Genomic DNA, 140,948 nt, shown 5'->3' on the forward strand with positions numbered 1-140,948 from the left:
ACCCGGCCTCGGCACCCAACACGGCAGGACATCTGTGTGAAGGCTCTGTGGCTGTGCAGTTGTTGTTGCCTGTCCTTCCGGGACCAAACCCCTAACCCCAAATCGGAGTGGTGACTGGCCAGCGGGGGCAGCTGCATGTAGAAACTGGAGCTGAGAGGCGGCACCAGGCCTAGCCGAGCCCTAAATGACTGCTTCCTGGACGGCCCTGCCTTGGTAGCAGCCGGCAACTATGAATTGAGCACCCAAGGAGTGTGGGGAAGAGAGTGGCCGCTGCCCTATGAGGGAGAAGGAGACAGCAAACATCCTTATAATAACTGCAGAGGTGCCCTGAAGGGAGCATCGGGTGCCAATTTGCCCACTGGGTCTCAGAGCAAGTTTTTTCCGCAGCCCTGGAGATACAGAATCCACTTTCCTTTGTGTTTATTTTTGTTGTACTATACTATTTGCCAACAAAAGCAGCAATCAATACCAGCCTGAAAAAGTCTAAACAATCACACAGGCTATCAGAGGTGTCATAGCGGAGCCCTGATTCACTTAACCGGTGTTATCAGGGGCAGAGGGTGAGCACATTGGCGAGCGTGAAGCAGTCCCATGCACCTCGGTGCCTTGCTTTATATTCCCCGGTGAGTGTCAGGTTTTCAGGGCACAGGAGCCAACAGAGGATAAAAGCAGAAAGTGGGACCTTTGTCCCACTGCTCCTTCCATCTCCCCTGACCGGGAGGAGCCACCGGCGTGGGCTTACCTCAGAGCAAGCCCAGCTCCCAGGGTGGCTAGCCCCTCTTCCCAGCCGGCTTTAGGACTAGCGCTGTCCCCTTGGCACTTTCCCATTCTATTATCGACCAACTGGCTATTTTTATTTTGCTCTCTTCAGACTGTCTGTACTCAGAGACTCTGTACACATGCACTGAGTCCAGTGACAGAAGCCAACAAAGGGAAGGAAACTAGAAGCTTTTGAGATAATTGAATGGTGAGGATCTGGTAGGAAAAATCAGTCTTTGCTAAAGTTCATTTAAATACACCCATGGCCCTAGGTGGTTGGCTCAGTGGATAGAGCACCGGCCTGCGGGCCGAAGGTCCCAGGTTTCATTCCAGTCCAGGGCAGTACTTGATTGCAGGCTCCTGCCCTGCCCCCGCCCTGGCTGGGGCTCCTGCAGGAGGCAACCAATGGAGGTGTTTCTCTCACATCAATGTTTCTTTCTGCCTTTCCTTCTGTTTTCCACTCTCCTGAAAAATCAATGGAAAAACATCCTCAGGTGAGGATTAAAAAATAAATAAATAAATAAGCCCTGGCCGGTTGCTCAGTGGATAGAGCGTCGGCTGGTGGACTGAAGGGTCCCAGGTTCAATTCCGGCCAAGGACGTGTACCTTGGTTGTGCGCACATCCCCAGTGGGGGGTGTGCAGGAGGCAGCTGAACGATGTTTCTCTCTCGTCGATGTTTCTAACTTTCTATTCCTCTCCCTTCCTCTCTGTAAAAAAATCAATAAAATATGTTTAAAAATAAATAAATAAATACACCCATGCAGGATTATATCCGTATCTGAGATGAAAGAACAGGGCAGAACCAATGAAGCAAAGAAATGAGATTGCTCTTTGCCTTCCCAGCGCCTTTAATCTGGCTGAGGGCAGGAGACTCCCTGGGTAAAAGAGAAATGCAGAGGGGAGCAGTGAGTGTCACAGCAGGTACCGGAGGCCCAGGCTGGAGTTCAAACGCATTTACTGCCGGTCTTGTTCCTGGTTAGGCCATTAACCTTCCACACCCGCAGCGCTGAGAAACCGCCCCACAGAATGGAGGTGGAGATCTAACAGGAAGAGCCGGACGCCTGGAAGCCCGTGTGGCTCCTGTGACGCAGGCTGTGGAAGAGGCGGACTGTCACCAGCCCCTGAGAAGCCTCCCTCCTCCGGGGCAGACCCGATTCTCTGCTCCAGGTGGGAGCCCTCACCCACCTGGGCTGCCGCCATTCGCAGGTAAGAAGTCTGGGGTTCTGATACCTGACCCCTGAGCGTCTCCAGGCACTCTATTCGGGAGACCTGGGATCTGACAGGCTCTCTGCGGTTAGGCCCCGGGCAGCAGGCCCACGCCTCCCTGGCTGAGCCCGCCGCGCTCTGGTCCTGTGCAGGCATCTCGAAGGTCCATCAACCCTGCTTCTGTGCCCGGTGCTGTGCTGCGGCTGAGGTTCAGATGGTGACCGGGGCCTGACTTGTCTGTCACTTAGGGTCTCCTGCTCCACTCCCTGGGACGCGGCCCTTCCGGCCTGGATTCTTCTCCATTTTTATTTCTGGGTCTCCAAGGTGGGAAGCTGCTGGCAGAGAAGCTGCCTGTCTGCTGTCGGGGCTCAGAGCCTGGGCAGAGCCCCTCGGGGGACGCCATGGGTCCTGGGGTCCCTGAATCTGATGGGAGCAATGGGACACCTCGGAGTGAGGCTCAGGCCACTGTCACCACCTGCCGTGGCCTGTCCTCCCACCATCCATAATCTACAGTGAACCTGAGCGCTTACAGGACACATGCAAACCAGAGTGAGCCTGGGCCAGCTGCGGGGGTAGCAGTTCTGGCCATCCCAGTAATCAGAGCCTGAGGACCCGGTGCCACAATCTCCACCTGGAGCAGGCACTTCACTGAGCCAGGGGAGGGTGAGGACATCCGGCCCGCGGCCCAGGCCCAGGAAGGGTGCCAGAGCAGCAAGAGGAAGAGTGCATAGCAACTGGGCAGCCTCAAGACTTCCGTGGCCACAGGACAGGTTGTTCTCCTTTGGGACAGGACCACAGGAGGCAGGATGCCCCCCCACACACACACCCCAGTGGGGGGTCAGGCACAGTTCTGGGTTGGCTTGGCCATGGATTGCCTGTGTGACCTGGGACTCTGGGGACATTCCTGAGTGCTCATGAGACAATGCCTGGCCCTGGTTCAAGACTCAATAAACATGATCAGTAGCGTGACAATGACAAATGATGGGGCTGAGGTTTTTAAGAGGACACTCACATTCCCTTCGCTCCAACGTGTCTCTGTCTAACTCCAGCCCCAGGATTGTTTCTCTCTTCCTCTTCCTGTGGAGGGAGAAACGAGGGATGGGGGGGAGGGAGGAGGAGGAGGAGAAGGAGGAAGAGAAGGAAGAAGGGAGGCTGGGGTGGGTAAAGCTGGTGGAGGTGCAGCAGGAGGGCTTTCACATCAACTAGGGGCTCAGGCTGCCACGGCGGGCACGGGAGGGAGGGACGCCTGATGGCCTGGAGGCAAGGCCTGCGAGGAATCCCTTGTTGGTACCAAGGTCCCTGTGAGGAGTCCCAGGCAGCCTGACAAGTCCCTGCACCCCCACCGGGGACCAGGGCTCCTCTGGCCGTCTCTCCTCCTGCTCCTTCCTCCCTGGGGTGCTGCAGCGCCCTCCATCCTCAAGGCTGGCTGTCCCAGCAAGCTTTTCCTCCTGCTTCTCCAAACAGAGGGCCCGTCCCCTTTCCCGCAAGATGACAAACAGCACTCACAGAGAAAAGCTTAAAAACAAAGTTCTTGCAGTCAGTGTCTCTAGTTTCTGACCCCTTTCCTAGTTGGCCACGGAGAAACGCTGTAATAGCCAGGTCATGCCCTGTCCCTCACCAGCTGGTAATTGGGTAACATGCTTTATCTGCCTCTGAGGGCTTCTCATTCCCCCCTTTTTTGAATGAGGACCCAGAGAACCTTCTAGTTATACTGAAAGGACAAAATGAGCCCATGACCGGGAGCTTCTCCCTAAATATTGGTTTCTGTTCCTTCTCCTGGGCAAGATTTCACGTGACATTTCACTCCTGTGTCCATTTGGGTATTTTTACATTTTTACTGGGTTTTTAACATGTTCATTGCAACAAATTCACACGACACAGAGTGTATAAAGCAGAAAATGGAAGGTCTTCTGCCCCCAGCCCCCCTTTCTGCCCGTCTACCTCTTCATTTTCTTTTTTTCTTCCCTGCTCTGGACTGGAGTGAGAGTCCCTCAGGGCCAAACCTGTGCCCTGGCCATCTCTGTATTGGAGCTCGGCGTTCCATCTGCATTTATGGCATGGATTGGATTTCCCCTTGAAAGGGGGTAAGAATAGTATTGTTGGGTGATGGCGGGGGAGGGGGTTTGAGGAGGAACAATTTAGCCAGTAGCTCTCTATATAAAACTACAACTGAGAAAACTCTTTCATGGGACTATATTTACATGTTGATGTAATTTCTGCTCTATCCAATTTCTTAAAAAAAAAAAAAAAATCTGAACTTGGCCCAACTGGTTTCTTGATTGATCCACAATTTGAAAAATACAGGTCCCATTTGTGGCTCACGACATCTACTGGAATTGCCTTTGGAGGAAGCCTGGAGGCTGGGTGGGCTAGAATGTTCTCCATGTAAATGGCGCCACACCCACAGTGCCTGGCAGAATCCACACGAGGCAATAAATCAGCCCAGGTCAGAAACTAGGCCAGTTCCTGATCCTGACTCTCATTGTCTCTGGACCTATCCAGGAAGGGACACAGCCTTTGAGAGCTTCTTTCCTGAGCATCGAGATTGTCTCAGGTTTGTTCCACCGTTTGCCAAGGCACCAAATCCCTGGAGAGCCGCCAGCAACCAGCTCACCTTGCTAGGCTCCAGGGCCTTTATTTTATCTCTAACATGAGGGCACTGGGTCAGACAAACAGGTTCCATCCTAATTTAAATTCTTTTATGTAAAGTCTTCCTGAGCAACCAAGGGAGGAAGGCAAAGGCAAGATCAAGCTCAGATGTGAGTAACTGCTGTCCTGCTTCCACTTCCCGTCCCCTTCTCCTCAGAACAGTTACCTTCCTTCCCGCTGGGGGCCTGTCCCACCTCCATTCCATGGGTTCTTCTAGATGGATAGGCACCTGGCCAGGCCTGGAGAAAAGCACCCAGGCCACAGCTGACCAAGGGTGGGCAACAGGAGTCCAGCCTGGGCTTCTATACAAGGGGAGGGCCCTCAGTTATAGAAGCCTCGTGCTGCCTGCTGCTCCGTCTCCTCGCCCTGCCAGCGTCTCCACAGCCCTGCACAGAGGATGCCAGTGTCGTCTCCTTTTCCAGATGAGAAGAGGGAGATTTGGAAAGCTGGAGAAACTTGCTCAGGATCCCACAAGAGTTGAACCTGTTGGTCCCAAGGCCCTTCCTCTCTGAAATCAATAAAAATATATATATTTTAAAATAAAGACATAAATTTGCCCTAGCCGGTTTGGCTCAGTGGATAGAGCATTGGCCTAAGGACTGAAGGGTTCTGGGTTTGATTCAGGTCAAGGGCATGTACCTCAGTTGCAAGCTAGATCCCCAGCCCTGGTCAGGACACATGAGAGGCAATCAGTTGGCATGTCTCTCTCACATCAATGTTTCTCTCTCTGTCTCTCCCCTTCCCTTCTACTCTCTCTAAAATCAATGGAAAAATATCCTCAAGTGAGGATTAACAAAACAAAACAAAACAAAAACATAAATTAGATTATAAATTTTCTCTGATCAAACCTTCCAGAGGCCCTCAGGTTTTTTTTTTTTTGGTTTTTTTTTAAAGAAGAAACCTGTTCCTTTATTTTTTAATTTTTTTAATTGATTTTTTACAGAGAGGAAGGGAGAGAGATAGAGAGCCAGAAATGTCCATGAGAGAGAAACATCGGCCAGCCGCCTCTTGCACACCCCCCACTGGAGATATGCCTGAAACCAATGTACATGCCCTTGACCGGAATCGAACTCGGGACCTTTCAGTCCACAGACCGACGCTCTACCACTGAGCCAAACCGGCTTCGGCTCAGTTTCTTTTTTGAGAGAGAGAGAGAGAGAGAGAGAGAGAGAGAGAGAGAGAAGCATTAATATGAGAAACATCAATTAGTTGCCTTCTATACTTGTTCCAACCAGGGACTGAACCCGAAACCCAGCCACCTGCCGGACCAGGAATTGAACCAGTAACCTTTTGGTGCACGGGATGATGCCCAACCAGCTGAGCCACTCTGGCCCGGCGGCCCTCAGTTTCTTTTAAAGTAACAGCTACAGCCTGACCGGTGTGGCTCAATGGTTCGATTCCCAGTTAAAGCACATGCCCAAGCTTGTGAGCTCAATCCCCAGTAGGGGGCGTGCAGGAGGCAGCTGATCAATGATTCTCTCTCATCATTGATGTTTCTAACTCTTTATCTGGTTCCCTTCCTCTCTCTGAAATCAGTAAAAAAAAAAAAAAAAAAAGTTAAATAAATGACAGCCATAGTCATGACATTGGCCTTCAAACTAATTTAGTCTTTTTCTAGATATGTAAACATGTTTAACTAATTTTATTATTTTTAATTAAATTTATTGGGATAGCATTGGTTAATCACATCATATAAATTTCATTTGTACAACTTTATATATGATATCTGTATATTGCACCACCCAAAGTGTAGTCTACTTCCATCACATCATTATCTGACCCTCTTTCCTTCGCCATCCTTCCTCCACCCCCGTTCTCTTCTGAGAGCTACCATTCTGTTTGTACCCATGAGTTTGTTTATTTTGCCTGATTTTTGTTGTTGTTGTTGCTTTTTGTTTTACATTGGCATTTAGTTCTAATCCAATTAAAGAGGAACAGAAGGTTCTTTTGGGGAAATGGTATGATAGAAACTAAAAATTTGGAAGGTTAATTGTTGGCAGTATGTTGGGTAAATGGGGGACAGTCTAGTTAAGAAGCTGCCACTGTAATCCAAAAGTGAAGGCCCAAATAACAATTAAAAATAGCTTCAATTTACCCAGCAGGGTGGTTCAGTGGCTCAGCATTGACCCATAAACCAAGAGGTCACTGGTTCAATTTCTACTCAGGCCACATGCCTGGGTTGCATGCTGGATTGCCAGTTAGGGGGCTTGCAGGAGGCAGCCGATGGATGTTTCTATCTCTCTATCCCTTTCCCTTCCTCTCTCTCTAAAATAAGTAAAAACATACTTTAAAAAAATAACTCCAGCCCTAACTGGTTTGGCTCTGTGGATAGAGTGTCAGCCTGTGTACTGAAAAGTCCCAGGTTTAATTCCCGTCAAGGGCATGTACCTTGGTTGCAGGCACATCCCCAGTAGGGAGTATGCAGGAGGCAGCTGATCAATGTTTCTCTCTCATTGATGTTTCTAACTTTCTATCCCTCTCCCTTCCCCTCTGTAAAAAATCAATAAAATACATTTAAAAAAATATCTCCAGTTTATTGAGTGCTATGTACCAGACACTATGCCTACCACATCTTTCTTTCTTGAAATATTCATAACAATTCTGTGAGGTAGGTGTTATTATAACTCTCCTTTATACAGGTAGAAAAGCACATGCCCCAGCTTTGGCTCAGAAAAACAAAGAGGTTAAATAACTTTTTCAAGGTCATGCAACTAGGCAAGGTCACAAAGCCAAGAATTGAAACCCAAACCTGTCTATGAGCAGTGAATTTCAAGTTGTCATTTTCACTCAGAAATGTTTAAACCAAGAGACATTGTACAAGTCTTCATGATAGAAAACAGAAATCTTGCCCTGGCCAGTGTGGGTCAGTGGTCACAATGAAGGGTCATGGGTTCAATTCTCAGTCAAGGGCACGAACATGGATTTCCAGTTCGCTCCCTGCCCCAGGTTGGGTCAGAGAGCATGCTGGAGGCAACCAGTCAATGTGAGATCTCACATTGATATTTCTCTCTCTCTCCCTCCCTCCCTTCCTTCCACTCTCTCTGAAAAGCAATGGACACATATATCCTTAGTGAGGATAAATAAAATAAAATAAAATAAAATAAAATAAAATAAAAATCTTTACTACAGCGGGACCGGTTTGGCTCAATGGATAGAGCGTCGGCTTGGGGACTGAAGGGTCCCGGTTTCGATTCCGGTAAAGGGCATGTACCTTGGTTGCGGGCATATCCCCAGTAGGGGGTGTGCAAGAGGCAGCTGATCGATGACTCTCTCTCATCGATTTTTCTAACTCTCTATCTCTCTCCCTTCCTCTCTGTATAAAATCAATAAAATATATTTAAAAAAATCTTTACTACAAAGCAGCTATGCATCAGTCAGTTGTTTAAAGAAATACCAAGTGGAATTCAATTTAAAGAAATACAATCACCTTTTTGCAATTAGGCCCCTTACACATTAATCTTTAGTTTTTACCAATTAATGTTTAGTCTAACCTTGACCTCCTGACTTGCCTACAGAACCAACAACCCCCAATCTGCGTTTGGAAGTAGCCGTCATCAGGTTGGCTGAGGACTTTGGGCCAGGTAAGCACGAGAGCCCCCAGGTGTCCCCCTAAGAGCCCAAGGCTCCCTCCCACTCATCCTAAAGAGCTTGCCATTCCTGGAGGTAATGGGCTCTGCCTCTGCCAGAATGGAAATTTCCGACCTCATGTCCTCTGTCCCTTGGCCTCTGCCATCGCTGTAGGTCAGCTCACCCATGCACTCCTCCACCCACCCAGCTCCTGGAGAGCTCAGGTCTTCTCTCCTGCTCATCTCCCATAGGAAGAAGGCGAATGAGGAACATTATACCCACCAAAGCCTTTTCTTTGCTATTTGATCTTCAAAGCAATAGTTTATCATATTTCTTTTTAATCCTCACACAAAGATATTTTTTATAAATTAATTTGAGAGAGAGAGAGGGAAGGAAAGAGAAAGAAACGTAAGCACCCCAACTGGGATCGAACCCCTGATCTAGGTATATGCCCTGGCCAGGAATCAAACCTGAAAACTTTTGGTTTATGACATGACACTCCAACCAACAGAGCCACCCGGCCAGGGCTATCGTATTTCTAAGTTAAACCCCAGTGATAGGATTTGCACAATTCACACGTCTATCTGTACCCCAGATCTCCTCAAGTGAGCCAGTGGTTTCTACTTTATTTATAAACCTACTTCTGACGCGTACTTTCTTCCAAAGGGACCAAACCCACTTTCCCAAACACACTGCAGAACACAAGCAGGCAAGCCGAAACAAAGCCGTGCAAACAATAGTCTTTGGAACGTATAGAACTCAATAGAGCCCAGGTGTGCCTGCGCATTACTTATGCAATCTTACACGTAATGGCTCGCAACAATCCAGTGTGGTAGGTGTCATCACTTCCAGTTTGCGGAGAGGAGATTTGAGGCTCAGAGAGATTACCTAATGTGCCTAAGGTCACAGAACAGAGCCAGGTCTCAAAAGGTCAGATGTTTACATTCCAGCTCAAATAGGCCAGGATTCTTCTCCCTCCTCCTCACCCGTTATGCAATTCCTGGTGAACTTCTGCTCCAGCTCTGAGACAAGCAGGCATCTGGATGCCTAGAGGCAGTCCCTAATTTGCGGGACTTCTGCCACTTCATCAGTCACCACAGATCTGAGATCTGGCCCTCGGGAATTGATTTTTATCAGTTCACTGAAGGGCAAACAGATTGGGGTGGGTAAGTCACACTAACTAAACAAATAACTGAGTGATAAACCCAAATGCTGATTTCTTAATTAATATACTAATATGATTATAAAATAATATACTGATGCTAATTCCTTGATATATTGAGAAGTTGAACTGCTAAGAGAGCTAGAAGGTTAAGTGGGAAGTCTTTACAAATGCACTGGACAGGAGGCTTGATCTGAATAACCAGCACAGGACACGTGACTACCCCTGCACAGAAATGACATGCTCTGACATATTCTCATCCCCTGCCTGTTCCTCTAGATTGCAGACTCTTTTTCATTATAAAAACACTGTATCGGATGGGCCACAATGAACTTTACTAGATTATAGTTAATTATAGTTTTCATTCCTTGGAGAAAACTTAGAAAACAACATAAATGCATACCCAGCGTATTTCCTAATCATCTCCATGGGAGATTTCTAAAAGCTTTTTATTATAGAGCTAGAGGGACTCCGCACATACTCATAATACAGCTTCAACATCCGTCAACATCCTGCTTTTCTCCTCTATCCCACCCTCCCCCCAACAGGCACACAATTTCCCAGACTGTTTTAAAGCAAATCTCTAGATGTTATCTCTCAGTTCAGATGCTATCCTGTTTGAAGGTCACTCTCTGAACTGAGTACAAATGCCCACCACACCAAGACATTGTGACGTTGCAATGAGATCCTAGAGGTGAGAGGGCCGCGGTTCTGGAAACTGGCCAAATATCAAACTCTCTGGGAAGATATTTTCAACACCAAACCCCTGGGTCCTACCCCAGACCGATGAATTAGGTGTCTGGGAGTGGGAACCAGGAGTCCGGGGACACCAAATGCACTGCTGGCTGTTTAATTGAGGCTTGTTCAGGAGGCCAGAATTTGTAAGTCACACTGGAAAGGAGCCAGTCCGTGTCCCATTCCGTGCTCCAGGGTCTGCTCAGAGAACTGAAGGGAGTGGAGCGGCCAGGCCCACCTGGACCTGGGCTGAAGACGGGCCCAACCTCAGAGCCCAGCGGGTCCCTGAGGAGGGAGGAATGATGGGATGCACCTGGCGGTGGGAGGGCTACTGGTGGGCTCCGCCTTGGGGCCTAGGTTTGGGGTCAGAGTGGGTTTAAATGGAATGACATGGTTCAAAAGTGAAGAGTTCTAGCTTTGCGCAGTGGCAGTATTGTAGCCAAGGAGGTTTATCTGAGGCATGATTATTGCTAATTGAAAAAAAAAAAAAAAGTGAGGAGTGGGAGGGAGAGGAAAGAAGGGGGTCAGAGGCTGCCTTGGAATCTCTGTCATAGAGGGTAGGTAGTGTGGGTGCCAGGCTTCAAGGAGCTCCGAAGTAAGGGTTCCTGTTTGGCTTTGAAGACAGGAAACTAAAGAATCACCCAGAAAGGCTGGAACACACAAATCACACTGAGTCTGAATGCCCCAGGCCCTGAAGGTGTGCAGCCCCAGGTCATGGGAGACGATTCCACGGAGACAAAGAGGAATATTAAGCAGCTGAAGGGAAGGGAGGTCAAGACCTCCCCGGGCTTTCAGAAGGTTCCAGGCACGTGTGGAGCAGTGTTGGAGGGGCCTGGCTCCTTTTTCTCTTTCTCTTCAACGCCCCTCAACACCTTTACAGTGTAGAGCTTTATCTGAACCCCATACTTCTGGAGAGCAGCTACAGTCAAGGAATCACCCCCACCCTCTTGTGACTCCCCAACCCCCCATTTTGAATTCTAGGAAATGGCTGACTTTAAAAGAATATTCCAAGATAAGATCCCGTCCACCTTGCTTCGATGACCCGGATAAGACCTTGTTGGTCACCTCCTTTCCAGGCCGCCTTCCTTTTCTTTAATACGTTCCTCGTTAATGAGCTCACTCCCTATTGCAAGAATCTGAACAGTCATTGAATTTATTGTCCCGAACATTTTGTCTTTCACACACTCTCCTTTATTCATCATGATGAACTTTACAATGAGAGAGCTGCTGGGATAATTTATCAAAAACCCAGCTGACAGTATAAATGCACTAAAGCCTCTGAAATGTAAACTTAAAATGGTGAAATGGGCCCTGGCTGGGTGGCTCAGTTGGTTGGAATGTTGTTCAGCACACCAAATGCCGGTTCGATTCCTGAACAGGGCACATACCTAAGTTTTGGGTGCGGCAACTGATCTCTGTCTCTCTATCTCTGCCTTCCTCTCTCTCTCTCTAAAAGCAGTGAAAATGTATCCATGAGTGAAGACTGGGGGAAGTGAGGAAGTTAAAATGGAAATTTTAAATAATGTATATTTTACCACAATAAAAATTCCAGCTGACATAGAAATACAATGGAAATAATTTTATCTAAAACAATTAGAACCTCTTCCATGTGCTGGGTTATGGGTTAGACAGAGGGGGAAGTGGGCAGGGCCTGGAACTAGTAAGACCTGCTTCCTGTGGTCCAGAAGCTCCCAGCCTTGCCCCGGAGACAAACATAACTGAGCTACATTATCCAGGGTGTCACGTTGTAATAGACACGTGTACAGCCTGATTGGAGCCAGGTTGTGATTCAAGGGCCTTGAATACGACACTAAGGAGTTTGGATTTTATTCTATGATAATTGGGAGCCATGAGTGGTTTTGAAGTGAGGGTGTGACAGGGAATAGATTCTCTGCAATTCCTCATGTTTTATCACCAGGCATCTGCTTTGTGTGGCGTGTGTAAAAGATCAATGACAGTGACAGCTTTAATTTTAAAAAGTTGACCCCCTGTAAAATAGGCTTGCATTCAAAGTTTCTCTTATTAAATATATTTATGCTTAGAGAAAAAAAGTTAACTTTGGTTAAATCTATTGCAAAAATAGAAATATATATTTGGCAAAGTGCTCGGGGCATGTTGACTGCTCAGAATGGAGTACACTCCTACCTGAGGGAGCCAAGGAAGGATCCAGGAGGAATGGGCTGGGAAAAAAGAGAGGGAAGAGGAGAGGCTGGAGCAGATAGATGAAGGGAGGGAGCTGAGGGAAATAAGGCCAGAGGAGGGCCAGAGCCAATGGCAGAGGGCTTTGTGTAGGGCCTGAATCTTTTCCCTACATGATGGTTACCCTAAGAGGACTCTGTTAATAACGATGATGATAATAATATAGTGCTTACTACGTGCCAGGCACTACTCTAAGAGCTCTACCAGTTTCGACATATTTAACATCGACACTGAGGAAGTGGCCGGGTGGATTGCTTAGGTCAGTTGGGTGAGCACGTGGATGATGGTGGCTAGAACAACACTAGGGAAACATTTTGTGGTTCCTGACAAATTAGAGGATGGACAGGATGTGATGGCTTTGCAGAATAAGAATAAAGTCATCAAGGCCCGATTAATTATTGGTTGCATGGTGGAATCAGTGAGTAAAGAAGAAACTGGGATGACTGTCACTTTTTTGGATTTGGGAACTGAGTGTATTATTGCGCTTACCCAGGTAAAGCATTGGTTACTCCGTTCCATTTCTTAGAGGACTTGCTTAAGTCCTCTAGTGCCTCCTACTCCCTCCTGGGTTATATAAAAACTGGAGGCCCAAGGCACAAAATTCACACTATGGCAAGAGTAGATCTTCCTTTCCCCGGCTGCCCGCACCTGCTTCCTTCCAGCACCCGGACCTGGGCTTCCCTCACAGCCCTGGCTTGTCTGGAAGGTGCTCAGGAAGGATGTCCAGTCTAATTAGCATATTACATTTTTATTATTATAGGTTAGTTGTTCAATTTCCAAATACTTAGGGATTTCTCCGAAATATTGTTATTGATTTCTAATCAAATTCTGCCATGTGCTTTCAATTCTTTAAAATTGTGAAGGTTTTTGTGGAGTTTTTGCTGTTTTGACCCACACTATCTTGGCAAATGTTTCTTTTGCACTTTAAGAGTCTGTCTTCTGCTATTGTTGTGTGTGGTCCCTATTAATGTCATCAGGTCAAGTTTTCTATTGTGATGTTCAAGTCTTTTATAAATTTGCTAATTTTCCTTACAATTTTCCCTCTACTTCAACTGTTTATTTGTCTATTTCTCCTTTCAGTTCTATATCATCCTGATTGATGGTTAGTTCTGCACAGAGGAGAGGGTACTATGGCACAGAGGTTAGAACGTCTGTGTGCAACAGAAAGAAACATCTTATATCTTTAAATCTACTTCAGATCACCAAAGAAACATTTTATCTTTCTAAATTTTCTTTAGCTTGCAGAGAAAAATGGAAATCACTACCAATCCCAGCAGGCCTAGCGGAACTCAGGACAAATGCAAATAAGAGAGTCCAGGCACTTGACCACGCCCCCTTCCTGGGTTGGCAAGGCAACGAATACCAAGCCAGCCAATCAGTGAGATGCTCACCTGCGGGGGCGGAGAATCGATGAGAGCCAATGGGACGCGGGGCAGGTAGTTCTGTGGGCCAATGGCTTGTGAGATGGGGCGGGCTTTTAGTGAAGGGGCAGTAGTGAGAAAGATGGCGGCGACTCTGGGCCCCTCTGGGTGGTGGTGGCGGAGGTGCCGGTGGCGGTGGCCTCTGTCTACTTGGGATGGGTCCAGGGTGTTGCTCCTTCTCCTTTTGTTGGGGTCTGGGCAGACGTTCGAGTACTTGAAGCGGGAACACTCGCTGTCGAAGCCCTACCAGGGTGAGGCGCCCGGGACGCGGTGGTCGTGCATGGGGAGGGCTTGGGGACCTGAGAGCCTCGGTAGCGGCGGGCGGCGACGGGCTTCGTGGCCCGGCCACTGCCAGCGATGGCCAGGGGCCCACGGGGACTCCCGCGGAGTTTGGGAGCTCCGGGTCCGAAGGGCAGGGGTCAGCCTCCCTCCCACGCCCGGCGCCGCACTCGCGCCGGAGGTCCCAGCGGGTCCTCCCTGGGCCGGGGCTCGGCCTGAACGGAAGGGAGGGGAGAGAACTGCGAATGGGGCGACTGATGGAGGGCCACTAGCCAGGAGCCAGCCTCCGGATGGAGTTATGGAGGCACCAGAAGTAAAGCAGGAGGCAGAGCTGGGGCAGAACTTGGCCCAGCGGAAAAAGAAGACAGAAAACACCTGTTCTCCAGTTCGGGAGTCCTGTTGATGGAAGGGGCTGGCAGCTCTGCTCTGTTGGGATTCATAGATTCGTAGGCACAGCTCATCAACCAGAACATTTATGTAGGCTCCAAAGAGGACCAAGTCAGTGCAGTTGGCTTAACTACAAGCCTGTTTCCCCACCGCAGTGTAGGTAGGGGGACAGCAAACAAGCAAACTCCCAGTGGGATAGCACACTCACCACTGCGAAGGGTGATTATTTGTTCACTGATGCACGGTGTGTGTGTGTGTGTGACCATTGTGTGTGTCCCTGCTAATGCTGTGGGTTATAGACACAGCTCTCACTCAGCTATAGTCTGATGTATCTGCTAAAGCCATGCTTGGATTGTTTAAAGAATGTGATTAAGCCCCAGAAGCCTGAGGATCAAGCTCTTTTTTGTTTACTCACAATTAAAAAGGGAAGAATAGATCTGAGCTATGGTTATCCGGGCATAGATAGAGTGTTGGATAAAGGGATAGCTCTGACGTGCTTTGGGGTCTTCACTTAAGAAGGGCTTTGTGAAAAGAAGCTGTAGAGATGGTAAGGGTTTAAGATTTATGAGTGCTAGGTGGGAAATTGACATGGAAGGGGGAAAGAGATGACTGGAGCTTTTGGAGGGCCTTGTGGTGGCTTTCTGAACGGGTTGGTGGTGAAGAGTACGAACAGATCTACTTTCTCCCTGTAGGTGTGGGCACTAGCAGTTCCTCATTGTGGAATCTGATGGGCAACGCCATGGTGATGACGCAGTATGTCCGCCTCACTCCAGATATGCAGAGTAAACAGGGTGCTCTCTGGAACCGGGTGGTAAGAATCTTCCTCCTGTGTTGGTGACCCAAAAAGTCCGCCAGAGGCACATTGGCTTAGTTTTACTGTCTGTCTTCTGTGGTTATTAAAGGTTTTTATTTCAGAGGTTATGATGCCCTTCATAATGAAATCAGATATTTAGAGAAATGCTCTCTATTGCCCTAATTATAGCAAACAGTTCATTTTAAAAAATATATATTTTATTGATTTTTTACAGAGAGGGATAGAGAGTTAGAAACATCAATGAGAGAGAAACATCGATCAGCTGCCTCCTGCACACCCCCTACTGGGGATGTGCCCGCAACCAAGGTACATGCCCTTGACCAGAATTGAACCCGGGACCCTTCAGTCTGCAGGCTGATGCTCTATCCATTGAGCCAAACCGGTTTCGGTGCAACCAATTCATTTTTATTCTGTTGTCTAAAATGTCTTTAATTCAGACTTGAGAGTATGACTTCTTGGAGGTTAATAACTCATGTTTAGTTACTTTGCTTTATAAAGTAAAAGACTGGTCTTTTTAAAAATATATATATTTTATTGATTTTTTACAGAGAGGAAGGAAGAAGGATAGAGTTAGAAACATCAGTGAGAGAGAAACATTGATCAGCTGCCTCCTGCACACCCCCTACTGGGAATGTGCCCGCAACCAAGGTACATGCCCTTGATCGGAATCGAACTTGGGACCCTTCAGTGCGCAGGCTGATGCTCTATCCACCAAGCCAAACCGGCCAGGGCAAGACTGGTCTTTTAAATGTATCAGAAACTTCCTCCTAGTTTCTCCCCCTCCCATGTGAATTCACTTTAAGGAGTCTAATTTTAAGTTTTATTGTCATGTGAAAGCCACTTTGAGCCCTTGGTCATTTTATCTGTCCTTCTCTGGACCTTTTCTAGCTACATTGCCTTCCTTTGAGGGATGGCGGCAAGAAGTGAATGCAGTATTCCTGGTGCGGCTGATTTTGTACAAGTGTAAGATGATGTTTTCTTTTTGGTTTCCAGGGCTTTTTCGAAATCTTTTATGACCGCTTTACTTTTGGGAATGGCCTTGGCATCCTTGAATACTTTTGGGTTCACATAAGCTAAGACCTCACTTTTTCATGTTTTTTTAATCATTAGTTTTAGATAAGTGAACCCCAGAAAAGAGCACTATTTCTCCTCCAGCTCATTTTTATGTGCAGAGAATTCGAAAGGAGCAGAGGGAGAAGAGAAATTTCTACATGAGCCATCTGCAAAAGCTGGCCCCCCCAGGCTGTAGCGCTGAGCTTGTTCCGGACAGTGTATGGTGGTGTGTTCTGGAAGAAGAGTTGAGGGCTGCCAGTTGAAAGACTCGGGTCCCAGATGTAGCTGTATGATACACCACTGTGAGCCCTAGGCGGTTAGTTAACATCTCCGTTTTTAGTTTTTCCATCTGTCAGATGCACTTCATAACACCTATTCTACACGCCCACCAGAATTGTTGTGAGGATAGACATGAAAAAGCTTTGGAAAGCTAAAGTAGTTACAGAAATGTACGTTGTTATGCCCTACATCTGTTTTAAGGTGCATTCATTGATGGAGGTCTGTGGGTTACTAAATTATTCTATCCAGGGTTCAAAACTTTGTTGCTGTCTCTACATAACTCATAGCTTGTTCCTGGACAGTGTATTCTAGTCTCTGGTTTTCCTGCCCTCTTTCAGATTCTCTGCTACCTGTATTTTTAAAAAGATTTTTATTGATTTCAGAGAAGAAGGGAAAGGAAGAGAGAGAGATTGAAACATCAATGATGAGAATCATTGATTGGCTGCTTCCTGCATGCCCCTTTCTGGGGATCAGGCCCGCGAATTGGGGATGTGCCCTGATGGAATCTTGGTTCATAAGCCTATACTAACCTCTGAGCCTCACAGGCCTGTCTACCTGTATTTTTTTTATAACTGGCTATCAGAAAGAACCTTGGAGTTGATTCTGAGTTATGTATTTGGATAGGAAGCATTGGTTTGAGCAGTGGGTTCTCAAGTTTGACTGTCTATTGGAGTCAGTACCTGGATTCCACCCCCAGAGATTCTGGTTTAATTGGAATTGGGTATGGCTTGGGCATTGGGTTTTTCCTTGAAGCCCTCCAGGTGAATCTAATGTGTAGCAGTTTCAGAACCATTGTTAGACATAGTCCTGATCAAAACTGTATAGCGTTGTGCTCCAGGAGGCCAAAGAGAAGTGGCAGACACCTCTTGGCTCAGTATGAACCTCTCGGGCCTTGCCCTCTTCCCAGGGACATCATACCCACCTCTCTGGCTATGGGGCAGCTTTCTGCCACTGAATTTCACTCTTGCCCTGAAATCTAAATGTAACAGCATAAAGATGAGGGTTAGCTGTTGGAGAATTCCTTTCATTTGGAATATGTACTCCTAATACTAACACTTTTGGAAGATTTCCCAAAAATTAAACTGAGAGCCAGAACAGTCTATTTGGAGAGCCACTGGCTGAACCCCATTGGTCTATCTGCTCCTCTCTTCTTTCTTCATGGTGAACTTGAACCAGGAGCCTCTCTAAATCAAATACCCACTCTGGTTTCTATTTGAAAGTGTTTAACTATTTAAAAAAAATCTTTTTATTGCCTTAGAGAGGAAGGGAGAGGGTGAGAGAGGCAGAAACATTAGTGACATTAACGAGAGAAACATCAACATCAATTGGCTACCTTCTACATGTCCCCTATCAGGGATCCAGCCTGAAACCCTGGCATGTGTCCCAGCTGGGAATCGAACTGGCAACCTCTGAGCCACACTGGCCAGGCATGTTTACTATTTAGAGCACTTACCTCCTCCATTTCTCCAAGGTTTGCTACACAATTCAGAAAAAGAAATAGGAGTCACACCTTAAAATTTCCCCCCCAGAGGCTATCCCTCTGGTGAGGTTGGGAGTGGTCTTATTTATGCTTCCTGGCCATGAGCATGAGGTTTGGGGGATTGTAACTTACCCCTTCTCAAGGGAACTCCAGCTTATCCCTCCCTCAGCTTGGCATAGGGCCATGTCCAATTAATTAGCATTGTGTATAGCATCTGCTAATTATTTCTGGAAACCTTTGCCTAATGACTTCATTTTTCTTACTCTTTCACAATGAATGAGGTTTTGACCTTCCTTTAAAGTTTAAGCTACTTACTTGTTTATTTTTAAAATTCTTTATTATTGAAAGCATTGTCTCCTTTCCCCCATTGTAAATGTAAGCTTTTTAGAGCCTTTCTCTCAGAGGGGTGATCTTAACCTGTTGGTGAGTTAATTCAGCCACCTGTACTCTACAGGCTGAGACGCTTTGCTGGATGGTGTATGCCCATAGCAGTCTCACATGGCATTTTGGTGTCTTTCCTAACTTTGGAGTTCTATCCTATTTCTATTGGGAGATGTTGAAGAAAATTTGGAGTTTTATTCACTTTTTGTATTAAATCTCATATACAGTTGAATGGCTCTATTTATTTAATGTTATGACACAAACACTTAGCAAGTCTTAGATTTCAGTTTTAACCTGTAGCCTCGTGTTACATGCATTTATGTTTTCCTAGTCTGTAGACTGCTGCTGAGGGCTTCAGTCGTTTTGCATTTCATACTCCTCATTGATCCCAATGTGTGTGTGTGTTGTTTTCTCACTTCAGCCTTGTTTCCTGAGAGACTGGGAGTTGCAGGTGCACTTCAAAATCCATGGACAAGGGAAGAAGAATCTACATGGGGATGGCTTGGCAATCTGGTACACAAAGGATCGGATGCAGCCAGGTATTGGGACCCTGGATTGCTCTTGTATAGGGTGTCACTGACATGCTTTTCCAAGTGTCCTCTTTTTGAGAAGGGTATGTCCCTACATATCAGCAGTTTCCCCTCTCCCTTGATATCTGTGGATGAAGACTGGCCCTGTCTAATCTCTAGAATGGGGTCTGTGTCCTCAGAAGGAGCTGAACTTGACTCCTCCTGGGCTGATTTCTTACGTATTAGTTCCTTCTTATTTCCCTGTGAACCCACCTGGCCCGTTGACGAGGGGAAAGCACTGGCTCTCTTGAACACTGATGACTGGGTGAACAGATCCTTCTGAGCCTTCACAGTGACCCATTCAGCACTCCTGAGTTGGGAGAAGAATGTCTATTTCCCCCACGTTGTGTGGGAGCCATTGCCCAAAGCAAATGGCAAACTCCACCTCATTGAACCTATCTCCTTTGCAATAAGAAGTCAAACTTGGGGATTTGGATCTCTCTTGGGGCATAGTCATCACCAAGTGTCTGTGAGGCAGAATTCTTTAGGGGCGCCTTAGCAGCCAGTCGGGATCAGGGCGCAGCTAAACAAGGTTGCGGTGGCTTCTCTCTTTCCCCTGCCTTCCTAACAGCTACAGCTGTGTCCTGGGTGCTCGGTACAGGCCATGCACTTTCCTGGGTGCTTTTACATGTTTTCTTTTCTTAACCCTTTGCACTCCGCTGTCCCCTCTCAGGGGACATCGGAATTCTAGCATATCACTCGGATGTCCCCTCTCAGGGGGGACATTGCAGTTTATTAGTGATTACGGGGAATTGAGTTAATTCAACGCACGTTTCCGCCACAAAGTAGCGTCGAGTAGCTGGTAGCCAATGTCCAGAATGGTTCGGAGTGTAAAGGGTTAATTGAGGCCTGAGAGTCATTTGAATTTTACCTTTTCCTCCATCATAGTGAATATTATTCCTTTATCTTGGCTTTATTTCATGTTCATCATCTGTTCTCTTTCTCTAGGGCCTGTGTTTGGAAACATGGACAAATTTGTGGGGCTGGGAGTGTTTGTAGACACCTACCCCAATGAGGAGAAGCAGCAAGAGGTAATGGCAAGTGTCAGAGCTCAGGACAGCCGCATGGACGTTCCTGTCCTCTGCCTCAGGAACGCTGTACAGGAGGGAGCAGAGGGGCTAGGACGTGAGGGGTTCACTTCTACTTTCTTCATCTTTTGAACTTTAGCAGTCAATGGTATTCTTAGGGCTTTTTCTAGAGAGAAAAAGAGCTGTGGACGGGCACAGTCCTGTGGGAATGGCCATCTGAATGGGTGCTGTCTCTTTAGCATTAACAGTGGTCTGTTTTGTCCACATTAGGTGGTTGCTGGAAGTGAGCATGCTTGGCTGGTTGGTGACTTGGCTACTAGGCCAGCACCAGAGCAAGCTGATGCATGTCACTCACCTGGTGACTTCATATGCCACTACCATGACCTCCTGCAGTTTGTTCACCCTTTCCAGCATCTTTTTCTTCTTCCTTTTCTCAGGAAGCTTCTTGTTTTTTGTTAGCAGACCCTAAGGTTTCTGTAGTATTTTCTTAGGCTACCAGCAGGTTGGTACTCACTGCCTGATGGCCCTACCATCAGGTGGTGGGAACATGGTTATGACAGGTTTTTGCTAGGCATCCTGTGGCTAAATAATATTTAGCAGGAAAGGAAGGATTAGGAATGGAAGTAGAATTCACTTTATTTTTACCCCAAAAGTTTATGAAATATTTCAAACTTATAAAAAATTGGAAGAACAGATCATTGTATATTTAACAACCAGATTCAACAGTTTTTAACATTTCCCACAGAGTTCATCTAGAGTAGGGGTGTCGAACTCAATCAGAGAAGGGGCCAAAATCTAAAATCCAGCCTAAATCGCGGGCTGAATGGTTTACTGAACAGTCATAAACTGACAATGTCATAAACTGACAGCGGAGTGCAGTGATGACAGCGCGGTGCGGGCCACATTGCAAGGCCTGGCGGGCTGGATTTGGCCCGCGGGCCTTGTGTTTGACACATGTGATCTAGAGGATGTGGAAAGTGAGACCTGAGTTAGGAGAATAACCTTTTGTTGTGAGTCAATTCAGAGTTGTTTGTGGGCCCCTCTTAACTCCATCATTATCACACCTTGAGCAAGACCAACATGGTCCTTGCACTCAGTAGCGCTGATGTGTGAGAGTCCTGGTGGGGGAACATGGGATGTAAAAGTGAAGCTATAGCAGCAGCATCTAACCTGGGACGGGGGACTTTGGTGGTGGTGGAGGTGGCGGTGGGGAAGACTTTTTCCAGGAAATGACATGTACTTTAAAGTCTGCAAAGTGAGGAACCGATGTTTCATGCTGAGGGAAAAGCACGTGTTAAGGTGATGAAGTGAGAGAAGGGACAGTGAGTGTGAGGGCACAGGGGGATCAGAGAGAGATGAGGCTAGAAAGAGAAACGGGGCCAGCAGCCTTGCCACGTTGCACCATTCCAGGGGCCACCATTCATATTGATTCTTTTGTGTGACACTGTTGTCTCCTGGGCATGTTAACTGGACACTGGGATTGAGCACTGTCTCCTTGGGTGGTTGTGGTTGGTGTTTAGAGCAGCACCAGAGCACGGGTGTGTGACTCATCCACACCGTGCACGCTGTGGGGCCAGCTCTGAAGGGTGGTGTTCCCGTTAAGGAACGACTGTGTTCTAAGGCGGTAAGTGCATTAAAGGATTTTAATGAGGGGCATGTCGTGACTAGGTTTGCCGCTGTGCTTAGGAAATAGTGGTCGGTACAAATGCATTTGAGTAAGAGGCCTGGGCTGCAGGGCCTGACCAGAGTTTTAAACCTGCCTCTCTGTGAATTGTTCAAATTGTCTTAGCTTCCGTTTCACCATGAGGTGTTATTAATTCTGATTTGAGAGGGGATACATGGGTTTATTTTGTAAGGAGAGTAGCCATTAATCAGAAAAATTAGCTGCAGATGGTAAAAAGCAGGACTTCTTTTCTGGCTAGCTGTTATGGTTCTCACTCCAACCGCACATTGGAATTCCCTAGAGAGCATTTAGAATGCTGATGTCCAGGCCCAACCTCAGAGAGTCGCATGCCATTTGTCTTAGGTAAAGTTTAGCCAGCCTTACTTTTCAGAGCTCTCCAGGTGAGTTACATGTACAGCCAGGATTGAGGAGCCCTGGACCACCATCGAGTCCTTGTTTTCTTATTTATTTATTTAACAATTTTAAAAGTAAAATAAAGTTTAAAAAATGAATAAAAGCAAGTTTTTGTTTACTCATGCTTGCATTTTACAGATAGTTTTAATCTTCATCAAATCTCCTTGTAGTCAGTATTATTTTTCCCGTTTTACCAATGAGAAGCTCAAAGAAGGTAAGTGTCTTGCTCAAGATAACAGCCAACATAAGGTGGAGTCACATTTTGAGCACAGGTCCACCTGACTCCCGAGGCTGTGATTTTAGTTCTGGTTGTGACCTCCCAGCCTGTGTTCTGCCGGCTGGATTTCCTTGAGAACGGAGAAAATCCAGCTGTGCAGTGTCAGTACGTAGATCTTCTGCTCCCTGCAGAGAGTATAGGAAGTGCACTCCTACCTCCCAGCAACTGGAACTACCTTAGCCTTGGAGGCTAAGATCAGATGTGTTTTGTTAGCAGCATGGTTTACTATATGGTACAATACGTAAATGTGTCAGCCACTGTTCCATGCATTTTTATATGTATTATTTGCTTATCAAAACAGTACTTTAGGTGTATGTTATTTTTATCCCTACATTATATATACATAAGAAACTAAAGTCCTGAAAGGCTAAAAATAAAAAAAAATAAAAAACCTCAAAAACTTGTTAGTGACACACAGATAATGGGTTTGTGTTTTTAAAAAAAATACATTTTTTTATTTCAGAGAGGAAGAGGGAGAGAAAGATAGAAACATCAATGATGAGAGAGAATTATTGATTGACTGCCTCCTGAATGCCCCATACTGGAGAACAAGCCTGTAACCTGGACATGTGCCCTCACTGGAAATCAAACCTTGAACTCCTGGTTCATAAGTCAATGCTCAACCACTGAGCCACACCAGCCGGGCCAGGTAGTGGGTTTGAAATCAGAGAGCACATCTCATTATTTTGATTTATTATTTTGAGCACATAAGAATAGAGTGACAGATATGGTGCCTTTTAAAAGCTTGCAGATGTCATGTGTAAAGATGTGTCGGATGAGGCGGACAAGGTGGCTGCAAAAGGGGTTTTGAACAATTCATCAAATTCCTTAAGTTGCTGCAGTGAAAATGTTTCTCTGGTTTCTGTTACCTTGTCACCAGAGTACACATGGCCTTGTTGCTCAGCTCACTTCCTACCACATTTGTCCACCAGGAAATACTGGGAAAATGCTAGCAACCATTAATGCACCTGAGAAGGGGTTTAGGCTTGGCTATCTGCATCAGGACAGATTGTCCAAAGTAACAATTTCCTCACCAGCGATATAGGGATTGCAGTTTAGTAAGTAGGTCAAGAGAGTGTGTATTTGGAAGTGCAGGGTACTACCTGTGCCATAGTGAGGTTGGCAGATCATAAATCATTGTTAAAATAACAGCTGAAGAAATATAAAATCTGGATAGATAAAAGATTGAGTTAGTAATTAACAGTAACTCAGCCCTAGCCGGTTCGGCTCAGTGGATAGAGCGTCCGCCTATGGACTGAAGGGTCCTGGGTTCGATTCTAGTCAAGGGCACAGATTGTGGGTTTGATCCCCGGTAGGGAGTGTTCAGGAGGCAGCCGATCAATGATTCCCTCTCATCATTGATGTTTCTATCTCTCCCTTCCTCTTTGAAATCTATAAAAACACATTTTAAAAAAAACAAACAAAACTCACAAAGAAAAGCCCAGGACTAGATGGTTTCACTGATAAATTCTACCAGCCGAGACCGGTTTGGCTCGGTGGATAGAGTGTCAGCCTGCGAACTGAAAGGTCCCGGGTTCCATTCCAGTCAAGGGCATGTACCTTGGTTGCGGGCACATCCCCAGTAGGGGTTGTGCAGGAGGCAGCTGATCGATGATTCTCTCTCATTGAGGTTTCTAATTCTCTACCCCTCTCTCTTCCTTTCTGTAAAAAATCAATAAAATATATTTTTAAAAAATTTCTACCAAACATCTAAAGTAGAATTAATATGGATTTCTTCTCAAACCCTTACAAAATATAAAAGGAAGGGACACTATCAACTCATTCTTTGAGTTGGTATTACCCTGATATTAACACTAGGTTAGGACATCACAAGAAAACTACAGACCAATATCTTTATGAATACAAATGTAAAAATTATCAACAAAATACTAGCAAGCCAAATATATTAATATATTAAATGGATTATACATCATGAATGAATGCATTTATCCTAGAAATTAATGTTTGGTTTAATATCTAAAAATTAATATGCTAGACCATATTAATAGAATAAAGACAAAAAACATTTGATCATAGCAATAGATGTAGAAATAAGTATTTGACATGATATAATACCTTTTTGTGATATAAAAGCACTCAATAAATCAGGAATAGATTGGACTTCCTCAACCTGATAGAGGGCATCTGTGAATGACTAATGTATTTAATTGTAAAAGACTGAAATCTTCCCCCTAAGGTCAGGAACAAGACAAGGATTCTGCATTTGCCATTTGTATTCAACACAATCCTGGATGTTCTAGTCAGGACAGTGAGGTAAGAAAATAAAAATATCAAGATTGGAAAGGTAGAAGTAAAACTTTCTATTAGCAAATGACATTATCGTCTATCTAGAAAATTCTAAAGAATCCACAAACTATTAGAACTAATAAATGAATTCATCAAGGTTGTAGGACACAAGATCAACATACAAAAATCAGTGTATTTCTATATATTTGCATTGAACAATCAGAATATGAAAGTAAGAAATTCCATTTACACTATCATCAAAAAGGAATAAAATACTTAGACATAATTTAACTAGAAACTAAAGGCTTAGAAGTGAATTTTTTAAATATATATATTTTATTGATTTTCCACAGAGAGGAAGGGAGAGAGAGAGAGAGCGCTAGAAAGTCGATGAGGGAGAAACATCGACCAGCTGCCTCCTGCACACCCCCTACTGGGGATGTGCTCGCAACCAATGTACCTGGGACCTTTCAGTCCGCAGACCTACGCTGAGCCAAACCGGTTTTGGCTTAGAAATAAATTTAAGAAAACTTAGACTCTAAAAGCTATGATATATTGTTGAAAAACTTTAAAGATTAAATAAATGGAAAGACATTCTGTGTCATGAATTGGAAAACTTAATACTGTTAAGATGGTGATATGCCCCACATTGATATACAGATTTGATGCATTCCCTGTGTATCAAAAGTTGACAAGCTAAACTTAAAATAAAAAATTCAAGAGACTCAGAATAGGCAAAATAATCTTGATAAAGAAGAGCAAACTTTGGAGGACTCACAATTATTGACAGTATTACAGATGTCCCCCATTACCTCCTTTTTGCCTCCACCCATGAGCAATTGATTTTTGATAAGGGTGCCAATGGGGAAAGAATTATCTTTTCAACAAATGGTACTGGGACAACCGGGTTTCCACAGGGAGAAAAATGAAGTTTTTTCAACCTTACCATGCACAAATTTTAACTCAAAATATACCAAAGAACTAAAAGCTAAAACTATGAAACTCATAGAAGAAAACAAGATTAATTTTTCATGACCTTGGAGTAGGCAATGGTTTCTTAGATACAATATCAAATACAAAAGCCACAAAAGAAAAAAAAAATTAGATAAATTAGAAACTTGTGCTTCAAAGGATACTATCAAGGAAGTGGTAAGACAACCCACAGACTGGAAGAAAATAAATTAAATTATATATCTGATAAGGGACTTGTGATAATTCTTTATATGTTCTAGATACAACTCTAATGAAAATGACAACCCAATTAAAAAATGGCCAAAGCATCTGAATAGATATTGCCCCCAAGAAGATATATAGATTGCCAATAAACACATTTAAAGATGTTCAACATCTGCAGTCATAGGGACATACAGGTGAAAACCACAGCCCTGGTTACTGGGCTCTGTTGAGCATTGTTCCATGTGCCAAAAAGTTGCGGGTTTGATTTCTGGTCAAGGCATATACCCGGTTGTGCGTTTAATCTCCAGTCAGGGTGGGTATGGGAGGCAACCGATTGATGTTTCTCTCACATCGGTGTTTCTCTTTCCCACTCTCCCTCTCTAAAAAAGTCAGTGCAAGCATTGAAACCCACAGATGTCACCTCACACTCACTTGTATGGCTAAAATGGAAAAGACAGATGATAACAAGTGTTAAGGCTGTGGAGTAATTGGAACCCTCATGCACTGCTGGTGGGGATGTAAATGGAGCAGTTGTTTTGGAAAACAGTTGGGCAGGTCTTCAAATGCTTAAACGTAGAGTTCACTTAATCCAGCAATTCTATTCCTAGGTTTATACTTGAGAGAAATGAAAATATATCTACATAAAAAACTTCTACGTAAATGTCATAGTAGCATTATGATCGTAGCCGAAAAATGAATACAACTCAAATAATGAGTGGATAAACAAATATGATGTATCCTTACAATGGAATATCATTCAGCATTAAGAAGTGAAGCACTGATATGTGCTCCAATGTGGATGACCCTTGAAAACATGCTAAGTGAAAGAAGCCAGTCACAAAAGACATATTTTATGATCCCGTATGTACCAACTGTCCAGACAGGTTGATCTGTAGGGCAGAAAGTAGATGAGTAGTTGCCTGAAGCTGAGCTAGGGTGGGAGTGGAGAGAGTGACTGCTAGTGTGCAGAGGGTTTCTTTTTGGGGCAGTGAAATGTTCTAAAATTTGTTGTGGTAATCACAGTCCTAACTCTGAATATACTAAAATTCACTGAATTACAGACTTTAAATAGGTGAATGGTAATATTGTGTGAACTATATCTTCTATTGCTATTTTGTTAAAATGTTGATTCAAGCATGACTTGATCATCAGCATTATGAAATCATCAGCTGACAGTCCTGGTTCCTCATGACAGCCCAGATGCTGAGGAGTTGCAGGGAATTCTGGGAAGGGAGTGTCTTTTTTCAGTTGAAATCAGTATGATGAATAGAGGCCTTCTGGAAGGAGAGCACAGAAGTGCATCCCCTTGCATCCTTGGCCTCATTCTTCCCGGGAGAGATTGGGCCTCCCTCTCAGGTGAGACTGTGGGTGGGAGAGTGGGGAGAAAGCTCAGGGTCCCAGGTCCGGCCAGCTTGGAAGCTGAGTTTGAAACACTCCCCATGTTTTATAACGTGATCATTGTTTTTCCTCCTTTGAAACTGGAAGAAAATTAACAATACTATGTCATCCAGGTTAAAAACACATTCCTTTGCCCTAGCTGGTTTGGCTCAGTGGAGAGAGCATCAGACTGTGGACTGAAGGGTCCCAGGTTCAGTTCCGGTCAAGGGTACATGCCCGGGTTGTGGACTTGATCCCCAGTTGGGGGCATACAGGAAGCAGCCAATCAATGATTCTTATCATTGATATTTCTATCTCTCTCCCTTCCTCTGAAATCAGTGAAAATGTATTTAAAAAAAAAAAATTCCTCTATTTAAAACAAACCCAACAACACATTCCCTTGATGAAGACACCAATCCCTCTTGGTCTCCTGTTGCCGGCAGAAAGAATCTTTACATTATTAAGGGAACTTCATCCTTCTTAAATTCTCTTGTTATCACCCAACATGGATGTGACTTAGGGGTTTTGTTTTGGTCCCAGGTGAGGTAGTGTTTTTCAAGCTACTCCTTTGGAGAGGAGGTGTGAGGAGTTTGGCAAGTTCTGATGTGAGAGGTAGGGAGGCTGTTCATTGCTGAGAGCTGGGTTTGAAGGAAGTAGAAATGCTGGCTTTCTGCTGGAAGTGAGTGAAGGTGAGGAGGAAACAATGTGTGTTTTTGAGACAATGAAAGAGAGGAAGGAGAAAAAAGGCAAGAGCCTGCTCTTAGCTCTGGGTTAGTTCTTTATTTGGGTTTGGACCTTTTTGAGGATATGATGAAAGATGCAGTTACACAGGATTTCACATTCAATTTTAGGAAGTTCATGAATTCCCCAAAGTAGAACTGTAGACAAGATCTTCTCATTAATGAGACCTGTTCACATCCTATATAATAAAAGAGTAATATGCAGATTGATCATCACTCCAACACACAAAATGGCTGCCCCCATGTGGTCAAAGATCCTGCCCCATGTGGACACAAGATGGCTACCACAAGATGGCCTGCAAGGGAGGGTTTTTTGGGGGGATCAGGCCTGCAGGGGAGGGCAGTTAGGGGTGACCAGGCTGGCAGAGGAGGGAAGTTGAGGGCAAACAGGCTGGCAGGGGAGCAGTTAGACATCAATCAGGCTGGCATGGGAGTGGTTTGGGGGTGATCAGGCTGGGAGGCAGAAGCAGTTAGGGGCAATCAGGAGGGCAGGCAGGCGAGCAGTTGGGAGCCAGCAGTCCTGGATTGTGAGAGGGATGTCCCAGATTGGAGAGGGTGCAGGCTGGGCTGAGGGACACATGAATTTTGTGCACAAGGCCTCTAGTACTATCAGAATGATGAGCAGCAGTGAACTGGAGACATGTGCATTAGGCATTGTTCTGAATCTTGGCAATTGTAATTGGGGTAGACAAGTCATGAACTTCAGTGTTCAGTGTTTGGACATACATCAAGTTTAATGCTTTCTGGTTCTAGAGCACTCTATTGAAGTCCTCAAATTACATTATTTTGGTTTGTTCTAGTGGGGTCACAACTAACATAAATGGGATTAAAATCATCCCACGAGTTTAAAAGATCATGGTAATGTTCACAAATGTGAAAGTCTTCCAGGCGGTTAGCTGGCTGGAGTGTCCTCAGTTGAGCTTTAAGACTCGGGGACAGTCCCTAGTATAGCTTGGTAGCAGTTTGGGAGCCTCGGGAGCCGGGGCCTTCTCATGCTGCCCAGTGAAGTGAGAACCTCACTGATGTCACTCTATGTAAGATGGATGTTGCTGAGTTATCCTGTCACCTTTGTACCAGATTCCTGCATAAAGTGTTAGTTGGATGAAGATTACTGTAGGAGCAGTGACTTACAAAATTTTCTAAGCCTGAAAAATGGCTTCCGTGTGTTCCACCAGAGTCCAAAGGGAGGGTCAGACGGAGGAGTGAAGGGAGATGCTGCAGAAGGGGCATTTGTTTGTTCTTTTTATATTAAAGCTCATTATAGAAAAATCAGAAAAGGCTAAAACAAAACATGCAAACAACTTTTTAAAAGCAAAACATTGCATCACATGAACATACCATTTAAAAAATTTTTCATTTTAAGGTTTTTAGTTACATAGAAAAATTGAGAAGATGGCAAATACTAGATCCAGACTAATCTTTTAAAAATTTGACATAGTTTCAGACTTATAGATAAATTATAAAGAATTCAGGGTGCTCTTTACGCAGATTCCCAGAATGTTAATGTCTTATTACATTTGCTTTGCCTTTTTTGTTGTTGTTAATCCTCACCAAAGGATATTTTTTCCATTGAGAGAGGATGGAAGGGAGGGAGGGAGAGGAACATTAATTGGTTGCCTCCTGCATGCACCCTGACTGGGGCTGGGAGAGCAAACCTACAATCCAGCTACCTGCCCTTGACCAGGAATCAAACCCAAGACCCTTCCATTCACAGGCTGATGCTCTAACCACTGACTCATCCTGGCAGAGCACTTTGCCTTTTTTTTTTTTTACCTTTGTGTGTGTGTGTGTGTCTGTATCTGTGTCTGTCTGTCTGTCTGTCTGTGTATATTTTCCTGAGCTAAGGAGCAAATTGCCTTTCTTTAAGATGTTCCCTTTATTCTAAATACTTCACTTGTTTTTCCTAAACACAAGGAATTCTCTTACATAACCACAGCACAGTGATCAAAATCAGGCACTTAATATTGATATCAATACTACTGTCTAATTTACTGACCTTATTCAGTTTCACCAGTTGTCAGGTCTGCCCTTCATGGCGAAAGAAAAGCCGATGCCGTGGTGCATTCAGCTGTGTGTCCTTCCTTCCACCTGGGAGCGTCCCCAGTGTTTCTTCGTGTTTCAGGGGGAGATCTAGCGTTTTGTTTTGTATCTCACAGGAGATACTAAGCGTTTCTCCATGTTGGTAGATATTGAGAGCCATGTAGCTCTCACTGAGTGACTGAGCCAGGACTCTGGGCTCCGGCTGCCTGTTTCAATCCTGCTTTCACTCCTCAATTCCTGTGTTCGAGCTCTTTTTTAAATCCTCAGCCGAGGATATGCTTCTTGATTTTAGAGAGAGGAAATGAGAGAGATGGGGGGGGGGGGGATAGCGCGAGCGATAAGAAAACATTGGTTGGTTGCTGCTTGTATGCAACCCGACCAGGATCGAACCCACAATCTAGGTATGTGCCCTGACTGGGAATCAGATTCACAACCTTTTGGGGTATGGGATGATGCTCCGACCAGCTGAGCCACACGGGCCAAGGCTAAGCCTATAAAAAAAGTTGTGTCCTCTTCAACAAGGTTTCTTCCCTGTGAATGGGAATGCCAGTGCTATCACCGAACGGGTTGTGATAATCAGAGGAATGCGATGTGCTCGTTACTGACACAGTCCTGGCCCAGAGGAAGCCCTCAGAAAGCGCCAGCTGGTCTCCCCACTAGCTGACACTCACAAGGGCCACCCTGCAGGGTCTGCGCAGTAGCCCTGTGGCTCCGTTCTCTCCCACCCTGTGTTTCATCTCTGTCTGGGTTCAGGGAGCAAACTCGGCCACCTTACTCAGCTGCAGGATGGCTTAGTTGGAAAAACTGCCCTAAAGAGTGGCTCCCAAGTTCATGAGCTCCTGTCGGTTGGAGACAGTTTCATGGTCTAAGAGTAAGAGCAGTGAGGTGACTTTTAATAGATGCTAAATGTTTATTATGACTTTACATATTTCTATCTTTGACATTAAAATGTTCTTTTAAAAATATTTATGAAAAAGTGATGTTTATAAAGATGGTTGTCTTGTCATTGTGTTTTAAGGTATTAGTAGGTCAGAAAACCACAAGGTAAACCTGTTAACCTCCAAAATATTTTTGGAGATTTTATTGGTCCATGACAAGCCAGTGGTCTGGGAGTTACTGCCCTAAACGATGTGTTTAGCATTGTGGGTATAGATGAGAACCGGTAAACAATGTTTCTACCTGGAATTCATTCATTTAGTCATGGATCGAATGAAGTTTATTATTTATTGACTTCCTCCTGAATGCCGGACACTGTACCAGATGCTTTCCACGTCTCATTTCGTCTTCATCATCACCCTGTGTGCCGTGTGTTCTCCCTGCTTCCAGCAGCAGAGGGTCTCCGCTGGCGGAGTGGTGTGGTCGCAGTGAGAACAGCTCTCCCTGCCGATAGGCCAGGTCTGCTCTGTTCTGTTCCGGGGTTCACAGCTCGTGTGCTTCACAGCTCGTGTGCTTCGGGTCTGGGAGTTTTAGCACAGGGTTCGAAACCCACAAGTCCACAGGTCTCCTTTCAATCACGATATGTTGAAGGTACAATTATGTGTAGGTGCCCTTTTTTAAAAAGCAGCCTTGCAGTACAAAAACGTGAAAGCATTTCTCCACCCTCCAGACGGCGATTTACACACTAGGCAGGAGTTCCTCATTTTTGGTGACTCTTCAATTATGATTGAAACTGCCACCTTTGCCCAAGTCATTGTAATTCTCCAGCCTCTGGTCCCAGTGGGTCCCCAAGAGACACTTTCCGGACTCCTAACTGGGCATGGAAAGTAAGGTGCATTTAAATACTCACTCATGTGAGGGCACAGTCAGAGGCCATGAGTGACTGGAGGAGACAGGTCAGCTCGAAAGCTGTGGGGCTGTGTCCAGTGCAGTGTTTCTTAAATTTGGCTGTACATTGTAGCTATCTGTGTTGCTTTTAAAAAAATAATAAGCCTGTCCCCTACTCTAGACCTGCTGAGGCGACTGTAACTGAGGAACATGTAGGTGCCGCTTAAAGCTCCCTCAGTCGCCTCTGTTGGGATATTGGGTGCCTCACCAGCCTGGGACCAATGAGCCCCCTTCAGGTGGAGGACGGTTCTAGGCAGTCAGGAGTTGGTAAATGAAGCAAGCCTTAGGATCATCGAGCCCCTAGGGCATTGTTCCTCCCTTCCTTTCCCTAACTGTTCACTTAGGACTTTCTTACCAAGCCCATTCTGTAAAGTGTTTGGTGACGTACTCACAAATCTGTTGTTCTAGAGCGGCGATTTCCAGCCTTTTTCATCTCATAGCACATAAACGAATTACTGAAATTCTGCAGCACACCAAAAAAATATACTTTTTGCCAATCTGACCAAAAAATCAGAAGGCATAATTTAAAAATATGTAAATATGTATTTTTAAAAAACATTTTTTATTGACTTAAGAGAGGAAGGGAGAGGGAGAAAGAGAGAAATATCAATGATGAGAGAGAATCATTGATCGGCTGCTCTTGCATGCCTCCTACTGGGGATCGAGCCCGAAACTTGGGTGTGTGCCCTTGATTGGAATCAAACCCAGGACCCTTCAGTCTGCAGGCTAATGGTCTATCTATTGAGCCAAAACAGCTAGGGGGGGGAAAAAGTATTTTTATTAATTTCAGAGAGGAAAGGAGGGGGGGAGAGAGAGAAACATCAATGATGAGAGAGAATCATTGATTGTTTGCTTCCTGCATGCCCCATACGGGATCAAGCTCACAACCTGGGCATGTGCCCTGACCAGGAATTGAACCATGACCTCCTGTTCATAGGTCTATGCTCAATAACTGAGCCACATTGGCCAGGCCAGAAGGTATAATTTTGATTCATTTGCACCGGACAACTATTGCTGTGTAGCTGTTGTCTTTTAAAAAAAATATATTTTTATTGATTTCAGAGAGGAGGGGAGAGGGAGAGGGAGATAGAAACATCAATGATGAGAGAGAATCATTGACTGGCTGCCTTCTGAACATCCCTACTGGGGGTCAAATCCGCAAACCAGGCATGTGCCCTTGACTGGAATTGAACCCAGGACCCTTCACTCCACAGGCCGATGCTCTATCCACTGAGCCAAACCAACTAGGTTTATTGTCATTTTTTTATTTGACAGTCTAAGGGAAAAGAGATCAATGTCCCTGACTAAATACTCAGGTATTGCATATTTTAAAAATCTTTGTGGCACACGGTTGAAAATCTCTGTTCTAGATGACAGTGGTAGAAGAGTACCTTTGGCAGTTTATCGTCGCAGATTCATTTCCTCTCCTGTTGTAGTCCTGTACAATTTCACAGTTGGGAGCTGCTCTGAGGCCCACCCTAAACTCCTTACAGTGGGATCTGGCTCCTGCCCAGTCCTTATTAGCTGAGTTTCAAACACCTGTGTCTTCTAGTCCACAGATATGCCAAACTCATGCTGCTTTGGGGACTGCCTCTAACTACCTGGCTCTCAGCTGTTGTCTCCTTATTGGTCTCTATTGGATCACCTCTTCTGTTCTCATCACAGTATTTATCACAGTCTGAAATTTTATTTACTTAGAATTTGTCTCTTCCACTTTATTGTCGGCTCCATGAGAGCAGGTACTGTCTGTGTTGTTTCCCATTGAACCTAAAGCATCTGGAACAGTGCTGGCTGGTCACAGGTCTCAGGAAGCATCAGGAAGGAACGCTTTGTGCTCTACACCCTTCCACGCCCTTTTCGCAGGGTGGGGCTGAACCGAGCCAGTGTGGGTATCTCTTGTTGCTAGCACTGGAGCAAAACTATCCTTGAACCACCTGCCATGTTTCAACACTGCCACGGAGCTTTGCTTTGCCCACATGTTATAGGTTATATGTTTGGAAATATATGTCCACAGGCTCAATTAGAGGGTAAATGATCCGTTTGGATTCATGTTCATTTCACAGCCTCTCACGTGCTGGGCTTTTTGTCTTCTGGGCACTAGCTATATCCTGAGATCCTGGGCAGTAAACAGCATCTTGAATTTGGAAGAACCTAGCGATGTCTCTCTCCTTGCCATAGAAACACTGCAGTCTGGGCACCTGGCTCTCAGAGACATGGGTGGGGCCTGCTTGGGTGGTGTAGTGCTGTGTGTTTTTAAAGCTTCTGTAAGCTTCAGGACCTGAGAGAGGTCCTCGCAGAGGACTTCTTTGCAGTCCTGGTCATAGTAACACCTCCTCTCCTCATAATGTACAAGCACCTGTGCATATAGTTTTGCCTATAATTTTGAGAGGCACAAGGACTTGAGTGCCCTCCATGGACGCTAAATTTCTGTTTAGGGATTGAGACTGATTTGTTCACCCACCTCTGCTGGGTCTTGGCTCTCCGATGGCTGTTTCTTTCTGACTTGGTCTCCTGTCTTCTGTGCCCTCTCTTGTTTTCAAACCTGTTGGACCCTCTCAGGCCCAGAAGAGGCGATATTCTCCAGGAATCCAGGTATTCAGTTCTTGACCCACCATGGCCATCCTTTCTTCCCTGTGTGCTCATCCAACATTAGCTACTGTTTAGAATCCATGTGGCTCTCAAGAGTCACCAGTCTCTGATTGTGAGTGCATCTTCACCTTGCATGCTGATATTGGGGACAGTGTGGAACTCACCAAGTGGCATGTGTCATGTGATCTCTCCTTCCACCTGCACTGCCCAGCACTGGGCTTGCTCTGAATTTCTAAGGAAGATGTGCTTCTATAATTTTGTTGAAGGTAGAGGGCCTCTGAAGTAGGGTGGGAAAGTGGGTGGGATCTGGGAGAACTTTGCTCTGTGTGTTATTGGGAGAAGTTGTGGCTGAAGCTTAACGGGGCTGGAAGGTGTTTTGGCTAAAACAGTCATGTTGGCTGGAGAACACCATCCAGCAGCCTGATTCTTTTTGAGTCCTGGTCCATTTGGCATCAGTGCTTATAGGATTTTAGAATTTGAAAGGAACTATCCTGAATGGAAAGATTTTCCTCATCAAAAGGTATTTTCAGGATACCTGTTGTGTGCAAAACACTCAGAGAGTGGTGGGTTAAGGGGAAAATATGCTAATGTGGAGACATGCGAAAAAGCATAACAAATTATTTTTTCTTAAAGGAGTTTACATGGCAGTTGGGTAGATAGGTACGTAAACACAAAAAGCCACTAGTGTGGGGCAAAAGAACAGTGCAAAATGGTGTTCTCGGGGAGGAGGTTAGAGCCTTAGAGGGACCAAGTCGGGACCTGTCCAGGCTTTTGCAAGGAGGATCCCTGGAGCCAAGGCCAGAGTTAGTCGCTTCCTGGGCCACATCACTGGAGTGTGGGTTCTAGCAGGTGGTTAGTGATGAGGCTGGGCTATTGTCCGGTCGCTGTATGTGCTCAGCTTGTATATGCAGTTCTTGTTGCTCTTTGCACAGGCTCCTAAGAGTCCTTCCTCATTGTCCTCTGCTTTTCCTTCCCTGCCTTCCCAGCGGGTGTTCCCCTACATCTCCGCCATGGTGAACAATGGCTCCCTCAGCTATGATCATGAGCGGGATGGGCGGCCAACAGAGCTGGGGGGCTGTACGGCCATTGTCCGCAATCTCCAGCATGACACTTTCCTTGTGATTCGCTATGTCAAGAGGCATTTGACGGTGAGTTGGCACCAGTTGGCAGTATGGGCCGTCTGGCTCCTGCTCCCGGGGCCTGGTCCTGATTCCTCTCTTCTTTTTATTCTAGATAATGTTGGACATTGATGGCAAGCATGAGTGGAGGGACTGCATTGAGGTGCCCGGGGTCCGCCTGCCCCGGGGCTACTACTTTGGCACCTCCTCCGTCACCGGGGATCTCTCAGGTACGCCCACTGCACTGCTCATTTGCCCTGACTGAGGTCATGTCTCAGTGGCCAGGCCGCGGTGAAGCTTCTGGAGGCAAGATCCAGACAAGCAGTGGAAGATTCTGGAAGTGCTTATCTTCCTGCATTCTCTTACCCAGATTCCTTAAGACCCCAGGTCTAGGCTGGCCTTGGACAGCTGTCCTAGGAGATGGTTGGAGCTACAAGAAAGTAGTGTTTGCCTGTCCTAGGAGCCCGCTCTCCAGCTGTGTTTTGAGCTCTGTACTTTTCTGACTCTGATACCACCTTTCTAGTCCGCTTCCTCCCTCCCACTCCTAATGTACTTAGTTCCCCTTCTCTGAACAAGGCTTCTCCGTGACTCTGCCGTCCCCCTTGACTCTGCCATCCCCCCAGGCCCTGTTTTGTGCTCAGACTTCTGGGTTTCATGTGTAGAGATGCTCCCATTTCCAGCCATTCTGCTCTGAACACACTGACCTGGACCCATGTCTCGACCGTGCATTAGCACTCTCCTAGTGAGAGTGACTCTGTGTCCCTGCCTACATGACACTCTGTTCTCAGTCCTGGCTCTGCGTCCTCACGTCAGCTCTTTTGACCATGTGCCCCGAAGGTCTGTGCCACTGATAGTACCCTCTGCTTTTCTTTCCTGTCTCCTCCGACTTCCTTTCTCCTTGTCCCATTTGTTCTCCCCTGGCTCCAGTCCCAATCATAACGTCATTTGAAAAGGGGTAAAGAACCAAACTCTTGGGATTTTTTGAAATAATTTATTATGAATAAAGCTAATAGAAAAGGGAAACACCCATCTGAAATGGGCAACAGCTGCTTGGTTCCAGCATCATGGCCAAGAGCAAATGTGGGCCCAGTGTGGCCATGCTGTCAGTTTTTCAAGAGAAGCTGGGAATCTGGATTTTTAAAATGAAATATTTTTTAAATCATAGTTTTGTGTGTGTGTGTTTTTTTTAAATTTAAATCATGGTTTTTTTTTTAAAAAGTCAACTTTATTGAGATGTGCTTTCCATACAACAGAAGTACATAGTTGGAAGAGTTTGCTTTTATTATTGATTTCAAAGAGGAAGGAGAGGGAGAGAGAGATAGAAACATCAATGATGAGAGAGAATCATTGACTGCCACCTGCCCCCCCCCCCCCCCCCCACTGGGGATTGAGCTTGCAACCTGGGCATATTCCCTGACCGGGAATCGAACCGGTAACCTCTTGGATCCTGAGTCGATGCTCAACTGCTGAGCTATACCTGGCTGGGCAAGAGGTTGTTTTGTTTTGTTTTTCTTGTTTTTTTAAAATAAATCTTTATTGTTCATATTATTACAAATGTTCCTCCCCCCCCCCCCCACCCCCCATTGCTCCCTTCCACCAGGTTCCCATTCCACCCTCTGCCCTTTCCCCACCCCCCATTGTCCTCATCCATAGGTGCACAGTTTTTGTTCAGGCTCTTCCCGCAACCCCACTCCTCTTTTCCCCAAAAATCATCAGTTCACTCCCCTTCCATACCTCTGATTCTATTATATTCACCAGTTAATATTGTTCATCAGGTTTTTTAATTCCCTTGGCTTTTAGTTTCACTTGTTGATAGTTACGTATTTGTTGATCATAATTTTTATCTATATCTTCTTCCTCTTCCTAAAGAACCCCTTTCAGCAATTCATATAATTGTGGTTTGGCGGTGATGAACTCTTTTAGCTTTTTTAAATTTGTGAATCTCCTTATCCTGCCTTCGATTCTGAGTGATAGCTTTGCTGGGTAGAGTATTTTTGGCTGTAGGTTCTTGCTATTCATCACCTTGAATATTGCTCGCCATTCCCATCTGGCCTACATGGTTTCTGTTGAGAAATCAGCTGACAATCGTATGGGTACCCCTTTATAGGTAACTACCTGCTTTGCTCTTGCTGCTTTTAATATTCTCTCTTTGTCTTTTGCTCTTGGAATTCTAATTATGATGTGTCTTGGTGTGGTCCTCTTTGGATTCCTTTTGTTTGGGGTTCTGTGCACTTCCTAGACTTGTAAGTCTATTTCTTTCCCCATGTGGGGGAAGTTTTCTGTCACTATTTCTTTCAGTATGTTTTCGATATCTTGCTCTCTCTCTTCTTCTGGGACCCCTATAATTCTGATGTTGGTTCGTTTGAAATTGTCCCAAAGGTTTCTTACACTATCTTCAACTTTCTGGATTCTCTTATCTTCTTGCTTCTGTGGAGGAGTGTCCTCTGGCTCTTTGTGTTCCAAATCTTTGACTTGATTCTTGTGATCTTCCATTCTGTTTTTAGGACTTTGTATAATATTTCTTATTTCAGACAATGTATTCTTTATTTCTAGTTGATCCCTTTTCATATCCTCATAGGTCTTGTTTATTTTATCGGCCTTTTCTAGGAAACTCTTGAAAAACCATATAAGTGTGGTTTTGAACTCTATATCCAGTCGCTTCTTGTCCTCCATTTCTTTTGTTTGTGATCTGTTTCCTTGTCTCGGCATTTTCGCAGCTTCCCTGAGTTGGTAGGGTGGCTTTGTGTGCTAAGGTGTCCTATATGGTTGAGTGGGTCAGCCTCCCAGTTACCTGAGGTGGACAGTCTTGGTGTAGCCCTTTGTGGGCTGTGTGTGCAGTCTAGTTGTTAAGCCTTGCTTGTTATTGGTATCACTGGGAAGCGTTGATCTCCAAGCCAATTGGCTATGAGGATCAGAAGTGTCTCAGCTCAGCTAGGAGAGTTTCTGTATTCCGCTTGGATGGGGTGGAGTCTCGGGGTGGCACAGCCAAGCTTTGGTGAATCCCGAAGATTGGTTGCAGGCACACGCACCTCTTTGGTATAGGTGCATACAAGCTTTGGATTCCTGTCTGCCTCTCCCTTGCAGAGTCCTATTCGAGCCAAATGAGAAAGCTAGCCACTGGAAGGGCTTCTGTGCTCCGCTTGGATGGGGCGGAGTCTCGGGGTGGTGCAGACGAGCTTTAGTCAGCCCCTCCCTATGAGGGTCTGGTTTCTGAGTCCCGCAGTAATGGCCGCTGGCTTCACACACCTCCGAGAGATCTCCGCCCACTGCCTGACAGTCTGGCCTCTCCCTGTCTGGGATTGTCTATCAGAGCAATAGGGTGGTTCTGTTTTCCTCCTGCACAAGAAAGCCAGCCGCACATTAGCTGTCCGCCCTCTCTGCGTGCAGGGAGTAAGCCAGCAGCGAACTCGGCCCGCCCTCTCCGTGCTCCGCAAGCAAGCTGGAAGCGAAGTCTGGCGGCTGCCTTTTCGCGTGCACAGTTCACCGCACCTTCACAGTTCCTGAGGTTCAGTGTGCCTTCTCTCTCCTTCCCAGATGGTAGAGCCTCCTCTCAGTCAGCCATCCGGCGCTTCAGGGAGATGTTTCCCCTGTTTTCCAGTTCTAAATTCAAATTTGTTGTGGTAGGCTGCATTCAGCTGTCTACCCTATGCCGCCATCTTGGTTTCTCCGGGGCAAGAGTTTTGACAAATATTTACACCTGTGTCATGACCTCCATAGTCAAGACAGAGTGTTTCCGTCATTGCTAGAAGTCCCGGTGCCCCTTCGCAGCACTCCGCCCTCACCTGCTCTGCCCTGGCAGCCAAGTGCTGAGTACTGTGCAGGAGGCTGAGGCTGTGGGCCCAGGCACAGAGGCACAAGCTTTAGATCTTTGCTAGGTAATCTTGGTATGTATTTCAAGTTGAAATGTCTTCTTTGCATTTTCCTTTAAGTTTACATGTTTCTAGAACCTGTCAGTTAACTTCCTGGTACGATTTTCAATGGGAGGTTGTCAGAAATGACCAAAGAGAATTCAGTCATTTTTTGTTTACCCTAAGGAATCCTTTGCTCTAGGGTTTTGGTGGTAATACCTAGGTTAGTGAGTCTGTTCTCTGCCCGTAGAATGTCCCTGAATAGAAATTCTTTCTCTTAAGGTCTTTTTTGTTGACACCTTACTGTTAGGCATTGGGTTTTGAAATGGCTGAGAAAGTGAGGTACACTCTAGCCGTCCCAGTCATTGGTGTCCCACATTGTGAGGAGCAGTGTCCTGTCTTTTATTCTGTCCATGGCTTCCACTCAGTCCTGACAGCAAAAACCTCATTGAAGGCAAACCCAGTTTTTCAGAATTTGCTAAAGGTTTGCTAACATTTTAAGTCTAAGCAGGTGTAGGTGCCATTCTAGTCATAGAAATGGCAAGAAATCCAACCAAGTAGCCATAACTCCATGGCATTCAGATTTGTGGTCTCTTAATACGAGTCTCCACTGAGAGGAACAGGAGCTTCTTGAAGAAATGGCAGATCTATGGCAAGAAGTGTACAAGTGGGAACTTTCCAGAAAAGCAAGGAAGCTATCAAGAATTACTGGGCCCTTGCCAGTGTGGTTCAGTTGGTTGAACGTCATCCTGTGCACTATAAAGTTGCTGGTTTGATTCCCAGTCAAGGCACATGCCTGGGTTGTAGGTTCGATCCCCCATAGAGGATATGCTCTCACATCCCTTTCTCTCCCTGACTCTTCTCTTCTCTCTAGAGAGAGAGAGAGAGAGAGAGAGAGAGAGAGAGAGAGAGAGAGAAGAAAGAAAAAGAAAACAAGTCAATAAAATAAAATAAAATCTTAAAAAACTTCTGGATTTGTGAAAAAAGACTCAGAAACCAACTTGCATTGGCTCCCACTGGAACAAAATGGGTGGAGGTGAGCATCAGTAAGATGTACCACCTCAGTGTATTGACACATGTCAAATGTGTTTGAATTGATGAGTTTATAACGATGCTTTAAAAAGAGAGAGCTCGCCCAGCATGGCTCAGTGGTTGAGTGTCGACCTATGAACCAGGAGATAAGGGTTCAATTCCCAGTCCAGGTACATGTCTGAGTTGTGAGCTAGATCCCCAATGTGGGTGTACAGAAGGAACCAATCAATGAATCTCATCATTGATGTTTATATCTTTCTGAAATATATATATATATATATATATATATATATATATATATATATATATATATATATAAAATTGTAGAATATTATAGAACATTTCCGTCTTATCCTTCCTTATTTTTAGATGAGAAACAGAGGTTGCAATTATTTTTTTCAAGGTCACTGCTAGTTAGCTGTGGAGTTGGAAGCTTGAGCCAAGATACTCCAAGATAACTCTTTTAAAAAATATATATATATATATTTTATTGATTTTTTACAGAGAGGAAGAGAGAGGGATAGAGAGCTAGAAACATCGATGAGAGAGAATCATCGATGAGCTGCCTCCTGCACATCCCCCACTGGGGGTGTGCCTGCAACCAAAGTACATGCCCTTGACCGTAATCGAACCTGGGACATCTCCCCCTCCCCCCCTCTGGTCCGCAGGCCTATGTGCTATCCACTGAGCCAAACCGTTTTCAGCCAAGACTACTCTTTTTGAGGGGGCTTGAGCAGTACTTTTTCCTTTAGACAACCATGACATCATTTCCATGAAGCTATTTGAGCTGACAGTGGAGAGAACCCCAGAAGAGGAGAAGCTGCATCGAGACGTGTTCTTGCCCTCGGTGGACAACATGAAGCTGCCTGAGCGTGAGCATGGAGACCCTGGGAGACGGCCGCGGTGGGAGGGCCGCAGTGCTGGGCGGGCCAAGGGACCTCACCCCCAGCTGGCAGGGCTGTCCTTTGTCCTTCCATGGAGGGATATGGGGCACTGGCACCTCTTGTCACTTGTCTTCAGGTTACAGATGGGCAGGAGGTGGCGGCTTCGTTTTTGGATTAAAGCAGCTGGAAAGGGAGAGTCTGAGAGCTTGGTGGTGGTCTTTCCTAATGGGTAGGCTCCCAGGGACTGACTTGCTTCTCTCTTGCTTCCTCAGTGACAGCCCCGCTGCCGCCCCTAAGTGGCCTGGCCCTCTTCCTCATTGTCTTCTTCTCTCTGGTGTTTTCCGTGTTTGCCATTGTCATTGGCATCATACTGTACAACAAGTGGCAGGAACAGAGCCGAAAGCGTTTCTACTGAGCCCTCCTGCCGCCACCCCCACTGTGGCTGTTTCCACAAGGTGTGGGAGGAACAGGCGCTGGCCTGACCACACAGCCCAGTGGTCTCCATTCTCCAGCAGCTGGTCAGGGACTATGTTCTGTCACTGGAGCTTTGAGTTCAGGGACACCGTATTCCCATGGTCATCTGTGAGGACCTCTGACTCTGGTTCGGGAAGCCCACCACCGAAGGGCGATGCTGTGTTATGTGCCTTTCCCTGCAGTCCGTCCACTGGGAGCTCAGAGGGTGGAGACAGCATCTCCTGTATGATGCCAAGATCACAGAAAAGAACTTCATAGCCCAGGATGCCTTGGTGTTGGACTCAGGACCCCAGTGCTTCTTGATTAAATCTGCAGCGGATGGAACACTCCTCATGCCTTCCCGCCATCCGTCCATTCGTTTTTGCTTTTGGTCTAAGCCTCTGTCCGCCTGAGCAGCTCTCCTTGGAAATCTGGGCGGAGGCTTCTCCCTCCTTTCACTGTTCTCTTCACATGCAGTCTGAGATTGAGAAGACCTTCCATGCCTGTCTGTGGGAGCCAGGGCTGCAGACAGACATGTTGCACTGATCCTCACTAGGTGTCCGCGGGGAAGGCTCTCTGCTTTGGCCCGCTGCTCTAGCCTCTGCTTGTCAGCGTGGATCCTGGTTCGGTTGGCGTGTTTGTGATCTTCCCAATGAGGCTCTTCCATTCGGCCCTCAGTCTTATTTGGCTGGAAGTTGTTGTGCAAGTCAAGAGGAGCTTGGAAGATCTCGTGGATGAGTGGGATTAACTGACACAGACCTGCTCCAGGATTTGCACCAGAAGCAACATTTGCTGAGTGACCCGACCACATGGAGATGTTTCTGGACCAACGGGAGCCTGCTTAGCTGCATGTTTTGTGTCTGTCGTGGTCTTTGGAATCTTACTTTGAGTGTCCAAAATGTAAGAAAACTTTTTCTTATAGCCTCCGCCTGGATACTCCCCAGGAGGAAATCAGGCTTATTTTTCTTGAAGGATAAGAAAGTTGCTGTTCTCTGGGGTCAATAGGCTCTCGTCATCTGTGCCTGGAAGAGTTTGTTGTCATGGAGCAATAGAGCCTGAGTGTCATCCTCCAGGGCTCAGCCCTCATTCACTGCCATTGGACAAGGGGTCACATGCCGCTCGTTCACCTATCTGCCTGTGATGAGATTGGTGGATAGAGGGCCCAGAGTTGAGCTCTCCTAGCCTGAGCTCTCCTAGCCTGTAGCCTTAGGGAAACTTGTAAAATGGCTGATGGAAACCCAACATGAGCTTCTGACTCATGTTCTTCCTTCTAGGTGTGGGTTTAAGAAGGCTCCAGGCATTTTGCTGAGCCAGTTTTTGCTCTGCCTTTCCTCCATTGTGAAATCCTCAGCTCAGCCAGAAGGAAAGGAGGGTCCCTTGGCTGGGTATGGTCTCTATCCTCTTGGGCTTGCTTCTAGCCTTCCAGGTGCTTACTTAGGCATCGTGGGCAGGAACACGCCCTGCAGGTGGGATTGAGGTGGGATCTGCCTAACCCTTCCCCACCACAGGAGAGCAGCTCCACAGTGCCAGGGGACCAACCCATCCAGAGCTTGGCCTCAGGACCAGGTAGAACTGAAAAAACCAGTGGTTCTTTTGTCTTTGAAGTCAAGGGGAGATTGGATAGGCCCCTGTGTTGGGGGACCGAGGTGGGCTCTTGAGGGCACGCATGTGAGTGAGAGTGCAGATTTGTGGGTTTTGTGTGATTTCAGCTCAGGTGCAGGGGCGCATCTGACTAGACATGTTGTGTTCTGTCCTAGCTCTTGTATTTTGTCCGTGAAACAAAGTTTGCCTCCGTAAATGGGGCTGGATTTTGTTCTGGCCACTGCACCGCAGCTGTGTCCTGGAGGAGGGTTCCTGGTGTGGCTCCAGCGGCTCACCCCACGGGGCGTTCTCTCCTCACTGCCGCCCTTTCCTTCTGTCTCCCTCTGACTTCAGAGCCTCTTCGCATGGAGGAGACAGAAGACGGAGGTAGTGCCAAACGCGACACTGCTTCCTGTCCCTGGAGTCTTGTCCAAAGGCTGGCCATTCATATGGTCTTCAACCCCCCCCCCCCAAAAAAAAAAAAAAAAAATTACAAAGCGGCTTTGTTACAAAGCTTGTTTATTTTAGTGGAAAATTACAACTTTCTTGTTGGAAGTGGTTTCTAGGCAGAATGGCCAGAATATCCCAGCCCTTTGCTGTCCTAGAAGATAGAAATAATTGGCAAGAAGCTCTAGGATAGGGTTGATAGTGGGCAAAGAGAAGCCAGGCAAACCTGGCCAAATTAGCCCGTGGGGCTGGGAGATCTGGAAAAATATGGCCCAGATGATTCATGTGTCCCTCAGGAGTTCCAGTTAATGGCCTGTGGTAGACTCTAGGGTAGGACGTGGGGTGGTGAGGTTGGAAGAGCTGGCCTTGCTGGTGTTCAGTGGATTGATGATATTGGTGAACATATCCTTAGGTGCAGCCAGCTGAAGCTCAGGTTTGACCCATTTCATGGCCAAATAGCCCTAGAGAGAGCAGGCAACAGTCAGCTGAAGGTAGCTACCGGAGGCTCTCTCCAGAGGCAGCCCAGAGCAACCAGTGCTTCTGTCCCTGTCCCCAGGGGCATCACTCACCGGCGCTGAGTACATGAAGCTGAACAGCATAAGCCCGATAATCAATATGATTGAGATGATTATGATTTTATAGCGGTAGCGTTTCCAGAAAACATAGCAGAAGTTTCTAATGGGTGACCGAAACCATGAGAGCAAGGTGTTGGAGCGCCTGTTGATGAGCAGAGTTGAGTTTGAGAATGGAGGACAGAGGGGACTTTCAGATCAAGTTTTCCAAAGCAACGACCTTTCTTTTTTTAAAAGCAAGTTCTGCCCCATCTCCCCCCTCCCCTTGGCCGTTCTCTCCCGATGGTGACAGCACTGAGCTGAGATGGTGGGAAGTAACTACCCCTCCACTTGTCGCTACTGGTCACCACCCTGGGTATACTGCCAGGTTCAGCAGCTCAGCTTTCTGAACAAGGAGCCTTACGGGGGAGCATGGAGTGTAGGGTATTGGTTGGGTTCTGACTGGCCACGTCCTGCTGCCCTGATTAAGGCTTCCTCCTCAGACAGAATCTCCAGTGTCATCTTCACTTTACCCTAGAAACACCGCAGGGGGTGGGAGGCTGAGTTCTGGTCGCGGGAGCCTCTTCCCAGGACCCACAAAGGAAGAGGGATTTAGGTAAGGCCCGGGGATTGAGAGGCAGGGATGGGACACAGCAGTGCCGTGCGGTAGACTCCTTCCCCAGCTCCTACCGACAAGCGCCACTTGCCGTCCTCGAGGACCTGGCAAGGCCACCAGCCAGTTGCAGTCGTCTTCTTAAAGAGGGAGAAGCGCTTGTGCGGGAAGAAGTGGGGCCACTTGGGGTCAGCATCCATCATCCTGATGGAGCACATGGTTGCGTTCTGGGCCGGGAAGGGCATGTCAGACAGATCCAGCTCCAGGACCCCTGAGCCCAGAGAAACGCAGTCAGCACAAAGGAGCCCCCTGTCCTGGGACATGGGCCCTAGGCCAGGAGCTCACCTAGGAAGCCATCGTAGGTGAAGATGTCATTGTCCCAGATCTGGATGATGAGCCGGGCCGGAAACTTCATCACCATGGGGTCTAAGCTCCATATGTAGTCCTGAAGGATGGCAAGGAGCGTGTCACCGCCACTCTCTTAGGAGAGTCACCTGGGCCCTCTGAGGAGCCCATATGCAGCGTGATGGACTGTCCAGGAAGAGGACTTCTGCCAGGGCCTCACTCCAAGTGTTCTGTCTTTGAAGGGAGGAGCAGGAAGAGGAGCTCCACGTTACCTTCTCGCTCAGGACGCACATTTGCTCAGCCACCAGGTAGTCCAAGGTGAAGATGAACCGCCAGTTGAAGATGCCCTCGCCAGTCAGGGATTGGTAGTGGATGTCTGTCTTCTGCATGTCCTTCTCCAGCCCGAACAGCCACCTGGGGTCAGAGTCCTCTCACCTGGGGCTCATGTGCACTGTCCCCAGTCCCCAGCTGGAGCCTTTTGAGAAGGGCCGCTCGTGGACGCCAGGGGCAGTGGAAGTGGAGAGATGTCACCCCCGGATGAGGAGGACCCACAGGAAAGCTAGAACAGGACTTGGGGAGCTGTGCTGGAGCCCTGCGCCTCTGCCTCACCCTTTGACGTAGATGTCACTCATCTTCTCATTACTCAGATTGACGCTCTTCAGGTCCACGTGGGCAGTTTTCCAGATAATGCAGCGCAGCTCGTACCTGCGGCCGTGGCACCCTGAGGCTTTGCCAAGGACTCGCTGCCCAGCGGCAGCTCGGTGAGGGAGACTGGCCTGGTGGCCGCCCTCCATGCCCACACCGATGCTGCCCTGGTGGGAAGGGAGTCCCCAGGATTCCCAGCAGAGGAGAGAGGCCAGCTGCTCAGTACTGGGAGCCCTGGCGCCTGCCCCCAGGAAGTGCGGAGGTAGGGATGCGCCCACACTCACCTTTTAGGCTTCCTGGGCCGGATGTTGACTGGGGGGCCAGGAGGCCCCAGTTTCTCGGGGAAGATGTCCACCCACATTTGTATCTTTCCCTGGAGCAGAGACGGGTTAGATGGCAGGGGTTCCTAGCCCCTGTCCTCTGTGCTGGCCTGGGGAGCCCTGTTCCAGCACTGAGAGGTGGGGTACAGTGTCTGAGGGGAGAGACTTCAGACAGGAAGTCAGGCAACTGCCCCCCAGCTTCCCCCTTTTCCTTTATTTTGGCCGAGAGGAGATGCAGTCAGGGTGGTAGGTGTGGTGGTCATGGGGCTGGGACGTCACTTGTAACTGTCTTGAGGGTTCCTGCCATTTAGCAGCCATCTATTAGCCAGCTTAGTGGCCCTGAGTCAGAGTAATCTAGATTGCCAGGCCAGATTTCCAGATTGTTTAGGATGTGCAGCCTCCTCCCGAGGGCAGGAAGCTATCACAGCACAGAGGTCTGAGGATGAAGCTGGTGGGAAAGGGAGAGATGGGACTGCCAACACTGGGAGAAAGATAAACACATTCTTTCAAACTGTCTGACCTCATTTTTATTTTTTTTGAAGTTGACCTAATTTTTTTTTTTTAAACAGGTTTAGTGAGAATGCTTTTTAAAAAAATGCTCAGTAGAGCACTTTGTCTAGAATGTGGTATCAGCTTGAGAAATGTAGAGTGAAAGGAGCCATTCTGATGGCTAGAGGGTGGATGGTAATAGGGCCCCTGGGATTTTTATTCCTTCTGCTCTGGGTTCCTGCCGCTAATAGCCAAACCAGATTTGTCAGGTCTGCACACCAAAACGGGTGCTGCTGCCATGCCCTCCCTCAGGAGAGACTGAGGCAGGCTGGCCTTGGCTGCCAGGGCGCCTCAGCACGTCCCACAGTGGACGCACAGCCTGTTTCCTGTACGTGAGTTTTCCAGCTCTGACCCTCCGGGCTGAGCGGCGTCACTGGAACTTCTTGCTTACTAACGTGCAGGAGTGCATGTCTTCTGCCCCTGCGCATCTTTGAAAGCCCAGCCTCTCCTCTCCCTCTGGGCTGCCTCTAGAGGGTGTGCCTCTGTCTCCACCCCAGACTCCCCGGCCTCGTACCTGGTCAATGCCTGGCTGGCTGCTGCTGTACAGCATGCGGGTCTCTAGGTGCTCGGGTACCAGCCCCTGGGCGTGCAGGAGGTACAGTGCAAGGCGCTCCTTTTTGGGGCCCAAGTAACGAGCAGTAGGGGGCTGGGGCTCTAGATTGGAAGGAACAGGCGGGGATCCTGAGGTCAGTAGTCTTCCCTTCTCCCAGGTAGGCCCCCGCCTTCCTCATGCCCAGCCTGCATGTAGCCAGAGCTGCCCTCTGCAGGAGGAAGGGGAAAGACGTGCCCTCTGGCAGCTCTTCCATCCTGGAGCCTCCCGGTCTGAGGCCTGGGCCTGTGCCTCCTGGCCGCGTGCAGGACTCACCGAAGCGCTGCAGCTTGAACTTCTTCCCATTGTAAAACACAGAGTCGCCGTCAGGGTTGAACAGAGGAGGAAGCAATCCCTTCCGCATGGCGTGGTGTTCCAGGAGGAAGCTTGGGGGCACCTGATCCCGCCACCTAAAGGGTCCTCTCCTGTGGGCATGTGTGGGAGGAAGAGGTGTGGGGCCTGGAGAGCTTTCGGCTGCAGGAGACCAGTAGTGGGGCCAGGAGAGACAGGTTCAGGCCCTGGCTCCCGGCTGTGGGCTCCCTCCACCCTTCTCCGTGCCCTGGCCTGTGGCCAGGCCCGCTCTTACTGGCAGTATGACTGGGAGAGCCCACAGCGAGCCCCGAAGCCAGACAGGAGTCGGTTTTCGAGGTCGATAACTGTGGTGCCAATCTTATCGTCAGGTGAAAACAGGTCAAAGTCATACAGCTCAATCTCTAGATCCTTCTCCAGGGGGATGGTGCAGCTCAGTTCAAACATCCTGGTGGTGGTGTTGGAGACAGCAGAGACTGCGCCCATGTTCCCTACATGCTTCCCCTCTAGCGCCTCTGCCCCTGGTTTGGTCCTGTGACCATGGAGAACAGAGCCCGGATGGCTGCTGTCTGCTAATAACCATCGCCAAGCATGGCAGGAAACAGGCACTGATGGGCCTGGGTGTGGGACTTGGCTCCCTTCCCAAGCGTGTGAGAGGGAGGATAGACTGGGCCACCCGCTCATCTCCCATGGTGAGCACCTCTGGTGCTAAGGCTCCGTGGAGGGGTTGGGCGGCTAGAGGGGGGTGCAGGTTCTTTAGTCTGGCTTTCTCCCGGCGCTGCATGGATGGGTGGAGGAGTGGGGTTGGGCAAGTTGGGGCAGCTCACGTGCCAAAGATGGGATTCAGGGTGTTGGGCTGGTACGTGTCTCGGCTGCCAAGTTTTGTCTGTCCCAGCTTCAGGATCACATAAGGGTCACACTGGGGTTAGGCACAGGTGAGGGGAGGACAGGAAATGGAGAGTCAGGCCAGGGAGGGCAGGAGTGGGGCGGAAATGAGCCCCTTGCACAGACAGAGCTTGTGGCGAGGTGGCAGTCTGGGTGGTAGCAGCCTGAGGGAGCTCTAGGACATAGGGTGTAGGCAGGTGTGGAAGGTGGCAGGGCTGGGCGGGGCCCTGGAAGATGGGCATGGCAGGTTTGGGCCACTCCTTACCAGGCCGTTGTAGTCTTGGGGCTGCAGGTTGATGGCTCGTACCACGTACACCCGCACCAGGCATTGCTGAGGGAAGTCTTCTTTATGAGGCCAAACCAAGAACTGGCGGGGGGGCTGGGGGGCTTTTGGATTCTCGGGAAAGGGGTAGACACGGAAAAGGCCCTGTGTGTATTTTGGGAGGTTAGTTTTGGCAGCTGGCTCTATAGAACCCTCTAAGAGGTGCCCTGGCCGAGCTCAGGAGAGTGAGCATGTGAGGGTGGCAGGGACAGGGGTCACGTGGTCGGGTGGAGACGGGCACAGCAGAGGTGCTGTGCAGGGACTACTTGTGTCTAGGAGGCACTGGGCAAAGGGATTGTGCTTGCCAGTCTGCTGATGGGAACTCCCATCTCAGCCCCACCCCTTCAGGTCTGAGCTTCTCTAAAGCTTCTGGGCTTGGGAAGTGCACAGGCCAGAGCTGGGATGAGACAGCCCTTACCCTTCCTGTGTTAAGGGAGGCCACTCTGAACCCTGCACGGGTCAGTCTCTGCTTCCCCACTTCCGAAATGGTTTTTCAAGCCCTCCCTGCCCCTCCTGCAGAGAGCTTTTATTAGTCTGCTGGGACAGACGGGCGTGAGGAGAAGGGGCAGCTGAGCCGGCTGGACACCCACCTTGAACTCTCCGACCACAGGGCTGTCTGACTTGGGCTGTTCCTGGTAGAGTTTGAAGGTCTGGCAGAAGTCCTGCAGGCCTTGGAAGGCTGGCACAGCCTCCAGCTCACAGTCATACACCTGTGGGAGGGTGCGTGGGACCCGGGCTGCTGGGGAGCAGGCCTGGGCTGGACCAGAGGGCCTTTCCTGGGATCGGGGGTGAGGGACCACCAGCTGCCGGTCTTGTCCCCAAGCGTCTGCCCAATCGGGTCCCAGGGCAGCCTTGGTCCCTGAATGGTGAGGCTGGTAGAGGTGTGGCCGGGAGTGGTGGCAATGAGGAAACCCCCCACACCGTGGTCCCAGAGGAATCGGGGCTGGGTCTGTTGGCTGCCCAGCAGGTTTTATTCCACCTCGGCAGTCTCCCTCCCGGGGCTTCCAGACCTCCAGGGTGTGGTAGTCTTTGTCCTTGTACTTCAGGGACTTGCCGTCCCCCGTGGCCCAGAACAGCTTGCTCCACCAGTCCACGTCATACTCCTCTTCATCCTGAGGAAGAGGGGCAGCTGGCCTTCCTCTGCCCAGGCTTGTGTTCCCCGCCTCCCAAGCTACCTGGGATTGCTCCTGTTCCCCCGGGCTGAGCCCACATCACCTCAGCTTTGCTGGACTTGAACCAGAACTTTTCAACAAGGTCATCTAGGAACTGTGAAAGGAGAGGGGTGAGTCAGGCAGACGGGCATCCCACAGCCCACCCACCACCTGCCTCCTGAGAGGAGTGGGTGGAGGTCAGGGCTGACCTCACACAGGTCTTTCGTTCTGAGGTCGTCAGACGTGGGATTGGGGCAAGGAGGGGGTGTGGCCAGTCCTGTTCTCATTGCCCACAGCTTCAGACTGAATTTGAAGGGCTCAGACAGCAGGACCTCAGCGCCCACCGCACCTCCACTGCCTCAGTCTGCTTTTGCGTCAGAGGCCCCAAGGATTACTGGGCGTTCAGGTGACAAGCGCGGCTCTAGAGCAGTGGGTCTGAACCCCGAGAACATTGTAATCACTGGGGGCAGGGGCTGGAGGGGAAAGGGGAGTCTTGACAAAAATGCTGACCCTACGCCCTGCCCCCAGCAATTCTGGTGGAGTTGGTCAGTGGCCTGGCTCAGAATTTTTTAAAACTCACGGGCAATTCGAATATGCAGTCGAGGTGAGACTCACTGCTTTAGAATTCTCGTGCACAGTTAGCCTCACCGTGCGCAGGTAGCAGAGCCCTCAGGGATAAGAGCTGGGTCCTGGAAGTGGTGTGGGAGGAGGTGGGCCTCGAGCCCCTCACTTACCTGGTGCTTGTTCACGGACAGCTCTGTGGAGGAAACGTCATGCGTCTCAGGAGTGGCGGGGAGGGCCCTGTCCCTCCCTGTGTCTGCTGATTGGGGAGGCCTGGGAAGGGCCGAGTAAGGACGTACTTGGAAGCCGTGGGGGCACGTAGTCCGAAGCCCAGGGGTCACAGAAGTAGGGCTGCAGGGAGTCAACGTTGGCCTGACCCACCAGGGTCTGCTGGCCGAAGTCCTTATTGTCCACCACCTTCAACACGAGGGGCAGCGCGTAGGCCTCCTCCGTGGGCATGAACTGCAGCCCAGAGAGGCCCCGTGAGGCCGCGCTTGGGGAGTGGGCTGCCCAGCCCTTGCCTGGGGCCTTCTTACCAGCGTGAGGAAGAGGACCGACTGGGCAAAGTTGGGGTTGGTCTTGAAGTCCCTGATGGGCTCTGTCTGCCGGGTCTCTTCCCAGCACTCCACCAGCAGCTGGGGGGAACTCACCTGCTTCATGTTCCGGAGCCCCCAGGCCAGGATCTGCCAGAGGGAGCGGCGACCGCGCCTCTGTGAGGGGTCCTGTGCTGGCAGTGACGGCGCATCGGGGAGCGCGCGGGGCCCGGGCTCAGTGCTTGTCCTCGGCCTGGATTCTCCTCCCTCCTGGGGGAGGTGCCCTCTGGCCACTGTGACTGTCCACTGCCCTCAGGCATTGTCCTTCCTCACCGGCTGCCCTGGCTGGCCCCCCATCAGTCCTCTGAGGAGGAAGTTCCTGAGGCGGGCTACCTCAAAGGCCCCCGCAAGCAGGGGTACCCAGATTTCTCAGGTTCCCTAATGTCAGCTAGCTCATTGCTGACCTGTCTTCCATAGCGCGCCATGCCTTTCAGTGGCCCACACCCTGTGATTGCTCTCGACTGGCAGACACTGAGCACCCAGGAGATGTCCATGCCCCTTCTGGTCAGGCCCTCAGGACCAGCCTGGGCCTCACCTGGGGAAGAACCCAGTGCCCGCAGGCCTGACCATCTTTTGCTCTTTGCCAGGTTGTGGCTGGTGCATAGGTTCCCACTTGGGGATTTCCATGCTACTCTCAAGGGAGACTCATCTGGCCTTGGAGTCAGGGCCTGGCCCAATGCTGGTCTGCCACGGGTTCATGTCACTGTCTCAAAGCCCCCTTTCCTTCTGAGAGCAGCCCTGCCCCAGGGCAGCCCGGGGCTCAGATCCACCATGGGGAGTGAGTCCCTGTCTACTCCCTGCAGCAAGTGTGCAATAAAACAATTGAACATGTCCTCTCAGAGCTTCTCTTCCTTCTCTCATCTCCATCCCAGCTTTGGGTCAGGGGGTCAGGACCACCCCAGCAGGGCCAGCAGAGAGCTCCACGTTCCCTGCCCTCTCCCACCCTCCCCACCCCAACCAGCATCACCTCCACCGCCATTTTCCTTAGCGTGGGCTGCATGCTCTTGGGGAGTGTGAAGACGCCGTTCTTCCAGGGAACGCTTAAGATCGGCAGCTTCCTTCTGAGACTCTGAAGGGATGAGGTGGGAGCACGAGGCCCCACTGGGCTGGTCCTACCAATCTCCATCCGCAACTCCAGCAGGTCCCTAAGCTCAGCTGAGGCGGCCCCCGAGCCCATGGGCAGATGCTGGCTGGAGAGCTAGGTTAGCGGGGCAGGCTGGCTGGGTTCCCCAGGCCCCAAGTCAGGGGCCACTGTCTGTGGGAACATGTCGCAGGGGCATGGGGCAAGGTGGGGCACTGAGTACCTCCCCTCCCAGCAGGGCCCTCTCTCCCAGTACCTCAGTCTCAAGAATCAGCTCACAGGATGCCAAGATCTCTCCCTCTTCCTCCCCCAACTCTTTTGCAAGGGGATGCCACCTCATGGGGGGCAAGACCCGATGTTGGACATCCAGCCAGACCACTGGGGGCCACATGCTCCGTCCCCGGAAGCTCTCCTTGCCCTAGAGGGAGGGAAATTGCAGAACAGGTGCCAAGCTAGCGGATTCTGGCTCCTGGCTCCTCCCCTGAGGTCCCCAAGAGTGGAGGGAAAGGGCTGACAGAAGTGTGTACACCATGCCCTGCGAGCCAGGCCCATCGGAGCGCGTCCCCTCTGCCCAGCCCAGCCGCGTACCCGGGAGTCCCGCTGCCACAGCTCCAGCACCACGAGCGGCGGGCTCTCCCTGGTGTCCTGAGGGCTCTCGTACAGGAGGAGGTGCTGGAAGATGAGCGTCTGGGCCCACGTGGGGGCTGCAGAGCTCCTCAGGGTTTGGGTGCACTGGCTGTGGTTCAAGAAGACCAACCGGAGGAAGGGGTCTGGAGGGTGGAGGAGGGGGCGCTCTCACTGTTGAGCTGAGTGAAGCTCCTCTCTGGCCGCCACCTGTCAGGGCCCCACCTCTGCCCGCTGTGCCAAAGCCAGTCCGTGTAAGCCACAGAGCAAAGGGGCATAAGCAAGGCCAAGGGTCATTGGTCCCACCCACATGTTTTACCCTGCCGTGGCTGGGCCTGGGTGGCAGGGGAGGGGGCCAGTGGCTCCTCCGGAGTTCTGAGGACCAGGCTACACGGGCTGCCTTTTCACAGCATCAGCAAGTGGCCTTGGCGTCGGGGAAATCAAATAGCCCTCTCCACGCAGGTGCTGATGCCCAGTGGGCACTGCCCGGCTCAGCCCCTCCTCCAGCAGCCTGGCTCCCTGCACAGAGCCAGAGCAGGACAGGGCGGAGCACTGACCCACCTGGAACCTTCCCTGGGTCCTCCCCACAGGACAGAGGACAGACTCCTGCACAGGACCAGCAACCGCCACCCCTCCTCCCTGCCCCTCCTCTGTCAGCACAGGGATGTGGTTGGTTTCCAAATGGCCACTCCCTCTTGCTCTCACTGTTCAAGGCCAGCTAAGTGGTCCCCGAGGTGATGCCTCCCCAACTCCGCCTCCTAATTGCACAGCACTGGGGGCTTTTGTGACTTTACCCCCAAGCAGGGCCATGAGCTGCCCGGAGTGGGGGGTGGTCTGCATGCCCGTCACCCTCTTCCTTTGCCGTATTTTTTATACTATGAGGGCACACCATGGGCCCTGGGGAGCTGGGGGCGAAGAGGTGCCGCCACCTACCCTGGAACGTCTGGATCCGGTTGCCCAGCAGGTTCCGGGCCTGGTAGATGTAGCAGAAAAGCTGGTAGTAGTGGGGCTCTGGGGAAGAGGCGAGTGGAGTCTGTCACCTGCCCCAGGACTCCCCCATGCCCTCTCCCCGCCCTCAGACGCGGCCTCGCAGAAGGGCTCACTGCTGAAGACGCAGTAGATGAAAGGCAGGTGGGGCGGGGTGTTCTCCGGGGCGGGCTTCCAGGAGCTCCCCCTGAGCGTCCTGCCGAGACCCCGTGACGGCGGCCTGTTCTCTTCCTTCTCGGCCAGCCTTTTCAGGTCCTTCCCCTGCCACCACAGTCTCCCTGAGGCTCTTGGGTGCCCACGCCCAGACCCCCCTATTGCCCTTCTGGGCTCCACCCTCCAACGCCTGACAGTGTGGTCCAGGACGCAGACTCCCACCCTCAGCCGTCATTGCCCCAACCTAGGGCACCTGCCGCGGCCACGCCGCCAGGCCCGGCTCCAGGGGCGGGTGCTGGGAGGAGCCGCGGCCCTCTGAGCTTTACCAGGGATCCCTCCAGGAGGAACACGGGTGCGATGCCCTTGTCCTTGTTGGGGGCCAGCCTGCGGTGCCAGCAGCGGCGGCGGAACCGGCTCTGGGGCTGAGGGTTCAGGTTGAACTTGGAGCCCAGGGCGCCGTATTCCCAGCCCTCCTCCTCCTGGGCCGGGCCGGCCTGGTCCTGCAGGGAGGACAGCAGGGACAGCCTCGCGCCACGGCCGGGTGGACCCTGCCAGCGGTCCTGCCACGCTCCCGCCCAGGCGGCCCCTCACCAGCTGCAGGAAGGACAGGGTCTCCTGCTCCGGGCTCAGCTTCCCGTGGTTCCGGCAGCGCACACGCGCCCAGCGCCGCCGGCGGCGGGAGTAGTAGGTCTTCTCCACCGAGTTCCAGACCGGAGGCAGGCCAGAGGGCTGGATGCCCACGCCGTACTCCCAGCCTGCGGGGCGGGCCGTGGCGTGGGTGCCCGGGGCCCACGGGCTGGGGGCGTGGAGGAGCCTGAGAGATGGGCCCCAGGGGCAGGTCTCTCTGGCCCTGGAAGGGGCGGTCACACGGTGTCACCGCGGGGGCCTGGGCCCAACTGCCCATCTCACAGATGTGGAAGCTGAGGCTCACATGTCATGTGACCCATACAAGGTCCCACCGCTCATAAGTAGCAGGGTGTGTGTCTAGAGCCCAGGTCTTCAGACTTCCTGCTGAGGGCACCTCCCTGCAGCCCCTGGGGAACCCCACTTCAGAGCCAGGTCCTTGCTCAGGCCTGAGAGGCTTGCAGCCCGCCCTGCCTCAGCACTGGGCCCAGGCCCTGCTCTGCGGAGGCTGGGGGACCCCCAGGGATGCAGGCCCACCCACCCGGGAGCGTGGCTGTTCTCAGGCCCTGGGCAGTGTCGGACCCCGGCAGCTCCAGGCCCCTGCCTGCGGCTGTGAGCAGAACACTGACCCTCGTTGTCCACCGCGTGGTTCAGCTCCACCGTCCAGTTCTTCTTCACGTGCCAACCCTTGGGGCACTTCACGTTCTCCCGCGCCTCCACGGGCTTCCCGTCCTACGGGCGGGGAGAGGCGGCGGCTGAGGGGTGTGCTGGGGCCGCCTTCACCATCCGCCCGCACATTTGCCCTCCCGGGAGCAGACGGCACTTGCTACGTATAATGCCACTCACAGTCACTGAATATGCCTTTACTGACTCGCCTTTTCAAACTATAAATAAATAATTTTTAAAAGGAAACTCTATGTCCACTCTCAGTGGAAAATCAGCATCACTCCCCATAAATAGGAAATAACCATGGCAATGACCCAAAGCGAACCTGAGTGTGGCTGCCCCCTGGCCCGGCCGCCTGCCCGGCCCCGCGGCCGCCTGCCGGGGAGCCCAGCGTGAGGGGTGGCCGCCGTGCCCCTGGGCAGTCACTGGCCTCCCGGGGCCGCTTACATCGAAATCAATCAAGTGAAACAAAACTCAGTGCAGCCCTGGCCGGTTTGGCTCAGTGGAGAGAGCGTTGGCCTGCCGACTGAAGGGTCCCAGGTTCAATTCTGGTCAAGGGCATGTACCTTGGTTGCGGGCACATCCCCAGTGTGGGGTATGCAGGAGGCAGCTGATCGATGTTTCTAACTCTCCCTTTCCCTTCCTCTCTGTAAAAAATCAATAAAATATATTTAAAAAAAAAAAACAAAAAAAAAAAACAAACTCAGTGCAGTTCGCCCCCCCTCACAACACCACGTTTTAAGTCCTCCCACGTGGGCAGCGCAGATATAGACGGTTCCCATCGTCACAGCAAGTTCTGCCTGACAGCAACTTCTGCTTAGACCGGCCCAGCCCCGACTCTCCTCCCTCGGAGGAGCCGTCTCAGTGGAGCCATCATCAGCGCTAGCCCAGGGGCCACACAGAGGGGCCGGGCTCAGACCGCAGCCCCTGGGCTAGTGCTCTCTCCACTCGGACAGCCAGCCTCCGAGGTGGCCATCGGCCGCCCTGCCCGCGCCCCGAGGGGCCTCCGCCCTGCTCACCACGTCGGTGTTGGGGGTGGCGGCCGGCACCCAGGCCCCCGCGGGGTCCCGCTGCTGGTTCTCATACACCTCCTCCAGCACCTGGCTCTTGTTGATGTCTGTGTCCAGGAGGAGTCTGCGGGCAGCGACACCTCGAGTTCCCAACACGTCTCCCCAAACTTCCAGGCCCCTGGGGTCCTCCTCTGCTGGCCGAGTGCTCCCTCCTTGCGAGCCCCGCCTGCTCTGGCAGGGCTGGGCAGTGGGCTGGCACGCAGGGCAGCGTGGCAGGCAGGGCTTCTGCCTGGGCACCCCACCCCTAGGGCTGGGCTCCGTGGCCGTGTGCCCGCCTGTCTAGGCTGCTGCCGCCGGCCTCCGGGAGGAGGAGGTGCTGGCTCCGGGCTGCGTGGCCAGGCACACAGGCTCCCGGCCCCGCACCCAAGACGTACCTCCTCTGCGGCTCCACCGTCCACTTCCCCGCCCAGTGCCATCCCGAGGGCTCCTTGAAGTCCTCCTTGGGGAGAGCCTTGCGGCCCAGGACGTCGGAGAAGTGGGGGGACTGGTACAGCCCCTGCTGCCCCCACTGGTCTTTGTACTTGGCCTGGTTCTCATACTGGGGATGGAGCGGAGGCAGGCAGTCAGTATCTGCTGCCTCCCCAGCGCACAGTGGGGCAGCACAGAGCCTGGTGGCATCTGCAGTGGGGCCTGTCTGCTGGTCACTGCTGACCCCAGGCCCCTCCTGCTCCACTATTTGCCTCCTCTTTGCAAACTCTGGGCCTGGCTTCCGGGTTCCCCTGCTGCGTGTGCGGTTCCCGCACTTCTTCCGGGGTCCCCATCTCAGCATCCCCAAGCCTTGCAAAGGAGCTGGTTACGCGTCTTATATATCCACCCGCCACACACAGCCTAGGAACCATGACATGTTTAATTCAGTAAATTACAAAGTCTGAAACAAACCCACTTCCCTTCTGCTTTCACAGCTTAGCCTGAGCCCTGCTCACCCACCCCCTGGTTCACTGCCCTGTGTGAAGGCGCCCCTTTCCTGTCCCTCTGACAGTGCCCGGCTCCCCTCCCTGGGACCACCGGCCTTCCCCCCCCCCCCCTTCCCGCTCACCGTCTCCGCGTACACCACCACCTCGCCCTCTCGGAGCAGCTGCAGGTCCCAGCTGTCTGTGACGTCGCCCAGCCACATGCAGACCCGGAGATGGGCCGGGAGCGAGTCCTTCTGCCCTTCACCCTCTGGGTACTGAGTCAGGGGCAGGTCAAGCCCACAGGGGTGTGGCCCCCGAGGGCAGGGGGGCAGGTGAGGGAGGGGCACACACACCTGCTCCTTCCCCCTGAGCCCCGGGAGCAGGGGCTCCCCACGGAGCTGAGCTAGTGATGGTTGTACGTGTGACCCCTCGCTGGTTGGGGCTGAGGGAAGAGGAGCAGTGCCGCCCGGGGAGGGGCAGGGATGGTAGTGACATTGACAGTGGTCCTAGTGATCACTGATTGCGTTCTCACCATGTGCTGGCGTGGTGCTCAGCGTGCTCTGACCCTCACACACCACCAGCCCATTCTACAGAGGAACAGTCAGGCGGGGCACGGCCGGGAGTGGCCGAGGACATACAGTCCAGCAAGTGGTACAGCCGGGGATTGTGTCAGTGCTTCTTGCGGGATGAGAAGGCCTCAGCGGGCACAGAGGGGCCTCCGGATGGCAGGAGGGCAGAGGGCAGCGGTGTGGGGGAGCCCAGCATGGCCTGACTGTGAGGGGAGGGCTGAGGGCGGAGGAGGAGCGGTGACTGGGTCAGGCCAGGGAGGCTGAGCCTCTTTAGGACGCAGGGGAAGCCAAGTGAGTCCCCACCTGCCTGTGGGGCTGGGGCTGTGGTGGGGGTGGGACCCTTATTTACGGCTTATGTGAGGTGTGATGGGCCCAAACCTCACAGTCACTGAATGTGTTGAACTGCACCCCACTGTGGTCCCGGGGAGAGAACAGGACGAACTATTATACGTGTGGTGTGAAGATGGCGGAGACGGCAATCTGGGGACATTGTTAGGATCACGGACTGGGCATCGGCCTCATGCTTATGGGCTTTCCTTCCTCTGGAGACTCCTGCCCCATTCGCCCGGTAAAAGGCCTGGGAGCAGGCAGGGCCGGCCCTCAGGGAGGCTCATGGGAGCCCCCAGAGCTCAGGGGTCTCTCGGGGTGTTTCCGGGCCTCCCCCCTCCCCCGGACCGGAGCTGCCCAGGACTCCCGCGTGGGCACCTGCAGGAGCAGGGTCTGTATCTTCCCGCAGAGCTTGCCGCAGTGCAGAGGCCCCGTCGGGGAGAACAGGACGGTGTGGGCGGGCACCAGTGCGTAGGCCACTCTCTGCTCCTTGGCCATCAGCCAGATGGTCACGTCCGGGATGCTCACCTGGGGCTGCCGGGGCGGAGAGTCAGGCCCGCGCCAGCCCCCGCCGGCCCTCGCCGGCCCCGCCTGCTCCCACCGGGGTCCCGCGCCCACCTCGGGGAGCACAGTGTTGAGGCGGTATAGCCAGCCCTCCACGGTGGCCACCATGTCCCTAGGCTGAACTTCCTTGGCCTTTTGGGCCAGTTCCTTGAGCAGGTGGCAACGGAGCTGCCACCTCTTCCTGTCCAGCTCGGTGGCGTTGGGCTGGTCGATCATGCAGGGCAGAGGGTGCCTGTGGCCAGGACCGGGAAGGAGGGGGCTGGGCCGTTCATGGCCTCGGGCCCTGTCTGAGGCCAGGTGCCCTCCTGGACTCGTGATCCTGCCCAGCCCCCACTGGCCTGCCGCAGGGAGCCCGTCCCACCCTCCTGGGAAGCCTGCTCACCCAGGCCTGGCCTCCCCACCCCCACCCCATTTCTCTCTCTCACACACACACACACACACACACACACACACACACACCAGTCCCTGCAGTGAGCCAGGCCTATGCTCACACCTCCTGGAGAGGGGTGTGAGGCAACCAAACCCCGAGGTGTGGCAGTGGGGTTCCAAATGGGGTGCGGGGCAGGCAGAGGCCTCACAAGGAATCTTCTGGAACAGTTAGAGCCCTGGAGAAGGCCTCGTGGAGAGGAGCAGCAGGGGAAAGGGTGGGGCCGGGCCAGGTTTTTCTGGAGACACTGAGAGGCTTGGTTTGGTGGGAGCACGAGGCGCGGAGTGGGGACAGCAAGGACAGTGCTCAGGGTGGGGGTCGGGGGAGATGGGGACGGTGAGGGCCATTTTCTGCGAGGCCTGATGGGAGAGGAGGAGCTGCTCTGTGGTTTGGGCCTCAAGCCAGGGAGAGACCCGAGGAGGGCGCCGTCGGGAGCCCCGGCTCAGAGGAGGCCCCAGCTCCTACTTGCAGTCCTCCACCAGCTCCCTCAGCAGCTTCCTCCACTGGGAGAGCAGGGCCGGGTCCCTCGGGTTCCGAATGGATTTCAGGGTGTCCAGGTTGGCTTTCTGCCCAGGAGGAGACAGAGAGCAGGTGACGTGGGCACCCAGGCCGCTACAGGGCTGACTCGCCCGGCATTTTCAGTGGAGACTTGGGAACCTGTGAGGGCAGCCTGGGGGTGCCGGTCCCAGGCTGTCTCGGGCCCTCCCGGGCGAGGATCCCACACACCCTTCCCAGGACCCCGCAGGAGAAGGGGAGCAGGAAGGGGCCAGGACAGGCGGACCGAGGAGGGCACAGATCCGATGCGGGCTTCCCTTCGCGTGTGCGAGGAGGTCCTAGCGGAGTGGAGGCACCTCGTGGCTCTCCTGTCCAACACTGCAGTGGCTTCCTTTCTTAACAGACACCTAAGTCCTTCTGTGCTCTGACCTCTCCCAGCTTCCTGGCCTTATTTGCACTCACCTCCATGCCCCCACCGCCCTCAACCTTCACGCCTCCATGGCTTCCACATTGTTCTCTTCTCTAAACCCCTACGCCCCCAGCAAACTCCTCAGTCTTGAGGGCTCTGCTCAAGTGTCACTCCTTTTGGAACACCTCCACTATCTGCTTTTCATCCCCTCCCCGCCCAGTCTCTGCCCCGGGGCTGGTGGCCGGTGCCTGCTCAGCCTCTGAAGCCCTGGCCGCGTGCAGAGGACACGGCAGCTCTGACTTCCCCGAGGCCGAGGCCAGCGGCGGTGCTGACTCATTCTGGTGTCTTCAGAGCCCAGCCCGTGCCAGGCACTTCCATCTCACTCGATGTGGAGGGCATACGTGAGCCAAGAGACCGGTTCCCTCTGCCTGAGACTCCTTATCCCAAATCTCCCTCGGAGACAGGCCCCCCCCCCCCCCCCCCCCCCGCACCCAGCCGGCCCCACTCACCAGGCGGTCCCGAGTGAAGTGCAGGAGGTTGAGGCAGTCCACGCGGAAGCTGATGTCCTCCCAGTAGGAGGTGAGGGCCACCACCGGCTTGGTGTTGTACCAGGGCACGTAATTGTAGACGTTCCCTGAGACACAAAGATGGGGAGGGCGGGGTCTGAGTGTCTCCGGGCAGTCTCCTCAGTGTGTCCTTCAGAGCACCTTCACTGAGCTGTCACTCCCCCAGGGTGCCATCCGCTAAGAAGGCTAGCTGGAGCCCTCCCACCAAGGGTGGGCCGCCCGATGGAGCACTCATCCTGCTCGGGTGTCAGACAGCCTTTCCGAGCCCCCGTGTGCGGGTGGACAGCCAGGCTATGGCGGGGAGTAGTTTGCCTGAAACGGCACCGCCAGGCGGCCATAACGCAGACGTCTAGCTGCACAGCCCCATGCCCTGACTTCAAGTGAGATATTGAGGCAAGAGGCATGCCTGGTCGGGTGGCTCGCAAGGCCGGGAGGAGTGGGCCTGGGCTCCGGAGGGGACGCAGGGTTTGGCTGGGGTGGGCAGACATCTGACATAAAGGTCCTGCCGATGTGGAGGAGGGGGTTGGGGCAAGCATGGGTTAAACCCACGATGAGTGGGTTCCTGGTGATGTTTCTTATTGAAATGAGGGGAGGAACTTAGATGAAACGTTAAGGATCTTTTTCTGAGGTGTGTTGTTGTGTTGACGCAAAAGGAAGAAAACCACAGAAGCCAAAAATAAAACAGAATGTCAGAGGCAAGTGGGAGCAAGCTGGCTCCTGTCCTCTGAGTTTCTGGCCAATCAGAGACCTTGTACTTCTTTTTGGCAACTGCCCGGGTTCAGGGGTCAGGAGAGAAAGCGTAGTGCTGCCATGGTGGGCAGTCTAGCAGGAGACTCTGTGGTATGGGTTGAAGTGAAATCCTAACCACCAGTACCTCAGAATGCGGCCTTATTTGGAAATAGGGTCATTCATTGCAGCTGTGATTAGTTAAGATGCGGTCATACTGCAGCGGGCTGGGTCCTTAACCCAATATGACTGGTGTGTTTATAAGAGGAGAGACAGGAGATGGTGGTCTTGTGAAGACACAGAGACAGAGGGAGACAGAGGCAGAGATGGAGTGCTGTGTCTACACGCCAAGGCACACCCAACATGCAGGCAGCCACCAGAGGCTGGGAGCGGGCCTGGAGCCTGCCCCTCAGACCCACCAGGAGCTGCTCCTGCCGACACCTTGGTTTCAGATGCCTAGCTTCCAGGAGGATGCTATCAGCTACCCAGTCCGGTGCCCGGCCATGGCAGCCCCGGCAAAGCAATACGCCACGCAGAGCTGGCACCTCAGAACCTAAACCCTCAGTCGATGAGAAGTAACCCACCGCACAGAAGAACAGGGTGAGGAGACATGCCTGCCTCCAGCATGGCCCTGGGGCGAGGGGACAGAAAATTTCCCCCAAGTTTGTTACCACAGGCGGGCCCTCATGCAGGTTGCATTCTGCGTTCAGACCACCTGTAAGGTCTGCGGAAAATTTAAAGTGCTCTCTGGTTGGCAGCACCCCAAGTTACCAGAGGGAAAAAAAGATAGACCCTCTCTGGGGCATGGAGCTTTAGCCAAGTCCCAAAGCATTCCACACATAAAGTTCCAAGAAAATGAGCAGCCTAGAACCGGTGCACGCTCTCTAGCCCAGCCGTTTGCTCCGTGGTGTACACCCAGCCGCAAGGCGCACACGCATTATCACCCTCCATTCGGCAGAGCCCCGAACTGGAAACCACGGAAATCTCCCTCCAAAGTAGGAGGACAAATAAATGACGGTATAGCCCTAACCCAGTGGTTGGCAAACTCATTAGTCAACAGAGCCAAATATCAACAGTACAATGATTGAATTTCTTTTGAGAGCCAAATTTTTTTAAACTTAAACTATATAGGTAGGTATATTGTTATTAACATAATTAGGGTACTCCTAAGCTGAGCTTTGCTAAAAACTCAAGGGGCCAAAGAGGCGCATGTGGCTTTCGAGCTGCAGTTTGCCTACCACTGGCTTAGTGGATAGAGTGTTGGCCATTGGACTGAAGAGTCCCAGGTTCGATTCTGGTCAAGGACACATGCCTTGGTTGTGGGCACATTCCCAGTAGGGGGTGTGCAGGAGGCAGCTGGTCAATGTTTCTCTCTCATGATACTTCTCTCTCATGGATGTTTCTAACTATCTCTTTCCCTTCCTCTCTGTAAAAAGATCAATAAAATATAAAAATAATGATAGTCTAGGCCGAGACCGGTTTGGCTCAGTGGATAGAGCGTCGGCCTGTGGACTGAAGGGTCCCGGGTTCGATTCCGGGCAAGGGCATGTACCTTGGTTGCGGGCACATCCCCAGTAGGGGGTGTGCAGGAGGCAGCTGGTCGATGTTTCTCTCTCATCGACATTTCTAACTCTCTATCCCTCTCAGTTCCTCTCTGTGTAAAATCAATAAAATATATATTTTAAAAAAAATAATGATAGTCTATTTGCACAATGGAACACTACACAGCAATGAGAATGAGCTGTGACTACTCCCAGCAACATCTGGGTCTGTGAATGCATTTCACAAACAAAATGATGGGCCAAAGGTGCCAGACACATGAGAATACATACTGTGATTTCTTTGATATAAAGTTAAAAACCAGACAAAACGAGCTGGAGGCTAGGCGAGCAACTGCCCTTGGGGTGGGGGGTCCAGGGGCCTCTGGGGTGTCGGGACAGGGGTCTGTCTGCTTTGCTGAGCTGGACACGCCGGTGTGTGTGCTTTTCCATAGACATGTTAGACTCACACACCAAGTTTACTTAAGAATTTAAAAAACAGCCGAGACCGGTTTGGCTCAATGGATAGAGCGTCGGCTTGGGGACTGGAGGGTCCTGGGTTCAATTCCGGTCAAGGGCATGTACCTTGGTTGCGGGCATATCCCCGGTGGGGGCTGTGCAAGAGGCAGCTGATCGATGACTCTTTCTCATCAATGTTTCTAACTCTCTATCTCTCTCCCTTCCTCTCTGTACAAAATCAATAAAAATATTTTTTTTAAAAAAAGAATTTAAAAAACAGTGGGGAAAAGAAGACAAACTAAATACATAAAATGTGGAGAATGCTACGTGGAAGAAGAGGGGACAGGAGGACAGTTGCTGCCAACAAGTGGTCAATCACACGGCCACCTGCAGCCTTTGCTAGAAGCCCTAGAAGAAATGGTGTGGAATGCAGCCCAGAGGTTTGACAAATATGGAAGAGAGATTAAAAATACGAAGAATAAAATGAGAACGTCTACAGATGGGAGAGTGAATTTGAGAACGAGATACAAGAGACATGGTGGTGGTGGCGGGTAATTTTCAAAGAAAAGAATCGTGTAATTTTTCAGAATTGTTGGAAGGCACCAGCTTTAGACCTGGCACTGAGGGAATGATTAGGACGATAACTGAGCAGAGATCCCAGGCTGGGTTTTCAGATAGGAGCACGGGAACACAAAACGGCAATTTTCTTCTTCTACTCTTGGATGGCGTACAAAAGCAACAAGAAGAAGGAAAATAACTCCATTTTCAGCAAAACAAGGAGAGAGATATAATCTTCAGACTCAAAATACACCTGAGGACTGCCAAAAGCAACTGTGATTGCCCTAGGAGCCCCAGGGGTGAGGTGCAGCAGAAGTCACCTGTGGAGACCTGAGGACCCAGACAGACAGCAGGAAGCCAGCCTGACAGAGCAGAGAGCAGAGAGTGCCAGCAAAAACACACTCCGAGAAGGAACTGGGGAGTCGGACGAGGAAATGGGAGCCAGCAAAACTCAGAAAACAAGTAAAAGGAAAACAGAAGCATCCCAGAAAGGAAGCAGAGTAGAAAAAGCAGCCCCGGGGAGAGTAGGCCTTCAGATAATACAGTCAGAAGCATAGAAACAAGAAAAGTGGCCGAAGGAAATGAAAGCATCCAGAAGGACTGGGAAGAAAAGGTCAGATACAGGAGAAAACCAAGAGCTGTGGCTCCCAAACGGGGCCCCTGAGTAGAAAACCTAAACAATAGAACATCGGGAGAAGGAGATCTTTTTAACAAATGGTGCTGGGAAAAATACAAAGAAATTCTAAATGGATCATCGTGCTAAATGTAAGACTAAAACTGTAAAACTTTTAGAAAAACGAGGACCTTGGGTTAGGCAAACAATTCTTGGATTGGATATGCCACCATAAAATAAAATAAAAATAAAAAATCAACTTCTTCCAAATGAAATGTTTGCACATCAAAAGACACCAGGTAGCTCAGTTGGTTAGAGCATCATCCAGATGTGTGAGGGTTGTGGGTTCATTCCCTGGTCAGGGCACATATAAGAATCAACCAATGAATGCATAAAAATCTGCAGACAGTTAATGTGGATGAAAATTAACTATTACTGCCTAATAAAATTATAAACCTGAAAAAAAAAAAGTCACAGTCTGTTTGCAAGTAATTCTATGTAATAAAGAGATAATATGCAAATTGACCATCATGCCCTCACACAAGACAGCCACCCCCATGTGGTCAAGATGGCTGCCCCCATGTGGTCTAAGATGGCCACCACAAGATGGCCGGCAGGGGAGGGTAGTTGTGGGCAACCAGGTCAGTAGGATAGGACAGTTAGGGGTGATCAGGCCAGCAGGATAGGTCAGTTGGGAGGCACCAGGCCAGCAGGGGAGTGCCAAGAATCTGCATTTTTCACAGTTCCCAGGCAATACTGATGCTGCTGCCTAGACACTGCATTTTGAGGACCGTTTCTCTAGTGCCCAATATGGGTGTCTAATAGGTAGATATTGGATGAAGAGAAATGGATGGATAGTAGGTAGGCAGATGAGCAGTGGGTGGAAGTTGCATGGATGGACGGGGGTGGTTCAGGGTAGTGGGGAAGAAGATGGGATTGGGGGAGTTGTAGTGGAGGAGAACTTGAAGCCATGACCTGGTTTCAACTCTTGTGGGCTCAGCACTCAGTAGTTGTGCAATGTTTGGCAGGTGACTTCACCTCTGTGAAGCTCCCTTTCCTAATGTGTGAAACATGGGTTAACCAATGTGAATGTTCCATGAGCTAATACCCTTCCAAGCTACAGAGCCTGGCATGCAGGGGATGCTCTCCACCTCTTGGCTGGATTTGACTATTACCATCATATATCACTGGGCTATACTGTGTAGTTGAGACGAGAGGCTTGTAATTCTGGTCCATCTTGTTTCCATAGTGGCCGATGCTGACCTCGAATTGGATCAGGTCCTTAAAGTTGGGCATCATGGTACAGGAAAGGAAGATGATGCACAGCCCATACTTTTGGCGGTTCATGTGCCTCTAAAACAATAACCCCCGTACCCCCAGCACATAAGCCAAGGTGAACAAGGCGATAAAGACAGGAAGGGGCAAGGATGAGGTGAGCTAGACCCATGGTTGGCAAACTGCAGTTCACGAGCCATATGTGGCTCTTTGGCCCCTTGAATGTGGCTCTTCCACAAAATACCACTGCCTGGGCGAGTCTATTTTGAAGAAGTGGCATTAGAAGAAGTTCAAGTTTAAAAAATTTGGCTCTCAAAAGAAATTTGTACTGTTGATATTTGGTTCTGTTGACTAATGAGTTTGCCCACCACTGAGCTAGACCATCTCTGAAACCCACCCCCATTCAAAGCCTTGCATTAGTTCCTACTCCCTGGCTGGTCAAGGAGGAAGTTCCTTCCAGGACCTCCATCACCTGCCCCCTCCCCCACCCAGCCAATCCTGACTCCTTCCCTTCCTGAAACTGAGCAGGAGGGTCTTCTTGATGGTCAGGTGAGGCTGTGGTTGGGGCACCTACCTACACCGTGTTGGACCACACCATTCTTCTCCTTTTAGCCCAATGCTCTTCTCAGATGAGACTGAGTGTGGGCAGGGGTGCATGGTAGAAGTTGCATACATCCTTTCTTGTCCCTTCTCAAGCCCCCTTCTCTCATCTGCTCAGGAGCCTCTTTCTATCATCTTAGCCCCTCCCTTGTTTCTGTTGCCAACCTCTGCCCTACTCTTGCCTATTCCCAGTCTGTTCCCTAGCTAAGGTCTCCCTGTCTTCAACACAGCCCCCCTTCTCCCCTCAGCTACCACCTGATCTTGTCTCCCTCCATTTCCCAGCCAAGTTGCTATGCACTTGTCTCCATGCAACATCTGCAACGTCTCTCTCCCACCTGAGGCAGAAAATGGGCATCAGCTCAGGGGAATGTGTTTCACTTCTTATGTCCTGTTAGTTGGTGGCTCTGATCGTTGAGTCCATTTGGAACCAGCTCTCTCCTGTAAAGCTCTCTTCCCTGTAACTGTACCACTTTTCCTGAGTGAGTGAGTGACTCACCTTACTCCCTCCTGACTATTCTCAACACTTTTCTGCCTCACTGGCCTTCCCCCGCCTTCAGGAAGAAGTTAAAGTTTCTTAGAATACTTTTTAGAGTCTTCCTGCTTAACTAGATGACACTGTCCTTAAGCCAAAGCCTTATCTTGTCTTTACTAGGTCCCTGGCCACCTGGGGTTCGGCACAGCAGGATGCTCTGGCGGCTCAGGAATGACTCATGTGGATGGACCACCACCCGCACGCACCCACGGCCACACTCAGCTTGTGGCCACTGACTGGGGTGGGCAGAGGGCCCCTTTCTCCCTGGGTTACCTCTACACTGGTCACTTCCTGGGAGAGGTCATTTATCCGAGTGTCTGGCTGGGACTTGGTGCTGATGACTAACTCCAGGAAGATCCGGCCTCGATACTCCAAACCGTCCTTAACAGAGCTGGGGATACTCTAAGGTAAGAGAGAGGGAAGCGGGGGGAGAGGGGATGAGAGAAACAGAGCACGCCAATCTCACAACACCTCTGCAGTAAAGATACAATTGTCCGGTAACTTCACCCCAGGGAGGAATTCCAGACCCAGACACAGTGTCCCGGAGACCTCTAGGCCAAGCATGTCAAACTCAGAGGCCAACACAGGCCAAATAAACAAGAGTATGTGGGCCAGAAAAAAGCAAAAGCTTCAATTTTCATAGAAATGTAGGTTTATTTTGATGGAGACATGCTGAAATAAATGAGTAATCATTAACATAAAATCATAGAACATTATAATAAAAATTAATATTTTTTATTGAACGTTAATTTACCAGACACTGAATAACTGCACAAATTAATAAGTATAACGCAAATAAACCTGTTTTTCTTGTTCTCTAAAAACAAAATATTTCCTGTTGTGCACACCAAATAAGTCAGTCCAAGACTAATGACATGGCCATTGGCTGCTAAAATATTTGCTGCTGGTATTAATGTGTAAGGTACATTAAGGGAAATGAATGCAACACAGTTATAGTAATCAGTCATTAGTAAACATTGTAGTTCATTACTAATAATTATGTATAACAGGATATTGTAAAAATTAAGTTATGAAATTTTTATTAAAGCATTTCTTACGTACCATTATATTGGCTGGGCCACAAAAATATTCGTTATGGGCAGTATGTGGCCCACTGGCTATGAGCTTGACATGTTTGCTCTAGGCCCTGACTCTTCTGCACCCTTCAGCTTGCTCCTCCCCCTCATGCATTTGGCCTGCAGATCCCATAAATGCTTCCTGCTGGAAGGGCACTATGATAACTAGTGTGTGTTCTCCCTGCCTGGCCAATCATAGCATATCCTGTGCCTTGGCCACAATTATTGGCCCAAGGAAAGCACAAGTGACCTAAGGAGACCAATGAGAATGCTTCCCTGGACCTATTAGAGTCCCGGGAACACAGTACCAGCATGGAAACCTGACTGCAGTGGGAAAGAATGAGGCCAGAATTAGACAACAGCAGCGATGAGAGTTGGAGAGAGCGGGAGAGTCTTCTGATGGCATTGAGGTTCTGGAGCCTGCCTCTTCCTCACTCAGAGGCCTTCCAGCCCCATTCCCTCTTGTAGGTCAATTGGACTTGGTTTTCTGGCGTTTGTCACCAGGTCTAAATAACCCCAGTGCTTTTCTACATTTACCTTTGCTGCTTCTTTTGTCTCATAGGTCCTTTCCACCTGTTGAAAATCTTACCCGGGATCCCATCTCAATGCCCTCCACCTGTTCCTTTCTTGTGCCATGGCACACGTCCCACACATTCACCATTTACATACAGGCTTCACGTTCTCTACCAGCATGTGGCGGGCAGAAACCAGGGCCGGATCCTCCCCAGGCATTCCCAGGCCCAGTGCCTCACACATGGTCGGTTTTACCTCCTCTGTTCCCTAGAGTTGACATGAGAGGCTTACAGCGCCTTCTTCTTGGATCTTGAAAGGGGCCTTTTTACCCCCATGGAGAGTCAGAAAGCTGGGGCCAAAGCAGGGTAGGAAACCAGAGTACATTCCTGCAAGAAGAGAGGGTGAGAGGGCGGCCAGGTGCGAGAGGCACTGGCAGGGGGCTGGGGGCTGCTTGCCTTCTATTTCTGCTCCGGTGGACGAGATCTGGTTGAGTATCAGGCTGACAGTCCCGATTTCACTCCAGAATTTGCCCTTGGGGCTGGAGAGAAACGCATGCTGCTGGCTGAGCCCCCGGCCCAGCTCCGATCTTCCCCTCCTGGCATGTTTGCCAGCCTCCACTCGCTTGCTCACCAGTCCCAGACTCTGAACTTGATGTAGCTGGAGAGGCAGGGCAGCTGCAGGGGAGGCGAGAGACACAGTGGGTTTGTGTTCGTGCTTGGGGGGTCCAGTCCTCACAGCGACCACAAGCAGGTGGAAGTCTTGGGTTTAGGTCCAAGGCCTGACTTAGTTACCAGGGAGCCATTAACTACAGCCAAGATGAATTTACCACAGGAGCCTCTGGACCCCAAGCTTTAGGAGCCCTACTGCATGGGTCCTTGCAAAGCCCTGGGAGAGGCGAGGGCTGTGTCTCATGATCATTTTGTATTATTGTTCTTCATATGGCTCCCTAATTGCATAAGCTCGGGACCCGGGAGACCTGGGTCCTCTGGGACTGTGGATTTCATGACTACAGCCCTCACTCAGCCCTGCATAGCCTAAACACCAAACCCTCTCCCAGGGGAAGTCTTGAGCCTAGGATGTCTCCATCATGTCAGCAGTTAACTTCAACCAGTGGGTCATCCATCTCCAGAAAGAGTAAACAACAACGGGTATCCATGGAGGGGGAGGTGTCCCATGTTCCCCGACCTGCACTGAATGATCTCCTGTGCCAACTGAGTCCCAACAGCCCCATCAGCTAGGTGCTATTCTTAGTCCCAGTTTCAGACAGGAAAGCTCAGGCACAGAGCTGAGTTCCTGAAGTTCTCATGTTAGGTGCGAGGGCCGAGGCAGCCTCAGAGCTCCTGGCAACATGGCCAAAGCCCGGTGAGGGCCGGGACTGTCCCTATTTGCAGACAGGAAATGAGGCCCAGAGAAGCAGAGGGACTTGTTCAAGGACACACAGTAAGGGTGGAGTCAGGATTGGAACCCATGCTTCTGAGTCATCTACTCTGCTACTGGGTTCCTTTAATTAAGACAACAAAAAAGTCCATGTTTAAACAGCTGTCAGGATGAGCCTGTCTTCTCAGCCAGGGCCTCCTTCCCTCAGAGCAGTTCCTGCGGGGATCCTTCCAGTTCTTCATCCTCCCCATTCATTCCCCCTTCGCTGTGCAGGCTGGGGGCCAAGGGGAGATAGGGAAAGGCTTTCCAGTTGAACAGCTGGGTATTAATAAATGAGGAAGCCGAAACTGGTTTGGCTCAGTAGATAGAGCATCGGCCTGCGGACCTGGGTTCAATTCCGGTCAAGGGCATGTACCTTGGTTGTGGGCACATCCCCAGTGGGGGTGTGCAAGAGGCAGCTGATCGATGATTCTCTCTCATCGATGTTTCTGACTATCTCTCTCCCTTCCTCTCTGTAAAAAATCAATAAAATATATTTAAAAGTAAAAAGAAGAAATGAGGAAATTACCCAGCTGAAGGAAGAACGTTGGCAGTGGAGACATGAGCACCAGCAGGCACCAGGTCTTCCAAAGCTATGAGTCCACCAAATTCAAATTCACGGGTGAACTACCTTTCCAGCTTCCCTGTTGGAAATTCTCCTCTCACTTCCTTGCCTTGGCTCCCCTCCTGTCCTGGGGCCCCTGGACTATAAAGTGGCACACCCCCCATTTCAGTAGCGCCCCCCTGCTGTCTGCCTTGCTGGGGCCCTGACCAGCTGGCCTCAGAGGCTACCGTTTGTGTAGGGTGATGACATCCTGCCACCTCAGAGTGAGGCTCACATCTTTCTGCTGCATTTCCAGAGGGAGGACCAGTAATAATCAGGCCTGCATCCATGTGGTCCCATCCTGGACACTGTGTCCGGTCAGAAATGGGTGAGGGCCCAGGGGACATATGGATGCTGTTAACTGTTGGAAGGCCTCTTCAGGGATGGAGGAGGCCTGGCCTGGGCCACTGGCTCTGAGCCTAACGGCAGCTGAGCATCTGAGGGTCCTGCCGCATCACAGGTGAGGGTGAGCTTGACAAGGGTGGGGGGTGAACTTGGCCCTCAAAATCTCATCCCACTTTAAGAGTCTATAAAATCACCTAAGGAGGTAGGGATTACGTGGAATGGTTAAAAATGATGACTCACTAGGAAGCAGACTGGGGAAGCTTCTAAGAAAGTGAGGAGGAGGCTCTGAAGGAGGGAAGAGGGAGCTCTTTAGTTAATTTCATGTCTCACAAATGTAAGTAAGGAACCAAACACTCTGGGTGGCCGGTAGACGGCACCCAGAGTTCCGTGCCTTGCGCTCATGAAAGTGCCCAGGTTCCCTCAGACGTGCCTCCCTCGCTGTGCACACGGCTCTTGGAAGCCTGGCTGCCAGGGCTTGAAGAGAACCGCATCCACACCATTGACAGGTGACCGAGAAGGACTGCAAGGCTATAAAAATCAGGCCTCAGGACGCCTCACAGAAGAGCCTCTTGGGCATTTAGTGTAGGAACCAATAGCCCAACCACGTTGGGCCCATGGTACCTCTACGCCATCAACAAAGAGCTGACATTCTATTCTGGGCATTTGGCCTAGGAGATAATGCATACTACAATTTAGAATGAGTCTTACATTAAATAACAAAACAATCTTTACGAATGTAAGTGAGAGGACACATTTAAGTTTTCTGGCATGCTCAGTTGAATGGCTCACTTATTTATTAATCCTGGATGCAGTACGGTTTTCCATAATAGTCCCGGGCTTCCTCGTGCTCCCTATCAGGCAGAGCCCTCACCCCTCAGGTGCTTCTTGTGCCCCCCCCTCCCTTTTCCACCACACTGATACACACACCAACACCCAAACCTCCTTTCCGTTTGTGGGGCAGGGGAGGAGGCAGGCATGATGAGAGGGTAATACCTGAATCTGTAAGGTCAGGATCTCGTTCCAGATGGGGTTCTCGGTTTGGGTCTTCACCTGTGTCTTCAGCTGGGAATATCCCAAAGCGGTGTCAGTGCCAATCTGTCCCCTGCTCCCTCCACAGGCCTCACCTTCCAGCCCTTCGGGTCTGCCCGCAGGAGGACGCTGACTGTAGCCCAGGGCTAATCATGGGACGCCCTTGGCCTAAAGACACTTGGACAACCTCTCACCAGCTACAACTTCGGTCCTTTGTGCGCCTACCCAGCTTCCGATCCCTTAACACTTAGATTGTGTCAGATAAACTCTATGATCCCAACAGAAAAGTGGTCAAAACAGCTCCAACAGCAGCAGCACACATGGTATCTCTTCTCGAAGCATTATTTTAAAATCTAGTCTTAATCTAAGCAGTCATGTCAGAGAGCTCAAAGGGTAGTGGGACTGGCTAAGCTTTGTAATACACACTCAGAAAAGCACTGACATATTAAAATTTTGAAAAATAAGTTTTAACTATCACTGAAGATCATCTTATCTAGATCCTGAATCCAAACCGTGCTCAGAGTGGTGGTCCTAAGGTATGTCCACTACTTCCTTCAAAAGGCGACGCTAACTAACCCCTCCCCCTTATATATGGGCTGGATTTAAGGACTTCTAATAGGTAGAACAAAATGGTGGAAATGATGGTTTTTAAATTCTGAGACAAGCCTACTTAACGTGAGCCCAGCATTCACCGAATTTGAACACAGGATTCTTTTTGCACAAAGCATCCATCAGCACACTTTGGAAAATGCTACTCTGTTCATAGACATTCATGGAATGCCAGCAACTCTCTTGCTAGAACCCTCAGTTTATAAATGAAGGAACAGAGGCTCAGAAGGGATGGCGCCGGGTTCAGTGAGGCTCATTTGCAGCCTGTTGCTTCATTCAGTCACTCACTCATCAGGCATTTGTGTCTTTGGTTTTCAGGGGCATCTTCTCTGTGCTGGGCCCTGGGCACTGGGCATGGGGCACGGCTCTGGGAGACGGGGCTAAGCCATGGCTCCACCTTCACTGAGCTCCTGGTCCAGTGGGATCACATGGCCCTTTAGTGGAAGAACTGGGAGATGATTCCTGGGGTCCTGCCTACCAACCGAGTCTTACCCCACACCATGTTTTTCTGGGTGACCATTTCTCTAAGCCACACACCCTTTCTACACTTACCTTTTCCCCGATTAGTTCCACTTCCAACATTGGACTCACTAAATGGTGTTTCTCTGTAAACAAGAAGTTAAAAGATTTCTGAGACAACAGTTTTTTTGTTTTTCTGTGTGTGTGTGTTTTGTTTTTGTTTTGTTTTGTTTTTGAGGACAAGGAAATGGAGAGGTGATAGAACTTAAAACCCTCCCCCATAATGTGGTTTGGCGCCCCCTGGGAAGACCTCTCCCATTTTCATTGTCTTTGTGTTGCTGTTCTGTGGCATGACCCATAAAGGCAGAGGGATGGGGCTGGCGTAGTGAACCTCTGCTCCCGAGCATCAAAGACAGGCCAGGAATATACGGCCCAATTTAATGGGTATGATAGGGTTTGCATAAAACTACTCTTGGTGGATTTTAGCTTCACCCTCTCCCTCACCCCAGATCTTAGTGTCCATGTGGGACAGGCAAACCCCATGGGGACCTAGGGTGCCACCATGTAGGGCACCTCAGAGTTGCTTCCTCCCTGCCACCCTGACTCTCACTGAGGTGAAGGTCCTCTGCACAGTAGATGAAGAACTGTAAGTAGGCCAGGTTCACCGGGACTATTGTTGACTTCAAGATGTGGATTTTTGTGTCATCGACATCATAGGGCAGCTTTTGATCTACCTGGAGAGACCAGAGAGCTGGCAGGGTCAAAGTTGCAGGGAGGTCACGGCCACAGCCACTGGGGGAATAAGTGGACAACTCTGAAGTGACACCGTGGACAAATGAAAGCATGTGAAGGCCCAGGGGTGCCCCACAGAAGCAGTCAGGGCAGGAAAGGTTACTTGGGCATGGGCGGGGGCAGCCTCACCGGGGCCTGGTCTCCCACACCGAGAGCACAGATGGTGACCTTCAGGTAGCCTCTCACACCACTGTGGGGTTCATTTGGTTGGCAGAGGCCTAACCACTTCCTCTGGAGTGCGTGATCTGGAAAGTCAGAGGGTCCATGGGAGACCAGCTTCCAGTTTCCATTATTCTCCCCTGAAACCTGGCTTTGTTTGTGTGGGAGAGGAGTGTGCAAACATGTCTCATATATCGGTTGCTATCCAGTAGTAGGACAATGAGAGTCACTCCTACCATTAAGCCAAGATGGTGCACTCACCAGGCTGCCAGCTAATGCCGTTAGAAAACAAGGACCCCTCTTTCTCATTCTGGGAACATAAAGTTGTTACGATCCTGGTCTGAGAAAGACAAGCATTCTCCCCAACTTCAAGTCCCAGCGTGAACCTGGTATGTTAGCCAGGTCACAGAGGAAATCTCTGCCCAAACTTCAATTCCCCAATGAACTCAAAAGCAGAAAGTCTGGCCCTGGCCAGGTAGCTCGGTTGAAGCGTCATCCTGATACTCCAAGGTTTCAGGTTCAATCCCTGGTCAGAGCACATATAAGAATCAACCAATGAATACATAAGTAAGTGGAACAACAAATCAAAGTCTCTCTTTCTCTCTCCTCTCTCTCTCTCTCTCTCTCTCTCTCTCTCTCTCTCTCTCTCTCTCTCTCTCATCAATAAATAAATAAAAATTTTAAAAAAGAAAGTCAGCACAAGCTGCATTAAAATATTAGCATTTGACCCAAAGTGATTTCTTCAGTTTTAAAGAGAAAGATGTTCTTACAAAACAAGATAAAATGCCATGAAGCACCATAAAATATTATCAAGTATGAAAAATAATTCACACCCTTGACTACTCTCCCCATATGTTGAACATACAAAGATTTTATGATGTTTTGACACATGGCCTGGTCTTTTTCAGAAGGCACACATATTTGCAACTTTTACCTACCTGGAGAATTGTAGATAAAACCAATATCTGTCTGAAAAGACAAAGAGTGGAATAAAGATTAATTAGCACCTCCCGCCAAGATTCGTAATACTAGCTATGCTGATGACAATATTAGCCACTTGACCTGCCCTAACTTTTTAAGTCTTTGCAACAAGCTGGAAGTTGGTCCATGTCTCCTTCATTCTAGAGGAAGATAGTGAGTTTGAGGGAAGTGCTCAAAGTCTTATAGCTAGTAAAAGGGGAGGCCTGGATTGGAAGGACACTTAACCACCCAGCAGCACTGCCTGGATGGGGAAGAGAATGGTCAAGAGAATTGTTGGCAGAGAGACTATGAGTTTTCCTTTTCCTGTGAGAAGGTCTCTGACTGAGGCTGGAGGATGTGATACAGCATTGATGTGCTACGGAGCAAGGCCACCCCTGTAACTAACATCTGAAGGGTCCACAGAGCAGTCCCCAGTTCTGCATATTAGGCCTGCTTTAAAACCATACCCCCTTGGATTGAGTAGGCAAAGATTTCTTAGATGCAACAACAAAAGCACAATTCATAAAAGAAATCTGATAAATTGGGCTTCATTAAAATTTAAAAATCTTCTGCTCTCTGAAAGACACTATCAAACAAACGAAAGGACAAGTCATATACTGGCAGAAAATATTTCCAAATCATATATCTGATAATGGGCTTAAGAATATAGAAGACAATTTCAAGACTCAATAGTAAGAAAACAACCCAGTGAAAACAAGCAAAAAGTTTGAACAGACATTTTGAACAGATAAAGAAGATATATTCAAGACAAATAAGCACATGAAAAGATGCTCAACATCATTACGTAGTCATCAGGGAAGTGTATCACCATGAGATACAACTACACGTAATTAGAATGACTAAAATAAAATAAGATGGACTTTATCAAGTGTTGATGAGAATGTGGAGCAACTAAAACTCTAATATAATATATCTCTGATGGGAATATAAAGTGATAAAGCTTGTTTGGAATTTTATAAAAACACCATTAAGAATTTTCTTGCCGAAACTGGTTTGGCTCAATGAATAGAATGTTGGCTTGTGGATTGAAAGGTCCTGGGTTAGATTCCGGTCAAGGACATGTACCTTGGTTGCGGGCACATCCCCAGTTGAGGGTGTGCAAGAGGCAGCTGATCGATGTTTCTCTCTCATCGATATTTCTAACTCTCTATCCCTTTCTCTTCCTCTCTGTAAAAAAAATCAACTATATATATATATATATATATATATATATATATATATATATATATATATAATTTTCTTTAGTCCTACCCAGTTCGGCTCAGTGGATAGAGCATCGGCCTGTGGACTGAAGGGTCCAGGTCAGGTGTACATATCTCGATTGCAGCCCTGGTCGGGGCATGTGCAAGAGGCAACCAATCAATGTGTCCTCTCACAATGATGTTTCTCCCCCTCCCTTCCACTCTCTCTAAAAATCAATGGAAAATATCCTTGGGTCAGGATTAACAAAAAAACAACAGTTAACCATACACCTACCATTAGAGCTAGTCATTCTACGTCTATGTATCTACTCCAGAGAAATTAAAGCATATGTCTACTCTAAGATTTATACATCAACTAGAGACCTGGTGCATGAATTCGTGCATGGGTGGTGTTTCTCAGCCTGACTGGCGATTGTGGCCAATTGTGGCCCATTGGGCTGGCCAGCCAGGGGAGGGACTACGGGAGGTTGACTATGGGAGCACACTGACCACCAGGGGACAGCTCCTGCATTGAGCATTTGCCCCCTGTTGGTCAGTACGCACCATAGCAACTGGTCAACTGGTTGTTTCAGTTGACAGGTCATAATGGTCACTTAGACTTATATATATAGAGATATTACAGCAGCTTTATTGTAATAGCCAAAAACTGAAAATAATCTAAATGTTCAACAGATGAATGGATAAACAAACTGTGGTATAGCCATACAATGGAATACTACTCAGCAATAAAAAGAAATGAACTATTGATGTATGAAAAATGGATGAATCTTAAAATAATTATGCTGAGTGATAGCAGTCAAACAAAAAAAGTGCATGCTGTATGATTCCATTTATATGAAGTTCTAGAAAGTACAATCTATAGTTACAGAAAGCAGACCATTGATTGCCTGGGGATGGGAGGGGGTGAGTTGAGGTTAGAGGCAAAATCTACAAGGGGCACAAGGAAACTTTTGGGGATGGTTGATGTGACAGGTATGTTCATTATCTTGATTGTGACGGTGGTTCCATGGGTGTATGTACTTTTTTAATGTATCAAATTACATATTTTAAATGTGTATAATTCATTGTATGTCAATTATACCTCAATAAAGCTGGAAGGAAACAAAGCCAGTCACCCCTAAAAAACAACACCCAAAACTTCAGCCATCCCTAAGGAAGCAGTAGCTCTCGGCAGTGGTCATCAATAGCTGTTACCAACACAAAGAGAGAGACCAGCAGACATCTGTGCCTCCTGCTGAAGCCATCTTGCCAAACAATTGCCCCAAGTCTGGTGAGGCCGCCTCGAGATGAAGAACCTGGGCAGAAGGACCTGAGAACTGGTCCTCTGGAGATGCAGTCAGCAAAACCCAGATGGGGCAGCGGGAGGGGACTCTATAGGACAAAGGTGTTTCTTTAATAAATAAATTGGAAGGAAAAATGGGGATGGGACCAACAGGATAAAAGAGTCCTGATAATACATTTTAAGCAACTGCAATGTATGCACCTGGTTTGGGCAAACTGTAAAAGGAATTCACAAGACAATTAGGGGAATTTGAACACCAAATTAAAAAGGTTTTTAATTAAATGCGATGGTCATATTTGTTATGCTTAATAAGATATGTTTTAGAACTGCACACTGAAATATTTTTAATTAAACTGCCATGTACGAGGTCTGAGTCAAAGTAATTCATTGGGGCTGGGGAAATGGGCTGGATAAAAACCCAGTTGCAATGAATTGGTGAAGCTGAGTGATGAGGAGGTGGGAATTTATACTATTCTCTCTACTTCTGTGTATGTTGAAAATTTCCAAAAAAGTGACTTTTTTTTTAAAGCTCAGATTTTTTTCCAACCTCTGTATTTTACTCAGCAATTCATATGATTGGTTATTCTCTGAAAATTTCACAGTAGCCTTTGTCAAAAGCACAACATTTTATATATATATATCAATAATATATATATATATATATATATATATATCAATAATATATATATCAATAATATATATATATATATATATATATATATATATATATATATATATATATATATATATATTATTGATATTTACAGAGAGGAAGGGAGAGAAATAGAGAGCCAGAAACGTCAATGAGAGAGAAACATCGACCAGCTGCCTCCTGTACACCCCCCACTGGCGATGTGCCCACAACCAACTTACATGCCCCTGACCGGAATCGAACCCAGGACCCCTCAGTCCGCAGACCGACTCTCTACCACTGAGCCAAACCGGTTTCGGCAAAAGCACAACATTTTTGATCTCCTGCTAGTTACTCTCTAGAATCTTAATTTCTAAGCCTGCACTGTGGCTTGGAGAGTAAAATGGGGGGGGGGGGGGGGGGGAAGAGGAGGCAGTTCAAGACTGTACAAGTGCTTATTGCAATTAGTGAGAAAGTACCCTAACTTTAATTTGTCCTAAATTTGCCTTTTCTTAGGTTGATGCTGGGCATATTCTCTACCTTTTCTCTGCACTCGGTACTTTAAAAATGCCGTTTTTATGCCAACCAGTCTGGCAGAGTAAGGGATGGAGCCAATAAATTAGTTGACAGGGTCTCAAAAGTCTGACAACAACTTTCAGAATCCTGCACAGCTGGCTACCGAACCTTAATTGGACCTCCTGGCTCCTCCCTCTAGTTGGGACCCTCTTAATGCTCTTCCTGGCACTATCTTTGGCCCAGGCATCCTAAGAGCCTTTTCCTCCTTCCTCCAAAACCACATTCAGGCGATTGCCAACAGGTCATAGGGGAAATGATGCTATTCCAGACCCACACCAGATATTAACCCCTTCCTCGATCACCGATTAATTAGGGACATTTCTATTAATACATCCCACCTAAGCACGAAGAAGTCACAGAAGAACGAGATCGGCCTCCTTCATCAACCTCAGCTTATAGGAAGCCCAGCTCACAGGAAAAAACAACCGGCCGGACTGTTGGGCACATGCTTTATTCTGTGCTCCATTATACCCAGCTTGGGGCTCTCCCGCCTCCCGGATGCTCATTACAGGTTTCGAAAGACATCAATAGCCTTACCCAGTTTCCAATGGACCACCTACACCCGCCTCCCACCTGCACCTGGTCGTCCCGGTTACTTTGGCCTTTACGGTAGACATAAATATCCCACTCCGCTCCTCTGGCCTGCTGATGGCATTTTGTTCTCGGCCCTTCTGTCACAACCGTCACAACAAATTTAGGATCATTACCACTTTCAGCCTCATGTGTTCCTCCTGCAGCGACACTAACAGGTGAAGTGCTTTTTGTTGGTTGCCAGGTTGCTTAAATTCGAATAAAAATACAGGTGCCTGCTTAAATTTGAATAAAAATACAGATGCCTGCTTACATTTGAATGCGCGTACACAATGACTACTTTTCAGTATACTTTGTCCCTGCAATATTTTGTGAGGGGGCATGCAGTGTTTGGGACATACTTCTATTTACAAAGTCCTGCTGTTTAACACTCAGGTTTAATGGGGCCTCCTGTCTTTAACCTGGCAACCCTGCCTCTTCTGATCTTCCTGGATTTGGGGAATCTGCGCAGCACTCTGTGATGTGTAAACTTTCCTCATCTCAGCCTGTGTCTGTCCAAAGCAAACTTTTTGGTCTGTCCTCATAGGTAGCAGCCTGTCTGGTTTCTCGGCCTTTTTGGATCCTCTGCTTCCGTTTCCCGGAGACAGAGGCTTGAACTGAATCTCATTATAAGTGTGGGGACGTCAACATGGCACCCAGCGTTCTCATGAATGTGAGGTGCCTTAATCCTCACAGCAGCCCTGTGGCTGAGTAAGCCATCATCCTCATTGCAGGAAGCAGAGGCTCAGGATGCCTTGTCTAAGTCACCCAGTAGGCAGATGGATTCAAAGTTGGATCTTTCGCTTGAGAATCCAAGTCCTTTCTGGCCCTGTGGGTGGAGCCCAGGGTGGGTGGGTCTCGGTGACCCTTCCTCAAACCTCCCCCTTCCCCCAGTGCTCACTTGGAATCTGCCGATCTCCGAAGTGGCTCTTATCCCTGAGGCGTTCTGCACCTGCAGGGGAACGGCCAGAAAGAGTTCAGTTCACACAGCCCAGCGTCCTCCGCCAGGGCAGGAGCTGCAAGGGCACATTCCAGTAGCGGGTTCTGTACAGCCACACAGGCTTCTTCTTCTCAGAGAAACCCTGTGGGGGTCCGGTTTTTAGCTCCATTTCCCAGATGAGGAAATGGATTAAAGAGGCCAATTCACTTGCTCAACCCAAAGATCAACACAAAGCCAAGTGTGCCACTCGACTCTCACCACCTGCTGTCCTGGTGTTTCCCCTGTGCCTGTGTTCCCACAAATGTGGAAACTTTGAGGGGGTGGCCTCCTCTTTCTCCTCAGCCCTGTGCTGGGACATACGAGGTATCTGATAAACACATGTTCACCACTGTTCCCGGGCTCCTTCTGGTAGAAGAGTGGAATGTGCACCCCCCCCCCCCGGATATTAGGGGTCCTCTGGTGCCATGAGAGCCCTGGTACAGGGGGAGATGCTGCTTTGTTCACCTCAGTGTCCAGGTCAGGGCCTAGCAGTTGGTATTCCATATTTGCTGAATGAATGAATGAATGAATGAATGAATGAATGAATGAATGAGGGTCTGGGCTGCAGGAGAGTGAAGGAGGTGGTGGAGATGCTGCCCTGGGGTCAGAAAGACCATCTGCGGTGACTCTGGCTCTAAGGGTGGGGCTGGGGGGACTGAAGTGCTTCCCTGGATTGAGGTGGGACAAGAGAGTGGGCCCATTTTTTCTGGTTCTTTACCTGGATTAAGATGGAGTAATCGAAGAACTTTGCAGGAATCTCATAGAAATTCTGGAAGAAGATCTGAAGAACAGGATGGGGATGAGTTAGTTCTCAGTGAGCCCCAAGGTAGCTTCTTCCTGTCATGTGCCCATTTCAATATCTCTCAGCCTACACTGCCCTCACGCTCCTCCTCCTCCGGAAGCAGAGGCCTGCCGGCCCCTGGAGGGTTTCTGCCTGGATAAAGGGCAGGGTGAGGGTTTCCAGAGAACCTGCTGTGAGCAGCTGGAGGCCAGCTAGCGCCCTGGAGTGGAGAGTGGAGCCTCTGTCTCCTTCCAGATTGCCCTGTCAGTCCTCTCCACCACCACTCCCTCCTTTCCAAATGCAAACCTGGCTCTGTCACTCTCCTGCTTCAGTCCCTCTGTGACTCCCAAGTGCCATTCATGACAGACCCCAGTGCATTGTGCAGGCTTCCCTCCCCCCATCTACAGTTCTATCCATCATTCCCGCAAATTATCCATCTGTGGTCCCAGTGCCAAGCACAGTGCTCCACCCTCTGTAGGTTCTCGGTAAGTGTTTGTGGAACACAGGAAAACACTCCAGTCCAGGAGCAAGCTGGCTGCCTGCCTGCAGGAAATGCCCAGCTCAACGGGCTCAACTGGCCAAAGCGCCCCATTCAGCCCTGAAGGGCAGGTGCAGCCCACCTCGTTGAAGAAAGGGTTGCTTCCCATCTTGGTGCGGGTGTGGTTCTGATGGCCTCCAATGACCACCTTCACCAATGGCTTGAGGTTGTTGCCCATGAGCTGGCGGGCTTCAAACACCTTCACTTGGACCTACCGGGGACAAAATGAGACCCTGAGGTTGGGGACTTGTGGAGAGGTGGGATAACTTGGGGACACCATGAGGTGTCGTGAAAATTCCATGGGCTTTAAACCTGAAAGTGCTGCGGCTTTGAGGACAGCTCCTTGTGTGCGACGTAGCTGGGAGCCATCTGCTTCTGCCTGGCTGCTTCCAGGGCAGTTACGCCCAGGAGGTCTCTATCTCCTGGGGAAACACAGTCCAGGGTCAGCTCTCAGGGCTGGCGCAGGACATTGAGGTATTTTCCCCATTTTATCATTCTATCCCCAAAGACTAGTTTCTGACTGAAAATATGGCCAAGACTTGATAAGGGCACATGTCTGCCCCAGAACATTCCATGGGCCCCCATCTATCCTTAGTAACCCTAGGCCCCACTCTCCACACATGGGGGCTCTTGGAAATGGCCATCCTTAGCTCTCCCTGCAGCCCGTAGAGGATGCATATGTAGAGATGACAAATGGACACATTAAGGGGACAGATAGCCTCAGCTGTGTCTGGGGATCTGGCCTCTACACCCTAACCTGGTCACAATCCTTCTGTAGGCCTCAAGGGTTGGGTCTTGAAGGTCCCAAAATGCCCATCCAGCTATAGATGGGGAAAGGCAGGGGTAAGCTCCATGAAAAGCCATACCTGTCTTCTCAATATCCTGGCTGGTCATTTGGGCCACATTTAGGGTGATAGTGCACTACAAGGCAAAGACAAGGGAGCTATACATCAGACCATGCGATCCTTGGCCAAGTCCCACACTGAAACGCAGCCCAGCCTGGTGGGCTCATGCCCACTTCTCCAGGGTGGAGTGTGCTGGCCATAGTGCAATGACACACCATGGGGCCTTGTGCAGTCTGGGGTGCAGGGAAGCTATAAACTGAGAAATGGAATAGGCAAATGGACAATAAGCCAGAGCATACAGGCAAACAGAACTCTACCCCACCAGCCTAGGAAACCAAGCCAGTGTCTATAGTAACCAGCACAGAAAGCCAGTGTGCTATAAACCAGACTGACAGGAAGCCAGACCACTAGCCCTAGCAACAATCCAGGAAGCCAACAACAGTGATCAGCCCCAAATGGCCAGGACTGGATTAATAACTGCAACTGCCCTAATTTTTGTCCGCACTTCCAGCTTAGGACTAATCGGAGAAAGCCAAATGTGCACCCTAACCAATCACATATGATGCCCAGCTTCTAGTGACATCACTTACAGCTTTCCCAGGCCAACAACCTCCCATCCACATGCACCGGAGTCTCCCCTTTTTCGGCTGTAGTTTCCCCTCTCCTCTGCCTGCCTTCGAGTCTCTGCCAAACCCACGTGATGGTGGCCGACTCCCTTGCTATCGCCAGTTCTAAATACATACGGTAGCCTTTGCGGGTTCTCATCTGATTGGTCTTCGTCTGTTTCCACACGGCTTAGCCACCTCCTCTGGAAAGCCTTCCATGTCCTCCAAGCAGAATCATTCATCCCCTCTTGACCTCAGTGACCTAGCTCTCTCCACTCTTGCCCACTGTGCTGGAGCACTTGTGATCTGAGTGGTGCCTACTCAAATAGACGGTGGGTTTTATTCTCTTTAGTATCCCAGGCCTAGCACTGTCACAGACACCCAGCGGATGACCATGTAGACAGTCTAAGTGGGCGGGCGGGCGAGTGGGGAAGTCAGGGAGAAGGTGGCAGTGTGATGGGACCCCTGAGCGCAGGACACAGTCTCTGGAGGAGGTCACGGGCCCTCTGCTGGAGCAGAGGAGCCCAGTTTCTCGGGTTGTCTCCAATCCTCCAACCACCCTTCCTGGGACTCAACTCACATGTGTGGGCTTCATGGAATGGTTGAGGAGGGTCAGGTCCTTCACAAAAAGAACTTTTCTTGGTTTTATCACCAAGGGCTTGAGCAATATTGTGACCAAGCCAATGAACCTGGGGAGATAAGGAGCAGGAGTGGGAGCCTGAGCCAGGAGAAGGGTGTCCTTCCCTGTCCCAAGTCAGGATTTTATCTAGAGCCGGTTTTCTCTCCTAGAGGCTGTGTTTTCTTTCTTTCTTCCTTCCTTTCTTTCTTTCTTTCTTTCTTTATTTATTTTTCTTTCTTTCTTTTTAAAAACAAGATATTTATTAATTTTTTTACAGAGAGGGTAGAGAGCTAGAAACATCAATGAGGGAGAAACATCGATGAGAGAGAAACATCGACCAGCTGTCTCCTGCACACCCCCTACCGGGGATGTGCCTGAAACCAATGTACATGCCCTTGACGGGAATCAAACCTGGACCTTTCATCCACAGACCGACGCTCTATCCATTGAGCCAAAGGTTTTGGCGAGGCTGTGTTTCCCATAGAGGGGCCGAAGGAAGAACACAGTGATGGGGAGCAGCCATAAGAGGACACAGGATCTCGAGTCTCTGGGAATTGGTTTTGGGGCTCCCTGGGCATTGGGCACCCTAGTTACTGGCTCTGTCTGCCAAGTCCCTTCTCAGAAGCTCTGCTCCCACACTCATCCTGAATGGGAACTGTGCCAAATAAAAGCTAGATTGGGCAACTGATTGGACGGGGGTTGGACACCTGACTAAAGCTAGGCCAATTAGATTCTTTCTTGTAGAAATATTGATCTAGGATACCATAGCTTCCATTTCAGTGGATGTCAGTCTCAACTGAATGGGGCCTTGCTGGGACAGACAGGGAGACGCAGAGATTTGAGAATCCTGTGGCTTCAGAAGAGACAGGCTGCTCCTGAGCTCCTAGGTTCCTAGTTCTAGTTGATCTTCACTCCTAGACTCACTACTTTCCACAAGTCCCCCTGCCTTTCTGAAGTAGCTGCTGGGGTGGGTTCTGGTCCATGTGACTGAATTATGGATTAGAGGCAGGAGACTTGCCGTAGCTTTGTTAGGGAGTCAGGCTCCTCTGCCTCTATCTTACCTTCCTTTCTTTTCTGAGCACAAGTCCTGAAGGATGACTTGCAGGAAAGAGTCATCCTGTAGGGGTTGGTCCCAGAGGTGCCAAATTAAGGTCTGCGGGAAGCACAGAGAAGTCAGCATCCCTTCTCTACTTTTCCCTTCCCATCCTTCTAGGGCCGTGGTCGGCAAACTGCGGCTAGAGAGCCACATGCGGCTCTTTAGCCCCTCTAGTGTGGCTCTTCCACAAAATACCACGACCTGGGCGAGTCTATTTTGAAGGAGTGGTGTTAGAAGAAGTTTAAGTTTAAAAAATTTGGCTCTCAAAATAAATTTCAATTGTTGTACTGTTGGTCTTTGGCTCTGTTGACTAATGAGTTTGCCAACCACTGTTCTAGGACAATAGGGTAGCACTGTGTTTCTCTCAACCTGAGGACCCTCCCTCAAGTCTAGTTTCCTCAGAGGATGCCATTTGCTACCAGGGTGCTGGGCCTCCTCCCTGGGCCTCCGTAGCTTGAACGGCAGTGTCGTGAGCATGTTGGTGACGAGGTTTGGGGACCAAAGGGTGGTGGGAACATGGGTGGATGGAAAGTGAGCAGGGATCCTGCACAGGGAGCCCTGTCTCTGCTTCAGGTTTCTGGGGACATCAGGGTGGCCAGGCTGGACCGAATGGACTACACCATGGTCCATCCCCGGAGTGGGGAAGAAGGGCCGGAGCAGCGGTGGGCAGATGTGGCTGCTGCGGCCCTCAGGCCTCCACAGCCTCGTCAGCTGAGAGGCTGCTCCCGGGCCAAGATGCCCAGCCTTGGGAAAAGCTGTGAGGCTCCAAGTCCTCTCCCTCACTATTGGGTGTCACCGCCTCCTCTGGGCTCGCCCTGGCACATCTTACTTCGTTCCATGTGGGGTTATTTCCTTCTCCCTCCGTAGTTTTCTTCTTGACATCTGCAAAGACATGAAGGGGCTGGTATTGGGGACAGGAAGTATTTCAAAGTCTAGGTTCAAGTGGGGCAAAGAGAGGTGGGAAGCTCTAAAAACCTTCAAGTCACCCTGGCAGTGTGGCTTAGCTGGTTGGAGGGTTGTCCTGTACACCACAAAGTCACAGGTTTGGTTTCCGGGTCAGAGCGCATACCCAGGTTGCTGGTTGGATCCCTGGTCCAGCACATGTGGGAAGCAACCAATTGATGTTTCACTCTCACATCTATGCTTCTCTCTCTCTCCCACTCCCTTCCTTTCTCTATAGCACATGTGTTAAACACAAGGCCCGCGGGCCAAATCCAGCCCACCAGGCCTTGCAATGTGGCCCGCACCGCGCTGTCATCACTGCACTCCGCTGTCAGTTTATGACATTGTCAGTTTATGACTGTTCAGTAAACCATTCGGCCCTCGATTTAGGCTGGATTTTAGATTTTGGCCCCTTCTCTGATTGAGTTCGACACCCCTATTCTATAGCATTAATAAAAGCATGTCCTCAGGTGACGATTAAAAACACACACAAAAGGTAAATCTCCAAGTCTATAATGGCAGGTGTGAAATGGCACTGATCCCTTCTTCCCGGGGGGTTCAGAATTTCTCACTTTTTATAAGCATGACATCAGCTCTAGTGACAGATAATGTTTTGTGTTTGTTTCTGTTTCTTCTTGAGTACATAGTTCCCAGCCATCTTGCAGCTGGGGGGTGGTGGCAGGGGGCATGTTCTGGCCAAAGGGCCATGGGAGGGACATTCACCACTGCCAGGCCTGGCTCCTAAAACCTCTGTGAAGTTCTCCATTCTCCTTCTCCCACTGCCCAAACCCACACTCACCACCTGCTGGCAGGGGCCTTTGCAGCCACAGAAGCAGAGCAGCCTGACTGCCATCCACACAGGGCTTACAGTAAGAAATCAACTTTTGTTGTGTTCTGGCACTGAGATGCAAGGGTTTATTTATTCTCAGAGCAAAGCCTAGTGTACCCAAAGAGACATCCAGACACATTGATAAAGGGTTTAAAGCTCTTTATCTGCTAAAATCCCCCTCCTCCAGAAATATCTTTAACAAAGAACAGTCTGTAGCCCTGCAAAGAACCTCTAAATTGTTATGTTACTTGTTACATTACTTTGATATTCTTCTCAAGATGGTGGCTGGGGGGGGGGGGAGCGAGAGAGAGCGAGAGCGAGAGAGAAATGGAAGAAATCACATGCTTGCCTCATGTCTCTCATAGAAAGTCTTCTCAGTGCCACGTACCCTGGAAAACCTCATTTGCCTGTAGCTACCTTTCCACAATCTTCACCAATAGATGGTTCATTTTTCTTTTTCTTCCCCTTTTATTTTTTATTTATTTATTTATTTTAAAATAAATCTTTATTGTTCATATTATTACAAATGTTCCTCTTTTTTTCCCCCTCCATTGCTCCGCTCCACCAGGTTCCCACCCCACCCTCAGCCCTTTCCCCACCCCTCATTGTCCTCATCCATAGGTGCATAGTTTATGTTCAGTCTCTCCCCGCATCCCCCTCTCACCTTTTCCCCAAGAATCATCAGTTCACTCCCTTTCCATACCTCTGATTCTATTATATTCAACAGTTAATATTGTTCATCAGATTTTTTTTAATTTCCTTGGTTTTTAGATTCACTTGTTGATAGTCACATATTTGTTGTTCATAGTTTTTATCTTTATTTACTTTCTCTTCTGAAAGAACCCCCTTCAGCAATTCATATAATTCTGGTTTGGTGGTGATGAACTCCTTTAGCTTTTTTTTTTGTGTGTGAAGCTCTTTATCTGTCCTTCGATTCTGAGTGATAGCTTTGCTGGTAGAGTATTTTTGGCTGTAGGTTCTTGCTATTCATCACCTTGAATATTTCTTGCCATTCCCGCCTGGCCTGCATGGTTTCTGTTGAGAAATTAGCTGACAATTGTATGGGTGCTCCTTTATAGGTAACTACCTGTTTTGCTCTTGCTGCTTTTAATATTGTCTCTTTGTCTTTTGCTCTTGGAATTTTAATTATGATTTGTCTTGGTGTGGTCTTCTTTGGATTCCTTTTGTTTGGAGTTCTGTGCGCTTCCTGAAGTTGTAAGTCTAATTCTTTCACCAGGTGGGGGAAGTTTTCTGTCACTATTTCTTTCAGTATGTTTTCGATATCTTGCTCTCTCTCATCTTCTGGGACCCCCATAATTCTGATGTCGATTCACTTGAAGTTGTTCCAGAGGTTTCTTACATTATCTTCAACTTTCTGGATTCTCTTGTCTTCTTGCTTCTGCGGAGGAGTGTCTTCTGGCTCTTTATGTTCCAAATCTTTGACTTGATTCTTGCAATCTTCCATTCTGTTTTTAGGACTCTGTATAATATTTTTTATTTCAGACAATGTATTCTTTATTTCTTGTTGATCCCTTATTATTTCTTGTTGATTCCTTATTATTTCTAGTTGATCCCTTTTCATATCCTCAAAGGACTTATCGATCTTTTCTAGGAAATTCTTGAAAAACCTTATAAGTGTGGTTTTGAACTTTATATCCAGTCGCTTTTTGTCCTCCATTTCTTTCGTTTGTGATCTATTTCCTTGTCTCCACATTTTTGCAGCTTCCTTGATGGGGCAGGGTTTCAGGGTGGAGCCTACAGCCTTGGCTTCTGTCAGCCAAGTCAGCCATGCCCTATGCGGCTCCTGAGTCTCAGTATTCCTCAGGGTCCTATTGTACTAGCTGCAAACACCTCTGAGAGTGAGGTGCCCTTGAGTTTCGCCTGCTACCAAACAGTCTAAGCTCTCCCCCAATGAGCCTGGAACTGGGGTTCAGTGCAGTTGGAAGTGGGGTTGGAAGTGGGGTTGAGAGCAGTCTGGAGCTTTTGTCTCCTTCCCCCCAGGGCAGTCCCGCGGCACAGACAACTGTCCGTTCTCTGCGTGCAATGTGCGCACCTCCAGGGGCTCTGCCTTTCGCCGCTCCCCTGGGGTTCCGCCTTACAGCCCAGCTCCATCTGTTTGAGCCTGGGTCCCCAGGATCTGGCTAGAACTGGAGTTCAGAGCAATCGGAACTGGGGCTCAGCACAGTCTGGAGCCTTTATCTCCTTCCCACTAGGGCAATCCGGCAGCAGAGTCAACAGTCCGTCCTCTGTGCTCAATGTGTACGACTCCCGGGGCTCTACTTTTCGCTGCTCCCCTGGGATTCCACCTCACAGCCCAGGCTTCCTCTGTTTGAGCCTGGATCCCCACGGTCTGGCCTAGAACAGGGTTTCAGTGCTGTTGGGTCTGGGGTTCAGAACAGTCCAGAGCTTTTATCTCCTTCCTGCTAGGGAACACCAGCCAGGCACTCAGCCTCCCCCTCCTCTCGGGCTCTGTTCTCTCCTTGCGCGTAGCGTGTCTCTGTACCTTAGGCTTTTAAAGCTACTCTGCTTTTCCTTCTGATTTTCTCTTTACTTCTTGTTTTTTTTGTTGTTGTTTGTTTGTGTTTTTTTTAAAATATATTTTATTGATTTTTTACAGAGAGGAAGGGAGAGAGAGATAGAGAGCTAGAAACGTCGATGAGAGAGAAACATCAACCAGCTGCCTCTTGCACACCCCCTACCGGGGATGTGCCCGCAACCAACGTACATGCCCCTGACTGGAATCGAACCTGGGACCTTTCAGTCCGCAGGCCGACGCTCTACCACTGAGCCAAACCGGTTTCGGCTCTTTACTTCTTGTTGTAGAATTTCCAGTCAGTCGACTTTCCTGTAGCTCTGGATAATGTCCACTTTATATTTTAGTTGTATTTTATTGAAATTGTTGTGTGCGGCTGTGGTTAGGTGTTTACCTGTGCAGCCATCTTGGATCCCTCAGGGCAGTGATTGTTCTTCTTTTTCTTCATCTTTTAATCCAAGCTCTTTGTTATGAAGATACAGTGCTCTGGTGCACAGATTCGTGCACATGGAAAGGAAATTAATTAGAAGGTGGCTGGTGGGGCAGGACTGGGCAAGGCAGGCTGGAAATACCCTGGACCTAACCTCCCACGGTCCCTACCCAGCTGGCTGCACCTGGGGCAGCGCTGCAGCTTGAAGGGCATCTGCAGAGTGAGCAGGATCCCTCAAGTAGGTGGGGTCCCTCGACCTGGCCTGTGGGGATCGGGCTGAAACCGGCTCTCTGACATCCCCCGAGGAGTCCCGGATTGGAGAGGGCAGTTCTTGAGTGACACACCCCAGAATCTGGCTCCCTCCTCTCTGGTTCTGGGGTGTGTCACCTGAGAACGCCCAAGTCACCACAGTTCAACAGCTCCTGGGTTGAGTGTCTACCCTCTGGTGGTCAGTGTTCATCATACCTACTGGCCAGTCAGATAGTTGGATGGTCGCTTAGCCTTTAATATATTGAGATAAACTCTTTCATTCTCTCTCATAAACCCTTTAACCCTCTCCCTCCCACCTTTCTTGAACTTTTTTCCTTATCTATTAAAAATAAAACTTCCCGAGGAGAAACCAAGATGTTGGCATAGGTAAACGCCTAACTGCAGCCTCACACAACAATTTCCAAAAAATACAACTAAAATACAAAATGGACATTATCCAGAACTACAGGAAAGTTGACTGACTGGAAATCCTACAACTAGAAGGAAAGAGAAAACCAGGAGGAAAATCAGAGGAGCTGTAAAAGCCTAACTTACGGAGACATGGTGCACGCGGGGAGAGGACAGAACTGGAGAAGAGGGGAGGCTGAGTGCTTGGCTGGCATTCCCTAGAGGGAAGGAATTAGAAGCTCCAGACTGTGCTGAACCCCAGTTCCAACAGCACTGAACCCCAGTTCTGGGTGAGATCCTGGGGACCCAGGCTCATACAGAGGGAGTCTGGGCTGTAAGGCGGAAACTCAGGGGAGCAGTGAAAGGCAGTCCCAGAGAGGTGCACATTGCTTGCAGAGGACAGACTGTTGACTCTGCTGCTAGATTGCCCTAGCAGGGAGACAAAAGCTCTGGACTGTGCTGAGCCCCAGTTCCGACTGCACTGAACCCCAGTTCTGGGCAAGATCCTAGGGACCCAGGCTCATACGGAGGGAGTCTGGGCTGTAAGGTGGAAACTCAGGGGAGCGGCGAAAGGCAGAGCCCCGGGGTTGCACACGTTGCGTCCAGAGAACAGACTGTTGACTGTGCCCCTGGATTGCCCTAGTGGGAAGGAGACAAAAGCTCCAGACTGCTCCAAACCCCACTTCCAACCCCACTTCTAACTGCACTGAACCCCAGTTCCAGGCTCATTGGGGGAGAGCCTAGACTGTTTGGTAGCGGGTGAAACTCCAGGGCACCTCACTCTCAGAGGTGCTTGCAGTGAGTACGAAGGACCCTGAGGAACACTGAGACTCAGGAACCTCATAAGGCAGGGCTGATGGAAGCCAAGGCTGTAAACTCCACCCTGAAACTCTGCCCCATCCAAGCTGAGCACAGAGGCTTTTGCAATTTTCTAAGGCTAGTCGAATAAGGCTGTCTCCTGGCACAGACACAGCTGATCCTCACAGCCAATTGGCCTGGAATCAGTTCCTCCCAGTGATACCAACAACAATCAAGACTTAACTACACCAAGGCTGTACACACAGTCCACAAAAGGGGGCACCAAGAGTGTTCACCTCAGGTAACTGGGAGACTGACCCACTGAACCATAAACTATGAAGAGACTGAATATAAACTGTGCACCTATGGATGAGGACAATGGGGGGTGGGGAAAGGGCAGAGGGTGGGGTGGGAACCTGGTGGAGGGGAGCAATGGAGGGGGGGAAATGAGGAACATTTATAATAATATGAACAATAAAGATTTATTAAAAAAATAAAAAATAAAAATAAAATAAAATAAAACTTCCCTTGCTAAAACCGGCTTGGCTCAGTGGTAGAGCATCGGCCTGCTGACTGAAAGGTCCCAGGTTCGATTCTGGTCAAGGGCATGTAATTTGTTGTGGGCACATCCCCAGTGGGGGGTGTGCAAGAGGCAGCTGATTGATGATTCTCTCTCATCGATGTTTCTAACTCTCTATCCCTCTCTCTTCCTCTCTGTAAAAAATCAATAAAATATATATATTTTTTTTATATAAAAAAAACTTCCCTTATTTGCCTCATGCATTTGTTGTGGAGAGCAAAAATCATATTTGTGAAAATATAAATTTTTTTGATTATAAAAGTAATTAATATTCTTGGGCAATTTTCAAAAGCTGTAGAAAAAGTTGTTCAGATATATATATATTATATATCTATTAAAGTCCTTTCATTGGGACTTCCGTACACACAATCTCGCCTTGTCCCACAACCACATCAAAATTACAACTAAACTATGGAACAACCATCACTGAGAACTTGCCTGAAATTGAGCTGAATGGAAGGCCTACAGGTAAGGATATAAAGAAGCCACATCAAGACTGATCAGAGGGCCAGGCACAGAACAGGCTGGTCCCACACCCAAATGTGGCGGATAAAAGCCTAGAGGAATATCTTGGCTGTGAAACTCACCCCTGAGGAGCGAGGGGCCCCAGCCCCACACCAGGCCCCTCAGCCCAGGGTTCCGGTGCTGAGAAAAGAAGTCCCCATACCCTCTCACTGTAAAAACCAGTGGGGATTGAAACGGACTGAGACAGAGGCTGCTGAGTCCACAGCATTCCTCTTTAAAGGGCTCAGACATTGCCTTACTCTGACTCACTTCCTCTGAACTGGGGGCAGGGAGAAAGTGATAAGGTGGCGGTGGCAGGCAGCAGCTTGAAAGGCACCGGAGACTTATGGGGAGGAACTTATTTGTCCGGAATCAGGGGGAGAGCTGGAGGGGTAGCTTTCTCCCAGACGGAAGTGCAGGCAGAGGCCTTTTCCTTTGATGAGCTTTCCCCAAACAGAGCAGGCAGATGCCATATCTGAGATTCCATCAACCTTGTCAACACTGTCTCCCTCCGCACAAACCCTGGTGATTCCCTGAGGCCCTGCCCCACCAACTTTCAGGCCCACCCATGCTATTTTCAGTGTCTTTTCCATACAAATGGCCAATCTTGGCTCATGCTTCAGATTTTCCTAAATTCTCTAAAACAAGCAGCATCTGGCACTAGCAGCAACTAGTCTTGGTTCCCAGCATGATCTCCTCTGGGTACCTCCAAGCCCAGCACAAATGGCAGCCATTTGCAGATTGCTTTGTAGCTCATGCCAAGTGGCTCTAAGCAGGACACAGGCAGTGCACATCCTGGGGACCCCAGAGCCAGCACACCCAGTGGACAGCTTCAGATCACGTTGAAGCACCAACACCAACCACTTCCACAAGCAAAACACTCAAAGGGTGGACTCAGTGGGCACCAGTGTCCTGCTGAAATAAGTCTTGCTCTGTAGAGTGGACCCTACCCAGCTGATTCTGTAAGGAGGGTGGAAGTCGGTGGTCAGTAGTCACAGCCAGTCCTTGCAGCTGATCGGCCTGGATAAATACCGTCCATTGACATGCCAATAACAATCAGAGCTCAGCTACAACAGGAGGGTGTATAACCCACACAGACCCCAGAGGACGATAACAAAAGGAGCTCCTCCAACACTCACAGTACAGCCCAATGCCGTCTCCTATTAACCCCATCCTTACCACCTCACAGCAAATGGCAGCCTCACCCGACTTGGGTCAGCAGCAGTGCCAGGAAACAGAAAGTTCTCAGCCCACCCCACACAAAGGCAGATTTCACGCCTGCTCACTTTGAGTGTGAAGAAGACCCATTTGATAACCTCAAGTTAAAAACTATTGAGGAGGCCGAAACCAGTTTGGCTCAGTGGATAGAGCGTCGGCCTGCGGACTGAAAGGTCCCAGGTTCGATTCTGGTCAGGGGCATGTACCTTGGTTGCGGGCACATCCCCAGTGGGGGGGTGTGCAAGAGGCAGCTGGTCGATGTTTCTCTCTCATCGATGTTTCTAACACTCCATCCCTCTCAATTCCTCTCTGTGTAAAATCAATAAAATATATTAAAACAAACAAACAAACAAACAAACAAACAAAAAGCTATTGAGGAGGTCCTCTAGGAGTTTCACACTTGCAGGCACCGACCGGTTTATTCAGTGGTGATGCCGTGTGGAAGCCAAAGCTGCACGTCCCGCATGGCCCCTCCGGCCAGCCGGGCACCTCCGATGAGAGCTGCACCCAGGCCAGCACCAGCAGCTCACCCGCCAGCACCAGCTGCACCCTCTGCTGTTGGCGCACCTGCTGCTGCGCCCCGCAGCCAGGTCTGATGGCCCAGATGGCAACCACTGCTGCCGGGGTGGCCGTGGGCTCTGCCGTAGGCCACACGCTGGGCCATGCCATCACCGGGGGCTTCAGTGGAGGAAGTAATGCGGAGCCCGCAAGGCCTGACATCACTGACCAGGAGCCCCGGGAACGCAGGCATACCACCAGCAGCAGTGTGGCCCCTGCCACTATGGATGAAACAGTTCTTGGAGTGTGCCCAGAACCAGGGTGACCTTAAGCTTTGTGAGGGTTTCAGCGAGGTGCTGAAACAGTGAAAATTTGCAGATGGATTAGCCTAATCAAGAAGGTCAAGTTGAAGAAATGGGAAATCATCTCTCATGTCCAAGTTAACTTAGTATAAAAATATAACTGATAGTGAATATAAAACTACTAGTTAACTCTCCTATATCAATACTAGTTTCCTCACTTCAGAATTGCAGTGGAAGAGAGTGCGCTTACTGTGTAGAATAGGGGTGTCGAACTCAATCAGAGAAGGGGCCAAAATCTAAAATCCAGCCTAAATCGCGGGCCGAATGGTTTACTGAACAGTCATAAACTGACAATGTCATAAACTGACAGCGGAGTGCAGTGATGACAGCGCAGCGCGGGCCACATTGCAAGGCCTGGCGGGCTGGATTTGGCCCGCGGGCCTTGTGTTTGACACATGTGGTGTAGAAGTTCATTAAGATAATTCACTTTGGGGCTGAGCAGATGTTTGTGTGGCCTCCTTAAACCAGCTTTTGTGATGTTTGTAAATCAGTTACAATAAAGTGATTTTCTTTCGAAAAAGAATAAAAACTATTGAGGAGAAGGAAGAACTGAGAAGCATCCTGTTAGGAACCACTGGACCCATTCTGGCTCAGTTATTGGACAGTAACTTGCCTGGAGGTGGCTCTGGGTCTGTATTGCAGGATGAAGAAGATTAAAAAAACAACAACAACAGGAACAATAAAATGGCAATAAATACATATCTACCAACAATTGAATCTAAAAAACTAGATAAACCAACAAGCAGAAACAGAATCATAGGTACAGAGAATGTTTTGACAGTTGCCAGACAAGAGGGGTGTTGGGAGGGGATGGGTGAAAAGGTGAAGGTATTAAGAAATACAAATTAGTTGTTACAGAATAGTCATGGGAATGTAAAGCACAGGGGATATAGTCAATAATCTATGTATATATATAACCCTAATATGCAAATAGATCAAACAGTGGAACAACTGAACAACTGGTTGCTATGACGTGCCTGACCACCAAAGGGTGTGCGTGGAATGTGGCCGGCATCAGTGGCAGGAGGGTGGCACAAGTGAGCAGGGGTGCCGGACCAAGGCAGGGTGCTGGTTGCTGTCATCTGGGCAAGCCTCTGTTGTTTACTGAAAATTATTTGCTCCCACATGCTGCGGTCCCACTGGGTGCTCGCACCCGCTGCTGCAGGGGGCTGGGCTGTGGGCAGACAGGGGACTGGGGGCCATGGGGGGAGGGGCTGGGTGGGAGCACGGAGGATGGGCCAAGACCTGCCCCTGTGCCCACCGCAGCCTCTCGGCCCACAGTTCCTTTCCAGATGCATGGATTTGTGCACTGGGCCCCTAGTATTATAATAACTATGTATATTGTCAGATGGATGTGAGATTTATCAGGACGATCACTTATTAAGTATTAAGTAATGTCTAATCACTGGGGTGTACACCTGAAACAAATACAATAATGTATGTCAACTGTAATTAAAAATAAAAAGTTATTTAAAAAATAATAAGATAAAATCCTCACATTGATCCTTTGAAGCAGGTACTTTTTTTTCTTTAAACTTGAGTTTGTGGCTTAACCCTATTTCATAGAAGCTTGAGATTAATAATTTGAGAAAAGTATTAATCTTCTCTTTTCCATAACCATGCCTTAGTAAAAATGTCAGAATAATGGTAATAAGGATGATAAGTTGTGAAAGAACTGGAAGCGTCCACCTTAGCTTTCTGTCAGACAGAGCATCTTTCACATAATAGGGCACCAATAATCCTATTGTTTTCATTGAACACGTGTTGTCTCTTGGGTCTCTCTCCCACCCAGACTCCTGGTGCTTACCTCTGAAGTAGACAGACACACAGGGTCTGGGCGGGGGGCTCAGGGGCGGGTTAATCGTGGCAGACTTCACTATCACACGCAGCATGTTGGCGACTCCTTTCCTCCGAAGCTTCCTTCTTCCAGCACCTTTGTCCGAAGCTTCCCCCAGGGCTTATGGGGCTAGTGGACTCCTGAGTCTGTTGCTTAGCAATAGAGGTGATGTCACAAAGGTGGGTAGTTCCCAGTTCTGGGGAGGAATCAGGGGAATGAAAAGAGGAAAAAATCAGGGCCTGAAGTCAGAGGCAACAAAACAATATGTCTACATTTCCTTTTTTTTTTTTTTTTCTTATTCTTTTATTCTATCCTGGTTTCAAGATCAGATATAAGGATAATATTTTCTCTTTATACAAGCAAGTTATCTGCAGTGAACAGTTGCCAAGGTCTTACAATTTAGACAAGAAAATGAGAAGGGAGGCAATCTGAACAATGGGATAGGAAAGTAAAAGACTATTTCAATCATGTTTTAGGAGAAGTCCTGCTTAATGTGTAAGCAAACATTTAGGCCTTTCTTCGGAAGGAAACCAAAGTTCAGATATGAGTCTCTCTTTAACAAAGAAAATTAGCTCTTACGCCCTCTGGGTTTGTAAAGTTAAAGTCTCAATGCCATTGTAATTTTGACTGCTCTCAAGGCCTCTTGGCTGAGGACGGAATTTTGTCATTTGCTCTTGTCTTCCATGTCTACCTCTCTGGACATGACTATAATAGAGCCTAGGAGTTGAGAAGGTTAAATGAAGTAAATAATTTATGTCACTTAGAGTTTATTTGGCATTCTCTAAATGTTAGCCTTTTCTATCACAATTACAAATTAAATAATTATATACATATATATGTATAAAAGGCTAAGTGACTGACCATCCAGCTGGTACATATAACTCACATATGACAGCACTGGCAATTTAAAAATAAACATTGATTCACACATGCACAATACATATACTAGCAAAGCTCTTACTGGTGCCAATCTAGACAGAGTAGGGATATTCCTACCTGAACCTGTTTTCAGACATCATCAGTTATATATTACTTTCTCTCGAGTTCAAAGAATGTGTGACATTAAAGTTGTAAATACTTCATTAAAAAGAAAATTAGTCAAGCAAATCTGAAAATGTTTTTACTCTTAATGTGGTATGCAAGGAGATTAGAATAAGTTTAATCAATCTATCAGTCATTGTTTTTATCAGTTTCATATCATGTTTTTATTTTTATATCATGTTTTTGTTGTTTTTATATCATGTCTTTGTTGTTGTTATATCATGTTTTTATTTTTTCTAATTAATTTTCTTTCAATGTGCATGAATCCATGCACTGGGCCACTAGTGTAGATTATAAAAAAGTAGGCTATATCCTCAACACCTAACACAGTATTTATATCACATACCGTGTTTCCCCGAAAATAAGACATCCTCCAAAAATAAGACCTAGCGCATGGAAAGATAAGACATCCCCTGAAAATAAGACCTAGCGCAACTTTGGGAGAAAAAATTAATATAAGACACTGTCTTATTTTCGGGGAAACAGGGTAGTAGAAGAAATATTTGTGAATAAATGAAGGCCAGTGTATCCTACAGGATATCAGAGGAAGGAGAGGCGTTATAGAGAAGAGATGGCCAACTCTAATCCATTGGATGTCTTGGATGGAGAAAACAATTGTGAAGTCGAATCGGGTTCAGAGGGAGAGTGGACTGTTATTAATGAGTCACGTTTGCCATTGCAGGGAGGCATTATGGTTTTAACATCCGCTACAGAGCACCTTTCTGTTTGTTGGAAATAGTCCAGAATTGTGAAGTGACACTTTGCCTCCTTTCTCTGCACTGCCTAACTCCACTCCCACCCCCACCTTCCTAGACACTCGGGATTCCTGTGGCATCGCACAGGCAGGCAGTCTGTCTGCAGCACTGTGTCTCTTCCTTGGGCTACCCTATTTCCATCAACATTGCAGTCATTAGTCTCACTCCTGCCCTGGTGGGGGACCAAAATTAACCAATCCTCTAATCACCCAAAAATGACTGGGCTTGTCCCCTGATGGTGTTTTCCATTCCAGGGACATCTGCGTTTGACTGTAGTCCAGGGGTGGTGTGTGAGTGTGTGAACGTAGGGGTGAGTGATGAATCAAACACCACAGGGGCCACTGAGGCCAGTGAGACTGCCTAGAGGGCGAGCATATGCAGACCCCATGCTGCCACACCTGCTGAGCCCAGTGCTGTCACAGACTCCAGTTATTTTTCAAGAGAATCCAGAAACCTTGATTTTTATATGAAGTCTCCCAAATTTAAAATGTTTACAATTAAATAAAAATGTAAGATAGTAATGTGAAGGCCAAAGGAATTGGTGTTGGGTTGTACTTGGCGCATTAGCTGTATCTGTATGGGCCCTTACCAACCTTTCCAGCCCTTCTACAATGGCCTGGTCCTTCAGAGCCCAGCCTCAGGTGGCTTCTCTTCATGACCACCCCAAACCCCTCATCAGGAAATCTTTCTTCTTCCGAAACATTCTCGGGTCCCTCACAGTAATTATTTGTGTTCTTGCCAAGTGCCATTATTATCCCATTTCAACACCACTCTGGATAAATGTTTCTTTTATTTTTCCTTATTCTTTTTTTCTATTTTTTTTTATTTCAAGAAAAACTATTTTATTTTATTTTATTTTATTAAAATATATTTTTATTGATTTTTCACAGAGAGGAAGAGAGAGGGATAGAGAATCAGAAACATGGATGAGAGAGAATCATCGATCAGCTGCCTCTTGCACACCCCCTACCGGGGATGTGCCTGCAACCAAGGTACATGCCCTTGACCGGAATCGAACTCGGGACCTTTCAGTCTGAAGGCCAATGCTCTACCATTGAGCCAAACTGGTCTCAAGAAAAATTATTTTAAATATAATAATGTTACATGCAATAAATGTTATTATTTCAAGAAAAAATGATCTTAAATATAATGTTACATGCAATAAGCATTAATACCTCAAGAAAAAAATTTTTAAATATGTTATATGCAATAAACAATTATTCAAAAAATGATCGTACATATAATAATATTACATGCAATAAACATTAATATTTCAAGAATCAAAGGATTTTAAATATAATAATATTAGAGGCCTGGTGCACAACATTCGTGCACTGGGGAGATGGTCCCTCAGCCCAGCCTACACCCTCTCTCAGTCTGGGATTCCTCGGGGGGATATCCGCCTGCCAGCCTAGGCCCATTCCCCATAGCTAACAGTAAGAAATCCCCCGAGGGGTCCTTACTGCTGCCATGGAGGCCAGAGAGGCACCTGCCACCGCTGCTATGCTTGCCAGCATGAGCCCGGCTTCTGGCTGACCAGTGCTCACCCTGTGCAGTGCACTGACCACCAGGGGGAGCTCCTGCATCGAGTGTCTGCCCCCTATTGGTCAGTGTGTGTCATAGCCAACAGTAGTTCCACCATTCGGTCGATTTGCATATTTGGATTTTATTATATAGGATTACCAAAACTGTACTAACATACTATATTTAAAAACTTGTAGAAAATATTAAAAATCTGAAAATAATAGGGTTACTTCTATTATGTTTTAGAATATTTGCCCCCCTCTGGCTCTATTTTTGTTCATCAGTTTATGTTGTTCTTTATATTCCACTAATAAGTGAGATAATATGATATTTATCTTTCTCTGACTGGCTTATTTCGCTTAGCATGATGCTTTTAAAGTCTACACTGAGTGGCCAGATTATTATGATCTCTGAATGCATAATAATATGGCCACTCAGTGTATATCCTATATAATAAAAGGCTAATATGCAAATTGTCCCCCACCAGGAGTTGGACCAGCAGGCAGGCCGGCCAACCGCCCATGTCCCCTCCCCTTGCCAGGCTGGCTGGACCCCACCCATGCATGAATTCATGCACCGGGCCTCTAATACACACACACACACACACATACACACACACACTTACTTAGTGGCCAGATTATTATGCATTCAGAGATCATAATAATCTGGCCACTAGTGTATTTTGTCAAATATGAATATTGCTACTCCAACTCTTTTTTTTCCCATTTGCATGAAAAATTTTTTCCCATCCCTCCACTTTCATCCTGTGTGTGTCTTTTGTTTTGAGGTGGATCTCATATAGACAGCATATAATTGGGTCATGTTTTTTTATTCATTCAGGTACCCCGCACCTTTTAATTAGAGCATTTAATATATTTACATTTAGGGTTATTATTGAGAGAAACTTATTTTTAGCCTTTAATTCTGTTTGGCTAGGTTTCTCTCTGTTTCTTCTTCTCAGTAATCCCGTTAGCATTTCTTGTAATGCTGGCTTGGTGGTGATGAACTCTTTTTTTTTTGTCTAGGAAGCTCTTTATTTGGCCTTCTATTTTGAATGATAGCCTTGCTAGATATAGTAATCTTGGTCTCAGATCTTTGCTTTCCATGACCTTGAGTACTTCATGTCATTTCTTCTAGCCTGTAGAGTTTCTGATGAGAAATCAGGTGTCAGCCTTATGGAAACTCCTTTGTAGGTAACAGTTTTCTTTTCTCTTGCTGCCTTTAAGAGTCTCTCATTGTCTTTAATTTTTGGCATTTTAAATAAGATGTGTCTGGGCGTGGGTCTGTTTGGATTGTTCTTGTTTGGGGTTCTCTGTGCCTCCTGAACTTGTGTGACTTTCTCCTTTACCAGGCTAGGGAAGTTTTCTACCATTATTTCTTCAACACCTTCTCTATTCCTTTCTCTCTTTCTGCCTCTTCTGGCACACCTGCTATTCTAATATTGTTACGTTTCACCCTGTCCCACCGCCCCCTTAAGCTGTCCTCCTGTTTTTTAATTGTTTTTTTCTTTTTCGTTCTCTAATTGAGTGATATTTTCAACTCTGTCTTCTAATTCACTGATCCGATTCTCAGCTTCCCTTAATCTGCTGCATATTCCTTCCAATGTGTTCTTTGTGTTATGTCATTATTTATCTCAGACTTTTCTTTTTCATAGTTACTATATCTTTTTTCATAGTGTTGAGCATTTTTAATATCATTACTCTGAACTCTGTTTCAGACAAATTTCTTATCGCTGGTTCATTATCTCTTCTGGAGAATTCGCTAGTTCTTTCACTTGGGGATTGTTTCTTTGTTTCTTCATTTTGTTTGTCTGTTTGGGTTTGTGACTATGTATTAGATCCACTACACCTCTCAATCTAGTGCAGGACAGCATTAAAGGTTGTTTCTGATTAATTGGATCAGGCTAAGACTCAAAGCCTCCACAGACTAATAGGATTCCTACTTGAATTTCCCTGAGGCAATTGTCTTCAGGTGTGGAGAGAGTTTTTTCAACTGGATGGGGCAGTTGCTTCTGCCTGGAGGCTAATTGTTACTTTTAATCTCTTAAGTGGTCTCTGGGCAAGGTATTTTCTAATAGGGTGTGTCAACTGTCTTCCCCCAGGCAAGGCAGGTGTCTACGTATGTAGGAAAGATGTCCTCTGGCTATAGGAGGGAATGACTAAGCCCCAGAAACTTGGGGTGTCTGCCTTCTGAGCTCTATCCCCCCAAGTCCCCAGTCCTGGGTTCTGCTCTCACAGCTCCAGTCCATTTCACCATTTCACCATCCCTCTGCCAGAGCACAAGGTGGGTGGCTCCACAGGGAGTTTTTGTGCATTGGCCCTTTAAGAGGGTGCCCAAATTTTCAGCTGCCACTCCCTGGCAGAGAGCACCCCACTACTTTTCACAGCTAGATGTTATGTGGGTACCCTCCTCAGCTTGGTGGTCTCTGCTGGGGAGCCAGCTCCAGGATTAGATCCCAGGATTCTCAGTGGCACCCCTCCCCCAGCTGAGAGATCTCTCTGGGACTTCAGTTGCCGTCTGTGGGTGCCCTGCCAGCCCGTTCACACCTCCACACCTCCTACCAGGCTCTGTGCCGGCTTCACCTTCAGTCCTTGGGTATCAGGGTTCTCTGCTGCGAGTTTCCGTTGATTATTCAGGAAGCCTTTCCGAATTTCAGATGTAATTCCAGCTTGTTCCTGGGAGCATGTCCGTGCAGCATCCTCCGACTCTGCCGCCATTTTTAATCTTGCCACAAGCAGTTCTCTTTTTTCTTTATTCTTAATAGACTACTTTTTTATTGTTAATCTTTATTTAGTTTCCATTAATTTTTCAGAGATAATGGAAGGAGGAGGGGAAAGAAGAAGAGGGAGAGGGAGAAACAATGTGAAAGAGACACATACATGGATTGTCTCCTGCTTGGCGGGACAACCAACCGCAATCCAAGTACTTGCCCTTGACGGAGAATCAAACTCCTGTCCCTTCCGTGCCTGGGCTGATGCTCCAATAACTGAGCCACAGTGGCCAGGGGTTAATGGACTAGCTTATAGCAACTTTTTGTTTTTCTTGTGGTTGTTTCTTCTTTTTAAAAACATATTCTTAAAATTGATTTCAGAGAGGAAGGGAGAGGGAGAGGGGGAGAGAGAGAGAGAGAAACCTCAATGATGAGAAAGAATCTTTGAACAGCTGCCTCTTGCACTGGGCTTCGAGCCCCCAACCCACGCATGTGCCCTGACTGTAAAGGGATCCGTGACCTCCTGGTTCATAGGTCAATGCTCAACCACTGAGCCATACCGGCAAGGTATGGTTGTTTCTCAAGAGTAGAATTCCTGACAAGCACATTTAGGGGGCCTGCTCTGGCAGAGATGAAGGGTGAAGGGACATCGGGTGTGGGCAGCAGGATTGCTGCTGCAAGAGCCAGAGTCCTCCTTGGTCCTCGCAGGAGGTGGATCCAGGACGGGGTGGTTACCTGCCTCGGAGATCCGCCCATTGCAGGCTCTCCGCTTCCCGCCTTTGTGGCGCAGTGATCCACTCCGGGTTTTCCGGCTCCCCGGCCCTCCCGCTCAGGCTATAATCCGGTTCCGCGTTTTGCTCGGAGCCGGAGAGCCGAGCTTGGGGGCGGTAACGCGCACGCGCCCTGAGAGCCGCCCGGGCCTAGCGCGCGGCCCGCGGATCGCGGGTGAGGGAGGTAGGGCCGCTGGGTGGCGGGCCTTGGGGATCGCGGCCCGGGGCGGCAGGCGGCGGCCCAGCGAGAGCCTCGGGACTCCCCGGCATTCGGGGGCCCGGGGCTGGATCCCGGGCCGGGGCGGCCGGTCGTGCTGGGTCACTGGGCCGGGCGGGTGCGAGGCGGCGCCTCCTGGTCGCGAACTCTCGGTGACCTTGGCCTAGTCGCTCCAGCCCCTCAGACCCGCGCCTTCCCCGGTGAAGGGGGAACGATAGGCCCCGCCTGCTGCACGGGGGCTTCGGGGCTCCGTGGCGAGGCCCCGGGGACGGCCGCAGCCCCGGGCGGTCTGCGGGGACCGCCCACGGGCAGAGACGAGGTCCTCCGCGGCGGCGTTTTGTTGCGGGCTGCGCGAAGGAGCCCTCATTTGTTCTTTTAACAACGCCAGAGCATTAGGAAGTTGTTGCAAAACTTTCACTTAATTAACACAACACAGACGTCAGAGGCCCCGGGAGGCCGGGCTGCCCGCGGTAGGGGCGCCTGGAGCTCAGGGACGGGAGGCGTCGGCACCGGGGACCGCGCTGTTGGCTCCGGCCCTTCCGGCTCCGAAGAGCCCGAGGCGCCGGCCCCGCGAGTCCGGGTGCGGAGGGAGGTGTCTGCGCCCGGTCCGGCCTCCGGCGCAGAGGCTGCGCGCAGCGCTGGTGGCGCCAGATTCGTGAGGGCGGAGTGGGCCCGGGGCCTCCCGGGGTGGTGAGGGGCGCAGTGCAGAGACGTCTCAGACGGGAACGGTGGAAGGAGCATGGGCGGTGCTGCAGGTTGGAGAGGTTGGGGATGTGTGCACTGACGCCCTTTCCGCCGCAGGTGGCCAGCATGCGGACAGCTGCCCCTTGACTGGCCGCCCTGCTGCCATGGCCCACCGCGGCGTGGAGAGGGACTTCCAGTCGTCAGCGCGGCGCATGGGCACCTCCCTGCTCTTCCAGCTTTCAGTGCACGAACGGGAGCTGGACCTGGTGTTTCTGGATCATAGCTATGCCAAGCCATGGAGCGCCCACCCAGATGCCAGTAGCGCCCGGCCCACCCGCATGCTCTTCGTCACTCCCCGGCGGCAGCATGAAAGCACCATGTGAGTCGGGGCTCCGCTCCTCGGGGCTGCGGTTGCCCTCACGGGGCAGCGGTCAGGTGGATTAAAGGGACTTTTCTGGGGATTGTGGGGGCTGGGATGTCTAATTCGGGCATCTCTGGTAAGCGTGCGAGGATATCGGGCTGAATGGACATCAGCATTCAAGACATCTGACAGGAAAGCAGGATGTTCCAAAGAATGTAAACAGCCTATTCCACTTAGGTGATTGGACGGATGGAGAGAGGAAGTGGAAGAAGATTATTAACTGATGAAGAATAAGACTGACTGAAGGGTAGTTGACTTAGAAACTGCCTCACAGGGTTAGACTCATTCCTTTAGTCCAATGTGCTGGCTTGCCCAAACGCTGGCAACAATAAACTTTTCCTGGTTTCACCATAAAGTTCAGTAGGCATATATTCCCCAAGACCTTGCTTTCTCCCTTAGCTGTTTCAGAACTGTCACCCATGGGTGACATAAACCTTTCTTCCATCTGGTTGTATTTTCAGCCAGGCTAATTACAGGGTAAGGAATTTTTAAAAATATATTTTTATTTCTTTCAGAGAGGAAGGGAAAGGGGAGAGAGAAAGGAATATCAGTGATGAGAGAGAATTATTGATCAGCTGTCTCCTGCATGCCCCTTGCTGGGGATGTGCCCTTGACCAGAATCGAACCCAGGACCTATCAGTCCGAAGGCCCATGCTCTATCCACTGAGCCAGTCCAGCTAGGGCAGAAATTTTTTTTCATAAATTTAGTATGTAATAGGTGATATAGTTACATTTGGCTTAAATAAACCTATTTAGCAATTCTTTTGAGCTTTAAGGTGTTCTAATTATATTTTAACATTTGTTGATATATTTTGATGACCAAATCACACCTTTAGTAATCTTATAAGCTGTTTTGGGGAGGAGCTTTTGTTTTTAATTTTATTTATTGACTTTGGGGGGAAAGGAGGGAGAGAGAAATATTGATTCTTCTTATTGCATTCATTGGTTGATTTTTGTGTGCCCATGACCAAACCAGCAACCTTGGCATGTTAGGACAGTGCTGTAACCACCAGGGCTTAGTGTGTTTGTTTTAATCTGATCCCATGTCTAATGTCTCATCTTTTCTCTAGCACAGGTTTTAGATTTGTTGGGGAGTAGAGATCTTATATTTTGGTTCTTTAGATCCCCCATTGAGCCTTAATGAGCTAGAATTACTATACTATGTGTTTTAAACACATACAGAATAGTGGTTTTTGTTGTACAGAACACAGGATCTCTGCCTGTAGAGAATTACTCAGCATAATCTCGATGCCTCTGACTTGGGGCATAGCTCATGAGTTCCTTTATGTAGAACTTGAAATTTTTCCCTGTTTCCTAGTTATGTAATAAATTGCTAACATTGAAACTCCTGTGTTTGTATCTTGTATTTTTTAAAAGTGGGGTTCTGTGGATTTGGCTATTTCAGTCCTTAGAAAATTATTTCCTTTTACAAACCGTCTCCTTATAGATAGCCCTCGAAAGCGGGAATCTGGCATGTTCAGTGAACTCATTTTAGGTCATTGTGTCCGGAGTATAGTTGTAATGGGGGTGTAAGTGGGAGCTAGGGGAGAAGTTGGATTTTTATTTTTAAAAGGTCTCTGAATTTTTGCTAGGAGGCCATTGCAATAGAGGGGGCCAGAGGTCAGGATAACTTGGATAGGGGCAGCAGTAGTACAGGAGAAAAATGGATGTCTTTGAGATTTATTTTGTGGGTAGAGTCAACAGGACCTGCTGTGCTGAATTGGAAAGGGACCAGGGTTAAGGCCTAAGGTGATATTAGGATGACTTTTAGATTTCTGCCTTAAGCGCTGGGTGTGCCTGAGTGGGGGAAAGCTCAGGGAGGATATGTTGGAATGATGAAATCAGAGTTCTTGATGAGGCACACAGGTCCAAGTACCTGGTCCAGAGAAGTAATCCACTCGTTCACCCGCCACCCAGTCTCGCAGCATGTGACTTCTCTTCATTTCAGAGTGGTGTAATATCCCAGCCACTGGGAATGGATGCAGTAAAATCATGGGTGTCAGAAAGTTACAGTGATGTTTGGTAGACAACCATAGACCAGTTTGATTGGCATAATATTTAGGGTGACGGTACAATGAAGGACCCTTATGGTACTAGATTTCATTAACATTTTTAAATAGGAAAGGTTCTTCAGTCTGGCCTGCGTGGCTGAGCGGTTTAGTACTGACCTATGAACCAGGAGGTCACGGTTCGATTCCTGGTCAGGGCACATGCCTGGGTTGTGGGGCCTGCAGGAGGCAGCCAATCCATGATTCTCATCATTGGTGTTTTCGTCTCTCCCTTCCTCTCTGAAATCAATAAATAAAGAGGACATTTTAATAAAGTACAAGAAAACTGAAAAAAAAAGTATCTTAAAAATATATATGTATATATATGTGCATATAAATATTAAAAAGAAAATGGAAAGATTCTTTAGATGTCCATTTCTATTTGTTTCTGTTCTGGGCCCTTTTCTCAGTGAGTTAAATCGCTGAGGTGTCTACATTCCAGGTGATCTTAGACAATCATGGGCTTTTACAGCAAATAGTTACTATCAGTTGACTTGCTGGTGAAGGGGAAAGTTTGTATGAATAGTTACAACTCAGATCAGTACTGTCCAACTGAACTTTCTGCAGTGGTAGAAATGCTCAGTACCTGTGCATCTGATATGGCAGACACCCGCCACATATATCTGTTGCACACTTGAAATGTGGTTAGTCTGACTGAGAAACTGAATTTTTAATGCTGTGTAATTTTTCTTTAAGTAGTTTCATGTGGCATATAGTTGTTGTATTGGGAAGCACATATAGGCATTCAGCTATTTGCTTATGGAATATATTTGTCTTTTTTAAAAAGTAACTATTTGTTATTTTTTGCATACAGTCTTTTAAAAATGACTTAATGTCCCCTCGCACATCAGAGTGTGTCAGAGGGCAGAGACTTGACAAGTGTGGGAAAGATGACTTTGAACCATAATTTTCTTGTGGATATAATGTGCTTGTGCATATTTTAAAGCTGATGATAGTAAAGAGACGTTTTTGGCAACCAGATGATTGTTAAACATCTGTGTTGTATGCAGTACATGTGGCCTGGTCCAATCTTCTCACCTGTTTACAGCGAGTCAGACGTCCCAATAGATGTGGAGACAGTCACTTCAACCCCCATGCCACTCTACGACAATCAGAAGGCACGCAGCGTGATGAACGAGTGTGAACGGCATGTCATCTTCGCCCGGACTGACGCAGACGCCCCTCCCCCACCAGAGGACTGGGAGGAGCATGTCAACAGGTAGGCTGCTCTGCAGGAAGACTGGTCACTCCAGGGTTGATGCTCACGGCCCTGAAAATGTTTTATACCATCATCTGCATTGAAACACCTTTATTAGGCACTTAATTCATTTGCAGCCGCACACATGTCCTTCTAACCCTGCTTCGTAAGTCTCAGCTCACTGTGTGCAGTGAGCTCCTTGAGAGGAGGGTTTGCATCCCAGCCGTCTTTGCATCCCTGACACCTAGGACACTGCCTGGCACATAGTAGGCATATGATAAATGCTTATCAAATAAATAAGAGAATTAGATTTGATAGTTATAACTAACTCTGTAGCTTATGTAGTATAAGATCTGATATGAGAGTTTCCCAGACTCCAAAAAAGCAACTCCCCAAAACATTAAATGTATATTTGTAAGGTACTGTTTTATAAGGTCTGTAGCTAGGTCATGAAAATGTTTTGGAGTCACATGAAAAGCTAACAGATGTTTGATTTGAGTGGCTGTTAAATACATATTTGCAGTCTGTGTTCTTGAGGGAAAATTTCAGCCCCGTTTCATGAATTGCCTGTCTTACTACCATGGTTCCTGCTGACCCAGGGACTCCACACTCTTCTCCAGGTCATCTGTCATTGTTCTTTTGGCAAATATTTATCTTTTGTTTATTGCATAACCTTATGAAGATAAAATTTACATACCTTATAACTTACCTACTTAATGTGTACATTTTAGTATATTCATCACCACAATCCATTCGATGCACATTTTCAGCCCCCAAAAAGAGACTTCATATCCATTAAAGTCCTTCCCATTTCCTCCCAACCCTTCCAACCTCTGGCAACCACTGATTTCCTTACTGTCTAAGTTTGCCTGTTCTGAACATTTTATATAAACCTAAACGTACGATATGTGGCTTTTACGTCTGGCTTCTCTCAGAAGGTTTTTGAGGTTCATGTGTATTGTAGCATGAGTCAGTACTTCATTCCTTTTTATAGCCAAATGATAATTCATTGTACCACATTTTGTTTATCCATTCATCTGTTGGTGGATATTTGGGCTGCTAACACTTTCTGGCTGTTAGGAATATGCTGCTTTGAATATTCATGTACTTGTTTTTGTGTGGCCCTATGTTTTCAGGTCTCTTAAATCTTTACCTAGAAGTGGAATGGCTGGGTCATATGATAACTTCATATTTAAGTTTTGGGGGCTTTCTAAGCCGATTTTCAAAGGAACTACACCATTTTACCTTCCACCAGCAGAGTAAGAGAGTTCTAATTTCTCTACATCTTTGCCAACATTTATTGTCTGTTTTTTTGTGACTATTCTAGAAGTTGTGAAGTGACAGCCAGTTGTGGTTTTAATTTGCATTTTCCTGGTGGCTCTCTGTGTATCTGCCATATGTAAGGGAATATTAAAATGCTACACAGGAGTTGGTAGCTGGTACCCTTGCCATAATGTTGGAGAGATCTTATTTTATAATCATGGAAGAGAAAAAGGACGCTCTGTAGGAAAAAGGATGGGAATTTTGAGGCAATTGTAGTGATGTATGAGTCTGGTCTGAAGTCGGGAATGAGGATGAGCAGGTGTGCCCTGTGACCGAGGTGGGAGCTATCGGAGGAAGAGCAGCTCTGCACGTTGAAGAGCTTGTGAGCAAGTTGTTTAGGATCGTGAATTGGAATGAGCGCTGTGCCCTAAGAAGGGGGACATGCTCTCCAAAGCTTCAGATACAGAGGAAAACTGCTGTGAGTGAAGATCAACTGCTGGAATATTCTCAGAGTCAGTGAGTTCAGCAAAATGGTTATCATTGTTGTTACAGTTAAGAATAAAAAACAGTGACAGTGGTAGTAACAAAAAACAAAACAAAACACCTATCATTTGTCAAGTGCTTTCTGGTGCCAGGCATTGTGCCAAGCGCTTCATGTCCATGATCTCTTACTCCTCACAGCAACTCTTCAAGGTATAGTCCTTCTTTGTCTATTTTATACGATGGAGAAACTGAGCTCAGGATGGTTAAAAAATCTTAGTTAGGAAGTGAATTTGTTCAGAGCAGACAGTCCACCTCGAGAGCCCAGTGTTCCCAGCTATTCTCCCCGCTTCCTGAGGGCAGTCAGTAGCTGACCAAGGCGACCCCTCATGGTTAGGTGTCCCTCGGTGGTGTCCTCTGCGTGCAGTTCCAGAAACTGCATGGGAGAACTGCATGGAGCTTTTTATCAGTTCACCATGGACATGATCGAGAGATTTGGGGGGACTTTTTATACTTACCAAAATCATCAGACACTTAGTAACACATATGAATACCAGTTTCTTAATTTACGAAGACAGCTATATCTATAAGGCAGATGAGTCACGGGAGAGGCCTGGCCAGAGCATCGATTCTCAGTGGGAGAGTCCGGAAGCCCTTCTGTTCCAGAGTGGATGGCAAGTACAAAATCTGCCCTGGAGGCTTCCTCTTTCAACAAGGTAGCTGGGTGCACCCATCTGTCCTCAAAGCAAAAAGGGCTCCCGATGAGGCCAGGGCACACCTCACCTGCCCTGTGAAGAACACTGACAGACTCTTATCTTTGGCTTGTCTTTCTCCATGGGGACCTCCATCCTTGTTATGACATTGCCATAGATTGATATGGTTACTTAGCGCTCAGTTTATCTCAGACTATTTGTTTTTTTAGTGTCTGATGAAATTTTGGAGGCGTCCTTCTCATTAGCAACAGGCTTACAAACCATCTCTTCAGGTAGGTCACTTTTGCACACAGCTGTTTTATTATTTGATGATACTTGCTTCACTTTCAGAGGCCACCGAACTCTGACCTTGTTCCCGAACTCTGGGTCCGTAACCTGTTTGGAGCTTGCAGTTAGGTCCCTTTATTCGATTATAATCAACTTGTTGCCACTCTTTCCCTTCACTTGATGGTTAAGTTGCTGATTTTTCCTTCTTGTATAAAATAATGTAAAATTAGTTTCCCATATCAAAAACTCATGGTCTGTAGGACCAGAAATTTGTTTTCCTCAGAGATCTTTCAATGGAGTCAGAAACTTAATTTTCTTTGTTAGTGCCCTGGGTTCCCCTCTTGAATTATTTCAGTAGTAACTGCCTTCAGAGAACATTCTGTGTATGGAAATTGAAGCTCCCCAACTGACTCTGACTTTCTGTAGCAATGCCTGATATTTTGTGAAACAGTTTAAAAGTCTTCTCTGACTGATTGAATTGTCTAGATGAGGGTGAGTAAGCCAGTGCCCTTGAACTAAGAATAGTTTTCATATTTTTAAGTGGTTAAAAAAGATCAAAAGAAGACATGTGAGCCTAAGCTGGTTTGCCTCAGGATAGAGTGCCAGCTTGCGGACTGAAGGGTCCCGGGTTTCATTGCTGTCAAGGGCACATGCCTGGGTTGCAGGCTCGATCCCCAGTAGGGGACATGCAGGAGGCAGCCAATCAATGATTCTCATCATTGATGTTTCTGCCTCTCTCGTTCTCTTCCTTTCTGAAATCAATAAAATATATATATATTTTTTAAAAAGACACATGCAATTCAAATGTCAGTTTTATTGGACCCCAGTCATGCCCACTGTTAGGTATTGTTTGTGGCTGCTTTTGTATTACGACTGCAGAATTGAACAGCTGTGACAGACCATATGGCTCACCGAAGCAAATATGTATTATCCAGGCCATTAGGAGAAGTTTGCTGACCTCCTGTGTCTGCATGCCAAAGTTGTGTGACTCGAAGAACTTTGAAAACAATTTACATTTTGTTGGGGTAGTAATGTCCTGAAGAGTTGGACCAGCTTTTCCCCCCAAAACATGTTTCTTAAATGTTGAGTTTAATTAGATGCACAGCTTTTAAAAGACATTCAATAAAATACTTGATACATGATATGTCTCAGCATTCCTCAAATGGATTTTAGGACATTTCCAATATTTCAGTAAAAGAGTCTAGTGTCCTAAAGCAGGTTGTCTTATCTTAGAAATCAAAACTTCTCTGAATTCAGCCAAAAGAAAACCAATCTTCTTTCCTAAATTTGCTCTAATCAGTGTTTGAAATTTTGAGTCCAAGATCTTTGTGTTGTTTATTTTCCCTCTCTCCTTCCCCTTCATTCTTTTCTTCCTTTGTCCTGGTGTTTAAGAAAAAAATTTTATCATCTGAAAAAGTAAGTGTGACATTCTGTCTCTGGATTTTCTTTGTCTGTCTGTTTGACTTCTGGTTTAAAATAAAAGGTCCTGCAGATATTTTAATATTGAATTCGTCTCCCTTGAAAAATAAGTATCAGAGAAAGAATTACCTTTGAAAATTTTAGGACCAATGTGATTTTTTGGCTGCTTTGGATAAGATGATCCAGAGGTCACGTCATTCAGAATCAGAGCATGGGGCCATGAGATTATCTGATCTCATCTAAGAAATGGAGAGTAGGCGTTTCTGCACTTGTGAAAATGGAATAGGTTTAGTGGAGGGACTGGTTGACTCACTGTAGTTTCCATCAGCTATTTGACTGTTTAGACTTGTATTTAAAATTCTGTCTACTGTTTTTAAATTTTTCCTTAATTATATCTTTTGCCTGCTCTTTATCTTAATCTTAGGTTAGATCTTTTTTTTCCTGCCCACTAAATTTTCCAGCCTTCCACAAAGCTGACAAAATATAGAGAACATATTTCAATCCTAGAAGTCACTTTTTGTATATCCAGCAATAATCTTAAGAACTTTTTCAGGGATTTTAGAACTCCCAACATTGTGGTTTCTTAGCTTAATTGTAGCTGTCATTGATGTAACTTCAATGTAGGAGTAACTTCTAAATGGCTTTCTCATCCTTTCCCATTTTGTTCACATCATTTTCCTTGATGTCATCATTTTGGGTTTCAGAATAAATATAGAGTAAAACAAACAAATAGAGAAAGCATCCTGTTATGTAATAACAGGATAATTTTGGAACTGTTACTGGTGCCTCATAAATTATGCCTCATTCACTGTCCTTGCAACATGATCAGTAGACTTTGAGAGAGCTTAAGAGATTGTTGAACATGAAGACATTGTGTTGTTGTCTAGCCTGTAAATGAACGGTATTGCTGGGGATAAGGCTGCAGTTTAATAATGTTTCCATGATGTCGCGGGTTCTTTACACGTATTTTCATAGAACTAGAGATTTGAAAATTTTATAGCCTTTGGTCTTTCATTTCCACCTCAAGAAATTTATCCTTCAGAGATAGTCACACAGCCATATAAAGTTGGAGATAGATGTGTGTGTTGGGGGAAGGAGGGGTGGGCACTGCAGCTGTCCATAAGAGCAGCTAAAAGGACACAACCTAAATGCCCACCAGTAGGGCAAAACCAGTCAGTAAAAACGAAGAGGTGTGTTAATATGGAAATATAATAGATCCACGTATCTACAGAGAGCTTTTCAATCTGCTTGTGAACACCCTGTCTCCTCCCCCCGCCCAGCAGATCCCCAAGCCCACTCGAGACTCACTGTACGTGAGAGAGATGCTGCTAATAATGTGAACCAGCCGTTCCCATAAGCCTTCCTGGACTCAGAGCGTGCTGAGTCCCAACACTTACACTGAAGCTTCCGCTCCCCGCCTCCCATATCTGAAATCTCTGAATATAAAACTACAACCAAACCTGACTGGATCCTGATAGTGTAGCAGAAATAAACCAAGAGAACTAGTGGAAAATAAGAAAAAGGACACTTCTCAGGAACCCAAGACTGCTTCTGGTCCCCACAAGAGTGTTACGAAGTGGGGAGGTTTGGAGGTTGAGAAGGGATTTATTGGAGCAAGGAACGCTTCCGAAGAGTTCTGTGATCATGGACTTGAGCTGCTTTCCTTCAGCTTTTGCTTCCATCTGTAATCATAGCTCATCTGAGTTGTTATTGCAAGAGGAACCTTAGAGATCCATATTTATTTTACAGTCAAGGAGACTGAGGCATACATCTCGCTCTTCATTGCAGAGCTGGTTAGAGTTGCGGCTCTGAGTTAGTGTCTCCTGGACTGTGTAACTGGTCAGTTGTAAAACATAGGTGAGGTTTTATTTTGCAGAAGGAAAAGGAGCTGAACCATATTTTCCTCCTTTGTAGAGGGTCTTTATTCTTTCCAAAGACAGTAAGATAGTTGTACAAAGTGAATTACAAAGGGTAATTTGCCCTCCCCCGTCATGGTGATTTGGCCATTTATTGGTATTCTTAAAGAGGTGATCTATAGAAAATAAGGTACCTTCATGGTGGGTTGTGATGGGAAGGATGCTGGTCTGCTGTAAAGTAAGAGGTGTTTGGAATTGTTTGACCACCCTGGTATGGTGAAAAGCTCAAGTTAGTTTCACCTAACTCATGTTTCAGTGTCTTCTGCTGCTCAGTTGCCAAGGGCTTAGTGTGGTGAGGAGTATAAAAGTTTGAGTTTGTGCTCAGCTGTTATCAGGGTGTAGAATGTCCATACACACAATTTATCCATGTATTTAGCAGATGTCAAGTCCCTGCTATGGGTCAGATCCTGTTTAATGTGCTGGGGATCTAGCAACAAAAGTCCCTGCCATGTTGGCCTCTACATTCAGCAGAGGGAGATGGACTAAAGAAATAAACAAAACGAATAGAATGTGAGATAATGATATGGATGGAAGGAGTATAGGGAAGTGGTATTGGCGGTTTTATAAGTAGGGATTAGTCAGGAAAGCAACAGTGGAGGTTGACATCTGAGTAATGACCTGAAGGAGGTAGAAGGAGAGCCATTGTTCCAGGGAGGGAATGGACAGCTGGATCCCAGCTCTGATGTGGGAGCATGCAGAATTGGGTTTGGGGGGCAGTGTGGTGAAGCCACAGAAGTCAGGGGCAGTCTTGTATGATGATGTGGCTTATTCCTGCTACTTCATCAGAATCCAGTCGGGTTTTGTTGTAGTTTGATATTGAGAAATTTGGGACTTGGGAGGCAGGGAGTAGGGTCCAGACAGCCTATGGCAATGTCTTTGGCTTTTAACAGGTTGATATGTGGCCACTGAAGGGCTTTGAGCAGAGTGACATGATCTGATTTTTGTTTTGTTTTCTTAATATATTTTATTTATTTATTTATTTATTTATTTAACCAAGAGGAAGGGAGAAGGATAGAGAGTTAGAAACATCAATGAGAGAGAAACATCAGTCAGCTGCCTCCTGCACACCCTGCTACTGGGGATGTGCCCACAACTAAAGTACATGCCCTTAACTGGAATCGAACCTGGGACCCTTCGGTTCGCAGGTTGACACTCCATTCACTGAACCAAACCAGTCAGGGCTGACTTAGATTTTTTTTAATTGATTTATTTCCAAAATTAATATTCCAAATTGACTTTCCAAAAATTGTACTAACTTATATTTCCATCAGCAAAGTAAGGAGACACCTATTTTCTTACACTCCCACAACACAGAGTAGTATTGTTAATTTTTGCCCATTTGATAACTGAAAAATAATATTTTATTATTTTAACTAGAGGCCTGGTGCACGGAATTTGTGCACGGCATTGGGGGGTGGGTGTTCCTCTGCCCAGCCTGCACCCTCTCCAACCTGGGACTCCTTAATGGATGTCCGACTGCCCGTTTAGGCCCGATTCCACTGGGATTCACAATCTGGGGCTGCTGGCTCCCAACCACTCCCCTGCCAGCCTGGTCACCCCTAACTGCTCTCCCTCGCAGGCCTGGTCCCCCCAAACTACCCTCCCCTGCAAGCCTGGTAACTCCCCCACCCCCAAATGCATTGTTATATTTATCTTTCTCCCTTTTATAGCTTCTAGGTTTTAGGTCATACTTAAGGCCTTACGTATTTTAAGATAGATGATTAATAGATAGATAGATATCACTATTCTAGTACTTTGGTAACTTTATTTTTTTATATTTAACTTTTTATTCCACTTGAAATTTATTTTATACGAGTCCAGGGTGCCTTTTAAAAAAAAAAAGTATTTTTATTGATTTCAGAGAGAAAGGGAGGAGAGAGAAATAGAAACATCAGTGATGAGTGAGAATCCTCAATTAGCTGCCTCCTGCGCCCCTTAATGGGGATCAAGTCTACCACCCCAGCATGTGCCCTGGTCAGGAATCGAACTGTGACCTCCTGGTTCGTAGGTGGACTCGCAGTTATGAGCCACGCCAACCGGGCAGCATTTCTTTTTCCAGGTGGTTTCTGCGTGTTTCAGCCCTGCTTCCTTTATCCCCACTGGTTTGAACTGCTGCCTTGGTTTTACTCCAGGTTCTCTTTTGAATCTGGGACCTACGTTTAAACGTTTTTTTAAGGTAATCTTACCACCAGTTTAACTTATGGCTGGGCATTTGGTAAACAAATATTGGGTATCTTCTATTACCTTTCTCTCAATGTCTTTAGGAAGATTACTGACAAGAGTTGGGGTCTTAGAGTGATAAAAATAGACATGAGTGGGATGGAGGGGGCCTTTAATAAGCTCCATTTCACGGTATAACAGGTGGGCACAGGGCAGCAGGATGGGTTTCTAAGTGTGCCAGCTGAGTTGGAGGGGCCACATCCCGCCATCCACAGCAGGGTAGAAGTGTGCCTGTGTCTGTGCTGAGATGACACAGTGTTAACTCACATGGAACAGGCATTCAGAAGTAAATTTGTTATCTGAGTGATTACAGAAATAAAAAAAACTATGGTGAAAAAGAGAGAGGTAGGAGAATAGCCACTTTACTTGTTATATTTCTGTTTCTGAAGCTAATTTAAGTAGGCGTGTTAGCATAGTTGGAGGTTCTAGTACACTGAAATGCTGTTCATCTCGTCTATCTCTTTGTGTGAAAGATTAGCCTTGTGAAATTCAAATATGTTTGTGCAGGGGAGCCATGCCTTTATTTACTCATGGACTATTTTAGTCATTAGGTAAATAATTAGCTTGGCTAGCACTAGAAAGACTTCCTTGTGACTGACTTTGACTTGTAGTGTATTTATCAATACAAGTGCTCGCTGAGGCGGCTTGTTGGCAGAACTGGGGCCAGAATCTCGGTCTGTGCTCTAGCTCCACAGTCTTAGACTAAGCCACTCCGAGGTGTGCTGTTCCACAGCGAGAACAAAAGACATGGCATGATCCTTGTGCAGTGTGCATATGTGAGGAGTGCTCCCGGGTTTGACTTTAATTCCTCTGAGTTTTCCCTACAGAACGGGCTGGACAATGGCCCAGAACAAGCTATTCAACAAGATCCTCAAAGCGCTGCAGTCTGACCGGCTTGCCCGCTTGGCCAACGAAGGGGTGAGATTCCAGAAACTGCCCACAGTGTGTGCCCCCACCCCATGGCTGACAAGGTGGACCTCGTGTTTTATCGCTCCATGTCCATCTTTCAGGCTTGCAATGAGCCAGTGCTACGTCGAGTTGCGGTGGACAAGTGTGCAAGGAGAGTGCGGCAGGCTCTGGCGAGTGTAAGCTGGGACACCAAGCTGATCCAGTGGCTGCACACCACCCTGGTGGAGACTCTGAGTCTGCCCATGCTGGCGGCCTACCTGGATGCCTTGCAGACACTGAAAGGGAAGGTAAGGCTGTGATTGGTGTGTCTTGTGCTGGGGTAGCCAGCCTCTGCTGTGGGTTCAGGAAGTGGGGCTTAGCAAGGTCATTGCTTGGTCAGCCAGGAGGGCATGACTAAATGACAGGTTTGCTATTAAGATAGGAGACATGGTATCACTTCACATTTTTGTCTGGTGCAAACGTCCTCAGCCCTGCTGGCTCCAGGACGAGGTGTGGGCTTGAAAACCAGAACACACTTGTAGCCTCTCCAGCCTTGGAGCTTGTGGTCTGAGTCACCTCTGAGGTGAGGTGAGAGGAGAATTGAATTATCATGCAGAAGATGAAGGGTTTACCTGGCAGGGGTGTTGAGAAGGGGCCAGCAGCAGACCTGTGAACGTAAGAGTGCAGGATGGGGGAGGGGGAGGTGTCAGAGCAGGGAGGGAGATTCATGCCTCAGTCTCTCCTAATCGTGGGGTGAGCCTTCAGTAGCAACACTTTGATTTTAATAATGCTCTGTAAAACATCTATATTTTTCTGCTTTCTCACTGAGACAGTACTGCACAAAGTTAAACTGGTTTGTTTTCATGATTCCAGTTTGTTGTGATTTCAGTCACTGCCTGGGCTGTGTTCGGTGTGGTAGATTATGGGTTTTGGGGCAGATAGCCTGGCTCCATGGTCGGCAAACTGCGGCTCGAGAGCCACATGCAGCTCTTTGGTCCCTTGAGTGTGGCTCTTCCACAAAATACCATGGCTTGGACCAGTCTATTTTGAAGAAGTGGCGTTAGAAGAAGTTTAAGTTTAAAAAATTTGGCTCTCAAGAGAAATTTCAATCGTTGTACTGTTGATATTTGGCTCTGTTGACTAATGAGTTTGCCTACCACTGACCTGGCTCATTTCATCTCAGTCACTAGTCAGCTGTGTAATCTTGGATGTGTCTCAGTTTCCTTATTTCTAATGCATGGCTAGTAATAATACCTTTCTAGGTTTTTTGTGTAAATTAAACTATATAGTTGATCTAGAAAAATGCTTGGCACAAAATTTGGCCAAGTAAGCCCACAGCAACTGTTAATGGTTGTATAAGTTTATAGGCTCTTGAAATTTTTAGAACATTTTGCTCTGATACAAAATGGCCCCAGACAACATGGATTAATTCAGTTCTTGACTTTTTTTTTTGCCTTAACTTTTTCTTCTCCTTTGTGGGAAGCTGCCCATTTTGTTGGTATAATTTGCCTGGCCGCCAACAGCTTCCCCAGCTCTACCCCCAAGTTTTCAAACTCATTGTTTCCTACCCGTTTTTCAGTAGAAGGAAGCTGAGTTTGTTTGAAAACAAACGTAGACTGAGTGAGTACAGAAATAAAATCAGGACAATAATGATACAATAATGATATTCATGGTAGGAAATTTGATATTAGTTTATTTATTCAACGAATAATTTATTTTATTCCTATAATGGGTCAGGCATTGGGGTGGGCAAAACAGAAATACCCCCTATTTTTCTGAACAGAGATGGTTTAAAAACATTTTCTGTTTTCTCTTTAACATTTTAGCAAAATGATTTCCTTATGCTACTACAAATTTTTAAAAACATTTAATATTAACTCATGATATCGAATTATGCAGATAATTTGCTTAACCCCTCTCTTATGTATGCATTCATATTTCTGCTTTTTTGGATATTGAGAGTGAATTTGTCTTTTGTGTAGTAATTGCGTGGAAGTACACACACAGGTGTATCTCATAGATTTTGTTAGGAACGGTTCTCAGAAGCAGACTCCTTTGGGGAAGAGGTAGGAATAAATTTAAGTTTCCTGATGCATATCACCAGGTGTCTTTCCAAAGGATTGACCCACTTACCTTTAATGGTGGGAGGCCATCCATGTAATTGTATCTTTGCTCCTGAGGTAAGCTCAAGGGGCACAGTTCAGGTCTGTCTGGCACATAGTGGGGCTTTGTGCTCTGCCTGATGCTGCTGGTGGGCGGTCTCCTGCTTCCCAGTGGAGCACCTTGTTCTTCTTGCTTCTAGATCCCTTCCTTGATTGACCGGATGCTTGTGTCATCCAACACAAAGACGGGGGCTGCAGGAGCCGAGGCCCTGTCCCTCCTGCTGAAGAGGCCCTGGGACCCCGCTGTGGGCGTGCTTTCTCATAACAAACCAGTAAGTCGGCAGCTCAGGACTTACCTGTGGCCAAGGAATTTTTAGAATCTGGTCTCAGAACTTTGGCAAGGGGATAGTAAGTGGGATGTTTAACTTTTTCATTGATAACTAGTTGTGTATAATGCGTAACAGTTTCCAAAGCAAATCAGCATTGGTTGGGATGAGCAGGTGTGGGGATACCTAGGATTTCGTGGAGGAGCCCTCTCACGCCCTGTTCTCTGGTGGCATTTTCCCCATAGAGCAAGCTCCCTGGCTCTCCGCTCATTCTCGTCGCCTCCTCCGGGCCCTCCAGTTCTGCGTTTCCCACCTCCCGCCGCCACCGCTTCTGGCAGTCTCAGCTCTCCTGCTTAGGCAAGGTATGTGTGGGGCCAGGAGGGACTGTCCTGGGTGGGACTATGGTCTGGGAGGACTGAGCAGACAAAATGCAGCAGTGGGCCAAAGTGAATGAACTAAATATGGAGCTTCCCCACCTCTCTTTTCATTTGGAATTGGAATGGTGCTTGTCCAGGGTTGATGGATTCTAGGGCAGGTTAAGCGGATTTGAGCAAAGACTTGAAACTTAACCTTTGCTGGCCTGGCTGCCACTTCCTTTCGATAGGTCATCCCCGTAGCCACCCATCTGCTGAACAATGGCAGTGGGGTGGGAGTTCTGCAGTGTCTTGAGCATATGATTGGAACCGTGAGAAGCAAAGTGCTGGAGGTGAGGCTGCCCTGCCTGAGTCACTGAGGCACACCCAGGCTCCGGGCTCTGCTCCCAGCGTTAGCCTCTGTGTAACTGTCTTGTTGTCTTTCTCTTTCCGCAAAGATTCACAGCCATTTCCCCCACAAACCCATCATCTTGATTGGCTGGAATACAGGAGCTCTGGTGGCCTGTCACGTGAGTAATTCCCACCTTCCGTGGAGGTTGCCTGGGGTAGAATGCTGCTGCCACTGCTGCCACCAGCCACCGCCCGAGTCCCCTTTTATGTTCCAGGCACAGTGCCGGATGCCAGACCTACATAATTACATTTTAAACATAAAAGTAAACCCCTTGGGCCCTCACCCAGTTTACCAGTGATCAACTTACAACAAGGCTTTTGACCATCTCTTTTCTCTGTCAGTATTGTGAAGAAAATCCCAAATATTTCATTCATATGCATTTCAGCATGTTTCTGTGAAACATTCCTCTCCAGGCTCCTCCCCACCCCCCACTCCCCTTCACAAACACAAGCACTGTTCTTCCACCTAAAGCAAAACAATGCTAGCAGGAAAATTTTTAATGGCTCTGGAATTTGCTGTTATATTCATGTTCCTTTCCAAGACATCAAGGAACCTTTCCTTTGTTACTTTACATACCATTTGCGTGCATATTACTTTGCATAAGTGTCCCTGACCTATCCAGAGCCCCAGTTCTCAAGTGGATAAGCTGAGTGAAGACTGTGCTGCTTGCTATGGTCTGTGCCATAAGAGGGGAAGGCTGTCTCCTCATAACCCTGGTCCCAGGACAGCAAATTCCCTAAGAAGTTGGAGTGCCTGGGAGTATGGACGTGGGGAGTGAGCAGGGGGCCTGTAGTCTAGGGAATTGACAGGATGGAAATATTAAGCCTCCCATCCAGTGTCCCAGGTGGTGGCTGCTTGTGGAACGGCACGTCTGTGTTCTGTGTTACTGTTGCCACCGCGGCTGGCACTGCTGGGGGTTGGGATGGGGAGGAGTAGATGGGACTAGCTGGTAGCTTTGGACCAGTTCTGATTTCTCGGTAGGAAGGCGCTTGACCTTGAGACAAACTATTCATTTCTAGGTATCGGTGATGGAGTACGTCACTGCGGTTGTCTGCCTTGGGTTCCCTCTGCTTACCGTGGATGGCCCCAGAGGGGTAAGCATGGGGCACCATTGATTGCTGGGCCGGTGAGAGAGTAGGGAGTGCGGGCCTCGCCCAATGTGCTGCACAGTGACTTCGGCAGCCCAGCTGGCTTCCTGAGCCGACCGGCCAGGGCAGTGCTTAGTGACTGTGGACTGCCTGATTGTGAACCCTGCGCTTGTTTTAGGATGTTGATGATCCCCTCTTGGATATGAAGACTCCAGTCCTCTTTGTCATTGGCCAGAATTCCCTGCAGTGTCACCCTGAAGCCATGGAGGACTTCCGGGAGAAGATTCGGGCCGAGAACAGTTTGGTGGTGGTTGGGGGAGCTGATGATAACCTCAGGTGGGTAGGCCACCCAGGGCTGTGGGACCCGTGCTGTGGTGGTGGAGAGCGGCCTGTGAGGTGGTGAGGTAGCTAGCTGTACAGGCTAATCTGGTTCAGACCACATCTGAAAGGGCATGAACAACCTTTTTATTTTTTTACATTTTTAACTACTTCAGATTTATAAAATGTTGCAAAGATAGTACAAAAAAATCCTGTATAACCCTCACCTGGATTTCTCAAATATTAACATCTTACATAACCAGTGTATAATTATCAAAGTCAAGAAATTAACTTCAATCTGATACTGTTATCTAATCTACAGATTCAGATTGCATCAGTTGTCTCTGGTTCAGGGTCCAGGATCACATGTTGCTGTTGGTGCCATGGCTTCCCTGTCTCCTTTAATTTGATTCATTTGATACTGCTCAGTTCGTCTTTGTCTTCCATGACCTTTACACGTTTAAAGACTTTGGCCAGTTATTTTGTAGACTGCCCCTCAGTGTAGGTTTTTGACATTTTTTATGAGTAGGTTGAAGAAATGTATTTCTGGCAGTAATGCCCCAAAGGCAAGGAAGGTAACGTCACTGCACCTCCTCCGAGGATACATGATGTTGGCATGTCTTGTCACTGGTGATGTTATCCTTGGTCATGGGTTACGGGGCCTCTGCCACGTTTCTCTACAGTAGTTACTATTTTCCCTTTTAATTAGTAGTTATCTTGTGGGGAGAAGATACTTTGAGACCCTATAAATATAGTCTTTGTCATCATGGGATTACTGGGGTAGGCATTTTTTTTTTTTTTTTTTAATAATTCTTTATGGTTGAATAATACGTATGTCCCCTTTTCCCCTCATTGACCCCTCCAGCCCGCCCAGGCCTTCACCACCCTACTGTCTGTGTGGAGTAGGCATTTCTTTACATTTTGTTCCTTCCTCAGGATGACTATGAACACGTTTTATCGTATAAAGTACCTTTTACATATTTTGAGGATAAACGGCCAAAGTTTGAGAGAGTTTTATGAGGCACCTTTAGTTCTTGAGATGTCTGCTCCCTTACAAGGCCAGCTCCCTTTTGGGCCGTTAGTTACATTTCCATGAAACATACTGAATGTGTCATGTATGGGGCCTCCTTTTCCTGTATGCTCACTCTGAGAGAGTCAGTCATTTAACTGGAGAGCTTAAAGCGGTGCCTGCCCGCACCTGTCTTGTGGGTTTCTTACCCAAAGGTGTTTGGGAGAATTCCTTTTGATCTTGGTCATTTGACAACTTCTCAGGGTTTGGGCCTTTGTTGGGGGTCTTGTAAGGTTCATGACGACATAGGACTGTGTATTTCCGGCACTTTTCTTATGCTCCTTAATGCAATCCCCCAATCTATCAGTGAGGTGTTATGATTCTCCATTTTGCAGATGTGGAAACTGAGGTGCAGAGAGGTTGCAACACCTGCCTAAGCACTTACATAGTCTTCCTCCCCAGGCCTTGAAAATAACCTCCACTGATGCCATGGAATATTTAGAACATTCCTCCTTTCTGTCTCTTAGGATAAGTAAAGCAAAGAAGAAGTCAGAGGGGCTGACACAGAGCATGGTGGACAGGTGCATCCAGGTACACACTTGCTTTTCGTTTTCTCAGCGAGGCTTCCTCTCTGCAGCCTTTGGCTTAGTCTTGCCAGTAACAGCCCTTTTGTCTCTGATGGGTAAGGGGTATATCCCCTGGGGCCTTTGGTGGCCCACATCACAAGCAAAGAGAAAGAGAAAGAAGAAGGGAGAAGAAGGGGGAAGGAGAGGAAGGAGCTAAAATGTGGAAGAAGTGTCAGGGAAGAAGGGGTTCACGGGAATGGTAGTGCATGACACCCCAGGGCACCTCCCCTCAGTTCCTCTGGCCTCTGGCTGCGGTTGGGGTTTGTGCCAGGTTTTGTGCACATGGGGAGGGCCTGGCACCTCAGATGCCAAAGCCAAGGTAATCAGTTTCAGTTGGAACTATGGGGCAGTCCCTGTTCTCCAGCCGAGGACTCTATGCTGGCCTCTCTTACACCAGGATGAGATTGTGGACTTTCTGACTGGAGTGCTCACTCGCACCGAGGGGCACGTGGGTGCCGAGCCGCGGGACCAGGATGCGGAGAAGAAGAAGAAGCCCCGGGATGTGGCCCGCAGAGACCTGGCCTTTGAGGTCCCCGAGAGGGGCAGTCGACCTGCCTCGCCAGCTGCCAGGCTTCCAGCCTCCCCGTCAGGCTCCGAGGTAATGTGGCAGGGAAGGGGAACGAGGACCACAGAGCTGGTGTTTTGGCTTCTCGGGGTCACCTATGTGCTGGGGGCCAGTGCTTTAGGCCTGTGAGTTCCTACAGGGTGAATTCCTGACCAGGGAATGCCAATAGGTGGTGAAATCTAGACAATGTTGGCTCGGCTCTTGCCCTTCTCACTCTGCTCAGGATCTCTCCAGTGTGTCCAGCAGCCCCACCTCCAGTCCTAAGACCAAAGTAACCACAGTGGCCTCGGCCCAGAAGTCCAGTCAGATTGGGAGCTCTCAGCTGCTGAAGAGACACGTGCAGCGGACGGAGGCTGTGCTGACCCACAAACAAGCCCAAGGTATCGTGCCTGGCCCTGTGGCCCCTCTCTGTGCTCTGCCGCTGACGTCAGGTAGCCATTGGGATGTATTGGCATCTGCAGCTTTTCCCAGGGGCGTGTGAGCAGCGCCTTTCCCACATTCCTGTCCGGGCAGAGTGAACACCGAGGGCTGCTTTCAGGGTGAAACGTCCCTTGAGGTCTGTGTCGGGGCTGCAGCAGTCCACTGGCTACAGCTTTGTCTTGTGTTCTGGCCGGTTAGGCTGTGTGGGCTGACTACATGTATGCTGGCCTCAGGTGCTTTTCTAACTCCCAGTGCGGGGAGCTACCGCTGCTTCAGGCCCTGCACAGCCTCTCCTGCAGCCAGGGTGCCCTCCAGGGTGCTTGGCTTGTTCATCAGATTCCAGGGCAGCTTAATGGGGTCATGCCCTTTCTTTGTGTTGCTTTTGAAGAGTTAAGATTTCCACACTGGGACTTTCAATGAGGCTTATGAGATAGGTGTTAGGGTAGGCTGGGGAATATTGGTGTGATTGAAATTAGAGTTTGGAGATCAGTGAGTGCTACGTAAGAAGCTCTAGGCAAGGGAGTTCAGTGGATAGGGAGAGAAGGAGATGCAGTGGCTCTATCCCTCGCCCACTTTGATCCAGTGGGTGGCTCTGAGATGAGTCTCTTAGGCATTGGTGTTTGATGATGTATCCAGGAGCACATATCAGCTGAGGTTCAGGGACGAGGCAGAAGCCAGAGCTGGTTGGCAGTGAGAGAGAGGTGGAGGTGACAGCAGACTCCTTCCTTCCCCTGTGTGTCCTTCAGTGAAGCCAGGGTAAGGACTTAAAACCCAGGCCTCTAAGGAAGTTGCCCTTGAGGGAGGTGCTGACGAGCAGCAGAATCTCGAGTGGTTAGATGAAGGCAAAAAGGCCAGACGCTCGGGTCATGTGGATGCTCTGTGACCTGGGCTTTCTCAAGTGTGGCAGAGCCAAGTTCTCGGTGGGTGTATCACTCAGGCTTTCGATGAAGAGAGAGCCAGTGGTCTGGTGCCTCTGGAGGGGATCATTGCTTGAGAACCAAGGCGTTTTGGAAAGCTGATTGGAGGGCTGGGTTCGAAATGGAACCCAGAGAATCATGGGGCAGCAGCTGAAGCTGCTTGGACTGAGCTCACAGACAACGGGGAGGACAGCAGCTAATGTCATAGAGCCCTCCCTGCTGCTCGGCCTCTTCCGGTGCTTGACTTGCTGTGGCTCAGGGAATCTTGGCAGTGGCCCCATGGGGCAGGTGCCTTTGTATTTCAGTTTATAGATGATTTCTTGGAGCTGCTAAAAGCAGTAATTCCAGAGAAAGCCCCTGTTGACTATTTTCTAGAACATTCTCATATTCTTACTCCCTCTCTTTCTCTCCTTTCTCTGGCTAGCTGTGATTCTATAATTCTTTCTGATTCCTTCCAGCACAGTTTGCTGCTTTTCTGAAACAAAACATGCTGGTGAGGAAAGCTCTTCCTCCCGGCACCTCCTCCTGTCTCTTCGGTGAGTATCACTCTTTCTCACCTTCTCCCTCTTGGCTCCCGCCGCCTCTCATTGTCCCTGTTTGCTTTCCTCCTGTTCTTTTCTCTCTAGAGACCTTTTTCTTTTTCTTTTCCCCCTGACTCCTTTTGCTTATTGCTCCACTGTCTTTGCTTTTTCTCCATTCTTTCTGTTTGCCTCTCATGGTGTTTTCTCTTTTTGTTTCTTATCATAGCTCTTAGCTCTGCTTCTCCCATGAGTGCCTGTGGCCATTGCCTGTGAGCCTGCGTTTCCTTGGGCATTTTTCTCCCTGCCAGTGGCTTCCTCCCTCCATCCTGGCCGCGGCAAGCCACTTACCGTCATAAAACTGGAGCTCCTTTTCCTTTCGTTACCTCTTTTCGATGCAGATTTTAACTAATGCCTTTTTTTTTTTTTTAATATATTTTATTGATTTTTTTTCACAGAGGAAGAGAGAGGGATAGAGAGCTAGAAACATCGATGAGAGAGAATCATCGTTCAGCTGCCTCCTGCACACCCCCCACTGGGGACATGCCCGCAACCCAAGGTACATGCCCCTGCCCAGAATCGAACCCGGGACCTTTCAGTCCGCAGGCCGACGCTCTATCCACTGAGCCAAACGGGTCCCGGCTTAACTAATGCCTTTTTTAAAGTATGTTTTCTAAATTAACTTTTAGAGAGAGGAACGGAAAGGGATAGAGAGACAGAACTGTCTGTGAGAGAGAAACATCTTTGTCCGCCTCCTACATGCCCCCTGCTGGGGACCATGCCTGCAGCCCAGACATGTGTCCTGACCAGAAGTGAACCGGTGACCTCTTGGTTCTTGAGTCGATGCTCAATCACTGAGCCACACTGACTGGGCTGGTTCCTTGAACAAATCTTCCAAGCTGGTTGTGCCTTGACTATGGTCTGGAATAACTCCCTATGGCCCATGCCATCTCCCTCACCCTCCTGGGACTGCTGCCTTCTTCCAGCCCTGGTTGCCTGTGCTAAGATGAGGGACTGGAGCTGGGGGATCTGGGGGTAAAGAGGGGATCTGTGAGGAAGCCTGAATGATACCCAGGCTTGGCCACATGCAGGGTGAATCTGTTTGAGTCAACGGAGGGGAAAGCCTGTGTGTGAACAGTAGCCTCTCTGTACCGAGGACAAGGGCCCTGGGGCTGGGCTGTGACTGGCCACTGCTGCCCTGTGACTTTGGGTCGGCAGCTGTAAAGGCCTCCTGGCTGAGGTGCTTCCTTGCCGAGGAGCTCCTGAAGCCAGACTGAAATAGGAAAGGGATCACGGCTTTTGAGCCTGGGAGTGCTGTGTAGATCCATTGTGATGAGCCCTGTGATTGGCCTTTGCTGGGCAGGGCTGCAGTGTCTTCTCCTTTCTTTTTGTTCCAACCCACAGCCCCCGTCTTTCCAACTGCAGGGCAGAGTGAGGAATGGGGATGCGCCATGTCCTGAGAGGGGCAGGGGCAGTTCCGCCACAGCGGGCTGAGCGAGGTGGGACTAACACAGGTTGGAGTGTGGCTCCGTGTGTGGCTGGCACTCCTGTGTGTTCCCACATACAGCGTACCCGTACTGGCCCTGACCGTCCGTGTCTGGGAACTGTGGAGGACCTCACTCAGCTCTCTCTCTTAGTTCCCATCTCATCAGAACAAGCGGAGGAAGCAGAGAAAGAGGATCTGAGGGTACAGCTAAAGCGGCACCATCCCTCCAGTCCTCTGTCTGGCAGTAAGGCCTCCAAGCGACCCAAGATCAAGGTGTCCCTCATCTCCCAAGGGGACCCAGCTGGAGGGCCTTGTACTCCTACCCAAGGAGGAACCCCAGAAGGTGAGTTTCCCTTGACTGAGCTCTCCCCGGGCTCGTAACTTTGCCCTCTTGGGGCTGCTTGCTGGCACTCAGCCTCAACTGCAGTGCGAGGGGTGCCTGAGCAGGGGGCTTGAGGTGTCCCACAGGAAGGGGGCAGTGACCTGATCTGCACTAGCACCAGGAGGCAGGACGAAGATCAGAGGAAGCTCTGGGTTCATGCAAGGCATCATATATCTAGGGTTTTTGTTTGTTCGTTTCAATTAAAAATAAAATATTCCAGAAAGTTTAGGCAACAGAAAGAGAAAAAATAACTCCAGCTCTTCCTATTCCCATGTAGTTATTCTTCATTGTTCCGTTTCCAGTCTTTGTCCATATACCGTGCATTCAGCCTGGCTGTGGAGGGAGAGCCGATCGGGCCTGACTGGGGCTTGGGGCTTGTTTTGCAGCTGGGGGAGGAAAGCCCGTCATGATGACCCTGGGGCAGGCGGCAGCAGGTGCCAAGGAGCTCACAGGGCTTCTCACCACAGCCAGGTGAGTCTGCTCCTCGGTCTGTCTCTGTCCCCTTCTTTCTTTTCCCCTTTCTTCTGGTCCACATAGGCTTTGGGCAGATGGTGGATTCTGGGTTCTGACCATCTGAGGAGTGTAACTTCATTTTGGGTGGGATGTTTATTTTTCTTTTGGACAAACGCAGGAGTTCAGTTCATTTTCACCTAAAGTTTGCAAAGCATCCGGTAGCTCTTGCTTCAAGGCCTGAAGTCTTCACTTTAGGCATAACTTCTAGAAGGACTAGTGGCCGATTCAGAAGTTTCTTGCCTCGTGTCCATTGCTGAAACCTTGCTGGGCTCCATTCCGGCCCCTCCCGGTGCTGCTAGGGCTTGCTGCCCTCAACCTGTGTGTAACAGCTCCTGTCTTTACATGCAGGCCCAGTGCTTCTGAAGCGGCTGTGCCAGCCAGCCCGGCCTCCTCCGTGGTCTCCAGCAGCACCGCCCCCAGCCCCCTGCACACACTCCAGAGCCGCCTGGTGGCCACCTCCCCTAGCAGCTCTCTCCCAGGTACCCGGGCACAGCATCCGACCTCCCAGCAGAGTCTGGGCAGCTGGTGGAGGGTGGTCCTGGCAAACAGCCTGGAGCTGAATCCCGAGGACATTCCTGGGGTCTCAGGATGTCAGGGAAGTTTGACAAGAAGCTGGAATTAGCTTCAAGGGGCATGAAGTTCTTGGCCTTAATATGTACAATGAATAAACATCACAGTCTGCAGGCAGTGCACCCTACACTGTAAGGAGGAGAAATTGCTGGTAGAAGATGAGGTATTGTGTTTTATTTCGGTGTTTTTCTCAGCATGTTCTCTGGTGAGGATTAAATTACATTTTTAAAAAGTCCTTTCACTTCCCTAGAAGAAGTGAGGGAATTTGGAGTTCTGAACAGTGGGATTCAACCTCTCTGGTTTTCCTAAAACTGCCCACACTCTAGGACAGGTGGTTGGGAGCAGGTTGGGATGTGCGGAGGAATGGAAGGCGTGCATCTGCATGGACCCTTCCTCACATGGGCTCCAGCGGGCATGCTGGGGCCCTGCTGGCTAGAGCGGGAGGCATGTCCGGGGGAAGAGCACACATGGCGTTGGCTGGCTGGGGAGGGTGGACGGGCATGACTGCTCTCGAATAAATGGTGGAGCTTGTACTGATGGCTGTCATGTCATTGCCTAGGGGCCACATCCGCCAGCAGCCTCCTCCAAGGCCTCAGCTTCAGCTTACAGGACATCAGCAGCAAGGCCTCGGGCCTCCCGGCAAGTCCCTCCCCAGGACCATCCCCACAGGTGCGCCTCTGCCTTCCTCTGGGCTGGGCTGGGCAGGTGTGGGAGGAAGCCTCCGCTTGGTGGTTTTTGGTGGGGAGTCTGGGTCTGGAGTCTGGGTCAGGACAAATAGCCTCTGGCTTCTCAGCTGGGAGCTACCCAAGGTTACGGCTCCGTCACTTACTGTGGGACACTGGGCAGGTTTCCTGATCTCTCTGTATCTTTGTTTCCTTGTCTGTACAATGACCATGGAAGTCTATCCCTCACAGAGCTGTTTGAGGGCGAAATATGTGGGGAATGCCTGGAAGAGCACCTGCATGTGGTGGGCACTCAGTACAGGGCAGCCTTTCTAACATGCTGTGGGCACGCCACACTTGTGCATGGCTGTTGGGCAACAGCTTCTGATCCCCTGGGCTGGTGTGTCCCACAGGCCACCAGTGTGAAGCTGCCCACTCCCATACAGAGCCTGGGTGCCATCACCACAGGCACCAGCACCATTGTCCGTACCATTCCTGTCGCCACCACTCTCTCGTCCTTGGGTGCCGCTCCTGGTGGAAAACCTACAGCCATCCACCAGCTGCTGACCAATGGGGGCCTCGCCAAGTTGGCAAGCAGCCTCCCTGGCCTGGCTCAGATCTCCAACCAAGCATCAGGTGAGTCTTTCTTGAGGACCATGGGGATTCCCGGATATGGGGTCTTCCCCCAGGACCTTCTTGTCTCACATGGGCCAGGGATGCTATTGAACCCAACCAGGGCCTTGGCATCCACCCTCAGGGATTTAGCTGTGTGTCTGGGGGGCGGGGGGGGGTCCATCCCCCAGAGAGGTTGAGAGAGCACAGGCTGTTTTCTGCTGCCTTTCAGAATGACTGAGGGCTGTAGATTACCCAGCTGGGGAGGAGGCCAAAGAGGGTGTGCTGTGGGGAAGAAACTCCCCAGGAAAGGAAATAGGGGTGTGACAAAACACACACACACACACACACACCCTACTTCTCTTCTCAGGCTTGAAGGTCCCCACCACCATTACGCTGACCTTACGAGGGCAACCAAGCCGGATCACCACACTGAGCCCCATGGGCCCAGGAGTAGCCCCATCCGAGGAGCCCGCCTCCCAGGTGCTGCCCTCCAGCTCACAGGTGAGTCTGCCCGGGAAGATGGGGGAGACAGGCTCTAGCAGTTTCCATGTACTGGGCTTGTAGTTAGGTCAGATTCAAATCCAGAACCGGGCTTGTAGCTTTGGACCTTTGAGCCTCCTTTTCTGTCACACTCCCTGGACCGTTGTGAGGTTAAATGTGTAGTGTCCCCGTGTGTCCTAGTGCCTGTGTTTCATGTTTTGGTTTACTTTCCCTCCCCATTCCTTTTTTTCTCTGCTCAGTTCTGTCATGCATTGGTTGTGGCTCAGGGTTTCTAGCATTGTGCCCTTCCAGATCTGGACACTCATTGCCGTCTTTTTCGGGCACAACTTGGTGTTTGGTTTTTTATTTTATTTTATTTTATTTTTTAACATATGTATTTTTATTGATTTCAGAGAGGAAAGAAGGAGAGAGGTAGAAATATCAATGATTAGAGAGAATCATTGATCGGCTACCTCTTACACACCCTGCACTAGGGATCAAGCCCACAACCTGGGCATGTGCCCTGACTGGGAATCGAACCATGACCTCCTGGTTCATAGGTTAACACTCAACCACTGAGCCATGCTGGCTGGGCCACAACTAGGTTTTTTATAGCTCTTACCAGAAGTCACCTGCAAGTCCTCTTAGCTGATCTGATTTCCTTTATGACCTTTTCCAGTGAAATGTTTCTAATCTTAATTGGTGATCTGAGAGCCACTCAAAGGCCAGAGATTAAAGAGAACAGTCGTTTGTGCCCAGTGTGGAGTGTGCTTGCCTCAGTGCCCACCGTTCCAGCAAAGCCTTTCACACAGGACGGTGCTGTGCCAGCTGTGTGGCAGAGCTGGCCCTGAGCCTGGCTTTCCCACACGGGCTTTGCCTGGGGCCGGGGCTGGGCATGCGTGGCAGGGACCGTTGCTGACTGGACCAGAAGCTCCTCTGCACAGAGGCTGTTCCTGGCCCTGCTGGGGTCAGAGCCACCCCTGCTGTCTGCAGAGAGGGGGCGTGTTCTCGTTATTTTATTCATTATTGTTTCAGTCACAGGGTGATTATGCTTATCTACATATATAAAAGCCTAAGTGACTGAACAACCAACCGGTCCATCGGTCTCTATGCCGCACACTGACCACCAGGGGCAGACGCTAAATGCAGGAGCTGCCCTCTCGTGGTCAGTGCGTCCCACAGCGCGAGTGTCGCTCTGCTTTGAAGGGCACCAGAAGCCAGGCACACAGCTGGCAGGTGCAACTGTGGTGCCTCTGTGGCTACATGCTACCCAGTGGCCGGGCAGGCGCAGTGAGGTCGGCATGAGCGGGGGTGGCACAGCACCTGCCCTGATACTACATCCCCCAGGGGTCCCGGATTGCAAGAGGAGCAGGCCAGGCTGAGGGACCCCACCGGTGCATTTAGAAAGTGCAAATTTCCCATGATACCATTCCCAGGAGGATATCCACTGTTAGTAGCTTGATCTTCATTCTTCTAGATTTTTCTCTGTATGCAAAGTGTATTACTTTAATTTTTGACAAAAATGAGATCACAAAATATGGACTTTTATAGCTATCTTTGTTTACAAAACACATTATGATGTGTTTCCCTGTTGATTACAGAGAGACCCATCTATGCTCTGACAAAGGAGCTATTAGATTCAGACCTATTGCTCTGACAAGGCAGTTGTAAGAAAGTGGGCTTCAGCCGAAACCGGTTTGGCTCAGTGGAGAGAGCGTCGGCCTGCGGACTGAAAGGTCCGGGTTCGATTCTAGTCAAGGGCATGTACCATAGTTTCGGGCACATCCCCCAGTGGGTGTGCAAGAGGCAGCTGATCAATGATTCTCTCTCATTGATGTTTCTAACTCTCTGTCCCTCTCTCTTCCTCCCTGTAAGAAATCAATAAAATATATTTTTTTTAAAAAGAAAGTGGGCTTCACCGCCACTGATAGAGAGCTGGGTTATGTTTGTGTTTTGACATCGTAAGTAATGGTGTGGTGCACACCCTCGTCATGATGTTTGTTTACTCGGGGAACTTGTACAGGCTGGAGACCAGTATGTGTATGCATACTGTATGTATGAGTGTATGCATCTACCCCCTGCCCGCTGCCTATTGTCCTTCACCAGGTTTTGCTAATTTACAAGTTAAGACACAGTGATGAGAATATCTGTTTGTTTATCCAGGGGTCTTCAAACTTTTTAAAGTGGGGGCCAGATCACAGTCCCTCGGAGAGCTGGAGGGCCGGACTATATGAACTACTAATTCCTACTGTAACACCTTGGCTGCGCTCACTGCCCAAAAAACCTGGCGGGCAGGATCAGACTCCCCTGGGGGCTGCATGTGGCCCGCGGGCCGTAGTTTGAAGACCCCTGGTTATACCATTGTCAGGTGTGGAAATTAGTATTTTTAATTTTATTGATTTGGTGGGTGAGAAGTTAAATTGTTTTAATGTGCATTTTTCTGATTATTTGTGAGATGGTATGTCTTTTATGAATTACCTGTTATATTCTGTGTCTGATTATTTTATAGCAACTTTAAATATTCCAATGTTGTTCCTTTATCTATTTTATACAAGTTGCATATACTTTATTCCAGTCAGTTGCGCTTTTTTTCCTTTCTATTGAAATATTAAATTCATGTCTTTCAACTTTGTTTCTGGATCTTTTATCATGCAGACATTAAAAAATTTTATACAGTAAGGTCTTCAAATCTTTTCCCTTATGCTCTTCCCATTACAAGATTATAATCTTATTGCATTTTGTTTTTAATATATTTTCTTTTTAAGATTGTGGTAAAATATACATACATACCCTTTTTAAGGCCCAGTTAAGTGGCATAAAGCACTCACATTGTTGTGCAGCCATCACCACAGTTCACCTCTAGAACTCCCCCATCATCCCATATTGAAACTGTTTTCTTATCATGCTTGTTTGTTTACCTTTAGTTTTCATTCCACTTGGAATTTGTTTCTTTTTTTAAAAAAATTTATTTCTATATGCTAAGCGAGATAAGGATCTAACTACAGAGTAGTCCATTCATTTTTCGTTGTTTGACATCCACTGCTCTCTCATTCTAGATTACCATGCACACATGGGCCAGTTTTGTACCACTTGACCTGTCTGTTCCTACACTGGCTTTCTATTATTGTTTGGTAATGCAGGTCCTCCAATTAAGGGAGTATCAGTTGTGTTTCTAGTTTGCTAATATCTTTATCCTTTTCCTTTCTCCTGATAAATAATGGGTTTTTAATTTTGTCCATTGCCCTTTTGGAATCAAATGAGTTGAATGAACATAAATAGTTCCTTGTAATTAAACTAATGAATTACTTCAATAGATTTCCTAATGTTGAGCTATCAAATTTTTCAGATTCAGGAGTTTGTCCAATATGTCCTATTATTTTTTTTTCACATGTCCACACTTATTTTTATTTTGCATACATGGGAAAGAAGACCCTATCAAAAGGAACAAAACATAATAGGAAAAAAAACACAATAGAAAGAAAAAAACCAAGTGTTTCAGAGAAAGGAACTCTTCGGATTTGCTTTTATTTTAGTAAAGGTTTTGGCCTCTGCTTATTAGTGATATTGGCCTGTAGCTTTCTTTCAGTCACCTCTGCTTTTGTGTGTGCTTTTCCCATAAGATGATATGAGAAGTATTTTATGTTTTTCTCATCTTCTCAAACGTTTATATGTCGTAGAAATGACCAGTTCCTAGGTGTTTGATGGAAAGGACCTCTAAGCCTTCGGGCCTGTTTTCAGGCAGTTCTGACCTTTGCTGATGCCGCCTGAGGCACAGCTGGAAACAGGCCCACCCGGTGCCCTCCGCTTTGTCAGGTGGTCCTTCGGCTGCGGTGCATTGGGGCGCTGGTTAGTGTTGAAGAGATTAGCGTCGTTGGGAACGTCTTCCTGGCTAAATGGAAGACCAGAATAAAGATAATATACTACTTCTACCTGGGGAAGTTAACTCAGAGCTTAGTTTGTATCTCAGTACAATGGGTGGTAATTACTAGGGAGGTTCTGGTGATGATTCCTTTCTTACAAAGGAGATATTATTAGATTCAGACTTGCTGACTTGAAAGCTTCTAACAATTACCTTATAGTGTTCAGACTGCCAGACAGTGGTCAGGCCCTCTGCTTCAGCAAGCTGTGTGATCCTGGGCAAGTCACCCAACCTCTCTGGACTTTGGTTTTCTCGTCTAGTCTGGTGAGGCGGTGGTTGTTGTGGTGCTGGGATTAGTAGGACCTGTCTCAGAACCTCCTCAGGCTTTGGAAGATGTATTTCCAAAGGTTGAGAAACAATCCACCCATTTATGACATTTACAATACATTTGGAAATGTGAACACTGACTGGATAATGGTTGGTATGAAGGAATTATTAACCTTTTTGTGTGTAATAATGGTGTTTAAAAGTTGGAAACAATATCCCCTTCCTATTTTCGGGTTCCAAACTGCAGTATTTTTGGGTAGAATGAATTTACAAAGAAAGGCAGTGTGAGCACCAGCTAATGTCTCTGAGGTTGTGCAAACATGAATGTCTGCTTTGTTTCTGGCACTGAAGGTGCTTACTGCGAGCTTCCTTCATGGAGCTGACAGCGGTGTGGTCCTGAGAGGCTGGAGGGGAGCAGGGACAGAGGCTGCTGTGCCTGCGTCCACGTCCTGAAAGCATCCTTGCCTGTGGTCACCAGGCTTCCCTCTGCCTGGCGACACCTCTGTGGCCACATGGCCGTGGCGGCCCCTGGGAGTGGGCACTGTCAGGTGTATTACTGACCAGGACGGAGCAAGCTCAGTGCACAGCCTGTCTTTGGGCGGGGTGAGCACATGGGAGGTGCATCCTTTCGGATTCTAAATGTCAGACCCTCCTCGCGCCTCCTCTCCTGCCCCTCTGGCCTCCCCTCTGCTGCTTTTCCGGGTGAAATCTAGAGAAGGGAGAGAACCTGGTGAGAAAAGGCCAGTTCTCTCAGCCTTGCTTCATTCTTCCTGAATGTGAGGCTCAGCAAGTCAGGGCGTCCTCCACAACACTGAAAGCCGGGGAGGCCTGGGAGGGATCCGCCGCACAGCATGGAAAACCTCTCTCAGTCTGTCCCTTCCCCTTCCCCTGGCTCCTTTCCGCATTTACCCTGGCCTCGAGTGTAATAGAGCTCGCCTTTGTAGTTAAACAAGTATACTCGGTGATTTATGCAGCTTGGCTCATCTAACCCCAGTGCCTGGCGTGTGCTGTCATAAGCTGAGGAAAAGGAAGCTCAGAGCATGGCCACTGGCCCTGGGAAGTGGCAGGGTCTGAGTGCAGCATCCATGCTGTGTGACCCACTGGCTGCCAGAAGGCACGTCCTTGTGCACAAGGCTTTTCCCCATGGAGAGTCTCTTCGGCATAAATTCTCAGGCTTGGGGTGAGGGGCCGGAGGATGTGGAATGTTAACTGCCAAGTTCTGACCTGTTCACTCCTCTCCTGCCCTAGCGCCTGCCTCCAGCTCCCTGACGACGCACGTGAGGTTGGTGATGGCTGCTGCCGGGAAGCCCGGGCACCTGTGCTGTCCTGCTGAGCTGCCCACTTGTCTGAAAACCCTTTAAGACACTCATTTCTGCCTCTCTGCCAGCTGCCTTCGGGGTTGGCCTGTGGGTCCTGTGAGATGTCAGGCTAAGTGACATGGTGCCAGCAAGGGGAGCATCGTCCCTCAGCATCTACAGGTCTGGCTCCCAGAACCGCTGGCTCCTCAGCAGGCCGGGACTTTGGCAGATCACCAGCGCTAGCTGTGACTTGCCCCGGGCAGCATTTCACGAAGGAGCCTTTTGGAAGTCTGTGCTACCCTCTGCCAAGTTGGGAGGAGACATGCTTGTGGTCTAGGGCTGCAGGGGTTCAGATTGCGAGCCCTTTGCTGAGGGCCAGCGTCATCCCGGCCGCCAGCTGGCGGTCAGTATTAAAAGGATGTTTTGGACGTTCTGCTGCCCTCACTGAGTAGCAGAGGAGAGTAAAACACAGCTCCCTCGTAGGAATCACACCAGTCGTCTCTGCGACTGAGAATACCTAACTCGGATCCATCCGGGCAGAGCACACTGGGCTGTCCTCTCAGTCCCTTTGGCCACTGACATGTGGAGAGCAGCAGTCGCTAAGAGAGGAAAACAGGCCCCTTTTTTTATCGTGGGTTGGGCACTTCCTCTATGCAGAGAGCCTGCAGGTCCAGAAAGGTCGAAGAAGACCAATGGCCAGCAAAGGAAGTAGCTTCAAAGATGAGTCAGTAAGCCCTGCTGCTAAAACGATTCGGGCTTGAGGCTTTGCCTCTCGGTCCTAAGGAGCTGCAGAGTCAACTGGCGATGAGAAGAATTTGCAAGGTCAGGGGGAAGATAGCCCCACCCCCAAAACCTCTCCCCAGTGCTGGCAGGTGAAACGGGTAGCCAGCTAAGTTAGCATCTGGGCGTCCCAGGAAGCCTCGGCAGAAGACCACGAAGGCCGAGCTTCCGTGTTGGTGTCTGTTTCTGTGACCCATGCAGTTTGCCTTCCTGCTCAGAAGTGGGGGGACCGCTGGCACTGACGCTCCCGGGCAGCACTCTGCTCCTGGTGCCAGCCTGCGCCCGGAGGAGCAAGTCTCTGGACAAGTAGTCGCTGCAGATGGAGCTTGGAGTCCCTCCCCTCCTCACAGTACTTTTGTGCAAAGGTAGCTTTAGATTTGGCTTAGAACACATTGTCCGCAGCAGCCTCCCTTCCCCCCTTTCGTGCTCCAGAACGTTCCCAGCTATGGCGATGAGTCAGGCACCGGTGGGACTCTGCGGTGTCTGTAGGCAGGGAGACCACAGCATGCCATGGCTGGGACTGTGGTCCAGGGTCCTGGCCCAAACCAGACAGCCTGCCTTCACTTCAGGAGTGCCCCCCTTCCATCTGAGTGGCAGCCAGGCGGGGTGCACAGCGTGCGGGACGGGAGACAGGTCTGGGCACGTGTAAGAGAGGAGTGGAGGGCATCTTAAACGTCATGCACTGACCCCCGCAGAGCTGGGCTCTGGTGACTCGGAGAATGGCGCTCTATTCTTGCATCAGCTGGTAGAGAACTGCTTTCTGAAATTCAGGAGGCAGTAAGTTTGAAGAAGAAATGAAATCTGAAAGAGGCATCCCTAGGCCAGGGGGTTGATAACTTTAAGGTAGAATAACATTCCAGCAGGACCTGAGGCTAGTGGGACTGTGAACATGGAAGCTTTTAGGAATCATTGGGACGGGCAGAGGGTCCTGAACGGCCACTCGTGACGGCGGGGTGCCGCCTAGACAGCGCAGGCTGGGCTGCCCCTGGAAGATGCCGGCGTGGTGTGTGCTGGGGCCAGAGCAGCAACAACCACCTCCCTAGTCCTTCCCACGGAGGGAAGACTTCCTGAGGCTTGGGGTGCACACCCTGGAGAATGCCGGCCTGGAGAAGGGGAGTTGTAAGGACATAGGTTCTTCACCGCAGAGGGAGGCTAGAGGGCCGTCATTGAGTCCATAGAGTCACGTTCGCGGGTTCCACGTGTCTATTCCACCCACACCGCCGGAAATGGAAAAGGAGCTTCTACCCACCGCCCAGCAGGCTGGGTCTGACCGCAGGTGGGATCTGCTGGCCGGAGCGCGGAGGATCCAAAGGCTCTGGGTGAATTCTGGGGTGACAGGAGTGCTGGTGCCTGTAGGGGAAGATGGAGGAAGACCTGTCTGTCCTGGGGCCCCCACAGGGCAATCTGGGCTGGATGGTTACAGACTGAGCCCCTGTGACGGTTCTGTTCACATTAGTAAGAACATTACAGAAATAAAAACGACTTTGCATCGCTCCCTCTCGTTTTCAGTTGGCTTCTTGTGTGTGTCTGGTAACTACCCAGAAAATAAAAGCTAAGATACTGTGGTCACACCTGAGTTCATCCATTGACGCCAGTGCCATGGGGTAATTCCTTTAGTGGTGAGGAAACCGAGGCACAGAAAAGTCACAGTAGGAAGTGGCAGGAGCAGGGCTAGAGCCCAGGCAGTCGCTGGCAGTGTCGGGGTTCTGAGGGGAGACTCAGGAGGTTTGGCCTTCATGTGACCCTTCTTGGTTCACGTCCAACCAGGTCTGCAGGGATTGCTGCTGGCAGGGCGGCCTGGCTCAGTAGGTGGGGTTTCTTGCCCTTGGTCCTGAGAAATTGAAATCCCTTTTCACATCCTGTACCTCCACCCCTCCAGTAAGTAGTGAGGTGAAGAATGGATTCCAACCACCAGATTATTTGTAAGCTTGTATACAAGAGGACCTTCCTGCTGACCCTTAATTCCAGGCCCCTGTCTGCGTCGGAACCCTCTGGGTGGAGCCATGGTGTGGGTCCGTGGGCCCTGCACAGGGGGCTCATCTGTCCCATCCGTGGTAGAGACTCAGAGTTCTTTCCCTCCCTCCCACTGACCGGGGAGTCGGATGGAGTGAGAGATGGGACCAGGTGTTCAGATGATAGCTGTCCTAAACTTCAGGAGTGGAGGACAGGGCCGTAGCAAATTATGATGCAGAAAAATCTTTGGTATCTTTAGCTCCCTTATTAGATTTTTTGTAACCCTCACCTGAAGATATTTTTCCCATTGAATTTTCAGAGAGTGGGAGCGAGGGAGAGAAACATTGATGTGAGAGAAACATGGATCACATGCGCCCCAGCCAGGGTCGGGGATTGAACCTGCAACCCATTTACATGCCCTTGACTGGGAATGGAACCCTGTCAACCCTTCAGTGTTCAGATCAATGCTCTAACCATTGAGCACACCAGCCAGGGCTTAGCTCCCTTTCTTAAAGCATGTTAGGCTTGGTGATTATAGGAAGCAGAGACCACTCGCCACCCAAATTAGTTTGTAAAGGGAGCCTTCTCCCGGTGGGCGTTAGACTGGACCTGGCGGTTTCTGCTCCGGCCTCCTGGCCTGTGTTACAGCCTCCCGCCACGGAGCCCTCCGTGGATGATGGCTCCTCTCAGCCCGACTGCGGCTGGGCCCCACGCGGCTGACCAGCTGCGTCCTCAGTTCTGACAGTGGCGTGGAGCGTGGTGTTGAGCGCTGACACTCACTGTGGGACCGGCTGTCTCCCCTTCAGTTCTGTCCGTGCTTGGACCCCAGAGCTGGCAGTTCTACCGTCTGGAGCGTGCGTACCCGGCGAAGATGCCTGTGTCTTGTGAGTTGTCATTATGTAATGTCTCTACCTGCTCATTTTCTTGACCCTGCAGTTTATTTTATCTGACATTCTGATGTCAGCTCTGATGTCAATCTGTCTTTTAATTGGTATGTTTAGACTGTCTCCATTTAATGTAATTATACAGGGTGGGGCAGAAGTAGGTTTACAGTTGTGAGCATGTAAAACACAGTTTATTCTTGTATTTTATTTATTAATTATTTATTATCTTCCATACAAATAACTGTAGACCTATTTTTGCCCCACCCTGTAGCTGTGTTAGGGCTTACGTCAGCCATTTTACTTTTGCTTTCTGTTTGCTTTTTTCCTGCTTTCAAGTGCCTAACTTGAACGTTTTTTTAGGATGCCATTTTGATTTATTTGTAGTGTTTGTTTGCTTTTAATCCTCACTTGAGGGGTGAGCATATTTTTTCCATTGATTTTTAAAATATTTATTGATTTCAGTGAGGAAGGGAGAGGGAGAGAGAAGTAGAAATATCAATGACGAGAGAGAATCGTTGATTGGCTGCCTCCTGCATGCCCCCAACTGGGGATCGGGCCCACAAACCAGGCATGTGCCCTTGACTGGAATTGAACCTGGGACCCTTCAGCCCGCAGCCCAATGCTCCAACCACTGAGCCAAACCAGATAGGGCTCCATTAATTTTTAGAGAGTGGAAGGGAGGTGGAGAGAGAGAAATATCCATGTTAGAGAGAGACATCAATTGGTTGCCTCCCACAGGTGTCCCAACTGAGGATAGGGATTAAATCTGCAAGACAGGTACATGCCTTTGGGTATCGAACCCATGACCCTCCAGCGCGCAGGCCAACATGCTAACCACTGAGGCATGCTGGCCAGGGCTCTCTGTAGTGTTTTTGAGTGTCTGCTTGTTTAGCCAGCTTTTAGTGGTTGCTCTAGATGTTGCATTGTGTACACACAGAACTCACCAGTCTGCTGGTGTCCGCACTTACAGTTGGAAGTAGAAGCCTCACCTCCTTTCTGTCCCTTTCCCCTCCCCCATTCTGATATAACTGCATGTTGAGAAGCACATTAGACAGTGTTGCAAGTTTTTTTTCAAATGTAATTTAGAAAACTCAAGAGGAGAAGGAAAATCAATTGTATGTACCCTTATTTTTATTCTTTACAATGTTCTTCCTTCCTTCCTGATGTTCCGAGAGTCCTGCTTTTATTATTTCCCTTCTGCTTAGAGAACTTCCTGTAGGCAGTCTGTAGAGGTCAGCTGTCAATAATGTTTTTGATTTTCCTTCATCTGGCCATGGCTTAACTTCCCTTTTATTACTGAAGGATGTCTTCCCTGGATATACAGGGTGCCCCTCAGAATGTGCACACGCACTTTGAATAAACAAAGGCAGTGTTCATTAAAATACATTTCATTTTCAAAATTGAACTGTCAGCTGTTGGTGTATACATTTTTTGGGACACCCTGTATATAACCATTCTTTTCTTTTAGCACTTGAAAAATGTTAGCTACTTCCTTGGTTTCTAATGAGAAATCTATCATCCAAAAAATGTTTCCCTATAGAAAAGGTATTGTTTCTTTGTGCTTTCAATATTTTTTCTTAGCTCTAAAATAAATAAATCTCAATGAGAATAGAGGTTCTTTAAGAGGTCTGTTATCTAACCTAATTTAATCTAATCTAATCTGAAGGTAAGAAAATAATATTACTCAGACACGTAAACATACAAACAGGCCTTACAGCTTTGCCTCTAGAATTTCACCATATGTGAAGAACACACAGAAAAACAAAACTCTGGTTTGAACATTTCAATGAGCCGTTTGTTCTCTTCCCAGTGGGTCTGAATGCTTAACTGACTGAGCTCACGGAGCCCAAACAGAAGCGCGACAAGTCGATGCTCTGGTCTTCCGCCAACAGCAGCACGACCTCTGTCCCTCCTCCACGGCTCCCTCGCCCTCTGTGTCCTGTTAGTCACGTGGCTGCTCGGGACAGCAAGGGCGGTGGTGAATATGAGTTTTTCTAGCTTTTGCCTTGGGAAGATGGTTTATGATGTAAGAGAGGGCCAAAGCGAAGGGAGAATGTTGGGAAGCCAGACCCTCTGCACACCCTCGGGGTTCGTGATCACCTTCCTCGTTCCTCGCTGGTCAGGGGAAACCTCCTCAGGGGGGGCAGATCTCATCTCCCCCCCGCTCCCTCTGTCTGAGACTCCACAC

The 140,948-nt window shown here is 48.7% G+C and overlaps 3 protein-coding genes and 1 pseudogene across 15 annotated transcripts; 3 read left to right on the top strand and 1 right to left on the bottom strand.

The window, feature by feature from the left end:
• Positions 1–13,742: 13,742 nt before the first annotated feature.
• On the top strand, positions 13,743–43,699 carry LMAN2L (lectin, mannose binding 2 like; the record flags this gene model as incomplete). 4 transcript variants are annotated; one of them, XM_084900712.1, is made up of 9 exons in its annotated part: positions 13,754–13,950; positions 15,058–15,176; positions 18,794–18,911; positions 19,890–19,972; positions 34,287–34,319; positions 35,303–35,464; positions 35,550–35,664; positions 41,067–41,186; positions 41,471–43,699. In XM_084900712.1, 9 exons carry the CDS (start codon positions 13,782–13,784, stop codon positions 41,611–41,613), a joined length of 1,062 nt encoding a protein of 353 aa, XP_084756838.1. In that variant the 3' UTR covers positions 41,614–43,699. The 4 variants fall into 4 exon arrangements, with proteins under 4 accessions (XP_084756837.1, XP_084756838.1, XP_084756839.1 ...); XM_084900711.1 differs by lacking the exon at positions 34,287–34,319 and having other exon boundaries at positions 13,743–13,950; XM_084900713.1 differs by lacking the exons at positions 34,287–34,319; positions 35,303–35,464 and having other exon boundaries at positions 13,764–13,950.
• A 278-nt stretch (positions 43,700–43,977) lies between these two features.
• On the bottom strand, positions 43,978–95,818 carry FER1L5 (fer-1 like family member 5; the record flags this gene model as incomplete). The annotated part of the gene is given in 52 exon segments (XM_084900983.1): positions 43,978–44,140; positions 44,249–44,396; positions 44,655–44,764; positions 44,921–45,114; positions 45,189–45,288; positions 45,461–45,602; positions 45,798–45,893; positions 46,118–46,206; positions 47,217–47,356; positions 47,568–47,716; positions 47,878–48,048; positions 48,428–48,519; positions 48,751–48,912; positions 49,398–49,517; positions 49,818–49,919; positions 50,023–50,073; positions 50,742–50,981; positions 51,056–51,202; positions 52,080–52,181; positions 52,450–52,611; positions 52,782–52,963; positions 53,751–53,828; positions 53,921–54,179; positions 54,185–54,451; positions 54,549–54,712; positions 55,211–55,313; positions 56,267–56,381; positions 56,692–56,855; positions 57,354–57,485; positions 58,485–58,640; positions 58,725–58,902; positions 59,563–59,663; positions 60,511–60,635; positions 65,637–65,814; positions 67,142–67,270; positions 68,749–68,843; positions 68,913–68,995; positions 69,088–69,131; positions 71,816–71,884; positions 73,013–73,065; positions 73,530–73,653; positions 73,841–73,956; positions 74,809–74,839; positions 80,014–80,064; positions 80,810–80,872; positions 81,493–81,621; positions 81,723–81,832; positions 82,277–82,331; positions 83,441–83,549; positions 84,541–84,632; positions 85,405–85,457; positions 95,734–95,818. Coding segments are annotated over 52 exon segments (6,366 nt in total). The 3' UTR covers positions 43,978–43,984.
• LOC311631254 (coiled-coil-helix-coiled-coil-helix domain-containing protein 2-like) lies at positions 93,449–94,074 on the top strand (annotated as a pseudogene). Its single transcript has one exon. The product of its transcript is annotated as a coiled-coil-helix-coiled-coil-helix domain-containing protein 2-like (transcript).
• A 6,844-nt stretch (positions 95,819–102,662) lies between the features above and the next one.
• On the top strand, positions 102,663–137,417 carry KANSL3 (KAT8 regulatory NSL complex subunit 3). 9 transcript variants are annotated; one of them, XM_084900703.1, is made up of 22 exons: positions 102,663–102,738; positions 103,582–103,843; positions 106,982–107,152; positions 116,237–116,327; positions 116,420–116,605; positions 118,600–118,731; positions 118,971–119,087; positions 119,330–119,431; positions 119,537–119,608; positions 120,510–120,584; positions 120,757–120,914; positions 122,433–122,496; positions 122,929–123,129; positions 123,320–123,476; positions 124,892–124,969; positions 126,589–126,780; positions 127,206–127,290; positions 127,681–127,811; positions 128,462–128,571; positions 128,978–129,200; positions 129,547–129,680; positions 135,094–137,417. In XM_084900703.1, exons 2-22 carry the CDS (start codon positions 103,629–103,631, stop codon positions 135,112–135,114), a joined length of 2,715 nt encoding a protein of 904 aa, XP_084756829.1. In that variant the 5' UTR covers positions 102,663–102,738; positions 103,582–103,628; the 3' UTR covers positions 135,115–137,417. The 9 variants fall into 9 exon arrangements, with proteins under 9 accessions (XP_084756829.1, XP_084756832.1, XP_084756828.1 ...); XM_084900702.1 differs by having other exon boundaries at positions 102,665–102,747; XM_084900704.1 differs by having other exon boundaries at positions 102,665–102,747; positions 129,011–129,200.
• Positions 137,418–140,948: the final 3,531 nt, after the last annotated feature.

Source organism: Pipistrellus hanaki (genome assembly GCF_964339955.1).
Source record: "Pipistrellus hanaki genome assembly, chromosome: 12".
Taxonomy (NCBI): Eukaryota; Metazoa; Chordata; class Mammalia; order Chiroptera; family Vespertilionidae; genus Pipistrellus; species Pipistrellus hanaki.

Bases quoted from the DNA above. Each gene is read 5' to 3' on its own strand.
- KANSL3 (XM_084900703.1), top strand. From the start codon at position 103,629: ATGGCCCACCGCGGCGTGGAGAGGGACTTCCAGTCGTCAGCGCGGCGC. The intron at 116,328-116,419 runs GTGAGATTCCAG...TCCATCTTTCAG, and splicing joins CCCGCTTGGCCAACGAAGGG to GCTTGCAATGAGCCAGTGCT. The intron at 123,130-123,319 runs GTAATGTGGCAG...CACTCTGCTCAG, and splicing joins CCTCCCCGTCAGGCTCCGAG to GATCTCTCCAGTGTGTCCAG.